At 43.3% G+C, this 105,000-nt stretch overlaps 1 long non-coding RNA gene across 1 annotated transcript; it reads right to left on the reverse strand.

Annotated features, from left to right (window-relative positions):
- Positions 1 to 42,710: 42,710 nt before the first annotated feature.
- Positions 42,711 to 95,902, reverse strand: LOC137633253 (uncharacterized). The gene is made up of 3 exons (XR_011042164.1): positions 95,727 to 95,902; positions 69,097 to 69,157; positions 42,711 to 43,528 (listed from the first exon to the last, which is right to left on the reverse strand). It is a non-coding gene; the product is annotated as an uncharacterized lncRNA (long non-coding RNA).
- Positions 95,903 to 105,000: the final 9,098 nt, after the last annotated feature.

Genomic DNA, 105,000 nt, shown 5'->3' on the forward strand with positions numbered 1-105,000 from the left:
TCAAGAGGTATCAGTTTGTTGAGTGTAGTTGGAAAAGTGTATGGTAGAGTATTGATTAATAGGATTAAGGATAAAACAGAGAATGCAATCTTGGAAGTACAGGGTGGTTTTAGAAGAGGTATGGGTTGTATGAATCAGATTTTTACAGTTAGGCAGATATGCGAGAAATATTTAGCAAAAGGTAAGGAGGTGTATGTTGCGTTTATGGATCTGGAGAAAGCATATGATAGAGTTGATAGGGAAGCAATGTGGAATGTGATGAGGTTATATGGAGTTGGTGGAAGGTTGTTGCAAGCAGTGAAAAGTTTATACAAAGGTAGTAAAGCATGTGTTAGAATAGGAAATGAAGTGAGTGATTGGTTTCCGGTGAGAGTGGGGCTGAGACAGGGATGTGTGATGTCGCCGTGGTTGTTTAACTTGTATGTTGATGGAGTGGTGAGAGAGGTGAATGCTCGAGTGCTTGGACGAGGATTAAAACTGGTAGGCGAGAATGACCATGAATGGGAGGTAAATCAGTTGTTGTTTGCGGATGATACTGTACTGGTAGCAGACACAGAAGAGAAGCTTGACCGACTAGTGACAGAATTTGGAAGGGTGTGTGAGAGAAGGAAGTTGAGAGTTAATGTGGGTAAGAGTAAGGTTATGAGATGTACGAGAAGGGAAGGTGGTGCAAGGTTGAATGTCATGTTGAATGGAGAGTTACTTGAGGAGGTGGATCAGTTTAAGTACTTGGGGTCTATTGTTGCAGCAAATGGTAGAGTGGAAGCAGATGTACGTCAGAGAGTGAATGAAGGTTGCAAAGTGTTGGGGGCAGTTAAGGGAGTAGTAAAAAATAGAGGGTTGGGCATGAATGTAAAGAGAGTTCTATATGAGAAAGTGATTGTACCAACTGTGATGTATGGATCGGAGTCGTGGGGAATGAAAGTGATGGAGAGACAGAAATTGAATGTGTTTGAGATGAAGTGTCTAAGGAGTATGGCTGGTGTATCTCGAGTAGATAGGGTTAGGAACGAAGTGGTGAGGGAGAGAACGGGTGTAAGAAATGAGTTAGCGGCTAGAGTGGATATGAATGTGTTGAGGTGGTTTGGCCATGTTGAGAGAATGGAAAATGGTTGTCTGCTAAAGAAGGTGATGAATGCAAGAGTTGATGGGAGAAGTACAAGAGGAAGGCCAAGGTTTGGGTGGATGGATGGTGTGAAGAAAGCTCTGGGTGATAGGAGGATAGATGTGAGAGAGGCAAGAGAGCGTGCTAGAAATAGGAATGAATGGCGAGCGATTGTGACGCAGTTCCAGTAGGCCCTGTTGCTTCCTCCGGTGCCTTAGATGACCGCGGAGGTAGCAGCAGTAGGGGAGTCAGCATTATGAAGCTTCATCTGTGGTGGAAATGTGGGAGGTTGGGCTGTGGCACCCTAGCAGTACCAGCTGAACTCGGTTGAGTCCCTGATTAGGCTGAAGGAACATAGAGAGTAGAGGTCCCCTTTTTGTTTTGTTTCATTGTTGGTGTCGGCTACCCCCCAAAATTGGGGGAAGTGCCTTGGTATATGGATGGAAGAATAAGAAATTTAATAGACCTTAAGTTTTTGTCCAACAAATATATATGAGAATCAGCAGCTGAACACTAGAAATGAGAAAAATACTCTGACCATCCTTTACATTCAGATCTCCCTGGACAATTCTATCCTGTTCGTAATACTAGGCAGGCAGTTCATTCTAATAGCCAAGCCTTCTCCATCACGAGGCTCAATACTACGCAGTACTCTAGAAGTTTTATTCCAGCTATTACCAAGTTGTGGAATGATCTTCCTAATCGGGTAGTTGAATCAGTAGAACTTCAAAAGTTCAAAGTTGGAGCAAATGTTTTTTTGTTGACCAGGCGGACATGAGTCTTTTTATAGTTTATTTATGACATATTTGGATGTTGTTAATAGTTTATTTGTGACATGTCTGTTTTGACGTTGTTACTTATTTTAGAATGATTTATTGTTAATTTGTTCTCTTCATTTATTTATTTCCTTATTTCCTTTCCTCACTGGGCTATTTTTCCCTGTTGGAGCCCCTGGGCTTATAGCATCTTGCTTTTCCAACTAGGGTTGTAGCTTCGATAATAATAATAATAATAATAATAATAATAATAATAACAAGGTTGAAATAAAGAACTGATGATATACTAATCACCGGAAATCATAAAGATTCGATCAAAATTGTTTGTGTATAATTGGAGAGGAAAAAGAAAATGGGTTTCTCAAAAGTAAATTTGCAATCATGAATGCTATTATTGTTATTGTTATTGTTATTGCTGTTGTTGTTGTTGTTGTTACTACTTGCTAAGCTATAACCCTAGTTGGAAAATCAGGACGCTATTAACCCAAAAGACTCCAACAAGGAAAATAGCCCTGTGAGGAGCGGAAATAAGGAAATAAACAAACTGCAAGAAAAGTACTAACCAATTAAAATAAAATATTTTAAGAACAGTACGAACATTAAAATAAATCTTTCATATATAAACTATAAAACTTTAAAACAAGAGGAAGCGAAATAAGAGAGAATAGTATGCCAAAGTGTACCAACAGGCAAGAGAACTAATCCAAAACAGTGGAAACCATGGTGCATTGCCTATGGCACTACCCGAGGATAGAGAACAATAGTTTGTGTTTTGCAGTGTCCTTCTCCTAGAAGAGCTGCTTACCATAGCTAAAGAGTCTCTTCTATCCTTACCAAGAGGAAAGTAGCCACTGCCCAATTACTGTGTGTAGTTAGCCACTTGAGCGAAGATTAATTGTTTGGTATAGGCAAAAGAGAAAATAAGCCGTAACCAGAGAGAAGGATCGAATGTAGTACTGTCTGGCCAGTCAAAAGACCCCATAACTCGCTAGCGGAATTACCTCAACGGGTGGTTGGCACCCTGGCCAACCTACTACCTATGGAGATGTATACGATTAATAAACTATCTTGAAGAGTTACTGTCCTCCACATACTTACAATTGTACTTTGAATTATGTTAGGGTTCAACTTCATGCCCCATAATTTGCAGCAAGCACTAGTTTTAGCTAGATTTCTATTAGGGGATTCTGTAGCCATAGGTTACATTCAGGAAAGAATTCATGCAACACACTTATTTTCTAGGCCAAACCACATATGCATATACAGTGTAAAAAGTAATGGGTTAGTAACACTACCCTAAGGAACACCACATATCAATTCCTATAATATTGGTTACCCATCAACTACTACTCTTTGCAATCCATACTTGAAATTTCAATAATGATTCTAAGACACTCCTCCTTCCATCTGCTCAAGTTTGAAAACAAGTGCCTCATGATTAACACTATCAAAGGCACAACTAAAAATCAAGGGCAATCATACAAACTTCCAGACCACTAGAGATTCCTATACAGTTTTGGAAATTCTAAGAAAGGAATCCCATGTTCAAAGGATTTTGTGAAAGTCAAAATGCAAACATACTTACTGTATTTAAGAAATAATAATATTCACGGATGGAAGACCAGAACCGGCATCGTGTCCTTACTGTGATTTCAAGATTGATTGATTGATTTGAAGTTTTCGGGCATCCTGACATTCAAAGTCATCGATGCCAATATCATTTATCACAAATAAAGAATAAAAGAATATTCAATTGAAACAATAAAAGTAAAAATGCCATTATAAAACTTGAATAGCTTTCAGATGACCTGCTTCTGAAATAAATCTAAGTACAGTACTCCAAAAGATAGAGTCCGTTTATCAGTATTATAGGTAAGGAAGGTTTGAAAATTGTTTCCTGAGTAAAAAAAAGTGGGGCTAATCCCACCCCCCCCCCCCCCCAAAAAAAAAAAATTATATACAGTACTCAAGACAAAATGGTAATTTTGACCTTTTACAAGGTCAGGTATATTTTCCTATATAAAACCTATACAGTATATCGAATTTTATTTCTATATCTATCTATCTATCTATCTATATATGAAATTTAAATATGTGTCAAATATTTTATCATATGTCAAATGAATGCTCTTTTATGCACATCTCAGAGTTTATAACTGAAATTTGATTGTTAGAGGCACTTATAAGTTATCGCCATTTATTTAGGAAAAATGTTATTTTCATTAGTAAAATAAATTTTTGAATATACTTACCCGATAATCATGTAGCTGTCAACTCTGTTGCCCGACAGAAATCTACGGTCGGGATATGCCAGCGATCGCTATACAGGTGGGGGTGTACACAACAGCGCCATCTGTGGTCAGGTACTCCAGTACTTCTTGTCAACACCACCTCAATTTTTTCCTCGGTCCACTGGTTCTCTATGGGGAGGAAGGGTGGGTCAATTAAATCATGATTATCGGGTAAGTATATTCAAAAATTTATTTTACTAATGAAAATAACATTTTTCAATATTAATCTTACCCGATAATCATGTAGCTGATTCACACCCAGGGTGGTGGGTGGAGACCAGCATACATGTTAACAAAGAAGCTAAGTATCCCGTATTTTATTTTATTAGTTATTCAAAAATAACATAAAATAAATAAGTACCTGGTAAGGAAGACGACTTGAACCATTACTCTGCCTTTATTAAGTACGTCTTCCTTACTGAGCGTAGCGGTCCTCTTAGGATGCTGAACGACTCTTAGGTGCTGAAGTATAAAGGGCTGCAACCCATACTACAGGACCTCATCACAACCTTTAACCTCGGCGCTTCTCAAGAAAGAATTGACCACCCGCCAAATCAACAAGGATGTGGAAGGCTTCTTAGCCGACCGTACAACCCATAAAAAGTATTCAAGAGAAAGGTTAAAAAGGTTATGGGATTATGGGAATGTAGTGGCTGAGCCCCCGCCTACTACTGCATTCGTTGCTACGAATGGTCCCAGGGTGTAGCAGTTCTCGTAAAGAGACTGGACATCTTTGAGATAGAATGATGCGAACACTGACTTGCTTCTCCAATAGGTTGCATCCATAACACTCTGCAGAGAACGGTTCTGTTTGAAGGCCACTGAAGTAGCCACAGCTCTCACTTCATGTGTCCTTACCTTCAGCAAAGCAAGGTCTTCTTCCTTCAGATGAGAATGTGCTTCCCTAATCAGGAGCCTGAATTAGTAAGAAACTGAGTTCTTAGACCTTGGAAGAGAAGGCTTCTTGATAGCACACCATAAGGCTTCTGATTGTCCTCGTAAAGGTTATGACCTTTTTAGATAGTACCTAAGAGCTCTAACTGGGCAAAGTACTCTCTCCAGTTCGTTCCCCACCAAGTTGGACAGGCTTGGGATCTCGAACGACTTAGGCCAAGGACGTGAAGGAAGCTCGTTTTAGCAAAAAAACCGAGCTGCAAGGAACATGTAGCCGTTTCAGATGTGAAAACTATGTTCCTGCTGAAGGCGTGGATCTCACTTACTCTTTTAGCTGTTGTACAGCACACGAGGAAAAGAGTTTTTAATGTGAGGTCCTTAAAAGAGGCTGATTGGAGAGGTTCAAATCTTGATGACATAAGGAACCTTAGGACCACGTCTAGATTCCAGCCTGGAGTGGACAACCGACGTTCCTTTGAGGTCTCAAAAGACCTAAGGAGGTCCTGTAGATCTTTGTTGGTGGAAAGATCCAAGCCTCTGTGGCGGAAAACCGCTGCCAACATACTTCTGTAACCCTTGATCGTAGGAGCTGAAAGGGATCTTACGTTCCTTAGATGTAACAGGAAGTCAGCAATCTGGGTTACAGTGGTACTGGTTGAGGAAAACTGCATTGGCCTTGTACCAGCTTCGGAAGACTTCCCCTTTAGACTGATAGACTCTGAGAGTGGATGTCCTCCTTGCTCTGGCAATCGCTCTGGCTGCCTCCTTCGAAAAGCCCCTAGCTCTTGAGAGTCTTTCGAAAGTCTGAAGGCAGTCAGACGAAGAGCGTGGAGGTTTGGGTATACCTTCTTTACGTGAGGTAGACGTAGAAGGTCCACTCCTAGAGGAAGAGTCCTGGGAATGTCGACCAGCCATTGCAGTACCTCTATGAACCATTCTCTCGCGGGCCAGAGCGGAGCCAACCAACATCAGCCGTGTCCCTTTGCGAGAGGCGAACTTCTGAAGTACCCTGTTGACAATCTTGAACGGCGGGAATGCATACAGGTCGAGATGGGACCAATCCAGCAGAGAAGCATCCACGTGAACTGCTGCTGGGTCTGGAATCGGAGAACAATACAACGGGAGCCTCTAGGTTATCGTGGTAGCGAACAGATCTATGGTTGGCTGACCCCACAGGGCCCAAAGTCTGCTGCAAACATTCTTGTGAAGGGTCCACTCTGTGGGGATGACCTGACCCTTCCGGCTGAGGCGATCTGCCATGACATTCATATCGCCCTGAATGAACCTCGTTACCAGCGTGAGCTTTCGATCTTTTGACCAGATGAGGAGGTCCCTTGCGATCTAGAACAACTTCCACGAATGAGTCCCTCCCTGCTTGGAGATGTAAGCCAAGGCTGTGGTGTTGTCAGAGTCCACCTCCACCACCTTGTTAAGCTGGAGGGACTTGAAGTTTATCAAGGCCAGATGAACCGCCAACAGCTCCTTGCAATTGATGTGAAGTGTCCTTTGCTCCTGATTCCATGTTCCCGAGCATTCCTGTCCGTCCAAAGTCGCACCCCAGCCCGTGTCTGATGCGTCCGAGAAGAGACGGCGGTCGGGTTTCTGAACAGCCAAAGGTAGACTTCCTTGAGAAGAAAACTGTTCTTTCACCACGTGAGAGTAGACCTCCTCTCTTCGGGAACAGGAACTGAGACCGTCTCTAGCGTCATGTCCTTTATCCAGTGAGCAGCTAGATGATACTGAAGGGGGCGGAGGTGGCGTCTCCCTAACTCGATGAACAGGGCCAGCGATGAAAGTGTCCCTGTTAGACTCATCCACTACCTGACTGAGCATCGGTTCCTTCTCAGCATGCTCTGGATGCATTCTAGGGCTTGGTAGATCCTTGGGGCCGACGGAAAAGCCCGAAAAGCTCGACTCTGAAGCTCCATACCCAGGTAGACAATGGTCTGGGATGGGACGAGCTGGGACTCCTCAAAATTGACCAGGAGGCCCAGTTCCTTGGTCAGATCCATAGTCCATCTGAGAATCTCCAGACAGCGACGACTTGTGGGAGCTCTTAAAAGCCAGTCGTCTGACGGAGCCGGACACAAGATCATGGTACTGCTGCACAGTCTGTGAACTGTCAACCATGGGGAAGCGAGGAAGTACAGCGACAACCCGAAACTGTCTAGACTGTCTGGGTCGTACAGACAACTCCTTATCGGGTTGCTGAGGTTGCCGCACTGCGTCACAACAAGTCACTTCTGCTGGTTGTTGAACGTCTTCCCAGTGACACACTGACTCCGTAAACAAAAAATCCTCTAACAAGGACTAAGCTTGGACTGCATGTCTTGCAACAAAGCTCAAGGTCTATGGGAGCAGGTGTGGTAACAGACGGGGTTAGCGACTGAAGCGGAACCATTACCCTCCCTGGAAGCATGTTATGCTTAAATAAAAGTCCATAGGAGGCTAAGCAGCTAAAGGCTCCTCTCCAAATGACAGAGTCCTCAAGGGAATATCAGAAGGAGGGAGAATAGCACTTTCTCATCTACAGGAACCATATCCGAGAAAAGCTAAGTTCTCTCAGTGAGGGTTTCACTGGTGCAAAAGCAGCAGACCAGAAGGCAACGTTATGAAACTGCTTGACAGTCTTGTGAGTTGGCAACAACCAAAGATGTGTGACTGAGGAGCATGCGGTAAGGTATGCAGAGCATGCTGTATGTAGAGCATGCTGTAAGGTAAGCAGAGCATGTTGCATGGCGTGCGGCTCTGCATGGGATGAGGCTCATGCTGCATGGGATGAGGCTCATGCTGCATGGTATGAGGTTCATGCTGCATGGGATGAGGCTCATGCTGCAAGGGATGAGGCTCATGCCGCATGTGTTGAGGAGGATGCCGCATAGTATGAGGCTCCTGCCTCATGGGTTGAGGAGGTTGCCGCATAGCATGAGGCTCCTGCCTCATGGTTTGAGGAGGATGCCGCATAGCATGAGGCTCCTGCCTCATGGGTTGAGGAGGATGCCGCATAGCATGAGGCTCCTGCCTCATGGGTTGAGGAGGATGCCGCATAGCATGAGGCTCCTGCCTCATGGGTAGAGGAGGTTGCCGCATAGCATGAGGCTCCTGCCTCATGGGTTGAGGAGGATGCCGCATAGCATGAGGCTCCTCATAGCATGAGGTCCCTGCCTCATGGGTTGAGGAGGATGCCGCATAGCATGAGGCTCCTCATAGCATGAGGCTCCTGCCTCATGGTTTGAGGAGGATGCCGCATAGCATGAGGCTCCTGCCTCATGGTTTGAGGAGGATGCCGCATAGCATGAGGTTCCTGCCTCATGGGTAGAGGAGGTTGCCGCATAGCATGAGGCTCCTGCCTCATGGGTTGAGGAGGATGCCGCATAGCATGAGGCTCCTCATAGCATGAGGCTCCTGCCTCATGGGTTGAGGAGGATGCCGCATAGCATGAGGCTCCTGCCTCATGGTTTGAGGAGGATGCCGCATAGCATGAGGCTCCTGCCTCAAGGGTAGAGGAGGTTGCCGCATAGCATGAGGCTCCTGCCTCAAGGGTTGAGGAGGTTGCCTCAAGAACATGCGTCTGGCAGGGTGGACTGCGCATCGGAGGTGGAGCTCTCGCAGGTGGAGGGTGGGAGCAGGCAGCCGCCGTATATGCTGAGCGCACAACCTCGGCGGGTTGTAGGTTAACAGGCTACATTGTCAACCTTCCAGCATGATACTCCTGTATGAAGGAGCAAGCTGAGACTGTATAGTCTGCAGCATGGACCACTAGGGTCTATGAAAGACAACAACAAACGGAGCTACTGTCCGTTGAGACTGAGGGTCTAAAACAGCTGGTGCGGCAACAGACGGAGTTACTGCCTGTTGCGGTACCACCTTGCCTCTCTGGGAGGTGTGCAGTTGTACTGCAGCAAGTCCGAACTGACCCAGTGCTAATGGCTACACCTAGGAGTTGGACTTGCGCGGAAGGGACCGACTTGCACTTAAAAGCTGCAAGATTTGGTCCATGGTTTCTGCGAGAAACCTCTTCCGCAGACGAGGAATAAATGGGCTCTCTCGTCTTTGTGTGGGTGGGGTGATCACGTCGGCTACGTGAGTTGGTTACACCCGAAACCACGGAGGGAAACGTCTGTTCGTCGATCAAGGCCTGGTGAACCCATAAGTCCTTCGACGTTACTTCTCCCCTGGGCTTGGGAGCTTGTAAGAGGTCCCAGACTAGGCGAACAACTGGCACGAACAGACGAACCCTCGAACGCAACACTGTAACACTTTGCGCTTATCACTTTATCACTTTTGATTTTCTGTTTGCACTTATTTCACTGAACTCGAAACTTTAAGTGGTTTGTACCTGAAACACGCAATTCTAACCTTCATTAAAAGTTAGTAATTGCGAAAACAGTATTACAATGTAACAGAAAAACATAATGAAAGATAAATAATTCAGTGGCTGGAAAAGAGACTAAACACTAGATCAAATAAACTACGTTTAAAATCTCTCACCGCATAAAGCCTGGGAACAAGAATAAAACTCTAGAAACGTTTACCTTCTTCCCCTAAAGAGACTAGGGAGAAGAGCAAAAACGATAACAACGTTACCCGCTTGAACGAAACGTTTATCCTCCTCTCTCTCCCTCCGTCTCTATCTCTCTCTCTCTCTCTCTTGACTTAGAACCTGAGAGATGAGCCCAATTATATATATCGTTAAAACATATTATTGTTAAAGGAAAAAAAAAAAACTGAAAGATTTCCCAAATAAAAAGTTCCTTTAATAGAATTAAAACCATTTAAGCTAAGAAAGAATGAACAAAACGCTAGAATCGGTTTACTCTTACTGCAACGTGAAACCGTGAATACTCTCTCTCTATCGTAACGATAGAGTGCAAGTTGAACGTTCTGAACGTCAACAACAGCAGAGACAAAACAAAACGTTAGTTCAACTTTGAAAACAGTACGAGACTATCAAAGAAATTCTTTCAAAAACATTAAAATAGCATAAAATGTTAACAGGTAAAAACGAAATGATGGGCTCAATGTTAATTAACTTCGGTTCCAAGAAAAGACCGCCTACTATTAGGAAAGGTCGCATATAAACAAATATAAAAATTACTTTTAATAAGTTTATAATAAAAGGAAGTTAATCGAAGAGGCCTATAAAGCAAAATTAAGAAAGAGAGTCTATACTCTCTTCGACACCAACACTTCCGTCTAAGGGAAGGGTCGGCCATTTAAAAGTGAAAGAGAGTTCATACTCTCTTCGTCACCAAAATTAAATCAAATTAATTCCAAAAACTTGCTAAGCTAATGATAAAGCTTCCTGAATAGCGAAGGCTAAACTCTAGAGCAAATACATCACCAAATCGTGAACAATAACTCCAGAATCAACAGCGTATCCATGTAGGTCTAGCCGGCGGCACGACAGAGGAAAAATTGAGGTGGTGTTGACAAGAAGTACTGGAGTACCTGACCACAGATGGCGCTGTTGTGTACACTCCCACCTGTATAGCGATCGCTGGCGTATCCCGACCGTAGATTTCTGTCGGGCAACAGAGTTGACAGCTACATGATTATCGGGTAAGATTAATATTGAAAAATCAAAACTTTTGTATTTTTTCAGAAACCTAATCCAGTTTGGTACTAATGAATCATTAATAAAAATCCGATGGCACCTTTAATTATGAATCAAAATATTCCTGAAAATATGCAAATTATTAGTAAAATACCATATTTATACTTCCTTCATCGGTATGAAAGCAACAGTCAACCTTAATTGCTGTAATGCAAATAATATCAAGTTAAGCTCTGACGATTACTACAGAACTTCTAGGGTGTATTTATAGGAACCTTAAAATGCTCCTGATATATTAGTTAACCTGTTTTTCTTCTTTTTAAATCATAATAGCAACCCTTCGCCGGAAGTCGTTTTTCGACTCCCTCTGGCAGTGTTAGCAGTATGGTCTGTTCAGCTGAGGGTTTTATTATACTGCCAGGGGTCCTTCCCTCAGCAACCATATTGCCCAATGCTTCTGTCAGTTCTTTAGATGTACATTTATCAATGCCAAAATTATAAAAATAGTTTCTAGTAAACATACTCGCCATGATCGCTTTTGATGTTATCTGACTCGAAATCAAAAATACATTCATTAGTCATCACAACCATCTTCGCCCACATCTACATCTGTAAGTTGTATGGTCTCAGAAAGCACAGTTGGAATCTGGCTGTGAGTAAACCATATGGGTTGGAATATTCCATTTTCTTCCTTCCAGACTTGCCCTGTAGAGCAGACGCCTCTATATGGAACCCTCATGTGGACAAGTTTCCAGAGATATGCCACGTAATTGCTACGAGAAAATTTAACCATCAAGACATTTTTGGAGGATGGAAGCATGCCTGCTTGCATCAATTCCTGTCTTGATTTGCAGGTTTGTATTTTTGCAGGGAAATTTTGAGCCTCGCTTCATTCACAGAAGTTGTTGTTCCGCGACCATAAAGTGAGCAAACAATTTACAACTATAAAGCATTTCACCAAGTTTTCATGATAAGAAGAGGATTCTTTTCAGCTCTCTTAAGGGGATTTAATCTCCCCTTCCCTAGGAAAGACGCAGTGTAATCGCACCCTGTCAGAATATGATAACCTGGTAATGCTTTTCACAGTACTTTGTGGGGGCTACGACTTTTAGTCTAAGATCCCCAGCCCAGAGACAAGCTCCGGGCAATCTGGCACGAACAGTACTGGGCCGAGATGCTTCGCTTAGTCTGTAATATGGAGTTATGAACATCACTCCTTGGATTGTCACTTGAATGTTCAAGGTCCATCCCTTTTGAGCTTGAAACAGATTACATGAGAGGATATTCGTTGATCGAACAACATTGTCCATGTGATGCTTTTCATATCATGATAAGATAATACACCAGCATTGTTTCTGCCTCAACATGTGAGCAACTGTATTCTGATATTACGGTACTTTTAATATGCCCTGTCTCCGTACACAGATTGTCTTGTGCAAATATAAGTTTTTTTTTATGACAGCTTCATACTTTGCAAGTTTTCATTCCTTCATGAAGAACTTGATAAGTGCATTTTTAAAATTTGATGATCTTAAGGCAAATCTAAAGTCCTTAGGATGTAGTTGACCTGCACTAGTGATATAAAATGATCCATCATTTCCATCTCTTGTCAGTTGTGTGGCATTCTTAATGCTTTTTACATAACTATCAGAAACAAACTGTATTTCAACTGCCTGTATATTGCAAATGATCTTCAAAACTAGCTTTTCAACTCTCCCAAAATTGTGAGGTAAACTTGTTGGTGATTGTATTATAAATATTGCATCATAAATGACTATGTTAGCCTCTGAATGGCTGTGAATGTATCCACAATCCTTCAGGGTGCTTGGGAAGCTTGTATTAAGGTGTCTTCTTCACTGTTCCTGAAATGCCTGCTAAAGAAAGATGAACTTAGATTAGAGGGGAAGCAAACATCTTTTCAAGCCCAATACTTCTAGTGCAGGCAAGGTAAAACAACCTAACCATGAGATCTCTTGTTTTCTTTAGCTCAATTATCTTCTTTTCAACATTTATTTTGGCATTAATACCAGAAGAGGCAAAGTTATTTACTTTTCTCTTCTGCAGTGGCCTCTCAGATCCATTAGGATCTTGTAAACATTCAATGGAAAATTAATCTTTCTATCCTTTTTCCAAAATAAAAACATTTATAACAACATTCTTTACTTCATCTTATGTTTTTCTGCGATCAACTAAACAATAAAGATTATTATCATTGAGTAAAAGCTCAGAAAAATTATTCATATTAGCGTCAATCATTTATAAAATGTTCTCCAGGTCTTTGTGGAACTTAGACATCTTAGATTTTCATGTTTCATGATTGATTGATTGATTTAAGGTTTTCAGGCATCCTGACATCTAAGGTCATTGACGCCGTCATGTTTCATGACTTGAATTTGTTTTTCATTACTGCTGCTTTGTCAAATACAGTAGTTCTAACTAAGGTACTCCCGGCAAATATAATAACTGCCCCTTGGCTTTGATGAAAAGATGTCATTACAGTTTGCTGCAAAGCTAAAGCTGCATTTACCATACTTTCTAGTGGTTGATTAAGTGGTTGATGAGCAACGGAATTAGATGACAAACTCACTTATAAAGCACCTTCTTCAAGTCGTTGCTTAAACCTGGATGGCTTATATCAAAGTCCAAACGTTTGAAAAAACAGAAGCGCATGTAGCGAGCATAGTGATGTCGGCTTGCAGAAAATAAAATGTTAATCATTATCCCAAGTATTACAATGAAATCTTCAACATCATTTGTTCATACAGCTCTTCTTAACTAGAGGTAGAGCTACCAAAAACCCATTTACCTCTCAAAGAAGACTTTTAAGTTCATTTGTGGATAAGTTACTAAAGTATCCTGGGAATGTCCCTGGCAGGAGATGGATGAGAGCAAGGCTCTTCATCCTGATCAACACTGGCACTGGTTGCAGGTGTGTGACCACTTGTACCTCATACCGTAACGCCTTCCCAGGAATCAGGTTTAAGTATAATGCTGCTGCTCCTACAAACCATCTAGCAGAACCAGTCGGACTGATCAGTCTATCTATGCTCAGCGACTTCTTCCTTGACAGGTGTTTAGAAGATCTGGCTGTTGTCTTTGCAATTCTGCAACAGGGGAAGGGGAATCAGTAGATATAACTATCCACTTGGTACCACACACTGCTTTTCTCTTCCTCTCCCAAGAGTTAACCTGAGAGCTGTAAGAACTGTTGTTTCTTTCTGCTATGGGACAACTTTCGGCCCTCTCTCCTAGCTAAAGACTGAGCACAGGTAAGGTGTGAAAACACCCACACCAAGTAATACCTACATACCTCCCTAGCGTTGTGTGCATCTATGTTTCATCCCACTATGGAACAACCCTGGATACTCACTCAAGATGAGAGGTTCCTGGTACAGCACTATGCTTTCTCTCCCGCAAGGAGAAAAACTGCCAGAGTAACATGTACATAATTCTAATTGATTGGACTTCCTGAAATTTGAGATGATATCATCTACTCGTTTTCAGAAGTTGCAGCGAAGATGAGAAGGGAAAACATGAAGTTTGTCTTCTCAGGAGTTGAGCAAGCCGATGACGACAGTCTAGTAGGGAAGAAACCATAACTCCACTGCAAGGTGATATGTCTTTAGTGCCTTTTAGGATCAGCAGACGCTTGAAGAACAACGGATGATGGCCCTCGCCTTAGTCTCGGCCTCAGAGGAAATTCTTTTCCAACGAAGCACCAGCGATATCCAAGGAAAACCAATTTTCTTAGGCTCACATTATTGTTGTAGTACAGTTACACACACTAGAGATAGAACATCAACAGATATATCACCCAACAAGAACAAGTATGTTGGATAATAGCAGGTAGCACAGAAAAATAACAAAATAACTGATCGGAAAATACAATACTGTATGCCCATTCCCCAAATATCCCTTAAACACAACAGTATGAGCATTTATTCAATTGAAAAAAATATGCAAAATATTAAAACAGCCAGATCAGGATGCCGATAATTACATCCATGATCTCCAGCAGCCGAAGTCAAAGTGAAGGTTTCCCTACCTGATGGGTGTACAGGGCACCACCTACCCACCACCCACCAGCTTCTACTACAACTACCCCATTGATAGTTTAAAATGGCATTAAAACTTGGCTTATGTCATATTCCTATTAAAGGTTGATTGATTGATTGATTCGAAGTTTCCAGGCATCCTAACATCTAAGGTCATTGACGCCGTATTAAAGGTTGAAGGTTTGTAATGTGTGTAGGAACAAATCAAAATTACAGTGTGTGATGTGTAAATATTTTGGAACATTGTAGAATTGTACAACATATACAGTTACACTGTACAATTTTGCAACATTGTTGAAAAAAATTGATACTAATTTGTATTTTTCCTAGCTATACAAATCCGAGTTAATTATATGGGTTACACTCTATTGCTGTTTTGCTAGGACCAAAATTTAGGAAACCCTGTGGGTCTGGCAACATTGTATGATTGCACCATTATCTCCACTTGCTCTGGGTAGGCGTGTAGGATACAGCGGCTCAATCCTCACTTCATTCTTAGTCGAGACTTGTGGGGTGGATGAGGCAGGAAATATAAATACGCTAAATGATTCAGGTTTGTAGGGCTCGGGAAAAAATTTTGTTTGTTCCTCATTATTCATAAGAATTTTCCTCAGGTGGGAGGAAGCGTCTATGTGACAAGATTAGCATGTCTGTCTGACACTTCACCCACTATAACAATGACCATCTTGACTGGCTTGTATAAGATAAGAGGCAAGGTCATGAAGTCAGCCTCAAAAAGGGTGGTAAATGCTGGAGCCACAACCAAAAAATTTTGAGATTTGTGTCAGAACAATTTCTTAATTTGAAATATATCGCATACATGTAATGCCACAAAGGTATTCCTAACTTTATAAGTGGTCACCAGTGTAGGTACTCCCAAGGAATGGAGGCTCCGAAGAGAGGAAGGAAGGCACTTTCATTCTACTTTCTTACCACACTTATTCTGAAAATAACTGATGACATGCCATCATATTAATAGTTTTTGTCAGGACATAGGTTTTAAATTATCTGTTGGACATCTACCACTGGACCTGAGGTAAATCTGTCCAAAGACCTGTAGGTACAATCTTTTCAGTAATGGGCTATGAAGGTGGTCTCTGTCTTCCTGACCCTGGCACTAGGCACCAGTGCCACTGAGTGGTTCTAGCAAAACGCTAAGGTTGTGGATATATCACAGACATCAGGAACCTTGGTAGGGGCCCCAGTCAACGCTTCTCCTAAAGAGTTGTATAGCCTCATAAAAATCTCTTGTGACTAGAAAGAGAGGATGTTCTTGCTTAGTCCCTTCTTGTTTAGACATGTGCTTACAAACAAATTGGGGACGAGAGGGTGAAAGGAAGAATTCCTCTTTAGGTAAAGATGGACTGCCCTTAAAGGACAAAGTAACATTCTGTCTGGATCATTAGCAATCTCCTAGATTGCTGAAATAGTAAAGGAGTTAAATCATTTATTAATCATTGATGGGTTTTTGGTTATAGTTATGAATTTTGGCTCAAAAAAAAAAGACAGATATTTACATCCCTTGGAGTGTGACAGTATGTGAGACAGACCACGTAATTTGCTCACTCTCTTTGATGGTGCTACAGATAAGACGAACATTGTCTTCAATGTAAGGTCCCAATCTGATACTCTGTGAAGAGGTTTATAAGGTGCTAGTTTTAGGGACCTTAGAACATTTAGTACACTCCAGCATGAGGGTTTGAGTTCCTAGGATGGACAATAATGTTTAAAGCTTATGATTAAGGCCAAGAATTCCCATAAGAAGGACCTAGCTTAACGCTAAGCAGTAGCCTTTTACCACTGTAACTGAGAGAAGTTTCTCCTTCCATATATACACTAAAAGGTCAGCAATCAGTAATACACTGGGCTTGAGTTTGAAGAACATAGTGGTTCAAGCATAAAAGGTCTATGACAGGTCTCCAACCTCTCGACAATTTCTTCACTAGGAGGAGGTTGCTGAAGGAACTCAGGAACTTGTAAAATACTTCCTCTATTACTTCCTCCTCCAGCATCAGTGAAATTTCTTCCTCCAATAGCAGATCTTTTTTCGGATCTTATCTAATACAATGATGGGATCACCAGAGTCCGAGTTAATGAAGAGCAACAGGTCATGAACGAGATGCCATACCCTCAGCAAAGAACTTTTACCAGCCCCTTGTCCAGAAACGTTGCAGTCATCCCCCGACAGGTGATAAGTCAGGGGAGCAGCTGTCCCTAACAGGTACCTTGACGTCCTCGACTCCTGCAACGATGGGAGGAGCTTTTTTGAGGGGGAATAGCCTAGGCATTTGTTGAGAAGGAGCTGAGAACAGAGATGCTGCAACTCTTCTAAGGAATGATGTTTGGCAGGTCCACAAATTTCTCCACGCCATCGCTACTTCACCTGGTGTGGAAAGTGTTGAATAGTCAGTAATATTAGAGTTCCTTAAGGTAAAGTAATCTCTATAAGTCATATATCTTGGGAATTTGCACTTACTGCATCTCTCATCTTTAATATGCAGTTTCCCAAATAAAGGCTGTCTGGTGGAGGACAAAATCTAATTTTTTCAGCCCCAATCTGATAAGATTTTTGTACTGCATCATCATATCAGGAAGCAAGAGATTTTCTGAAACTGCGAAGCATAAGACTACTCCTGACCAATGGTCTGTCTAGCCAGGAGCAAGACCTGAATAGCAGGCATCCCTGCTACCTTCAAGTTCTGCAACTCTGTGGCAGAAAGGGAGCCAGGAATTTTTTTTCTTTTTTTTTTACTGCACGTGTTGTGCTTGAAACCTGTGTACCAAGGAAAAGTTTTTCATTTTTTGTGAAAATTAAAACCAGATTAGATTCAATTTTTAAATAAATGGATCAAACTTGAACTAACAATTTGGGTTATAGTAAGTAAAAAAATTATTTTGCTCCTTCAGGATTCTATCACTTATGAATAAACTTTCTTATAACAGTTTGTTTCCTTTTACACAACATTAAAACACAGGCTAACCATTTTCTTGAACAGCCCCCCAACAAAATTTAGCTACAAGAGCCAATGTTCAAGTTCCACTGGGAGTGTCTGGTGTTAAATTTGTAATTTCCTGGTGAATTGCAGATAGACTAGGATGTGCCCAGTATGTACAAGAAATTTCCTGTCTAAATAAAGACTGAGTTAGTTTCGTCGGGAGTTCTCTATGCCTGAGATTTGCTTATCAATCAGCTCCAAAGTGTCTTTCAGCTGGTTCGATAACGGGACATCGAACTTACTGCAAGCATTTTGTGGTTCCAGGGAGAATCTGTCTATCATGCAACACCTTCTTGCTACTTGAGCATTATGGGGTTTGCCTAAACAGTTGATGCAATGTATGAGGCTCATAATTTTTCATAAAATGGCTCCACCCCTGGTTCCAATGAAGATAACTCTATGGGGGCAACACCTGTCGCTTCCGTTAACACTAGTACTTTGGTCTCGGGAATCCCCAATAACAATTGGTTCTGGAATTAGGGATACGGTTATAGGACTAGGCCCTGATAGTCCGGGTTCTTGTTTTGGAGACACTAGAATTTTTAATCTTTACATGAATGTCTTCCCTCTTTCGCTTCGATCCTGATACACGTGAGGAATCTAAAGGGGAAGAATGGCTATAAATTCTGTCATGAGCCAGTTGTTCATGATAATAAGATGGAGATGGGAGGAAAGGCTTCAACTCCCAGTCTGAGATCAAATACTATTCACATGTAACCTAGAAAATAGAAAAATATTTCTCATTACAGTATTAGGATTAAACCTATATGTGAATCTATTATTTCCTCTATATGAAAAATAGTGAACTGATCTAGTCAGTAAGTTTGTCTCATACAGAATCGGGCGTGTTGTTGGTATTCATGGAGTAGCACATATTATGGTCGCGTTTTGTTGGCACACCGCATTAACTGTGGGACGTGTATAGGCGGAGCGCATGCCGCTTGCTGGTTCCTCTTTTGAGCCATAATAGGCTTACACTTTTCTGTACCTGTTTGGAGAAAAGGATGCATGGGTCATTTGTACATCTGCGGACGCAAGGCAAGATTCCCACTTGCATTAGGCCTATGCGACTAATCTTTCTGGTTTTTTTATACTTAGACTCCTCATGAGAAGTCTGGAAATCCTGATGTTTTTTTTCAAGGGTAAACATCAATAATTTCCTTTCTATAGGAAAATTACCATTTGGGTCCTTAGGTATTACTGATAACCCCGACTCACTATGGGGTCTCACTGGGGGCAATATAACTTCTCAAACATTAAAGGAGGAGGAGATTCGTGCAAGGATCGTGTTGGCATGTTATTAGATGGTAATTTATTTTAATGGGAGAAATCTGCATTATGGATGAAAAATCTTCTTGTTCTCCTATATCTAAAATAAAAAGCTGTTCCCCCGAGCATAGCACACTCATTGGTGGGGTTGGAGATCTGTTAGGATTTACAAATTCTGGAGAAATCATTGGTTCCTGTGATAAGTCTTGCTCTGGTTGATTAATTGCCACAGGCCAGAGGCCAGAGGGTCATAATCACCAAGTGTTCTCCATCTCACTAAAAATAATTGGAAATAACTAGTCTACGAATTCCTGCTTTATCGAATGGCCACCATTCTTGTTTATCAGTCTCTCTGGAAATTCCAAAAACAAAGGAGTTGGACAGGAAAATCAGGGTTCATCAGAGAAAGTTTCTGCTTCTTGCCCTCTTTGGAGGAAGTAGCAGAGGGGGTAACAATCCCTTTTAGCTTTCTTACTGGGAATGGCGAATTTCTCCTATTGGGAATATTATCATCCCTAAAAATCTCACAAGGTGAAGAAAAGGAACACCTCTTACCTAACCAAGTAGGACATATAGGATGGGGATCTACCTCCACCCGACTCACGAAGGAACCTCAAGGACGTCCTACAAGGCAGGGCAGGTTCTCAAATTCTTGAGAGGCACTCATAGAAGAACTGAAAAGGAAAAGCAAAAAAGCACAGCGTGAACACCGGTCAAGCAGATGTCCATTCAGCACAGCGACCAACAGTGAAATGGAGATTTAGCAGCAGGCTCCTCACACCTACCCAGCGCAAGTGGGAACATGGGCCAACCATATGTGTTACCAGAGCCACAGGATTTTCTTAATTTTGCCATAGCAAAAAACTAATAGAGTGTAACCCACAAATTACTCAGGTTTGTATACGTAAGAACAAATTTACATTTAAACACTGCACAGTGCTACTGCATATTATTTCATCTACCCTCAACCAATCTTCAAGGTATCGATAGGGTTTAGATGAAGATCCCAATATAAATCTAACGGATTGCTAAAATTAGTTTATCGTCGCTAATAACATTACAGTACGTTACATTCTTTAATCGAGCACTAAATGAGCTTTGACCGCAGACAAGCAATGCGTACTATAGTCCATTTCTTTTAGCGAGTCGTATTTGCATCGACTCGCAGCGGTGCCCTTTTAGCTCGGAAAAGTTTCCTGATCGCTGATTGGCTGGACAAGATAATTCTAACCAATCAGCGACCAGGAAACTTTTCCGAGCTACCGTTGCGAGTCGGTGCAAATATGACTTGCTAAAAGAAATGGACTATAGAATTAAATTTGGTAATAGACAACCTAAAAAGATATGAGACAGTAAAACAAAGCAGTAGCCATTGACTGATTGATTGATTTGAAATTTTCTGGCATCCTGACATCTAAGGTCATTGACGCCGATCTCATTTATTATAAATGAAGAATAAAAGAATATTCAATTAAAACCTGAAAAGCAAAGATGTCATTATAAAGGTTAAGTGGCTTTCATAGCCATTGAATGGCAGACATGTTGGATGGAGATGCCATTGAACATACAGGTAAACATTGGAAAAAAATGAAAAATGATATTTTAATTATAAAATAAAATTTTGAATATACTTACCCGGTGAATATATAATAGCTGCAACTCTGCGGCTCGACAGACACATACATAAAAAACTCGCGAGCGATCGCTATGCAGGTTGCGGGTGTGCCCACCAGCGCCAACTGTCGGCCAGATACCACTCTCGGATGTAAACAATACCTTCAATTTCTTCTCATCCCACTGCGTCTCTATTGGGGAGGAAGGGAGGGTCATTTAATTTATATATTCACCGGGTAAGTATATTCAAAAATTTATTTTATAATTAAAATATAATTTTTAAATATTTAACTTAGCCGGTGAATATATAATAGCTGATTCACACCCAAGGAGGTGGGTAGAGACCAGAGTTAATTATGTTTACAGCGTATAAGCTAAGAGTTTTTTCATTTTGGCAGTTATCAATATAACAAAACCAAAATAAATAGGTACCTGGTGAGGAAGTTGACTTAGACGATTACTCTGCCTTGTAAGTCTGTCTTCCTCACGGAGCCCAGCGATCCTCTTAGGATGCTGACAGACTCCCAGGAGCTGAAGTATCAAGGGCTGCAACCCATACAACAGGACCTCATCAAACCCCTAATCTGGGCGCTCTCAAGAAATGACTTAGACCACCCGCCAAATCAACCAGGATGCGAAAGGCTTCTTAGCCTTCCGAACAACCCATAAAACAATATTAAAAACATTTCAAGAGACAGATTAAAAGGATATTGGAATTAGGGAAGTGTAGTGGTAGAACCCTTACCCACTATTGCACTCGCTGCAACGAATGGACCCAGTGTGTAGCAGTCCTCGTAAAGAGTCTGGACATCTTTTAAGTAAAATGACGCGAACACTGACTTGTTTCTCCAAGAAGTCGCGTCCATAATACTTTGCAGAGATTTATTTTGCTTGAAGGCCACGGAGGTTGCTATATCTCTAACTTCGTGCGTCTTAACCTTAAGCAAACATCGGTCTTTCTCATTCAAGTGAGAATGAGCTTCTCGTATTAAAAAAATCTGATAAAATATGACAAAGAATTCTTTGACATAGGCAATGAAGGTTTCTTAACTGAGCACCATAATGCCTCAGATTTCCCTCGTAATGACTTAGTACAAGCTAAATCGAACTTAAGAGCTCTAACTGGACACAGCACTCTTTCCAGTTCGTTGCCTACGATCTCTGATAAGCAAGGAATATCAAAAGATTTAGGCCAAGGACGAGAAGGCAGTTCATTTTTGGCCAGGAAACCAAGTTGAAGTGAACAAGTGGCTTTTTTCTGTAGAAAAGCCGATGTTCTTACTGAAGGCATGAAGTTCACTGACCCTTTTAGCCGAAGCCAAGCACACTAGGAAAAGTGTATTGAGGGTGAGATCCTTCAGGGAGGCTGAATGTAATGGCTCAAACCTGTCTGACATGAGGAACCTTAGGACCACGTCTAAGTTCCATCCAGGAGTTGCCAAACGACGTTCCTTAGAGGTCTCGAAAGACTTAAGGAGATCTTGGAGATCTTTATTGTTGGAAAGATCTAAGCCTCTATGTCGAAAGACCGAAGCCAACATGCTCCTGTAGCCCTTAATCGTGGGAGCTGAAAGGGAGCGAACCTTTCTCAGATGTAAAAGAAAATCTGCGATTTGGGCTACAGAGGTACTGGACGAGGACACAGATGCTGACTTGCACCAGTCTCGAAAGACTTCCCACTTCGACTGGTATACTCTAATGGTAGAAGCTCTCCTAGCTCTTGCAATCGCACTGACTGCCTCCTTCGAAAAACCTCTAGCTCTTGAGAGTCTTTCGATAGTGTGAAGGAAGTCAGACGAAGAGCGGGGAGGCTTTGATGGACATTCTTTACGTGGGGCTGACGTAACAGATCTACCCTTAGAGGAAGACTTCTTGGAAAGTCTACCAGCCATTGAAGTACCTCGGTGAACCACTCTCTCGCGGGCCAGAGGGTAGCAACCAACGTCAACCTTGTCCCTCCGTGAGAGGCGAACTTCTGCAGTACCTTGTTGACTATCTTGAATGGTGGGAATGCATATAAGTCCATAAAAGACCAATCCAGTAGAAACGCGTCTATGTAGATTGCTTCTGTATCTAGGACTGGAGAGCAAAAGATTGGTAACCTTTTGGTCAACGAGGAGGCAAAGAGGTCTATGGTTGGTTGACCCCAAGAAGCCCAAAGACTCTTGCCCACGTCCTTGTGGAGGGTCCATTCCGTGGGTATCACCTGACCCCTCCGACTGAGACAGTCTGCCAAGACGTTCAAGTCCCCCTGGATGAATCTCGTCAACAGGGAGATGCCTCGAATTCTAGACCATAAGAGAAGGTCCCTTGCGATCTCGAGCAGCGTGAAGGAGTGTGTGCCTCCTTGCTTGGAGATGTACGCCAAAGTTGTGGTGTTGTCTGAGTTGACCTCTACCACTTAGTTTCGAAGACGCTTCCTAATATCATCAAGGCCAAGTGGACTGCTAATAGCTCCTTGCCGTTGATGTGCATGCTCTTCTGACTTGAGGTCCACAGACCAGCGCATTCCCGACCGTCCAGGGTCGCACCCAACCCAAACCCGACGCGTCTGAGGACAACACGTGGTTTGGGTTCTTGACTGCTAGGGATAGTCCCTCTCTCAGACTGATATTGCTGTCCCACCATTTCAGGCATGCCTTTATTGGTTCGGAGACTGGGAATGATACCGTCTCTAATGTCTTGTCCTAGTTCCAGTGAGAGGCTAGATGGAACCGGAGAGGCAGAAGAGGTAGTCTCCCTAGAGAGACAAACTGCTCCAGGGATGAGAGAGTCCCTACGAGACTGTTCCAACTCCTGACTGAATAAACGTTTTCTTTTCAGCATTAGTTGGACTTCGAGCAGGGCTTGATTGCGAATCTCCATCCCCAAAAATAGAATAATCTGGGATGGGATCAGTTGGGACTTTAAGGTTGACCACAAGTCCCAACTTCCTGTCCAGACTCAACGTCCAATGTAGATCCTGCAGACAGTGAAGGCTGGACGATGCTCTGAGAAGCCAGTTGTCAAGTACAGGGAGGCTCGGATCCCCAATAGCTCGAAACTGGTACCCCACATTCCTGTAAACAAACCTCAGAAACGGTTGGGAATCCGGGTGTATAGGAATGTGGAAGTATGCCTCCTGAAGGTCGAGAGAGACCATCCAGTCGCCTTCCATAAATGCTGTCAAGACAGCCTGGAAGACTTCATCGTGAAGTTTGTCTTGACAATGAACACATTGAGCGCACTTGCCTCTTACGTACTCCTGCAGTGAACATGGCTGCCAAATCATGGAGCCATCCCTGAGGGACTTGTTCCTGCAGAGAACGTGGCTGTCAGATCATTGGAGCCATCCCTGAAAGCCTTGTTTATGCATGATATAATTGTACAGCAAAACTTCAAAGGCTCGAAAACAGCTGTGAAGTTGACCTGTAAAATCTTGGAGCGTCTCATGGCCAGGCGCCAGGGAGAGTCTATGAGGTTTGAGAAGTCTATCTGGGCAGAGGCAGGAACTCCCAAGCCGAGAACTTCTCTCGTGTCATATCAGACTCTCGCTCTATAAGCCAGTTTAAAAGAAGGGAAAGCAAAGGCTGTATCCCCCAAACTCCTCCTGGTGATAAACCAGTCGCCTAGCAAACGTAAAGCTCTCTAGGAGAGCGAGAGAGCACTAGCTTATAAAACAACGGCTTCGAAGTAGCTAGGCCTAGTGTAAGCTCTGACGTTTAGGCGAACGAGGGGCAGCAGTTACAAAACGATCCGGACAAAGATCCTTAAAAATCAGCATGATTTATTTAAAGTCCATAGAGGGCTAAGCAGCTTTAGGCTCCTCTCCGTCTGACAGAGTCCTCAAGGGAATATCAGTAGGAGGGGGAACAGCAACTTCCTCATCTGAAGGAACCTTGTCCGATAATAGCTGAGTCTCAAGCAAGGGAGAGACCTACCGTGGTGGCAATGCTTTACAAGCAGAGTCCACACGCACTGGTGCATTAGTAGCGGACCAGGACGCAACGTCATGTAACTGCTTGACAGCCTGTGAACTGTCAACAACAACAGGTGCGAGAGACCAGGACGCAACGTCATGTAACTGCTTGACAGTCTGTGAACTGTCAACAACAACAGGTGCGTGAGGACGCACAGCGTCCACTCGAGACTGCTTTGACCGCCTAGACTGAGCAGTCAAAACAACTCTAGAATGCGGAGGTTGACGCTCAGCGTCAAAACAAGTCAACTCAGATTGTTAGCGAACGTCCTGAACGTCAACAGGAGCATCAGCAAGTGGCCTAACGTCCAAATGTGGCTGAAAATCCACACGAGACCGCATCGAGTGTGGTTCTAAACAACCTGACTGACGTGACTTAGCTACGCCAACGTCAACAGGACGCACAAAGGAACGTTAGGGTGGCTGAAAGCCAGGATCTCGATGAGATAAACGGCTAGGCTCAACGGACTTATCGGCAGAATAGTCTTCCATAAGGGAGGCAAGCTTATTCTGCATGTCTTGCCGTACAACCCATTTAGGATCAACGGAAATGGTTGCCGTAAGAGACGAGGGTAACGTCTGTGACCGCAAAACCTTGCCAACAAAAAGACTCTCGGAGTCTGTGTTACGCTTTTGTTAGGCGGCGAGCAGTCTTCCGATGACTGCATAGGGTCAGAGCTGTCCTAATGGCTACAACCAGGACGCTGGACCTGTCCTGAAAGGACTGACTTTCGCTTAAGGGCCTCGAAACCTTGTTTCAGGTTTCTTATGCGAAAAGCCTTCGGATGACGAGGAGAAAAACGTCTCTCTCGCCTTATGGTAGGGGTGATCTTGGTAAGATACACCCGATACCACAGAGGGAACGTCTGTTCGCTGATCAAGGCCTCTCGAACCCATAAGTCGTACGACATTACTTCTCCCCTGGGCTTGGGAGCTTGCAAGAGGTCCCGGACTAGGCGAACGACAGGCACGAACAGACGAACCCTCGGTCGCAACACTGATAACACTTTGCGCAATATCACTTTATCACTACGATTTTCTGTTTTGCACTTATTTCACTGAAATCGAAACTTTTACTGATTTCTACCTGAAGCACGCAATTCTACCCTCATCAAAAGGTAGTAATTGCGAAATCAATCGTATAATGCAAGCACATTAATACCAGCAAAAAACAGTAAACATATTTTAAGATAAAAAATTCAGTGGCTGGGGAAGAGACTAAACACTAGTTCATTCAAAACTACGTTTTCAATCTCTCACCGTACATTGCCTGGGGACGAGAATAAAAAACTAAAAACGTTTTATCCTTTCTCCCCATACAGAGACTAGGGACGAGAGTAACTCGAGAACAACGTTACCCGCTTGAACGGAACGTTTTCTCTCCTCTCTCTCCCTCCGTCTCTATCTTTCTCTCTCTCTCTCTCTTGATTTCGCACCTAAGAGAAGAGCCCACTTACGTTTCGTCAAAAAAACATGTTATTTGACCAAAGGAAAAAACTGAAAGGTTTTTCAATTAAAAAGTTCCTTTAAAATAGAATTTAAAACATTTAAGCTTTGAAAGAAGAATGAACAAAACGTCAGAATCGATTTACTCTTTCTGCAAAATGAAACCGTGATACTCTCTCTCTCTATCGTAACGATAGAGCGCAAACTGCGTAGCATAAATAAACTAAACGTTAGTTCATCTTTGAAACAGTACGAAGACTATTCAAAGAAAATCTTTCATAAAATATCTATTAAAAAAAATTCATTTAAAAAGTTTTAAATCATTAGCTCTTTAAAAGCTATTTACGATTGAAAGGGCTCAACGTTGTTTAACTTCGGTTTCCAAGTTAGGACCGCCTACTCTCAGGAATGGTCGCATATAAACAAATCATTAAAATTTATTTTTATGTTTATTATAAATGGAAAGTTAATCGAAGAGGCCTAATAAAGGCGGTGAGATATAAAATATATAGAGGAAAATCTATAATTAATTTATAACGTGATAAGATAATTGCTAAAAGCCTAAACACACTTCCGTCTAAGGGAAGGGTCGGCCATTTAAGTCAAAGAAAGTCCATACTCTCTTTGTCATCAAAAATTAAATCTATCCAAAAATGAGTTCAAGGATTTATTTGAAGAAAAACACCTGTACTGCGAAAGCTCAAACCAAATTAAAGTACTTCACCAAATATGATGGGAAAAACTCCAGGTTCAACAGCGAGTAAAAGTACGTCTTGTCGACACGTCGACAGAGAAGAAATTGAAGGTTTTGTTTACATCCGAGAGTGGTATCTGGCCGACAGTTGGCGCTGGTGGGCACACCCGCAACCTGCATAGCGATCGCTCGCGAGTTTTTTATGTATGTGTCTGTCGAGCAACAGAGTTGCAGCTATTATATATTCACCGGCTAAGTTAAATATTTAAAAATGGGAACCTAAAAGAGCTCATTAAGTTTTCAACAGAAGATAACACAAATGACAAATCCTCATTAGGGACGTGTCCAAGACACAAATGACAAGTCCTCATTAGGGACGTGTCCAAGACACAAATGACAAGTCCTCATTAGGGACGTGTCCAAGACACAAATGACAAGTCCTCATTAGGGACGTGTCCAAGACACAAATGACAAGTCCTCATTAGGGACGTGTCCAAGACACAAATGACAAGTCCTCATTAGGGACGTGTCCAAGACACAAATGACAAGTCCTCATTAGGGACGTGTCCAAGACACAAATGACAAGTCCTCATTAGGGACGTGTCCAAGACACAAATGACAAGTCCTCATTAGGGACGTGTCCAAGACACAAATGACAAGTCCTCATTAGGGACGTGTCCAAGACACAAATGACAAGTCCTCATTAGGGACGTGTCCAAGACACAAATGACAAGTCCTCATTAGGGACGTGTCCAAGACACAAATGACAAGTCCTCATTAGGGACGTGTCCAAGACACAAATGACAAGTCCTCATTAGGGACGTGTCCAAGACACAAATGACAAGTCCTCATTAGGGACGTGTCCAAGACACAAATGACAAATCCTCATTAGGGACGTGTCCAAGACACAAATGACAAGTCCTCATTAGGGACGTGTCCAAGACACAAATGACAAATCCTCATTAGGGAAGTGTCCAAGACACAAATGACAAGTCCTCATTAGGGACGTGTCCAAGACACAAATGACAAATCCTCATTAGGGAAGTGTCCAAATGAAAAGTCCATGAATATGGTGGACTTTCTGTACTAGACTCAATAATAAATATTTACACCACACTTTACTCAAAAGGCAATTTCAAAATAATTCAAAAAAATATCAATTTCACAATTCTCCTGGAAAGAAAATGATTAATCAAACCTACAACACAATTCTAAAGTAACTGCGAAGTTTAACCCCAAATTTTGATGGCTTGAATAAAATGGAAATCCAAATTTTCATAGCTTCCATAAAATTCAAATTCAAAATTTGATACAGTTCCATAAAAGTCAATACGCAAACTTCAACGCTTAAGCTTCAAGTAAACAACGACGACCAATTATAATGTTTTGATATTTAACTTTACTAAATTTAATTTAATACAAATTTAAATTAGGGATCAAAATCTTATGTTGTACAACGGGTCACCCGAATTATCTATCTTGGGACTCGATATTGGCGATCAAGAATCGGTGCTGATATAATCATTCTAAATTTAATCACTGATCAACAATTTACTAACATTAAATAGGTTTTGTTAAAATTTACTGAAATTAAATTGGTTAGCTTAAAATTTACTGAAATTAAATCGGTTTTGTTAAAATTTACTGAAATTAAGTCGGTTTTGTTAAAATTTCCTGAAATTAATTTGGTTTTGTTAAAATTTACTGAAATTAAATCGGTTGTGTTAAAATTTACCAAAATTAACTCGGTTTTGTTAAAATTTACTGAAATTAAATCGGTTTGGTTAAAATTTACTGAAATTAAATCGGTTTTGTTAAAATTTACTGAAATTAAATCGGTTTGGTTAAAATTTACTGAAATTAACTCGGTTTTGTTAAAATTTACTGAAATTAAATCGGTTTGGTTAAAATTTACTGAAATTAAATCCGTTTTTAAAAAATTTACTGAAATTAAATCGGTTTTCTTAAAATTTACTGAAATTGAATGGTTTTATAATTTACTGAAATTATATCGGTTTTGTTAAAATTTACTGAAATTAAATCGGTTTTCTTAAAATTTACTGAAATTAAATTGGTTAGCTTAAATTTTACTGAAATTAAATCGTTTTTCTTAAAATTTACTGAAGTTAAATGTTTCCTTAAAATTTAATGAAATTAAATTGGTTTTGTTAAAATTTACTGAAATTAAATCGGTTTTGTTAAAATTTACTAAAATTAAATCGGTTTTGTTAAAATTTACTGAAATTAAATCGGTTTTGTTAAAATTTACTGAAATTAAATTGGTTTTGTTAAAATTTACTGAAATTAAACCGTTTTAAAATTTACTGGAATTAAACTTTTAAAATTTACTGAAATTAAATCATTTTAAAATTTACTGAAATATGTTATTTTTATTAGTAAAATAAATTTTTGAATATACTTACCCGATAATCATGTAGCTGTCAACTCCGTTGCCCGACAGAATTCTATGGAGGGATACGCCAGCTATCACAATACTAGAAGGGGGTGTACTTACCAGCGCCACCTGTGGCCAGGTACTATAGTACTTCTTGTTGACACCTCCTCAATTTTTCCTCAGTCCACTGGTTCTCTATGGGGAGGAAGGGAGGGTCGATTAAATCATGATTATCGGGTAAGTATATTCAAAAATTTATTTTACTAATAAAAATAACATTTTTCAATATTAAACTTACCCGATAATCATGTAGCTGATTCACACCCAGGGGGGTGGGTGAAAACCAGTGTACAAGATTAAAGGATAGCTAAGTATCCCATATTTCATATAACAGTTATCTCAAATAACAATGAAATAATAAGTACCTGGTAAGGAAGTCGAATTGAACCGTTACTCTGCCTCTTTTTTAAGTTCGTCTTCCTTACTGAGCGCAGCGTTCCTCTTGGAGGCTGAATCAACTCAAAGGTGCTAAAGTATATAGGGCTGCAACCCCTACTAAAGGACCTCTACATAACCTCTAACCCAGGCGCTTCTCAAGAATGAATTGACCACCCGCCAAATCAAAAGGATGCGGAAGGCTTCTTAGCCTACCGTAACAACCATAAAAACAACAATAAAAGCATTCAAGAGAAAGGTTAAAAAAGGTTATGGGATTAAGGGAATGTAGTGGCTGAGCCCTCACCTACTACTGCACTCGCTGCTACGAATGGTCCCAGGGTGTAGCAGTTCTCGTAAAGAGACTGGACATCTTTAAGATAAAATGATGCAAACACTGACTTGCTCCTCCAATAGGTTGCATCCATTATGCTCTGCAGAGAACGGTTTTTATTAAAGGCCATCGAAGTAGCTACGGCTCTTACTTCGTGGGTCCTTACCTTCAGCAATGCAAGGTCTTCCTCCTTTAAGTGAGAATGGGCTTCTCTAATCAGAAGCCTTATATAATACGAAACCCCGTTCTTGGACATGGGCCTCGAAGGTTTCTTGATGGCACACCATAAGGCTTCTGACTGTCCTCGAATAGGTTTAGACCTATTAAGATAATACTTGAGAGCTCTGACAGGGCAAAGAACTCTCTCTAGTTCGTTACCTACCATGTTGGAGAGGCTAGGTATTTCAAACGATCTAGGCCAAGGACGTGAAGGAAGTTCGTTCTTTGCTAGGAATCCGAGCTGAAAAGAACATGTTGCAGATTCGGTCGTGAAACCAATGTTCTTGCTGAAGGCATGAACCTCACTGACTCTCTTAGCTGTTGCAAGGCAGACGAGAAAAAGAGTCTTGAGGGTAAGGTCCTTGAAGGAAGCTGACTGGAGAGGTTCGAACCTAGGTGACATAAGGAACCTTAAGACTACGTCTAGGTTCCAGCCTGGAGTGGATAGACGACGCTCTTTAGACGTCTCAAAAGACTTAAGGATGTCTTGAAGGTCCTTGTTGGAAGAAAGGTCCAAACCTCTGTGGCGGAGAACTGAAGCCAACATACTCCTATACCCTTTAATCGTAGGGGCTGAAAGGGATCTCTCATTCCTATGGTGTAAAAGGAAGTCAGCTATTTGGGTCACAGAGGTATTGGTAGAGGATACTGAATTGGCTCTACACCAGCTCCGGAAGACTTCCCACTTAGATTGGTAGACTCTACGAGTGGAAACCCTTCTTGCTCTGGCAATCGCACTGGCTGCCTCCTTCGAAAAGCCTCTAGCTCTAGCGAATCTTTCGACAGTCTGAAGGCAGTCAGCCGAAGAGCGTGGAGATTTGGGTGCAACCTGTCTACGTGAGGTTGACGTAGAAGGTCCACTCTTAGAGGTAGAGTCCTGGGGATGTCGACTAGCCATTGAAGTACCTCTGTGAACCATTCTCTTGCAGGCCAAAGGGGAGCAACCAGCGTCAGCCGTGTCCCTTCGTGCGAGATGAATTTCTGCAGAACTTTGTTTATTATCTTGAACGGTGGGAATGCGTAAAGGTCGAGATGGGACCAGTTCAGTAGAAAAGCATCCACATGAACTGCTGCAGGGTCTGGAACTGGGGAACAGTACAGCGGAAGTCTCTTGGTTATGGAGGTGGCAAACAGATCTATGGTAGGTTGACCCCACAAGGTCCAAAGTCTGTTGCACACACTCTTGTGGAGGGTCCATTCCGTGGGAATGACCTGATTCCTTCTGCTTAGGCGATCTGCTGAGACGTTCATATTGCCCTGAATGAACCTCGTGACTAAAGTGAGGTTTTGACTTCTTGACCAAATGAGGAGGTCCCTTGCGATCTCGTATAGGCTCCTCGAATGGGTCCCTCCTTGCTTGGAGATGTAAGCCAAGGCTGTGGTGTTGTCTGAGTTCACCTCCACCACTTTGCCTAGCAGGAGGGACTTGAAGTTCAGCAGGGCTAAATGAACTGCTAGTAGCTCCTTGCAGTTGATGTGGAGCGTTCCCTGTTCTTCGTTCCACGTTCCCGAGCATTCCCGTCCGTTCAAGGTTGCACCCCACCCCGAGTCCGATGCATCTGAGAAGAGATGAAGATTGGGGGTCTGAATAGCCAACGATAGGCCCTCCCTGAGAAGGAGATTGTGCTTCCACCACAAGAGAGTGGTCTTCATCTCTTTGGTGACTGGGATAGAGACTGCTTCGAGAGTCAAACCCTTGTCCCAATGAGCTGCAAGATGGAATTGAAGAGGGCGGAGGTGGAGTCTCCCTAGCTCGACGAACAGGGCCAGTGATGAAAGGGTCCCTGTGAGACTCATCCACTGTCTCACCGAGCAACTGCTCCTCTTCAGCATGCTCATGATGCACTCTAGGGCTTGGCTTATCCTGGGGGCCGATGGAAAAGCCCGAAAATCCTGACTCCGAATCTCCATTCCCAGGTACACAATGGATTGGGAGGGAATGAGCTGAGACTTTTCTGTGTTGACTAACAGACCCAGTTCTCTGATTAAGTCCAAAGTCCAGTTGAGACTCTCCAGACAGCGACGACTCGTGGAGGCTCTCAACAGCCAGTCGTCTAAGTAGAGGGAGGCTCTGATGTCCGATAAGTGGAGGAATTTTGCTATATTCCTCATCAGATGCGTGAACACCATAGGAGCTGTGCTTAGGCCAAAACACAGGGCTTGGAATTGGTAGACAACCTTTCCAAAAACGAATCTCAGGAAAGGTTGGGAGTCTGGATGAATAGGAACGTGAAAGTAGGCATCTTTCAAGTCCAACGAGACCATCCAGTCCTCCTGCCTGACCGCTGCTAGGACCGACTTCGTCGTCTCCATCGTGAACGTCTGCTTGGTGACATACGCATTGAGCGCGCTGACGTCCAGCACCGGTCTCCAACCTCCTGTCTTCTTGGCCACTAGAAAGAGACGGTTGTAGAAGCCCGGGGATTGATGGTCCCGGACTATAACCACTGCCTTCTTCTGCACAAGAAGCGACACCTCCTGGTGCAACGCTAGCCTCTTGTCCTCTTCTTTGTAGTTGGGAGAGAGGTTGATGGGAGATGTGGTCAGAGGGGGTTTGAGGCAGAATGGAATCCTGTAACCCTCCCTCAGCCAACTGACAGACTGGGCGTCTGCACCTCTCTTTTCCCAGGCTTGCCAGAAGCTCTTGAGTCTGGCGCCTACTGCTGTCTGGAGATGCGGAGAGTCAGTTTTTTCCCTTAGAGGCCTTGGAGCCTTTCCTAGACTTGCTTCTGGAAGAGTCTGGACGGGAGCTTCCTCGGCTGGGGGCTCTACCACGAAAGGGCGGTATGAACCTCGTAGCAGGAGTATCAGCCACTGGGGTGCGATAAGTCCTGGGGACAGAGGTAGCAACCTTAGACTTACGAGCCGATGAGGCTACAAGATCATGTGTGTCCTTTTGTATCAGGGCAGCAGACAAGTCCTTAACCAGCTCTTCGGGGAAGAGGAACTTCGAGAGCGGAGCGAAAAGGAGTTGTGACCTTTGACAAGGTGTAATGCTGGAGGAAAGGAAGGTACAAAGCTGTTCCCTTTTCTTAAGAACCCCTGATACAAACATCGACGCAAGCTCGCCAGATCCATCTCTAATGGCCTTATCCATGCAGGACATTAATAGCATGGCAGAATCCTTGTCCGCAGGGGAGGTCTTCTTGCTGAGGGCCCCCAGGCACCAGTCTAGAAAGTTGAACATCTCAAATGCTCTAAAAACTCCCTTCAGGAAGTGATCAAGGTCTGAGAAGGTCCAGCAAACCTTAGAGCGCCTCATTGCAGTTCTACGAGGCGAGTCTACCAGACTTGAGAAGTCAGCCTGGGCAGAGGCAGGTACTCCCAAGCCTGGTTCCCCTCCTGTGGCATACCAAACGCTCGCTTTAGAAGTGAGCTTAGTCGGAGGAAACATGAAAGAAGTCTTGCCAAGGTGTTGCTTAGTCTGCAGCCACTCCCCTAAGATCCTTAACGCTCTCTTAGAGGACCTTGCTAGGACTAGCTTAGTATAGGTCGACTTAGCTGGCTGCATGCCCAGCGAAAACTCAGACGGTGGAGAGCGGGGAATAGCAGAGACAAAGTGGTCTGGGTATACCTCCCTAAGCAGAGCCAAGACCTTACGAAAGTCAATAGACTGTGGAGAAGGCTTGGATTCATCCACGTCTGATGAGGGATCCAGGTGTGCCGCCTCATCATCAGACGCCTCATCACCAGAGTGTAGCGAAGAGATCGGACAGGTATGCTGAACAGCAGAGTCAGTACGAGCTGGAACATCAATATTAGTGGTTTCCTCTTCAAGACTCTGTTGAGGGAACACCTGAGGCTCAGACTGCAAAGGCTGAACAAAAGCAGAAGCAGAAGGAAGGCGCATGGGTGGAGGAGGCTGACTCCTGGCATGAGTGGCTGAACTCAAGGGTTGAGCTTGCTGAGAGGTTGGCGGAAGCGGAGTAGTAAGTTCCTGTTCCTGTGGTGTGAGCGGAGAGCGATGAGATAGAGGCTGCGCAGAACAAAGTAAATGTCTCGCCAGTTGAGGCTCCTGAGGCGCAAGGCTAAGGTGTTGTGGTGCTTGCCTAGAGGAGGGTTGAGCTCGCTGCAGCGAGAGCTGAGGAGACTGACTCATGGTTGGGAGAGGTTGTTGTACCTCGACTGAGTGTTGCATCACTGGTGGAGCAGCAAGTGGAAGCGGAGGAAGAGGGGTATAAGCCTCCTGATCCCATTGCTGAGGTTGCCTTGAAGGAGGAGGCTGAACACCACAGGGAACAGTAAACTCAGAACGTGGCTCAACATCGTACGCCTGGCAGGTGGTACTGCGGTCAGGCGGAGCGAGCGCAGGCGGAGCGAGCGCAGGCGGAGCAAGTGCAGGCGGAGGCGGAGGCGCAACCTTCTCAGCTCGACACTCACGCATCAAGACCGAAAGTTGTGACTGCATGGACTGCAGAAGAGACAACTTGGGGTCGGCAGACACTACGGTCTGCTGAGGCAAAGCCTGAACAGCAGAGATCTGTTGCGGCAGAACCTTACTCCTCTTGGGCGGAGTGCAGTCGACTGATGACTGTGGCGAGTCAGAGCTGAGCCAATGACTGCAGCCCGGTAGAGCGCTCGCGTACTGGACTCTGCGTTTGAGTGGTCTAGAGACCTGAGTCCAGCGTTTCTTCCCTGATAATTGATCAGCGGACGAGTAAAAGACGGGCTCAATCGTCTGCAGGTGGGAGTGACGGTCTCTGGAAGACACGCCCGCAACCACCGAGGATACTTCTGTGCGCCGATCAAGGCCTGCCGAACCCTTTTGCCCTTCGACATTGCTTCTCCCCTGGGCATGGGAGCTTGCAAGAGGTCCCGGACTGGGAGGACGACTGGCGCGCACAGAAGTATCCTCACGCACCACACTGACACTGACACTAGCACTTGGCACTGCACTGACACTAGCACTCGTCACAGCACTGGCACTAATACCACCCACTGCACTCTTGACCTTAAGCTCCTTGACTTCGGCCATAAGAGACTTATGATCGCTAACCACTGACTCTACTTTATCGCCTAAGGCCTGAATAGCACGCAACACAACAGACATATCAGGCTGAGGGCAAATAGTAGGTTCGGGGGTAGCCACTACAGGGGTAGGAAAAGGTAGGGGATCATGAGGTGAGGAAAAAAGTGAAGAGTGAGAAGAACTCCTCCTAACTCTGCCTCTCTCTAACTTAGTTGAATATTTCAAAAGACGGACAAAATCAAGTTCCGAAAGTCCGGCGCATTCCTCACATCGATTTTCTAACTGACAGGGCCTATCCCTACAGTCAGAACAAGCGGTGTGAGGATCTACCGAGGCCTTCGGAATACGCCTATTGCAAGACCTACATCGCCTATGGGTGGGGGCTTGCGAAATGTCAGACATCTTGAATCCAAAGAGTTAGCCAAGTGGGGTTCCAAAATCAAGCAAAAGATCGTTAACCGTTAATCAGGACTATATAAAAGCTATCTAAGCTAATATAAGAAGGTTTTCCAGTAAAGCGACAGCCGAAATCTGAGAGAATACTTCACCAAAAGCCGTGAAAATACTCGAAGATCATAAGCGTATCCCAGAACGTCTTGCCGGAAGCACGACAGAGGAAAAATTGAGGAGGTGTCAACAAGAAGTACTATAGTACCTGGCCACAGGTGGCGCTGGTAAGTACACCCCCTTCTAGTATTGTGATAGCTGGCGTATCCCTCCATAGAATTCTGTCGGGCAACGGAGTTGACAGCTACATGATTATCGGGTAAGTTTAATATTGAAAATATATCGGTTTTGATAAAATTTACTGAAATTAAATCGGTTTTCTTAAAATTTACTGAAATTAAATCGGTTTTCTTAAAATTTACTGAAATATGTTATTTTTATTAGTAAAATAAATTTTTGAATATACTTACCCGATAATCATGTAGCTGTCAACTCCGTTGCCCGACAGAATTCTATGGAGGGATACGCCAGCTATCACAATACTAGAAGGGGGTGTACTTACCAGCGCCACCTGTGGCCAGGTACTCAAGTACTTCTTGTTGACACCTCCTCAATTATTCCTCGGTCCACTGGTTCTCTCTGGGGAGGAAGGGAGGGTCGATTAAATCATGATTATCGGGTAAGTATATTCAAAAATTTATTTTACTAATAAAAATAACATTTTTCAATATTAAACTTACCCGATAATCATGTAGCTGATTCACACCCAGGGGGGTGGGTGAAAACCAGTGTACAAGATTAAAGGATAGCTAAGTATCCCATATTTCATATAACAGTTATCTCAAATAACAATGAAATAATAAGTACCTGGTAAGGAAGTCGAATTGAACCGTTACTCTGCCTCTTTTTTAAGTTCGTCTTCCTTACTGAGCGCAGCGTTCCTCTTGGAGGCTGAATCAACCCAAAGGTGCCAAAGTATATGGGGTTGCAACCCCTACTAAAGGACCTCTACAAAACCTCTAACCCAGGCGCTTCTCAAGAATGAATAGACCACCCGCCAAATCAAAAGGATGCGGAAGGCTTCTTAGCCTACCGTAACAACCATAAAAACAACAATAAAAGCATTCAAGAGAAAGGTTAAAAAAGGTTATGGGATTAAGGGAATGTAGTGGCTGAGCCCTCACCTACTACTGCACTCGCTGCTACGAATGGTCCCAGGGTGTAGCAGTTCTCGTAAAGAGACTGGACATCCTTCAGATAAAATGATGCAAACACTGACTTGCTCCTCCAATAGGTTGCATCCATTATGCTCTGCAGAGAACGGTTTTTATTAAAGGCCATCGAAGTAGCTACGGCTCTTACTTCGTGGGTCCTTACCTTCAGCAATGCAAGGTCTTCCTCCTTTAAGTGAGAGTGGGCTTCTCTAATCAGAAGCCTTATATAATATGAAACCCCATTCTTGGACATGGGCCTCGAAGGTTTCTTGATGGCACACCATAAGGCTTCTGACTGTCCTCGAAGAGGTTTAGACCTCTTAAGATAAAATTTGAGAGCTCTGACAGGGCAAAGAACTCTCTCTAGTTCGTTACCTACCATGTTGGAGAGGCTAGGTATTTCAAACGATCTAGGCCAAGGACGTGAAGGAAGTTCGTTCTTTGCTAGGAATCCAAGCTGAAAAGAACATGTTGCAGATTCGGTCGTGAAACCAATGTTCTTGCTGAAGGCATGAACCTCACTGACTCTCTTAGCTGTTGCAAGGCAGACGAGAAAGAGAGTCTTGAGGGTAAGGTCCTTGAAGGAAGCTGACTGGAGAGGTTCGAACCTAGGAGACATAAGGAACCTTAAGACTACGTCTAGGTTCCAGCCTGGAGTGGATAGACGACGCTCTTTAGACGTCTCAAAAGACTTAAGAATGTCTTGAAGGTCCTTGTTGGAAGAAAGGTCCAAACCTCTGTGGCGGAGAACTGAAGCCAACATACTCCTATATCCTTTAATCGTAGGGGCTGAAAGGGATCTCTCATTCCTAAGATGTAGAAGGAAGTCAGCTATTTGGGTCACAGAGGTATTGGTAGAGGATATTGAATTGGCTCTACACCAGCTTCGGAAGACCTCCCACTTAGACTGGTAGACTCTACGAGTGGAAACCCTTCTCGCTCTGGCAATCGCACTGGCTGCCTCCTTCGAAAAGCCTCTAGCTCTAGCGAATCTTTCGACAGTCTGAAGGCAGTCAGCCGAAGAGCGTGGAGGTTTGGGTGCAACCTGTCTACGTGAGGTTGACGTAGAAGGTCCACTCTTAGAGGTAGAGTCCTGGGGATGTCGACTAGCCATTGAAGTACCTCTGTGAACCATTCTCTTGCAGGCCAAAGGGGAGCAACCAGCGTCAGCCGTGTCCCTTCGTGCGAGAGGAATTTCTGCAGAACTTTGTTTATTATCTTGAACGGTGGGAATGCGTACAGGTCAAGATGGGACCAGTTCAGTAGAAAAGCATCCACATGAACTGCTGCAGGGTCTGGAACAGGGGAACAGTACAGAGGAAGTCTCTTGGTTATGGAGGTGGCAAACAGATCTATGGTAGGTTGACCCCACAAGGTCCAAAGTCTGTTGCACACACTCTTGTGGAGGGTCCATTCCGTGGGAATGACCTGATTCCTTCTGCTTAGGCGATCTGCTGAGACGTTCATATCGCCCTGAATGAACCTCGTGACCAGAGTGAGGTTTAGACCTCTTGACCAAATGAGGAGGTCCCTTGCGATCTCGTATAGGCTCCTCGAATGGGTCCCTCCTTGCTTGGAGATGTAAGCCAAGGCTGTGGTATTGTCTGAGTTCACCTCCACCACTTTGCCTAGCAGGAGGGACTTGAAGTTCAACAGGGCTAAATGAACTGCTAGTAGCTCCTTGCAGTTGATGTGGAGTAATCCCTGTTCTTCGTTCCACGTTCCCGAGCATTCCCGTCCGTTCAAGGTCGCACCCCAGCCCGAGTCCGATGCATCTGAGAAGAGATGAAGATTGGGGGTCTGAATAGCCAACGATAGACCCTCCCTGAGAAGGAGGTTGAGCTTCCACCACAGGAGAGTGGTCTTCATCTCTTGGGTGATTGGGATAGAGACTGCTTCGAGAGTCGAACCCTTGTCCCAATGAGCTGCAAGATGGAATTGAAGAGGGCGGAGGTGGAGTCTCCCTAGCTCGACGAACAGGGCCAGTGATGAAAGGGTCCCTGTGAGACTCATCCACTGTCTCACCGAGCAACTGCTCCTCTTCAGCATGCTCATGATGCACTCTAGGGCTTGGCTTATCCTGGGGGCCGAAGGAAAAGCCCGAAAATCCTGACTCCGAATCTCCATTCCCAGGTACACAATGGATTGGGAGGGAATGAGTTGAGACTTTTCTATGTTGACTAATAGACCCAGTTCTCTGATTAAGTCTAAAGTCCAATTGAGATTCTCCAGACAGCGACGACTCGTGGAGGCTCTCAACAGCCAGTCGTCCAAGTAGAGGGAGGCTCTGATGTCCGATAAGTGTAGGAATTTTGCTATATTCCTCATCAGATGAGTAAAGACCATAGGAGCTGTGCTTAGGCCAAAACACAGGGCTTGGAATTGGTAGACAACCTTTCCGAAAACGAATCTCAGGAAAGGTTAGGAGTCTGGATGAATAGGAACGTGAAAGTAGGCATCTTTCAAGTCCAACGAGACCATCCAGTCCTCCTGCCTGACCGCTGCTAAGACCGACTTCGTCGTCTCCATCGTGAACGTCTGCTTGGTGACATACGCGTTGAGCGCGCTGACGTCCAGCACCGGTCTCCAACCTCCTGTCTTCTTGGCCACAAGAAAGAGACGGTTGTAGAAGCCCGGGGATTGATGGTCCCGGACTATAACCACTGCCTTCTTCTGCACAAGTAGCGACACCTCCTGGTGCAATGCTAGCCTCTTGTCCTCTTCTTTGTAGTTGGGAGAGAGGTTGATGGGTGATGTGGTCAGAGGGTGGTTTGAGGCAGAATGGAATCCTGTAACCGTTCCTCAGCCAACTGACAGACTGGGCGTCTGCACCTCTCTTCTCCCAGGCTCGCCAGAAGATCTTGAGCCTGGCTCCTACTGCTGTCTGGAGATGCGGAGAGTCAGTGTTTACCTTTAGATGTCCTGGAGCCTTTCCTGGACTTGCTCCTGAAAGAGTCTGGACGGGAGCTTCCTCGGCTGGGGGCTCTACCACGAAAGGGCGGTATGAACCTCGTCGCAGGGGTATCAGCCACTGGTGAGCGATAAGTCTTGGGGGACTGAGGTAGAAACCTTAGACTTACGAGCCGATGAGGCTACAAGATCGTGTGTGTCCTTTTGTATCAGGGCAGCAGACAAGTCCTTAACCAGCTCTTCAGGGAAGAGGAACTTCGAGAGCGGAGCAAAAAGGAGTTGTGACCTTTGGCAAGGTGTAATGCTGGAGGAAAGGAAGGTACACAGCTGTTCCCTTTTCTTCAAAACCCCTGATACAAACATCGACGCAAGCTCACCAGATCCATCCCTAATGGCCTTATCCATGCAGGACATTAATAGCATGGCAGAATCCTTGTCCGCAGGAGAGGTCTTCTTGCTGAGGGCCCCCAGGCACCAGTCAAGAAAGTTGAACATCTCAAATGCTCTAAACAGTCCTTTCAGTAAGTGATCAAGGTCTGAGAAGGTCCAGCAAACCTTAGAGCGCCTCATTGCAGTTCTCCGAGGCGAGTCCACCAGACTTGAGAAGTCAGCCTGGGCAGAGGCAGGTACTCCCAAGCCTGGTGCTTCTCCTGTGGCATACCAAACGCTCGCTTTCGAAGTGAGCTTGGTCGGCGGGAACATGAAAGAAGTCTTGCCTAGGTGTTGCTTAGACTGCAGCCACTCCCCTAAGATCCTTAATGCTCTCTTAGAGGACCTTGCTAGGACTAGCTTAGTATAGGAGGACTTAGCTTGTTGTATGCCCAGCGAAAACTCAGATGGCGGAGAGCGGGGAATAGCCGAGACAAAGTGGTCTGGGTAAACCTCCCTAAGCAGAACCAAGACCTTACGAAAGTCAATAGACTGTGGAGAAGGCTTGGATTCATCCAAGTCTGATGAGGGATCCAGGTGTGCCTCCTCATCATCAGACGCCTCATCACCAGAGTGTAGCGAAGGTATCGGACAAGAATGCTGAACAGCAGAGTCAGAACGAGTAGGAACAATAGTAGTGGTTTCCTCTTCAAGTAACTGTTGAGGGAGAACCTGAGGCTCAGACTGCAAAGGCTGAATAGCAGACGAAGCAGAAGGAAGGCGCATGGGTGGAGGAGGCTGACTCCTAGCATGAGCGGTTGAACCCAAGGATTGCGCTTGCTGAGCGGTTGGTGGAAGCGGAGTAGCAAGTTCCTGTTCCTGTGGTGTGAGCGGAGCGTGATAAGGTAGAGGCTGCGCAGAACAAGGTAAATGTCTCGCAAGCTGAGGCTCCTGGGGCGCAAGGCCAAGGTGTAGTGGAGCTTGCCTTGTGGATGGTTGAGCTCGCTGCAGCGAGAGCTGAGGAGACTGACTCATGGACGGGAGAGGTTGTTGTACCTCAGCCAAGAGTTGCACCACTGGTGGAGCAGCAAAGGGAGGCGGAGGAAGAGAGGTATAATCCTCCTGATCCCATAGCAAAGGTTGCCTTAAAGAAGGCGGAGGCTGAACACCACTGGGAACAGCAAACTCAGACTGTGGCTCAACATCGTACGCCTGGCAGGTGGAACTGCGATCAGGCGGAGCAAGCGCAGGCGGAGCGAGCGCAGGCGGAGCGAGCGCAGGCGGAGCGAGCGCAGGCGGAGGGAGTGTAGGCGGAGGCGGAGGAGCAACACTCTCAGCCCGACACTCACGCATCAAGTCCGAAAGCTGTGCTTGCATGGACTGCAGTAGAGTCCACTTAGGGTCGACAGTCGAGCTCTGTTGTGGCAGAACCTTACTCCTCTTGGGCGGAGTGCAGTCGACAGATGACTGTGGCGAGTCAGAGCTGAGCCAATGACTGCAACCTGGCTGAGCACTCGCGGACTGGACTCTGCGTTTAAGTGGTCTCGAGACCTGAGACCAACGTTTCTTCCCTGACAGATGATCAGCGGACGAGAAAAAGACGGGCTCAATCGTCTGCGGGTGGGAGTGACGGTCTTTGGAAGACACGCCCGCAACCACCGAGGAAACTTCTGTGCGCCTAACAAGGCCTGCCGAACCCTTATGCCCTTCGACATTGCTTCTCCCCTGGGCATGGGAGCTTGCAAGAGGTCCCGGACTGGGAGGACGACTGGCTCGCACAGAAGAATCCTCACGCACCACACTGGCACTGACACTAGCACTTGGCACTGCACTGACACTAGCACTCGTCACAGCACTGGCACTAACTCCACCCACTGCACTCTTGACCTTAAGTTCCTTAACTTCGGCCATCAGAGACTTATGGTCACTTACCACTGACTCTACTTTATCGCCTAAGGCCTGAATAGCACGCAAAACAACAGACATATCAGGCGGAGGGCAAACAGTAGGTTCGGGGGTAGCCACTACAGGGGTAGGAAAAGGTAGGGGGTCATGAGGTGAGGAAAACATAGAAGAGTGAGAAGAACTCCTCCTAACTCTACCTCTCTCTAACTTAGATGAATATTTTAAAAGACGGACAAATTCCAGTTCTGAAAGTCCGGCGCATTCCTCACATCGATTTTCTAACTGACAGGGCCTGTCCCTACAGTCAGAACAAGCGGTGTGATGATCTACCGAGGCCTTCGGAATACGCCTATTGCAAGACCTACATCGTCTATGGGAGGGGGCTTGCGAAATGTCAGACATCTTGAATCCAAAGAGTTAGCCAAAGGGGTTTCCAAAATCAAGCAAAAGATCGTTAACCGTTAATCAGGACTATATAAAAGCTATCTAGCTAATATAAGAAGGTTTCCAGTAATGCGACAGCCGAAATCTGAGAGAATACTTCACCAATTAGCCGTGAACAAACTCGAAGATCATAAGCGTATCCCAGAACGTCTTGCCGGAAGCACGACAGAGGAATAATTGAGGAGGTGTCAACAAGAAGTACTTGAGTACCTGGCCACAGGTGGCGCTGGTAAGTACACCCCCCTTCTAGTATTGTGATAGCTGGCGTATCCCTCCATAGAATTCTGTCGGGCAACGGAGTTGACAGCTACATGATTATCGGGTAAGTTTAATATTGAAAATAAATCGGTTTTCTTAAAATTTACTGAAATTAAAATAGGTTTTCTTAAAATTTACTGAAATTAAATTGGTTTTCTTAAAATTTACTGAAATTAAATCGGTTTTCTAAAAATTTACTGAAATCAAACTGGATCTGTTCTAGAGGGCGCTTAAGAAATCAGTTACTGTACATAAAATCTGAAGGTTATCATTAAATGCCGGAACTATGGAACAATTTCCTTACCTTTGGGCCCCATAGAGATGTCATTGAAGAAGAAAAACTATCCACAATAACCAAATTGCAAAATGAAAAAATTCATAACGTTATAAACGTTACAGTATAAAAAAGCAATGTTAATTAATGTGAATTGTAATTATTCATCAAGACTTAACAGAAAAATTTCTGATTGTTTTTAAAAGATTGTCTTAATGCAAGTAATTTACTAAAGGAAATTTTGAGATATTATAAGCCAAAAGGACGATTCAACATTAAATTGATACAAGATGTTGATGAATTTACTTTATACTATAAATCAAATGAAGCCATTTAAATACTAATGTAAGTAATCACTAAGGAAATTTTGAACAATCATTTACCGAGGACGATTAAACATTAAATTGATATAAGATGGTAACAAATTCGCTCTAAACTATAAATTATATCAAGCAATTTCATTTCGTTAAGTATTATAAAGCTATCATTAAATCAAAAAATGTATAGGACTTGAACACTTTAAAACTACTGTACGTCATTGTGGATAGCCTGTATACCAAGTACTGCTGGAGTATGACCTACTGACAGTACATATATATATATAAATTTACACAATACACCCTAATTGTAAAATAAATAAATATTGGTATCTAAAGGACCCCAGCAGCACATAGTATATCCCTTACCTTTGGAGATACATCTGAAATGAAAGAAATAAAACATTAATACAAACAGATATTGATAAAGATGAAGTTTACTATCTGTATTTCTACCAAAAAAAAAAAAATTGAAAGAAATAAAACATTAATACAAACAAAAAATGATAAATTTGAAGTCTAGTATCTGTATTTCTAAAAAAAAAAAAAAAAAAAAAAAAAAAAAAAAAAAAAAAAAAAAATTCATGTTCTTAACCCAGTTTCCATAATTGATAACAGGGTATTAATAAACCTGATGTATTTTCTCTCAAAACTAAATGCAGCATAACATGGTATACAACGAGTATAGGCTTCATCAAAACTGCAATTCCACATCTAATATATGAATTGTAAAGGCTTTCGATACCCTGAAGTGGATACCCTGAAGTAATACACTCATACACTTGTCTGAGTGAATGAAAAGGAATATTTGGCTCTTTTCCTTTCTTTATTCACCCTATCTTGGGGAAATCAGCATCCCGGATCCTCTGCACAAGCTGACCCCAAACATCTGCAGGTAATCCATTGCTCCCTTGTGCAAGAGGGTCATTGCGTGCACACCTTTATTTTACCTTTTACATTTTCAGCTTAACATTTTTCATAAAATACAATGTACTGTACAGTATATGACATTTACTTAAATATAAAATTAAGAGCTCAAGTACTGTACCTAATATTGCCAAAGTCAACCTTATATTGCCTATCATTTAGTCTACCTAATATTACCTATTGTTTTGTCTACCTAATACAATATACAGTATCATGACATTCACTCAAATATAAAATCAAGAACTCAAGTACTGTACCTAATATTGTCTATAGTTTAGTCTACCTAATATTGTCTATCATTTAGTCTACCTAATATTACCTATTGTTTTGTCTACCTAATACAATATACAGTATCATGACATTCACTCAAATATAAAATTAAGAGCTCAAGTACTGTACCTAATATTGCCTATCATTTAGTCTACCTAATATTGCCTATAATTTAGTCTACCTAATACTGCCTACTGTTTTGTCTACCTAATATTGCCAATCATTTAGTCCTTACAACAGATTAGCATATAGGGTACACTCAGGCACACTATTCAATCTTATTTCTCTTTCTATTATTTTTATAGTTTATATAGGAAATATATTCATTTCAATGTTGTTACTCTTCTTAAAATATATAATTTTCCCTGTTTCCTTTCCTCACTGGGCTATTTTCCTTGTTGGGGCCCCTGGGCTTATAGCACCATGCCTTTCCAACTAGGGTTGTATCTTAACAAGTAGTAGTAGTAATAATAATAATAATAATAAAATAATAATAAAATAATAAATAATAATTAATAATAAATAACAAAAACAATAACAATAACAATAATAATAATAATAATAATAATAGGTTAACAAACTGCTTGCCTCAGACAACAGATTGTATCTTAACCTGCCATACTTCTCAGGTATAAAGGTCTTACGCAAATGTATTGTCAGATGACTTCTTATCAATAGTGCATTCAATACCATTTTCCCCCATTACTTTCTTGCCCTCACAAAATGCGATGAAGATTCCAGCAACTTTACATGCAAAAGTCTTTGTCTTTCTAAATGCTTTGAAGATTTCTAAACCTGTTCAGTGCGCCTGAAATCTTACAAGTGAAGAGACATAGATGACCATAGCCTGTGCAATATAGCCATGAGTAAGATAAGCATAGTAGCAGATGGAGAAAATATTTATCCATGCAGGAATAATTAACATATCTGGAGATGTAGTATTTTAGCCTCGATAAAATAAAAAATCAATACAGACCAATCTAAATTGCTATGAAATTCCAATTGATAGCAGTGACTAGAAATCATTAAATTAAAGACAAAAACAAGCAATAAAGCTTCAAAGTTGTAATTAAAAAAATACAATACTGTTATTGATATGTAGTTGTTGTAACTGGGGTTATTAGTTTCTTATTGATAATTATAAGAATTAATAAGCAATAAGAAACATAGTGACATTTATCAACAAAATTAAAGTAAAATATACACCACTCCTTTTGCTTTATATCAACACTTCTTCAATCTTTGTCTTCCAGAGGCCCATCTTAATCAAATTTACCTTAGCCTAAATTCACCTCTCATAAGAAAATATGTACTTTGAGCTTACCCATGAAAGTCTAAAAAGATATGCAAGAACTTTGTTTATCTTTTTTATAATAAATGCAGAATTCAGACCGTAAAGTTTGCATTTCCCAGGTTCAATTATTCACTGGGGGAGGTCAAATATATCATCCAAGTAATATGTTAGTTGTTCTTCAGGGTTCTTAGGGCCTCAATGTTTTTGCACTTCCCATCTGTCATGATCAGTGCACTTCCTGATGCTCATTTTCTTTGCCTACCATGCAGGCCGTAACACACTATCATTATTATTACTATTCAAGCTATAACCTTAGTTGGAGAAGCAGGATGCTTCAAGCTCAATGGCTCCAATGGGGAAAAATAGCCAAGTCTGGAAAGGAAATACAGGACCACCTGCTGAATGGTATAAAGAAATGAGTCGTCAAGCAACTGTCTTACTAGAATGCCTAAGACCTTTGAAAGACCTGTTCAATCCTAGAGACAAAATGCTTCTCAACCCCACTGGGTTTCCCAATTCTAACAAAATCCCATTCTTCTTGTTGCCGAGACTATTCCTCTTAGTCCTGAAGCTATGAAAGCTCTCGGTAACCTAGAGGAGATTTGAAAAGTCATTGCGTTGTACTGTACATTCAGTAAATGAAACTATTTCATTGGTTATAGACCGATGCAGCCATTAAGGCTACCTGTACTTTGAATCAAGCAGGTTGTTCAGTGGCTTTTTATCTCTCGCACCCTCATGTCCACTGAACAAGGCCCTCATCTGTTGAACGAGAGCCCTGTGCAATTGTGGAGCATGTACAGAAGGCATCTCATTATTTGGCTGGAGACCCCACTTTACACTGGTAACAAATCAAAAGGCTAGTTCTAGCCTGGTTCGTTCATTCAGATTGCCCGGCATATACAGCCAAGCGGGAGCTCTTGACTAGAGGCCATAGCCCCCATACTAGTAGCTCCATTTTATATACTAAAAAAATTAGTAAAATTATAAAATTCAATAATAGAGGATTGAGTTAGGATTCTCCAATTGACATTGCATACTGTCCTTGCAGAGACAACACTTTTAAGTGTATATTATGGAGCTACTGTTTCCTATGAAAAACTCTTTGACCTTATTTCATTGGGAGTGTAAGAAATACATGCTCTGAATGTCCTCCCTGCCTGACTGAAGAATGTTCTATAAACCAACATTAATTCTTATTATGAACCAAGCCTTAACACTGGTTGAAAAATCAGAATGCTACAAAATGGAAAGCTTCAAAAAAGAATGTAGCCCTATGAGGAAAAGAAAAAAAAAAGGCAAATATGTTATTTTCCTTAGTAAAATAAATTTTTGAATATACTTACCCGGTGATCATGTAGCTGCAACTCTGTTGCCCGACAGAAAAAACCTGAGGTCGGGATACGCCAGCGATCGCTATACAGGTGGGGGTGTACAACAACAGCGCCATCTGTCGAGTAGGTACTCAGGTACTTCTTGTCAAAAAGAACCAATTTTCTCCTCGGTCCACTGGGTCTCTATGGGGAGGAAGGGAGGGTCCTTAAATTCATGATCACCGGGTAAGTATATTCAAAAATTTATTTTACTAAGGAAAATAACATTTTTCAATATTAATCTTACCCGGTGATCATGTAGCTGATTCACACCCAGGGGGGTGGGTGGAGACCAGCATACATGTTAACATTAGAAGCTAAGTATCCCGTATTTCATTTTAGCAGTTATTCAAAAATAACAGACATAAAATTAATAAGTACCTGGTAAGGAAGTCGACTTGAACCATTACTCTGCCTTTTTAAGTACGTCTTCCTTACTGAGCCTCGCGATCCTCTTAGGATTCTGAGCGACTCCTAGGTGCTGAAGTATGAAGGGCTGCAACCCATACTAAAGGACCTCATCACAACCTCTAATCTAGGCGCTTCTCAAGAAAGAATTTGACCACCCGCCAAATCAACCAGGATGCGAAAGGCTTCTTAGCCTTCCGTACAACCCAAAAACAACAATAAAAAGCATTTCAAGAGAAAGATTAAAAAAAGGTTATGGGATTATGGGAATGTAGTGGTTGAGCCCTCACCTACTACTGCACTCGCTGCTACGAATGGTCCCAGGGTGTAGCAGTTCTCGTAAAGAGACTGGACATCTTTAAGGTAAAATGATGCGAACACTGACTTGCTTCTCCAATAGGTTGCATCCATTACACTCTGCAGAGAACGGTTCTGTTTGAAGGCCACTGAAGTAGCGACAGCTCTAACTTCATGTGTCCTTACCTTCAGCAAAGCATGGTCTTCCTCATTCAGATGAGAATGGGCTTCTCTAATCAAAAGCCTGATGTAATAAGAAACTGCGTTCTTCGACATCGGTAAAGAAGGTTTCTTAAGAGAACACCATAAAGCTTCTGATTGTCCTCGTAATGGCTTTGTACGTCTTAAATAGTACTTAAGAGCTCTTACTGGGCATAGTACTCTCTCTTGTTCGTTTCCAACCAAACTGGACAGGCTTGGAATCTCGAACGATTTGGGCCAAGGACGAGAAGGGAGCTCGTTTTTAGCTAAAAAACCAAGCTGTAAGGAACATGTAGCCGTTTCAGATGTGAAACCTATGTTCCTGCTGAAGGCGTGTATCTCACTGACTCTTTTAGCTGTTGCTAAGCAAACGAGGAAAAGGGTCTTCAAAGTGAGATCTTTAAAAGAGGCTGATTGAAGCGGTTCGAACCTTGCTGACATCAGGAACCTTAAAACCACGTCTAAGTTCCAACCTGGTGTGGCTAACCGACGCTCCTTTGAGGTCTCAAAAGACTTAAGGAGGTCCTGTAGATCTTTGTTGGTGGAAAGATCTAAGCCTCTGTGGCGGAAGACTGCTGCCAACATGCTTCTGTAACCTTTGATCGTAGGAGCTGATAGGGATCTTACATTCCTTAGGTGTAAAAGGAAGTCAGCTATCTGCGTTACAGAGGTACTGGTTGAGGAAACTGAATTCGCCTTGCACCAGCTTCGGAAGACTTCCCATTTTGACTGGTAGACCTTGAGAGTGGATGTCCTCCTTGCTCTGGCAATCGCTCTGGCTGCCTCCTTCGAAAAGCCTCTAGCTCTTGAGAGTCTTTCGATAGTCTGAAGGCAGTCAGACGAAGAGCGTGGAGGCTTGGGTGTACCTTCTTTACGTGCGGCTGACGCAGAAGGTCCACTCTTAGAGGAAGAGTCCTGGGAACGTCTACTAGCCATTGCAGTACCTCGGTGAACCATTCTCTCGCGGGCCAGAGGGGAGCAACCAACGTCAACCGTGTCCCTTCGTGAGAGGCGAACTTCTGCAGTACCTTGTTGACAATCTTGAACGGGGGGAACGCATACAGGTCTAGATGGGACCAATCCAGAAGAAAGGCATCTACGTGAACTGCTGCTGGGTCCGGAATCGGTGAGCAATAATTTGGGAGCCTCTTGGTCATCGAGGTAGCGAACAGATCTATGGTGGGCTGACCCCACAGGGCCCATAGTCTGCTGCAAACATTCTTGTGAAGGGTCCACTCTGTAGGGATGACCTGACCCTTCCGGCTGAGGCGGTCCGCCATGACATTCATGTCGCCTTGAATGAACCTCGTTACAAGCGATATCTTTCGATCTCTTGACCAGGTGAGGAGGTCCCTTGCGATCTCGAACAACTTCCTCGAATGAGTCCCTCCTTGCTTGGAGATGTACGCCAAGGCTGTAGTGTTGTCGGAGTTCACCTCCACAACCTTGCCTAGAAGGAGGGACTTGAAGCTTCTCAAGGCCAGATGAACTGCCAGTAGCTCCTTGCAGTTGATGTGTAGTGCTCTTTGATCCGGATTCCACGTGCCCGAGCATTCCCGACCGTCCAGTGTCGCACCCCAGCCCGTGTCCGATGCGTCCGAGAAGAGAAGGTGGTCGGGGGTCTGAACAGCCAGTGGTAGACCTTCCTTGAGAAGAATGCTGTTCTTCCACCAAGTCAGTGCAGACTTCATCTCTTCGGATATAGGAACTGAGACCGCTTCTAGCGTCATGTCCTTTCTCCAGTGAGCAGCTAGGTGATACTGAAGGGGTCGGAGGTGGAGTCTCCCTAACGCGATGAACTGGTCCAGCGATGAAAGCGTCCCTATTAGACTCATCCACTGTCTGACTGAACATCGGTTCCTTTTCAGCATGCTCTGGATGCATTCTTGGGCTTGACAGATTCTGGGGGCCGACGGAAAAGCCCGAAAAGCTCGACTCTGAATCTCCATACCTAGATAGACTATAGTTTGGGATGGGACGAGTTGGGACTTTTCTATATTGACCAGGAGACCCAATTCCTTGGTCAGATCCATAGTCCATTTGAGATTCTCCAGACAGCGACGACTTGACGCAGCTCTTAAAAGCCAGTCGTCCAAATAGAGGGAGGCTCTGATGTCTGCCAAATGCAGGAATTTGGCAATATTCTTCATCAGTTTGGTAAACACTAGAGGTGCCGTGCTTAGGCCAAAGCACAGGGCTTGGAACTGGTAAACGACCTTCCCAAAGACGAACCTTAGGAAAGGTTGGGAGTCTGGATGGACGGGGACGTGAAAGTACGCGTCCTTTAGGTCTAACGAGACCATCCAGTCTTCCTTCCTGACCGATGCTAGCACCGACTTCGTCGTCTCCATGGTGAACGTCTGCTTGGTGACAAAGACATTTAGAGCACTGACGTCCAGCACCGGTCTCCACCCTCCTGTCTTCTTCGCTACTAAGAAGAGACGGTTGTAGAAGCCCGGGGATTGATGGTCCCGGACTATGACTACCGCTCCCTTTTGTAGCAAGAGAGACACCTCTTGATGTAAAGCTAGCCTCTTGTCCTCCTCTCTGTACCTGGGAGAGAGGTCGATGGGAGTAGTTGCTAGAGGGGGCTTGCGCAAGAATGGAATCCTGTACCCCTCTCTGAGCAACTTCACAGACTGTGCGTCTGCACCCCTGTTCTCCCAGGCCTGCCAGTAGTTCTTGAGCCTGGCTCCCACTGCTGTCTGGAGAGGTTGGCAGTCAGACTCTGCCTTTTGAGGACTTGGAACCCTTCTTCTTTTTGCCACGTTGACTATCGGCACGGGTACCTCCTCTGCTGGAGGTTCTGCCACGAAAGGGCGGAATGAACCTAGACGCTGGTGTGTCCATCCTAGGTCTAGGCACGGAAGGTAAAGCTGTGACTTTACGTGCGGATGACGCCACCAGGTCATGGGTATCCTTCTGGATCAACGAGGCGGCAATCCCCTTGATCAGCTCTTCAGGGAAGAGACACTTGGAAAGCGGAGCAAACATCAACTCTGACTTCTGACATGGTGTGATCCCCGCCGACAAGAAGGAGCAAAGGTGATCTCGCTTCTTAAGAACTCCAGACACGAACGAAGCCGCAAGCTCGCCAGACCCATCCCGAATGGCTTTGTCCATGCATGACATGATGAGCATGGCAGAGTCCTTATCCGAAGGGGAGGTCTTTCTGCTTAACGCTCCCAAACACCAGTCCAGGAAGTTGAAGATCTCAAACGCACGAAAAACTCCCTTCAAAAGATGGTCCATGTCCGAAAAGGTCCAGCAAATCTTGGAGCGTCTCATAGCCAGTCTGCGGGGAGAGTCTACCAGACTTGAGAAGTCGCCCTGGGCAGAGGCAGGAACTCCCAAGCCGAGATCTTCTCCCGTGGCATACCAGACGCTAGATTTGGAAGCAAGCTTGGTCGGTGGAAAGATGAAGGATGTCTTCCCAAGTTGCTTCTTGGACTGCAACCACTCTCCCAGTACCCTTAAAGCTCTCTTGGATGAGCGCGCGAGTACGAGCTTCGTAAAGGCAGGAGCTGCTGACTGCATGCCTAAAGCGAACTCAGAGGGAGGTGAGCGCGGGGTTGCAGACACAAACTGGTCCGGATACAACTCCTTAAACAGGGCAAGGACTTTCCTAAAGTCTAAGGAGGGCTGATCGTCCAAATGCGCAGCTTCGTCGTCATCAGAGACTCCTTCATCCGAATGCTGAGGAGGAAGCGGCAAAGGAGGAGAAGAAAGCTGAACGGCTGAATCCGGCAGCACGGGTGCATGCGTAGCTGCACTGGATCCAAAATCATGCCGCTGCTGGTCAGTCTGAGAGCTGGCGTGGTGGGGACTGCCGTGGGTTGCGGAGACTGCCGCATTGCGTCAAAACACGGCAGCTTGACAGCACCTTCCCACTGCTGATGCGGTAGCTCACGCATGTCAACGGAGGGTGCCGCACGTCGGCTAACGTCAACATGCATCTGGCAGGGTCGACTGCGCATCGATGGTGGAGCTCTCACAGCCGGAGTGTGGGAGCAGGCAGCCGCAGTGTCTGCTGAGCGCACAACCGTGGCAAGTTGTAGGTTAACAGGTGCAGTGTCAACCTTCTCAGCACGATACTCCTGCATGAAGGAAGCTAGCTGAGTCTGCATAGACTGCAGCATAGACCACTTAGGGTCTACAGCGGTTGGTGCGGCAACAGACGGAGTGATTGCCTGCTGCGGAACCACTCTACCTCTCTTGGGAGGTGTGCAGTCTTCGGAAGACTGCGGCGAGTCCGAACTGACCCAGTGGCTACACCTGGGCCGTTGGACTCGCTCGGAAGGGACCTTGCGCTTGAGAGGTCGTGAGACCTTGGTCCAGCGTTTCTGACGAGAAACTTCTTCCACAGACGAGGAATGAATGGGCTCACTCGTCTGTTTGTGGATGGGACAATCTCTGCAAGATACGTCCGCAACCACTGAGGGTACATCTGTACGCTGATCAAGGCCTGTCGAACCCTTTGGTCCTTCGACATTGCTTCTCCCCTGGGCTTGGGAGCTTGCAAGAGGTCCCGGACTGGGAGGACGACTGGCACGAACAGATGCACCCTCATGCGTAACACTGACACTGACACTTTTCACCGCACTTGCACTCACTACACTTCCCACTGCACTTTTCTCCTTCAACTCTTTGACATCGGCCAAGAGTTGATTGCGGTCATTAGCTAATGACTCCACTCTGTCACCAAGAGCCTGGATGGCACGCATCATGTCCGCCATCGAGGGTTGCTGAGAGCTAGTAGAAGGGTCGGGAGTCACCACTACAGGGGAAGGAATAGGTTGAGGGGCATGGGGAGAGGAAAAATCAAAAGAGCGAGACGAACTCCTCCTGATCCTATCCTTCTCTAGCCTACGTGCATTCTTTAGGAATTCATTAAAATCGAATTCCGAAAGCCCAGCGCATTCCTCACATCGATCTTCCAATTGACAGGATTTACCCCTACAATTGGAACAAACGGTGTGAGGATCTATAGAGGCCTTCGGAAGACGCCTAGAACAGTCCCTAGCGCTACACTGCCTGTACTTGGGGACTTGAGTATGGTCAGACATCTTGAATTAGTCAAAGGGGGGAATCCAAAATCTATCCAAGTCGTCAACAAATAATCCAAATCTAATCAAAAAAGCTTGATAAGGTAATGATAATAACTCCTGTACAGCGAAAGCTAATATCTAGAGAGAATACATCACCAAAAAGCGTGAAATCAACTCCAGAAACAACAGCGTATCAAGTAGGTCTTGCCGGTGGCACGACAGAGAGAAAATTGGTTCTTGTTGACAAGAAGTACCTGAGTACCTACTCGACAGATGGCGCTGTTGTTGTACACCCCCACCTGTATAGCGATCGCTGGCGTATCCCGACCGTAGGTTTTTTCTGTCGGGCAACAGAGTTGCAGCTACATGATCACCGGGTAAGATTAATATTGAAAAAAAATATATATAAGTAATGAATAAAATATAATAATATCAGTAACACTAAATTAGATCTGTCATAAACTATAAAACGAGACAAAGTCAGCCTATTCAACATGAAAAAATTTGTTGCAAATTTGAACTTCTGAAGTTCCACCAATTCAACTGCTGAATTAGATCATTTCACAATCTGGTCATAGCTGAAATAAGACTTTTAGAATGTTGTGTAGTGTTAAGCCTTATAATAAATAAGGCAAAACTGTTAGAATTAACAGCATAACTTCTACTGTGTATAGGATGGTAGAGTCTGAGAAGATCTGAATGTAAAAGATGCTCAGAATTATGAAAAACCTTATGCAAGAACTACTTTATGACAATACCAGAGATTAATAAGATCAGGAATCAGAAATTTAATAGACAACAAGCTTTTGCCCAGCAAATTAAGTTGTGAGTCAGCAGCTGAAGACCCAACAGGAGAACAATACTTGACGAAGGTAAAATGAAAGAATTAAAACATTTCCTCAGGGTATATTGAGAGGACTTTCTCAATAAGGCAATTTTTAGTGCAACTGAAATAGTAACTGACCAAATGTGTTTCTCAAAAGTAAATTTGCAATCAAGAATCACACCTAAAATTCTAAAGTAGTTGTACATAGTAAGGGAAACAATATCAATGTTGAGGAGCCACTGTCCTCAACCTACTTACAATCCTACTTTTTGTTAGGGGTCAATTCCTGCCCCATAAATTGCAACCATGCACTAATTTTAGCAAGAACTCTAATGGATTCAGCAACCTTAGATCTACATTTAGGAGATGGAATACTGTAGATGCAAAGAGCGTAGCAACATCTGCATATGAAACAAGCTTGTTTTCTAGAGCAAACCACATATAATGCATATTTATTAAGAAAAATAATGGGCCAAGAACACTCATGTTGAGGAAAATCAGATCTCACATTCCTATACTCACCATAGTGCCCATCAACAACCACTCCTTGCAATCTATTTATTAAAAATTCAATAATGATGCTAAGAAAAGACCCAACTGCTTTAGTTTGAAAACAAGAGCCTCGGTGATTAACACTGTCAAATGTAGCACTAAAATCAAGGCCAATTATATAAGTTTCCAGATCATAATCAAAGGATTTCTGTAGCCTACAGCATTGGAAATTGTAAAGACATCACATGCTCCAAGGACATTGCAAAAACCAAACTGCATACTGTATTAGGAAACAGATTATTACATACAGCATATCTATTTTGACACTGTGCAAAAGGTGCTAAAAAACTTAGATAATATGCGAGGTATGAAAAATGATATTTTAATTATAAAATAAATTTTTGAATATACTTACCCGGTGAATATATAATAGCTGCAACTCTGCGGCTCGACAGACACATACATAAAAAACTCGCGAGCGATCGCTATGCAGGTTGCGGGTGTGCCCACCAGCGCCAACTGTCGGCCAGATACCACTCTCGGATGTAAACAAAACCTTCAATTTCTTCTCATCCCACTGCGTCTCTATTGGGGAGGAAGGGAGGGTCGTTTAATTTATATATTCACCGGGTAAGTATATTCAAAAATTTATTTTACAATTAAAATATCATTTTTAAAATATTTAACTTAGCCGGTGAATATATAATAGCTGATTCACACCCAAGGAGCTGGGTAGAGACCAGAGTTAAATATGTTTACATCGTATAAGCTAAGAGTTTTTTCATTTTGACAGTTATCAATATAACAAAACCAAAATAAATAGGTACCTGGTAAGGAAGTCGACTTAGACGATTACTCTGCCTTGTAAGTCTGTCTTCCTTACGGAGCCCAGCGATCCTCTTAGGATGCTGAAAGACTCCCAGGAGCTGAAGTATCAAGGGCTGCAACCCATACAACAGGACCTCATCAAACCCCTAATCTGGGCGCTCTCAAGAAATGACTTTGACCACCCGCCAAATCAACCAGGATGCGAAAGGCTTCTTAGCCTTCCGAACAACGCATAAAAACAACATTAAAAACATTTCAAGAGACAGATTAAAAGGATATGGAATTAGGGAATTGTAGTGGTTGAGCCCTCACCCACTACTGCACTCGCTGCTACGAATGGTCCCAGTGTGTAGCAGTTCTCGTAAAGAGTCTGGACATCTTTCAAGTAAAATGACGCGAACACTGACTTGCTTCTCCAATAGGTTGCGTCCATGATACTTTGCAGAGATCTATTTTGCTTAAAGGCCACGGAAGTTGCTACAGCTCTAACCTCGTGCGTCTTAACCTTAAGCAAAGATCGGTCTTCCTCACTCAAGTGTGAATGAGCTTCTCGTATTAACAATCTGATAAAATATGACAAAGCATTCTTTGACATAGGCAAGGATGGTTTCTTAACCGAACACCATAACGCTTCAGATTGGCCTCGTAAAGGTTTAGTACGAGTTAAGTAGAACTTAAGAGCTCTAACAGGGCATAATACTCTTTCTAGTTCATTGCCTACGATCTCCGATAAGCTAGGAATATCGAAAGATTTAGGCCAAGGACGAGAAGGTAGCTCATTCTTGGCTAGGAAACCAAGCTGCAGAGAACAAGTAGCTTTTTCTGACAAAAACCCGATGTTCTTGCTGAAGGCATGAAGCTCACTGACTCTTTTAGCCGAGGCCAAGCATACCAGGAAAAGAGTCTTAAGAGTGAGATCTTTCAGGGAGGCTGAATGTAAAGGCTCAAACCTGTCTGACATGAGGAATCTTAGGACCACGTCTAAATTCCACCCAGGTGTAGCCAAACGACGTTCCTTAGAGGTCTCAAAAGACTTAAGGAGGTCTTGCAGATCTTTATTGTTGGAAAGATCTAAGCCTCTATGCCGGAAGACCGAGGCCAACATGCTTCTGTAGCCCTTGATCGTAGGAGCTGAAAGGGAGCGAACTTTTCTCAGGTATAAGAGAAAATCAGCTATTTGGGCTACAGAGGTACTGGACGAGGATACGGAAACTGACTTGCACCAGTCTCGGAAGACTTCCCACTTCGATTGGTAAACTCTAATGGTAGACGCTCTCCTCGCTCTAGCAATCGCACTTGCTGCCTCCTTCGAAAAGCCTCTAGCTCTCGAGAGTCTTTCGATAGTCTGAAGGCAGTCAGACGAAGAGCGTGGAGGCTTTGGTGTACCTTCTTTACGTGTGGCTGACGTAAAAGGTCTACTCTTAGAGGAAGACTTCTGGGAACGTCTACCAGCCATCGAAGTACCTCGGTGAACCATTCTCTCGCGGGCCAGAAGGGAGCAACTAACGTCAACCTTGTCCCTTCGTGAGAGGCGAATTTCTGCAGTACCTTGTTGACAATCTTGAATGGTGGGAATGCGTAAAGATCTAGGTGTGACCAATCTAGGAGGAAGGCATCTATATGTATTGCTGCTGGGTCTGGGACTGGAGAGCAATAGATTGGAAGCCTCTTGGTCAGCGAGGTTGCAAAGAGATCTATGGTGGGTTGACCCCAAGCCGCCCAAAGTCTCTTGCACACATCCTTGTGGAGGGTCCATTCGGTTGGAATTACTTGACCTTTCCGACTGAGACAATCCGCTAGGACGTTCAAGTCCCCCTGGATGAACCTCGTTACTAGGGAGATGCCTCGATCTTTTGACCAGATGAGCAGGTCCCTTGCGATCTCGTACAGAGTCAATGAGTGGGTACCTCCCTGTTTGGAAATGTACGCCAAGGCCGTGGTGTTGTCCGAGTTGACCTCCACCACCTTGCCTCGAAGGAGATTCTCGAAGCTTATCAAGGCCAGATGAACCGCCAAAAGCTCCTTGCTGTTGATATGCATGCTCCTCTCACTCGAGTTCCACAGACCTGAGCATTCCCGACCGTCCAGCGTCGCGCCCCAACCCAAGTCCGATGCGTCCGAGAAAAGAACGTGGTTGGGTTTCTGAACTGCCAGGGGAAGACCCTCTCGTAGGCTGATATTGTCTTTCCACCAAGTCAGACAAGTCTTTATCTTTTCGGAAATCGGGATCGAGACCGCCTCTAGCGTCTTGTCCTTTTTCCAGTGAAAAGCCAGATGGAATTGTAGAGGTCGGAGGTGTAGCCTTCCTAGTGAGACAAATTGCTCCAGGGATGACAGCGTTCCTACCAGACTCATCCAAAGCCTGACTGAGCAGCGTTCTTTCTTCAACATCTTCTGGATGACGAGCAGGGCTTGATCTATTCTGGGGGCCGACGGAAAAGCCCGAAAAACTTGACTGTGAATCTCCATCCCTAAATACAGAATAGTTTGGGATGGGACCAGCTGTGACTTTTCCAAGTTGACTAGGAGTCCCAATTCCTTGGTCAGATCTAGAGTCCAATTGAGATCCTTCAGACAGCGATGACTGGAAGAGGCTCTGAGAAGCCAGTCGTCCAAATAAAGGGAGGCTCGGATGTCCGATAAATGGAGGAATTTTGCCACATTCCTCATAAGCCTCGTAAACACGAGAGGAGCTGTGCTTAGGCCAAAGCACAGGGCCCGAAACTGGTACACCACATCGTCGAAGACGAATCTCAGAAAAGGTTGGGAGTCTGAGTGAATGGGGATGTGGAAGTAAGCGTCCCTTAGGTCTAGAGAGACCATCCAGTCTCCCTTTCTGACCGCTGCTAGGACTGACTTTGTGGTCTCCATGGTAAACTTCGTCTTTGTGACAAAGACATTCAGAGCACTGACGTCTAGCACCGGTCTCCAACCTCCTGTCTTCTTTGATACTAGGAAGAGACGGTTGTAAAACCCCGGTGATTGAAGGTCCGAGACTTTGACCACCGCTCCCTTCTCTAGCAAAAGAGACACTTCCAGTTTCAGGGCTTGTCTCTTTTCTTCCTCTCGGTACCTGGGAGAGAGATCGATGGGGGACGTCGCTAGAGGAGGTCTGCGTACAAAAGGGATTTTGTACCCTTCTCTGAGCAACCTCACAGATTGTTGATCTGCGCCTCTCTTCTCCCAGGCTTGCCAGAAGTTCTTGAGTCTGGCACCTACTGCTGTCTGAAGTTGCGGGCAGTCAGACTCTGCCCTTAGAGGACTTGGATCCTTTCCTCTTTCCTCTCTTCCCTTCGGCACGAGCACCTCCCCTGCTGGAGGCTCTGCCACGAAAGGGCGGGATAAACCTGGACGCTGGAGTGTCTATCCTAGGTCTAGCAGACAAGGCAGGCCAAGGGGGAGCTTTGCGAGCCGAGGACGCAACTAAATCGTGGGTGTCCTTCTGCACTAAAGACAAGGCAATTTCCTTAACCAAGACTTCAGGAAACAAGCACTTAGACAAGGGCGCAAAGAGTAGCTCAGATCTTTGGCATGGCGTCACTCCTGCTGATAGAAAAGAGCACAGAGACTCTCGTTTCTTAAGGACTCCGGACGTGAATGAAGCGGCAAGCTCGTTGGACCCATCACGGACGGCCTTGTCCATGCAGGACATAATGAGTAAGGAAACATCCCTATCGGCAGATGAGATTTTCCTACTCAGGGCTCCCAAACACCAGTCCAGGAAGTTAAAGACTTCAAACGCCCTAAATATGCCTTTAAGAAGGTGGTCCAGGTCCGAGGGTGACCAACTAATCTTCGAGCGTCTCATGGCAAGGCGGCGGGGAGAGTCTACAAGACTTGAGAAGTCGCCCTGGGCAGAGGCAGGAACTCCCAAGCCGAGAACTTCTCCCGTGGCATACCAGACGCTCGATCTAGACGAGAGTTTAGATGGGGGGAAGGCAAATGCCGTCTTCCCTAAACTCCTCTTGGTCTCTAACCAATCGCCTAACAGCCGTAAAGCTCTCTTGGATGAGCGAGAGAGAACGAGTTTCGTAAAGGCAGGCATGGTAGCAGGAACGCCTAAGACAAACTCGGACGGCGGCGAACGAGGAGCCACAGAAATAAAGTGATCAGGGAACAACTCTTTAAAAACAACCATGACTTTTCTAAAGTCCAAGGATGGTTGAACTGCTTTAGGCTCATCTAATTCTGAAGGCTGATCCTCAGGCTGTGGTTCAGCAACGTCCTCATCTGACAGTTCCTCATCCGATAACTGATGAGAAAACGGCAAAGGTGTAGGCAACGTTTGACTCGCAGAGTCCGGTCGCACTGGTGCATACGTGACGGAGCAGGACGCAGCGTCCTGGAACTGCTGAACAGTCTGGGAACTGTCAACAACAACAGGTGCGCGAGGACGCACAGCGTCCACCCGAGACTGTTTAGACCGTCTGGGTTGTGCAGTCAACACCATACCGGGTTGCGGAGGTTGACGCACCGCGTCAAAACAAGTCAACTCTGATGGTTGGTGAACGTCCTGAACGTCACCAATCGCATCAGTGCGTTGCCTAACGTCAACGTGCGGCTGGAAATCCACACTGGGTCGCATCGGTGGAGGTACAACCCCAACTGGTTGACGCGAGAAAGCTACATCCACGTCAACAGGACGCACAACAGAACGCTTGGATGGCTGATGGCCAGTAGGTTCAACGGAAACCTTCTCAGCGTTGTAGTCCTCCATCAAGGACGCAAGCTTAGACTGCATGTCTTGCAGTAACACCCATTTAGGGTCTACGGAATCAGGTGCGGTAACAGATGGGGTTAGCGAATGAGACGGCACAACTTTGCCTCTCTTAGGCGGCGAGCAGTCATCAGATGACGGCAACGGGTCCGAACTGTCCCAGTGGCTACATCCGGGACGTTGGACTTGTCCTGAAGGGACCGACTTACGTTTTAAAGGTCTAGAGACCTTGGTCCAAGGTTTCTTACGTGAAACACCTTCGGACGACGAGGTAAAAATGGGCTCTCTCGTCTTATGGTAGGGGCGATCTTGACGAGATACGCCTGATACCAAAGAGGGAACGTCTGTTCGCTGATCAAGGCCTCTCGAACCCATAAGTCGTACGACATTGCTTCTCCCCTGGGCTTGGGAGCTTGCAAGAGGTCCCGGACTAGGTGAACGACAGGCACGAACAGACGAACCCTCGGTCGCAACACTGTTCACAACACTTTGCGTAACACTAGGCACTTTGACACTTTCCGCCGTGGCACTTTGACACTTTCCGCCGTGGCACTTTGGCACTTGAGTTCCTTCACGTCCGCCATGAGTTGATTCCGGTCACTTGCTAAAGCCTCAACTCTCTCCCCCAAGGCATGAATAGCACGCATCATGTCTTGCATAGACGGTTCCTGAGTGCTAGGAGGGGGGTTAGGAACAACCACTACAGGGGAAGGATTAGGTTCAGGGGCATGTGGAGAGGAAAAATCTACAGACCTAGTAGAACTTCTCCTTACCCTATCTCTCTCTAGTCTGCGTGTATATTTATCAAATTCGATCCAATCGAATTCCGAAAGGCCCACGCATTCCTCACACCGATCTCCCAATTGACAGGTTTTACCCCGACAATTGGAACAAACAGTGTGAGGGTCGAGAGAAGCCTTTGGAAGACGCCTATTACAGTCCCTAGCATTACACTTTCGAAACTTGGGAACTTGAGAAGGGTCAGCCATTTTGAATTAGTCAAGGGAAAATTCCAAAAAACGATCTAAGTCATCAACAATTAATCCGATTCAAAAAAGAGTTCAAGGATTTATTTGAAGAAAAACACCTGTACTGCGAAAGCTCAAACCAAATTAAAGTACTTCACCAAATATGATGGGAAAAACTCCAGGTTCTACAGCGAGTAAAAGTACGTCTTGTCGACACGTCGACAGAGAAGAAATTGAAGGTTTTGTTTACATCCGAGAGTGGTATCTGGCCGACAGTTGGCGCTGGTGGCCACACCCGCAACCTGCATAGCGATCGCTCGCGAGTTTTTTATGTATGTGTCTGTCGAGCCGCAGAGTTGCAGCTATTATATATTCACCGGCTAAGTTAAATATTTAAAATTGGGTAGTAATCAGCAGGGCTAGAGCTACAGTACTGTACCACAAACACATTTACCTAATGGAGTAACATTTCCAACTCTAAAACCAGTACAAAAAGAACCTCTTCTTGCTAACTTACAAAAAATAAGTGTCTAGTTAGGAGCTAAAAAATCAGCTGTCTTTATAAAAACATAAAGGAAAAATAGCATCAAGCATCAAGGCTTTTAATTTAGCAGGACCTAAATTCTAAAATAGTTAGTTTAGCCTCATGAAAACAGGAATGAGAATGATAAGAGTTTCTCTTTACTCTGATTACTAATAAATGCAGCCAAAAGGGTTGCCTTTCCTTTTGGACAGTGAATGACAGAGCCATCTGGTTTAAGTAAAGGAAGAATTGTTAAGTTTACACAAAAATGTTATTTTTATTAATAAAATAAATTTTTGAATATACTTACCCGGTGATCATATAAGCTGCAACTCTGTTGCTCGACAGAAAAACCTACGGTCAAAATACGCCAGCGATCGCTATGCAGGGGGGGGTGTACATCAACAGCGCCATCTGTCGAGCAGGTACTTAGTACTCCAAGTAAACAAAGAACCAATTTTCTCCTCGGTCCACTGGGTCTCTATTGGGGAGGAAGGGAGGGTCCTTTAATATATGATCACCGGGTAAGTATATTCAAAAATTTATTTTATTAATAAAAATAACATTTTTCAATATTAAACTTAGCCGGTGATCATATAAGCTGATTCACACCCAGGGGGGTGGGTAGAGACCAGCATTATATGTTTACATTATTATGAGCTAAGTATTTTGTATTTCATTTTAGCAGTTATTCAAAATAACAAACATAAAATAAATAAGTACCTAGTAAGGAAGTCGACTTGAACAATTACTCTGCCTTTTTAAGTACGTCTTCCTTACGGAGCCTCGCGATCCTCTTAGGATGCTGAGCGACCCCTAGGATCTGAAGTATCAAGGGTTGCAACCCATACAACAGGACCTCATCAAAACCTCTAATCTAGGCGCTTCTCAAGAAATGACTTTGACCACCCGCCAAATCAAGTAGGATGCGAAAGGCTTCTTAGCCTTCCGGACAACCCAAAAACAATAATAAAACATTTCAAGAGAAAGATTAAAAAGGTTATGGAATTAGGGAATTGTAGTGGTTGAGCCCTCACCCACTACTGCACTCGTTGCTACGAATGGTCCCAGAGTGTAGCAGTTCTCGTAAAGAGACTGGACATTCTTAAGATAAAAAAACGCGAACACTGATTTGCTTTTCCAATAGGTTGCGTCGATTATACTTTGCAGAGATCTATTTTGTTTAAAGGCCACGGAAGTTGCGACAGCTCTAACTTCGTGTGTCCTTACCTTCAGCAAAGCTTGGTCTTCCTCATTCAGATGGGAATGAGCTTCTCGTATTAACAGTCTGATAAAATAGGATAAAGCATTCTTTGACATAGGCAAAGATGGATTCTTAACTGAACACCATAAAGCTTCAGACGGGCCTCGTAAAGGTTTTTAAATAGAACTTAAGAGCTCTTACAGGACATAAGACTCTTTCTAGTTCATTTCCAACCATACGATAAGTTTGGAATATCGAACGATATTGGTCAAGGCCGAGAAGGCAGCTCGTGTTTGGCTAGAAAACCAAGTTGTAGAACATGTAGCCGTTTCGGATGAGAATCCGATGTTCTTGCTGAAGGCATGAATCTCACTGACTCTTTTAGCTGTGGCTAAGCATATCAGGAAAAGAGTCTTTAAGGTGAGATCTTTCAGGGAGGCTGATTGTAGCGGTTCGAACCTGTCTGACATAAGGAATCTTAGTACCACGTCTAAATTCCAACCAGGTGTAACCAAACGACGCTCCTTCGTGGTCTCAAAAGACTTAAGGAGGTCCTGTAGATCTTTATTGTTGGAAAGATCTAAGCCTCTGTGACGGAAGACTGATGCCAACATGCTTCTGTAACCCTTGATAGTGGGAGCTGAAAGAGATCGTTCTTTCCTCAGATATAAGAGAAAGTCAGCTATTTGAGTTACAGAGGTACTGGTCGAGGATACGGATACTGACTTGCACCAGTTTCGGAAGATTTCCCACTTCGATTGGTAGACTCTAAGGGTGGATGTTCTCCTTGCTCTAGCAATCGCTCTGGCTGCCTCCTTCGAAAAGCCTCTAGCTCTCGAGAGTCTTTCGATAGTCTGAAGGCAGTCAGACGAAGAGCGTGGAGGCCTTGGTGTACCTTCTTTACGCGTGGCTGACGTAGAAGGTCCACCCTTAGGGGAAGTGTTCTGGGAACGTCTACTAGCCATCGAAGTACCTCGGTGAACCATTCTCTCGCGGGCCAGAGGGAAGCAACTAGCGTCAACCTTGTCCCTTCGTGAGAGGCGAACTTCTGCAGTACCTTGTTGACAATCTTGAACGGAGGGAATGCATATAGATCTAGATGTGACCAATCTAGTAGAAAGGCATCTATATGAACTGCTGCTGGGTCCGGGATTGGTGAGCAAAATATTGGGAGCCTCTTGGTCATCGAGGTTGCGAAGAGATCTATGGTTGGCTGGCCCCAGGTGGCCCAAAGTCTCTTGCATACATCCTTGTGGAGGGTCCATTCTGTTGGAATTATTTGTCCCTTCCGAATGAGACAATCTGCCATGACATTCAAGTTGCCTTGGATGAACCTCGTTACTAGTGATATGTCTAGACCTTTTGACCAGGTGAGGAGGTCCCTTGCGATCTCATACAATGTCAGAGAGTAGGTCCCTCCTTGCTTGGAGATGTACGCCAAAGCCGTGGTGTTGTCCGAGTTCACCTCCACCACTTTGCCTTGAAGGAGAGACCTGAAGCTTTTCCAGGTCAGACGTACTGCCAGTAGCTCCTTGCAGTTGAAATGCATTGTCCTTTGACTCGAGTTCCATAATCCCGAGCATTCCCTACCGTCTAATGTCGCACCCCAGCCTACGTCCGATGCGTCCGAGAAGAGAACGTGGTTGGGAGTCTGAACAGTCAGGGGAAGACCCTCTCTAAGGTTGATATAGTCCTTTCACCAAGTCAGACAAGACTTTATCTTTCCGGAAACCGGGATCGAGACCGCTTCTAGCGTCTTGTCCTTTTCCAGTGAAAAGCTAGATGGTATAGAAGAGGACGGAGGTGTAGTCTTCCTAGTGACACAAATGATCCACGGATGACAGTGTCCCTACCAGACTCATCCACAGCCTGACTGGGCAGCGTTCCTTCTTCAGCATCTTCTGGATGGATAGCAGGGCTGGGGGCTGATCGTCTTGTTCAGCAACGTCCTCATCAGAGGGTTCCTCATCCGAAACTGATGGGGAAACGGCAACGGAGTGGGCAACGTCCGACTCGCTGAATCCGGTCGCACTGGTGGATGCGTGACGGAGCCGGACGCAATATCATGGCACTGCTGCACAGTCTGTGAACTGTCAACAACCATGGGTGCGTGAGGAAGTACAGCGTCAACCCGAAACTGTCTAGACTGTCTGGGTTATGCAGTCAACACTCTACCGGGTTGCTGAGGTTGACGCACTGCGTCACAACAAGTCACCTCTGCTGGTTGTTGAACGTCCTGAACGTCAACAACCACCTCCGAGCGTCGCTTAACGTCAACGTGCGACTGGCAACCCACACTGGGTCGCATCGGTGGAGGAACCACCTCAACTGGCAGACGCGAGTAGGTTACCTTAGCGTCAACAGGGCGCACAACCGACCGGTTGGAAGGTTGTTGGCCAGAAGGAGGAACCACCTCAACTGGCAGACGCGAGTAGGTTACCTCAGCGTCAACAGGGCGCACAACCAACCGGTTGGAAGGTTGTTGGCCAGAAGGTTCTTCTACGCATTTAAGTCCTCTATCAAGGACGCAAGCTTGGACTGCATGTCTTGCAGCAAAGCCCATTTAGGGTCTACGGGAGCAGGTGTGGCAACAGACGGGGTTAGCGACTGAGGCGGAACCAATTACCATCCCTGAAAGCCTTGTTATGTGTGACATAATAGTACAGCAAAACTTCAAAGGCTCGACAAAAGTTGAGAAGTTGACCTGTAAACAACTTGGAGCGTCTCCTGGCTAGGCGCCAGGGCGAGTCTACCAGAATTGAGAAGTCTATCTGGGCAGAGGCATGAACTCCCAAGCCGAGAACTTCTCTCGTGTCCTATCAGACTCTCGCTCTATAAGCCAGTTTAAAAGAAGGGAAATCAAAGGCTGTATCCCTAAAACTCCTCCTGGTGCAAAAACCAGTCGCCTAGCCAACGTAACGCTCTCTAGGAGAGCGAGAGAGCACTAGCTTAAAAACAACGGCTTCGAAGTAGCTAGGCCTAGTGTAAGTTCTGACGTTTAGGTGAACGAGGAGCAGCAGTTACAAGATCCGGACGAAGATCCTTAAAAAATCATCATGATTTAATTAAAGTCCATAGGAGGCTAAGCAGCTTAAGGCTCCTCTCCAAATGACAGAGTCCTCAAGGGAATATCAGTAGGAGGGAGAACAGCACTTTCTCATCTACAGGAACCTTGTCCGATAAAAGCTAGGTTATCTCAGTGAGTCTCTCACTGGTGCATTAGTAGCAGACCGGAAGGCAACGTCATGTAACTGCTTGACAGTCTGTGAACTGTCAACAACTGAACTGTCAACCACAACAGGTGTGTGAGGACATACAGCACTGGTGCATTAGTAGCAGACCAGAAGGCAACGTCATGTAACTGCTTGACAGTCTGTGAACTGTCAACAACTGAACTGTCAACCACAACAGGTGCGTGAGGACATACAGTGTTCACTCGAGACTGCTTTGACTGTCTATACTGAGCAGTCAAAACAACTCTAGAATGCGGAGGTTGACGCACCGCGTCAAAACAAAACAACTTAGACTGTTGTTGTACCTCTCGAACGTCAACGGAAGGTTCCGTGCGTTACTGAACGTCAACATGCGGCTGGCAGGGTACACTGGAACGCATGGGTGGCGGGACTCTCTCAGCTGGAGTGCGGCAGAAGGTCGCCTCAGCGTCCACAGGACGCACAACCGTGTTGGTTGTAGGCTAGAAGTTGGTGCAGTGTCAACCTTCTCCGCATGAAAGTCCCGCATCAATGACGTTAACTGAGACTGCATGGTCTGCAGCAAAGACCACTTAGGGTCTACAGGAGCAGGTGCGGCAACAGACGGTGTGACTGCCTGATGCGGTACCGCTTTGCCTCTCTTAGGAGGTGAGCAGTCGTCGGAAGACTGCAGCGAGTCCGAACTGACCCAGTGGCTACAACTGGGCCGTTGGACTTGCGCGGAAGGGACCGACTTGCGCTTAATAAGCTGCGAGACCTTGGTCCATGGTTTCTTACGAGAAACCTCTTCCGCAGACGAGAAATAAATGGGCTCTCTCGTCTTTGTGTGGGTGGGGCGATCTTGGGTAGATACGCCCGAAACCACGGAGGGAAACGTCTGTTCGTTGATCAAGGCCTGACGAACCCATAAGTCGTTCGACATTACTTCTCCCCTGGGCTTGGGAGCTTGCAAGAGGTCCCGGACTAGGTGAACGACAAGCACGAACAGACGAACCCTCGGACGCAACACTGTAACACTTTGCGCATATCACTTTATCACTTCGATTTTCTGTTTTGCACTTATTTCACTGAAATCGAAACTTTTACTGATTTCTACCTGAAACACGCAATTCTACCCTTCATTAAAAGGTAGTAATTGCGAAAACAGTCGTATAATGCAGCTCATTAATACTAGCAAAAAACAGAAAACATATATAAAGATAAAGAATTCAGTGGCTGGGAAAGAGACTAAACACTAGTTCAAATAAACTACGTTTACAATCTCTCACCGCACATAGCCTGGGGACAAGAATAAAACCCTAGAAACGTTTTACCTTCTTCCCCGTACAGCGACTAGGGAGGAGAGTAACACGAGAACAACGTTACCCGCTTGAACGGAACGTTTTTTTTCTCCTCTCTCTCCCTCCGTCTCTATCTCTCTCTCTCTTTCTCTCTTGATTTCGCACCTAAGAGAAGAGCCCAATTATATATCGTCAAAAAAAACATGTTATTTGACTAAAGGAAAAAACTGAAAGGTTTTCCAAATAAAAAGTTCCTTTAATTTAGAATTTAAAACATTTAAGCTAAGAAAGAATGAACGAAACGTCAGAATCGATTTACTCTTACTGCAAAGTGAAACCGTGATACACTCTCTCTCTATCGTAACGATAGAGCGCATGTTGAACGTCCTGAACGTCAACAACTGCGTAGTCTAAAAAACTAAACGTTAGTTCATCTTTGAAAACAGTACGAAGACTATCAAAGAAATTCTTTCATAAAACATTAAATTTAAAAAGTTTTAAATTCTTTAAAGGCTAAATACGATATAACGGGCTCAACGTTGATTAACTTCGGTTCCAAGTTAGGACCGCCTACTATCAGGAAAGGTCGCATATAAACAAAACATAAAAATTTATTTTTATATGTTTATAATAAATGGAAAGTTAATCGAAGAGATATAAAATATATAGATCTATAACGTGTTAAGCAAAATTACTAAAAACCTAAACACACTTCCGTCTAAGGGAAGGGTCGGCCATTTAAAAGTGAAAGAGAGTCCATACTCTCTTCGTCACCATAATTAAATCTATCCAAAACGAGTTCAAGTTTTGAGATGAAGATAAAACCCCTGCATAGCGAAAGCTCAAAACTAGAATAGTGTACTTCACCAAATAGTTGTGAAAACAAATCCAGTTAGTAACAGCGTATTAGTAGGTCTTGCCGGTAGCCCGACAGAGAGAAAATTGATTCTTTGTTTACTTGGAGTACTAAGTACCTGCTCGACAGATGGCGCTGTTGATGTACACCCCCACCTGCATAGCGATCGCTGGCGTATTTTGACCGTAGGTTTTTCTGTCGAGCAACAGAGTTGCAGCTTATATGATCACCGGCTAAGTTTAATATTGAAAACTGTGTTTTGCACATGTTGTGAATTTCATATACAGTATACACATGGACTCAGTGATTATGATTGAAAACATTAAGGCTTTCAAGAGGAAACTGAAGACTTTCTTATTTCATGAGTCTTTTGACAGTGACGATTCAACAGTAAATGAACAATACGCGACATGAAACATTGAATACTCTGAACAAATAAGGTAAAACAACAGTGGAAGTCCTGTAGAGAGTGGGGTTCCCCTGCTGTATGGGACCGGAAAAGCAGCCATCAAAGTAATGCAAGTAAAGTAAATATGTTGTTGACATGTTTTCTTTTTATTTTTTCAGACTATGATATTTTGTTGGTTGAACAGTCTTTAAAAGGTATTTAAAATCTTATACTGAACATAAAACAAGGGATAGTTTTAAAGATAATGAATACGTGAAAGGCAATCCCTTAATACACCAACTGGCCTTAGCCAATTTAAGTCTGCCCAATAAGCTGTTTGAAAAAACATGAGGAAGATTTGCTTTACATGAAAGCGAGCCTAAAAATACACTCAAACACAAGAGCTCTAACCCCCTGAATAGGTCCAGTACCTCCCCATTTTGAGAGAATGTATGGGTGGTATGCTTGCTGTTATAAAACGTGTGAGGAAAGGAGAATGTGTATGGAATTTGCCATACTAAATAGTGCGTAGACAAAGAAAGGAACATTCCTAAAAAACAGGACCTATCCAACTGACTGGAAAGTCTTTAAAGGATACAGTAATTCTGTATTACCTGTTAAAAGCACAGAAAACATATTTTTATTTAATTATAAACCAGGTGACAAGTAAGTTTATGATCTTATGTATAAACAGTCTTTAAGTAAATATCCTAAATATAAAAAATTTATAGAGTATAGCCCTGTATACAGATCTCTGTGATATGATTATGACATTTCTAAATGCATTTAATGAAAATAGGAAATAGATTTTATAACTAAGTCTTAATTAACCAACTCACCATATCTCCAAGATGAACTCTTGTTGGCTGGCAGTGAGGTCTTAAAAACCCATAGTCAAACCTGGAAAAAGAAAAAATTGAATAGGTAAAAAAATTCAGAAAAAGAATAAATCAAAACATATTCACAGCAATAAAGTGTAAATGGTATAAAAATTATTCTCTTGATTTCCAGTTTCATATAATAGCAACCATAATTCAAGTAAATAATGATACAGTAGTGGTTTTTTTTTTTTTTTTTTTGCCTCCCATTTGTCTATTCTCATAAGTCTGTCTTTTTCAGGAATTTTAAGCAGACTGAGTGTTGTTGGTGACTTCCCTTCAATTTCCCTGTTGTTTTTGTAACACCAGACCCAATTGGAGGAGACCAGGTGGTGTATGCCCTGGTATTTGAGACACTGATAACAAGAGATATGAACCTTTGTCAAAATTCAAGAGTGAAACCAGCAATAAGGAAAAGGAAGAGTTAAGTTCATTGGCTTAAGAATTAGTAACATTAATTCACTTTACTAATTATTTAAATTGAGATTCTATTTCATATTATGACTGTAAAATGATATTTTAATCATAAAATAAATTTTTGAATATACTTACCCGGTGAATATATAATAGCTGCAACTCTGCGGCTCGACAGAAAACACACTCAAAAAACTCGCGAGCGATCGCTATGAAGGTTGCGGGTGTGCCCACCAGCGCCAACTGTCGGCCAGATACCACTCTTGCATGTAAACAAAACCTTCAATTCTTCTCGTCCCGCTGCGTCTCTATTGGGGAGGAAGGGAGGGTCATTTAATTTATATATTCACCGGGTAAGTATATTCAAAAATTTATTTTATAATTAAAATATCATTTTTAAATATTTAACTTAGCCGGTGAATATATAATAGCTGATTCACACCCAAGGCGGTGGGTAGAGACCAGAGTTAATTAAGTTTACAGCGTATAAGCTAAGAGTTTTTTCATTTTGACAGTTATCAATATAACAAAACCAAAATATATAGGTACCTGGTAAGGAAGTTGACTTAGACGATTACTCTGCCTTGTAAGTCTGTCTTCCTCACGGAGCCCAGCGATCCTCTTAGGATGCTGAAAGACTCCCAGGAGCTGAAGTATCAAGGGCTGCAACCCATACAACAGGACCTCATCAAACCCCTAATCTGGGCGCTCTCAAGAAATGACTTTGACCACCCGCCAAATCAACCAGGATGCGAAAGGCTTCTTAGCCTTCCGAACAACCCATAAAACAATATAAAAAACATTTCAAGAGACAGATTAAAAGGATATTGGAATTAGGGAAGTGTAGTGGTAGAACCCTCACCCACTACTGCACTCGCTGCAACGAATGGACCCAGTGTGTAGCAGTCCTCGTAAAGAGTCTGGACATCTTTTAAGTAAAATGACGCGAACACTGACTTGCTTCTCCAAAAAGTCGCGTCCATAATACTTTGCAGAGATTTATTTTGTTTGAAGGCCACGGAGGTTGCTATATCTCTAACTTCGTGCGTCTTAACCTTAAGCAAAACATCGGTCTTTCTCATTCAAGTGAGAATGAGCTTCTCGTATTAAAAAAATCTGATAAAATATGACAAAGCATTCTTTGACATAGGCAATGAAGGTTTCTTAACTGAGCACCATAATGCCTCAGATTTCCCTCGTAATGACTTAGTACAAGCTAAATCGAACTTAAGAGCTCTAACAGGACATAATACTCTTTCCAGTTCGTTGCCTACGATCTCTGATAAGCAAGGAATATCAAAAGATTTAGGCCAAGGACGAGAAGGCAGTTCATTTTTGGCCAGGAAACCAAGTTGAAGTGAACAAGTGGCTTTTTTCTGTAGAAAAGCCGATGTTCTTACTGAAGGCATGAAGTTCACTGACCCTTTTAGCCGAAGCCAAGCACACTAGGAAAAGTGTCTTGAGGGTGAGATCCTTCAGGGAGGCTGAATGTAATGGCTCAAACCTGTCTGACATGAGGAACCTTAGGACCACGTCTAAGTTCCATCCAGGAGTTGCCAAACGACGTTCCTTAGAGGTCTCGAAAGACTTAAGGAGATCTTGGAGATCTTTATTGTTGGAAAGATCTAAGCCTCTATGTCGAAAGACCGAAGCCAACATGCTCCTGTAGCCCTTAATCGTGGGAGCTGAAAGGGAGTGAACCTTTCTCAGATGTAAAAGAAAATCTGCGATTTGGGCTACAGAGGTACTGGACGAGGACACAGATGCTGACTTGCACCAGTCTCGAAAGACTTCCCACTTCGACTGGTATACTCTAATGGTAGAAGCTCTCCTAGCTCTTGCAATCGCACTGGCTGCCTCCTTCGAAAAGCCTCTAGCTCTTGAGAGTCTTTCGATAGTCTGAAGGAAGTCGGACGAAGAGCGGGGAGGCTTTGATGGACATTCTTTACGTGGGGCTGACGTAACAGATCTACCGTTAGAGGAAGACTTCTTGGAAAGTCTACCAGCCATTGAAGTACCTCGGTGCACCACTCTCTCGCGGGCCAGAGGGTAGCAACCAACGTCAACCTTGTCCCTTCGTGAGAGGCGAACTTCTGCAGTACCTTGTTGACTATCTTGAATGGTGGGAATGCATATAAGTCCAGAAAAGACCAATCCAGTAGAAACGCGTCTATGTAGATTGCTTCTGTATCTAGGACTGGAGAGCAATAGATTGGTAACCTTTTGGTCAACGAGGAGGCAAAGAGGTCTATGGTGGGTTGACCCCAAGTAGCCCAAAGACTCTTGCCCACGTCCTTGTGGAGGGTCCATTCCGTGGGTATCACCTGACCCCTCCGACTGAGACAGTCTGCCAAGACGTTCAAGTCTCCCTAGACGAATCTCGTCAACAGGGAGATGCCTCGAATTCTTGACCATAAGAGAAGGTCCCTTGCGATCTCGAGCAGCGTGAAGGAGTGTGTGCCTCCTTGCTTGGAGATGTACGCCAAAGTTGTGGTGTTGTCTGAGTTGCCTCTACCACTAAGTTTCGAAGAAGCTTTCTAATATCATCAAGGCCAAGTGGACTGCTAATAGCTCCTTGCCGTTGATGTGCAAGCTCTTCTGACTTGAGGTCCACAGACCCGAGCATTCCCGACCGTCCAGGGTCGCCCCCCAACCCAAATCCGACGCGTCTGAGGACAACACGTGGTTTGGGTTCTTGACTGCTAGGGATAGTCCCTCTCTCAGACTGATATTGCTGTCCCACCATTTCAGGCATGCCTTTACTGGTTCGGAGACTGGGAATGATACCGTCTCTAATGTCTTGTCCTAGTTCCAGTGAGAGGCTAGATGGAACCGGAGAAGCAGAAGGGGTAGTCTCCCTAGTGAGACAAACTGCTCCAGGGATGAGAGAGTCCCTACGAGACTGTTCCAACTCCTGACTGAATAAACGTTTTCTTTTCAGCATTAGTTGGACTTCGAGCAGGGCTTGACTGCGAATCTCCATCCCCAAATATAGAATAATCTGGGATGGGATCAGTTGGGACTTTTAGGTTGACCAAAAGTCCCAACTCCCTGGCCAGACTCAACGTCCAATGTAGATCCTGCAGACAGCGAAGACTGGACGATGCTCTGAGAAGCCAGTCGTCCAAGTACAGGGAGGCTCGGATCCCCGATAGATGGAGGGATTTTGCCACATTCCTCATGAGCCTCGTAAACACGAGAGGCGCAGGACTAAGGCCAAAGCACAGGGCTCGAAACTGGTACCCCACATTCCTGTAAACAAACCTCAGAAACGGTTGGGAATCCGGGTGTATAGGAATGTGGAAGTATGCCTCCTGAAGGTCGAGAGAGACCATCCAGTCGCCTTCCATAAATGCTGTCAAGACAGCCTGTTAGACTTCATCGTGAAGTTTGTCTTGACAATGAACACATTGAGCGCTGGGGAGAGCCTATGAGGTTTGAGAAGTCTATCTGGGCAGAGGCAGGAACTCCCAAGCCGAGAACTTCTCTCGCGTCATATCAGACTCTCGCTCTATAAGCCAGCTTAAAAGTAGGGAAAGCAAAGGCTGTCTCCCCCAAACTCCTCCTGGTGATAAACCAGTCGCCTAGCAAACGTAAAGCTCTCTTAGAAGAGCGAGAGAGCACTAGCTTATAAAACAACGGCTTTGAAGTAGCTAGGCCTAGTGTAAGCTCTGACGTTTAGGCGAACGAGGAGCAGCAGATACAAAAAGATCCGGACAAAGATCCTTAAAATCAGCATGATTTATTTAAAGTCCATAGGGGGCTAAGCAGCTTTAGGCTCCTCTCCGTCTAACAGAGTCCTCAAGGGAATATCAGTAGGAGGGGGAACAGCAACTTCCTCATCTGAAGGAACCTTGTCCGACAATAGCCGAGTCTCAAGCAAGGGAGAGACCTACCGTGGTGGCAATGCTTAACAAGCAGAGTCCACACACACTGGTGCATTATTAGCGGACCAGGACGCAACGTCATGTAACTGCTTGACAGTCTGTGAACTGTCAACAACAACAGGTGCGTGAGGACGCACAGCGTCCACTCGAGACTGCTTTGACCGCCTAGTCTGAGCACACACACTGGTGCATTAGTAGCGGACCAGGACGCAACGTCATGTAACTGCTTGACAGTCTGTGAACTGTCAACAACAACAGGTGCGTGAGGACGCACAGCGTCCACTCGAGACTGCTTTGACCGCCTAGTCTGAGCAGTCAAAACAACTCTAGAATGCAGAGGTTGACGCTCAGCGTCAAAACAAGTCAACTCCGATTGTTGGCGAACGTCCTGAACGTCAACAGGAGCATCAGCAAGTGGTCTAACGTCCAAATGTGGCTGAAAATCCACACGAGACCGCATCGAGTGTGGTTCTAAACAACCTGACTGACGTGACTTGGCTACGCCAACGTCAACAGGACGCACAAAGGAACGTTAGGGTGGCTGAAGGCCAGGATCTCGATGAGATAAACGGCTAGGCTCAACGGACTTATCGGCAGAATAGTCTTCCATAAGGGAGGCAAGCTTATTCTGCATGTCTTGCCGTACAACCCATTCAGGATCAACGGGAATGGTTGCGGTAAGAGACGAGGGTAACGTCTGTGACTGCAAAACCTTGCCTACAAAAAGACTCGGAGTCTGTGTTACGCTTTTGTTTAGGCGGCGAGCAGTCTTCCGATGACTGCATAGGGTCAGAGCTGTCCTAATGGTTAAAACCAGGACGCTGGACCTGTCCTGAAAGGACTGACTTTCGCTTAAAGGGCCTCGAAACCTTGTTCCACGGTTTCTTATGTGAAAAGCCTTCGGATGACGAGGAGAAAATCGTCTCTCTCGCCTTATGGTAGGGGTAATCTTGGTAAGATACACCTGATACCATAGAGGGAACGTCTGTTCGCTGATCAAGGCCTCTCGAACCCATAAGTCGTACGACATTACTTCTCCCCTGGGCTTGGGAGCTTGCAAGAGGTCCCGGACTAGGCGAACGACAGGCACGAACAGACGAACCCTCGGTCGCAACACTGATAACACTTTGCGCAATATCACTTTATCACTATGATTTTCTGTTTTGCACTTAATTCACTGAAATCGAATATTTTAACAATTCACATTAGGTATGAATAAAACTGATTTCTACCTGAAGCACGCAATTCTACCCTCTATCAAAAGGTTATAATTGCGAAATCAGTCGTATAATGTAAGAACATTAATACTGTACCAGCAAAAAACAGTAAACATATTTTAAGATAAAAAAAAAAAAAAAAATCAGTGGCTGGGGAAGAGACTAAACACTAGTTCATTCAAAACTACGTTTTCAATCTCTCACCGTAAGTGCCTTGGGACGAGAATAAAAACTAAAAACGTTTTATCCTTTCTCCCCATACAGAGAATAGGGACGAGAGTAACTCGAGAACAACGTTACTCGCTTGGGACGAGATAAAGATCGGAACGTTCTCTCTCCTCTCTCTCTCTCCGTCTCTATCTCTCTCTCTCTTGATTTCGCACCGAAGAGAAGAGCCCACTTACCTTTCGTCAATAAACAGGTTATTTGACCAAAGGAAAAAACTGAAAGGTTTTTCAATTAAAAGTTCCTTTAAAATAGTCTTTAAAACATTTAAGCTTTGAAAGAAAAAAGAACAAAACGTCAGAATCGATTTACTCTTTCTGCAAAGTGAAACCCTGATACTCTCTCTCTCTATCGTAACGATAGAGCGCAAACTGCGTAGCATAAATAAACTAAACGTTAGTTCATCTTTGAAACAGTACGAAGACTATTCAAAGAAAAAAATATTTACTAAAAATATTTCATTTAATAAGTTTTAAATCATTAGCTCTGTAAAAATTATTTACGATTGCAAAGGGCTCAACGTTGTCTAACTTCGGTTTCCAAGTTAGGACCGCCTACTCTCAGGAAAGGTCGCATATAAACAAATCATTAAAATTTATTTTGATGTTTATTATAAATGGAAAGCTAATCGAAGAGGCCTAATAAAGGCGGTTGAGATATAAAATATATAGAGGAAAATCTATAATTAATTTATAACGTGATAAGATAATTGCTAAAAGCCTAAAACACACTTCCGTCTAAGGGAAGGGTCGGCCATTTAAAAGTCAAAGAAAGTCCATACTCTCTTTGTCATCAAAAATTAAATCTATCCAAAAACGAGTTCAAGATTTAAGATGAAGATAAAACACCTGCACTGCGAAAGCTCAAACCAAAATGAAGTACTTCACCAAATATGTTGAGAAAACTCCAGGTTCTACAGCGAGTATTGATACGTCTTGTCGTCAACGTCGACAGAGAAGAATTGAAGGTTTTGTTTACATGCAAGAGTGGTATCTGGCCGACAGTTGGCGCTGGTGGGCACACCCGCAACCTTCATAGCGATCGCTCGCGAGTTTTTTGACTGTGTTTTCTGTCGAGCCGCAGAGTTGCAGCTATTATATATTCACCGGCTAAGTTAAATATTTAAAAAAGGCCATACACACACATACACTACCTCTTATCCTAGTCTAATGTTACGACTGTTGTCTTGGAAGAGATTCTTCTTATACTGTAGTTTCAAAATACAGTACTGTATAATATATAAAAATTCAACCCTTCTACTTCAAAATTCCACAGCAAAATATTCAAACATTACTAAACAATCTCATCTTAGAAAACTTCAAGAATTTCAACTTTTTTGGTAATAAGAAAACACTTCTTGCCTCACAAAGCAACGTGTACACTATACAAACTTTTAAGCAGCTACCACAGGTCTCACTAAAAACGTCTCGAAAGACCTGTGGGTATGCAGTAGATTTTCAAGTTGGAGGAGTTCGGCTTTATGTAATGTAATGAGATAAGCAAACATACATGAAGCAGATGTACTGCTCACAATATCCCAGCTTATGCTGTGTGCGCGCATGTGTGTGATGCCTGCTAAACTGTATTACAGTATGTATACTTACTCTTAGGATTGATAACCATACATGCCATTAAAAAGTGGTGTAAATTGTTTAGGCCTAAGGCAAAATTAAGAGAAAATCAAGGATGAAACTGATGAATTAATCCTCTTCACAATAAAATTGTAAAAGTAAAATGTTTGAAAACGGTACAGGCGAGATAAAGTACAGTACTTGCAGGTGGTTTAATGTATAGGATGGATATTAGCTATATAGCCTTGGAATGGGACACCCAGAGTAAAAACCTAATTACTGTACAGTAAAATACGAGGTAAAAGTTAGAGGAGCTTTGACAGTAAGATGGAAGAAAGAACGAAGGTAACGAAGGTGTGAAGAATTACCTTCACGCTTTACTTTTATTATCTCCACCAGCAAAGTTGGGAGGAGGTTATGTTTTTGCCCCATTTACTCAATTGTCTGTGAACAACTTCCTGGTCACAATTTTACTAGGAGTGGTGAAACTTTCATGTATTAATTGTTATGTTGAGACGTGGAAGGGATTCAATTTTGAAAGTCCCAGGTAAAATATCAAGGTCAAGCAAAAGGTCGACCGTATTAACCATAACCTTAAACCTAAGTTCGCACATGGTTGCCACACAGACTTCAAATACGCCTACAGTCTAAGTTGATGGGTGTGAATTAGACTGTGAGAGTAAGGATGCAACTGGCAAAGCAAACTGCCTTGTCGGCAGCAATAGTTCACTTGATCGCAAGTGGTTGTGTGTCATCGTAACTTCTTTATCTCAGGCAAAGCGTTCGAAAACAAGCCTGAGCATTGAGAACATGTTCAGTGTCACTCATGGAGAAACTTGAGGGAATAATATATGTCCAATGGGGAGCAACATTGCCCAAAGAAATGGATCGTCGACTAGCTGTAGCATTGTTAACATGTTCGTGAGCGAGTGTGCGCCAACGAAAAGTATATGCAGCTAGCGAATCGATCAGACCGCTGTCATTATTAAGTGTTTGCCGGCCCGTTTTGTGGGCGGTATATGCGGCCCCATAAGTGAATACCTGCTTGCTATAGTTTGTGAACATAAGCAGCAGCTGATTTTCCCCTAAGGACTAGAGGCTTGTGAAAATAACCTTGCTAGGTTATTTCTCCCTAGACCATTGTGCTCCGAGGGCAGAATGGGGTGAGGAGAGATTGCAACGGGTCAGAGGCTGACATCATGCATGTGCTCCAAAGTGCTCTCCCTTCCATATGGAAGAGAAGTTCAAGATAGTAACCCTGAAGGATTACATTTCAAGAGACGGTGTCTTTCGAACAATGGTGGGATGTGGCGTCCGCAAGCAGTCGGAAAGAATTCATATATGCGGTAATAACCCTGAAGGATTATGTCTAATGAGATTCGTTATGCCCTGAAGGCACAATGGTGGCATGTGATGGCCACAAGGGGTCGACAGGCATCCCATTCATGGCAATAACCCGAGGGTTTTGTCTTGGGTGAACACGCATGCGCAATTTTAAGGGGCTCATATCATCCCCTTCATATGGGGGATAGTAGCGAACACCTGTAGTTGTATAGACCTAACCAGGGAGGGGAGCTTACCTACGCAACTCGCTATGCAGTCGCAGGTAGGCTCACCTCCCTTGAAGCATAGTCTCGCATGTAAGGATTTGTTGGCCCAGTACACAAGAACACAAACACCAGCCGGGTTCTAAATGAGGTTGGCAAGTCTGGACTAGTAAACTACTTGTAGCTGTTTGTTGAAGCTCAACAGCCAGCGTCGGAAAATCCGGCAAGTATCAGCAAACGCTGGCAAGAAGAGTGCCTCTCACCTGTAAGTATGGGTACGAGTAATGAGAGTAAGTGCTACCGAAGTAGCACGTACTTGAGGCAACCTTAAGCTGAAGCTCTGCGCACTGGCAAGTAAGGTCTCGCAAACTTGCAATGAGTACTATGCCGAGCAACCTGGGTTATTCGCAGATTTACGTCAGGCAGAAGAGTTCGCTCACCTACCTCGCTGATGCTCAATGGATGGTGCACATCCCTGCGCATGACTCTCTGCGAGACTAAGGTCTTTGCAAAGTACTGTGCTCATGCTTGTCCTGTCCCCAACAGAGGGTTGGCAAGTAGGGTACGAAAAGGGCTGCGTTGAACTTGAAGAATAGCAGTTTCTCCTGAGTAAGAGGTTGAAACCATGAGGTACAGGTCCTGAAGGGTCTAGTCTCACAAAGCTACATAAGCTTTTTTGTGCCCAACAGGCACAATGTCAGCAATAACCACGAAGAATTATACCCTATGACACTCGTTGATTGGTGAAGCGGTAAACGCAAGCAGTCGTGCATTACCATCTGTGCCAAAGACCCCAAAGGGAAAATGCTTACGAGACTCTCTTTGTACCTTGAGGATACGACGGAAAGGAGCTGGAACTGCAAGCAGTTGCCTAACTCCTTCGTAGCCAAGCTCTGAAAAGCTAGAGCGGGGCATAGACGAATCAGATTCCTGCCGGCAGAATCCCCAGGGGGGGGGAGGGAGTACTCATATAAAGATTGTCTCTCCCGGGGACGGGAAAGGTGACTAACACCTGTGGCCGCTTTTTCAGCACTCCCCACAAGCAGGATGATAGCTGAACAGTGGCCGGTGGAGGGTAACTCTCCCTCAGAAGGGAAAGTTTCCCAACACCTGGAGGAGGACCTCCAGTCAGTGCACTCTGCTTCTCCTCAACGAGGTGAGCTCAAGTTGAAGATCACCATGCAGAGCTGCATGTGAAACGTAGCCATAGCTAGTTTCTGGGTTCACCCAAGGGGGGACACCCACCTGACTGGGAACGCGAGGGGAACCAGTCAGCCCTGCTCTCGTTCCTACACCGGAACTGCAGGAATAAAAGTGAGCAGAAGCAGAGAGTGGTGCCGATAACAGTAGCACCCTCAGAAACCATCCCTTAGTGGGGTAGACCCAAAGCCCCTAAGGAAGGTAGGAATTGACGCAAGGGGCAATGGAAGTAACTCGCCAGGTGGTGGCCGCTGTAGCTTCGCTAAGGGAAGCAACGGACTCCGCACCTATAGGAAGACCTGGGTCACATTTTGAAAAGAAGGAAGATTTTTAAGCTCTTTAGGCCCGCTGCTTTTAATCATAAGCCGGTTAAAAGGTTTTGATGGGAGAACAGGACAATGTCTTTTCTCTACAGTACCAGCCCGAAAAAAAATCTGGAGCTCAGTTACCTATGCAGGTGTGAGTGAAGTTAATCTACACCTGCTCCTCCCTCCGGTAACTAGCGAAGGGTAGTAACACCTCGCAAAAAGCTGAACAGCTTGTTTCAGATATCGGCGAAATATATCCAACTGTAAAGAGCATAAAGGTTTGTATATCGTACCGGAACAACAAACATTTTACGCATTAAAAATTCTATTTGACAAGTAATAACAAAGTTTCCATCTCTCCCAACCAACTACAGTACTGTACATACACCCCAAAATAGATATTGACATTTATTAAAAAACCAATAAATATCAAAACAAAATATCTATCTACATTTTCTAAACCAATACCTGTAGACTACAAGACATGAATTCAATGAAAATTACGACATGTGAAATATTACGCTGCAGTTATTTAAAGGGAAGTCAGTCATTTTAAGACCACCCTCCCAAAAACACATCATTTCATAAGTTCAAATAAACACAATGGTATTACTGTACAATAGTTCACTTGCTTTAAAATGCAATAACAAATTGATTCACGTACAGCACTAAAAAACCATAGCAACAACGACATTCTTGATACAGCGAACAAATTCAAGAAAATATTGGCATATATAATTTATAGGGGAAACCATTTGACCTTGACCACAACCAGCTGGAATTTTCAGTGTTCTTGTTAGCAACTAGTAAAAATAAGTCTTAAAAACATGATAAACAACAACTAACAATCTTATTATTTACTAAGGACAGCTTTTCATTTGCAGAAAACCAGAAATCTTGTGTACTAAAGCTTTGATAAGACGACACGATAAATACACAACAGCGAAAGTTCGGCTGTTTGAAGAGGTTCAACTCAGAATAGACAATCGGATTGTTTGAAGTGAATGATGGATCCAATACTTTATAAATTCTAAAATAATCAATTAACAAATGAAGGTCTGTGATTGGCCAAGAGAGTGAGATGACTTCACAAACTGGTCACTTGGTGCCAAGAAGAAGTAACGTAAATTTTATTACATGAAAACAGTGCATTTACGGGAAAAGTTTCACTGACGAAACTCTGTTAGGAATCAGATTGTGCATATTTTACCATTGTATATGTTTTCCCCAGTATATTTTCCACACCCCATTACCCCGGCTCCCATTGGGTAGCCCCATTATCGGTGGATATATCAAGGTATATCTTATTAATTATTTATTAGCCCCAAAAACAAAAGTAATTTTCAAAGAAAAATGTTATTTTCATTAGTAAAATAAATTTTTGAATATACTTACCCGATGATCATATAGCTGTCAGCTCTGCTGCCAGACAGAAAAAACCTACGGGCGGAATACGCCAGCGATCGCTATACAGGTGGGGGTGTACATCAACAGCGCCATCTGTCGAGCAGGTACTCAAGTACTCGATGTCAACACAGAACCAATTTTCTCCTCGGTCCACTGGGTCTCTATTGGGGAGGAAGGGTGGGTCCTTTAATTTATGATCATCGGGTAAGTATATTCAAAAATTTATTTTACTAATGAAAATAACATTTTTCAATATTAAACTTACCCGATGATCATATAGCTGATTCACACCCAGGGGGGTGGGTAGAGACCAGCATATATGTTAACATTAAGAGCTAAGTATTCCGTATTTCATTTTAGCAGTTACAGTGAACCCTCGTTTATCGCGGTAGATAGGTTCCAGACGCGGGCGCGATAGGTGAAAATCCGCGAAGTAGTGACAGCATATTTACCTATTTATTTAACATGTATATTCGGACTTTTAAAACCTTCCCTTGTACGTAGTACTGTTAACAAACCACCCTTTAATGTACAGAACACTTAATGCATGTACTACAGCACCCTAAACTAAAACAGGCACAAATATTAAAGGCGATTTTATATCATGTGTTTCCTAAACACCTAAAAAGCACGATAAAAAATGGCAACCAATGTTTTGTTTACGTTCATCTCTGATCATAATGAAGAAACAAACTCATTTAGTGTACACATATATGTACGTATAGGTTAGTTTTTGCATCGATTATATTGATTATACAGTACTGTATGTTGATTTTTTTATTACCAATGTTTTAGTTTACGTATTTTTCTTAGGACTTCCAAATGAAATCTTTTTCTTTATGACGCCGCCTGAAACGACGGCGTGTACGCTCAGTAAACAACCACGCTCAGAACAAACAAGGCATTTAACGCGCATGATGATAGTGATAAATAATGATACAGTACATACAGTATTTACAGTAAAAGCATTTACAAAATATGTTACCTTACAAATATAAATTATACAGTACTTGTACGTAGCAAAGCAGGAAAACAATTTGAGAGAGAGAGAGAGAGAGAGAGAGAGAGAGAGAGAGAGAGAGAGAGAGAGAGAGAGAGAGAGAGAGAGAGAGAGAGAGAGAGAGATTGTTTTACGTACGTAAATGTAAATTTTAAACAAAAAAAATATGATAGGTTACAACATGTAGACTTTTAAAACCTTCCCTTTAACTTAATGCATACAGTACGTACATTACTAAACTATAAAACAGGTTAAAGTAAAAAATAAAGATTGTTACTGTACTCACCACGAAAGACGTTCAAGAAAAACTTGAATGACGATGGCGATGAATTTGCTGCACAGTAGAAATGATGATGATGAAGCTGATGATGTGTTCTACTGTGCAGTCAATGATAGTATTTTACGTCTCTTCAGACGGAGGTGTCTTTTCCTGGGACACCTCTTCAACTTCTTCAATTTCTTCCGAAGGCGTACTAGCAGGAGGAACTGGCTCTTTTTTGCGAGGCTGAAAAAACATTGTGATCGGAAGTTGTTGCCGCTGCTTCTTTTTTCGATCCAAGAGCATCCTGTAGGGAGTCGTGATGTCATCAACCTTGTTGCAGAATTGCATCGAGCGAACCATATCCTCGTCCCACTCTTGTAACATTTCTTTCGCCTCCTTCATATGGTTGCAGAACTTGGCAAGCCGTTCTAATGTTAAGCCCGTTTCTTCGACATTTTCTTGGGTCTCTTCCTGGGTACCCTCACTCTCTTCCTCACTTGCCGATTTCGTCAGGTCTTCGAGGTCTGCGTCAGTTAGGGGCTGGGAATGGCAGTCCAACAACTCGTCGACGTCTTCAGTCGTCATGTCGCCAAACCCGTCACCCCCAATTATGGCAGCCAACTGCACAGATTTCCGTATTGCAGAGTGTTGGATTTCCGACGGAGTAAATCCCTTGTCGTCGTAAACAATATCGGGCCACAGCTTCTTCCAGCTCGCATTTACGGTTGCAGGTTTCATCTCTTGAAGTGCCTTTTGAATATTCTGCAGGCACGTGGCTATGGTGTACTGCCGCCAGTACGCCTTCAAGTTGAAGTCTTCATCCTCGTCATCTTGGGCAGCATCCACACACGCAACGAGGTCCGCCAAGGTATTCTTCGTGTAGAGGGCCTTGAACGCCCTGATAACCCCCTGGTCCATTGGTTGAATTAATGACGTGGTGTTGGGTGGCAGGAACTCAACCTGAACGCCCTCACGCGACAGGTCAGTTGCGTGTCCACCAGCGTTATCCATAAGGAGAAGGATCTTGAATGGCAAGCCCTTCTCTAAGAGATATTCATGGACTTGCGGGATGAAACACTGGTGGAACCAGTTGGAGGTCAGCATCTTCGTAATCCATGCTTTTTGATTATGCATCCAGTACACGGGAAGGAGATTCTTATTTTTATTTTTCAAAGCGCGAGGATTTTTCGACTTATAAATAAGCCCCGGCTTTAACAAAAATCCAGCAGCATTGCCACACATCACGAGGGTAACGCGATCCTTGAATGCCTTAAAGCCAGAGGCTTTGGCTTCCTCTTTGAACAGGAAAGTTCGCGACGGCATTCTCTTCCAAAACAAGCCGGTTTCATCCATATTAAAGACTTGTTCCGGCTTGTATCCACCTTCAGCGATAATGTTCTTGAAAGTCTGGTTCACGTAAGTTTCAGCAGCGGCAGTGTCAGCGGAAGCAGACTCCCCATGCAGGGAAACGCTTTTCAGGGCGAAGCGTTTCTGAAACTTCGCGAACCATCCTTTGCTTGCGGAAAAACGTTTCTGAGGCTGGGAATCAGTGGATGTCCCTGGTTGAGGATCATCTGCATCATCATCATCTTCAGCATGGTTGCCGTCGTCCTCTTTAGGTTCCTTTGCAGCAAAATTCTCATATAAGCTCAAAGCCTTTGTTTGGATGGTGTTCGTATCCAACGCTATGTTCTTCTTCCGGCAGTCGGCAATCCACACAGCTAAAGCACCTTCCATGCGTACGATCGTTTTATTACGCGTTGTAACGACTCGCTTCGCTGATCTGCTAAAGGTGATTGCAGCAGTCTTTCTAATGTTCGCCTCGTCCTTCTTGATGTAGCGAACGGTGGATTCGTTGATGCCAAAATGGCGGCCGGCGGCCGCGTAACTTCTACCATCTTTTAACATGTCGAGAAGCGTAACCTTCTCAGCTATCGTCATCATCCTTCGGTGGCGTTTAGGCTCACTACCAGCCTTACTAGAAGCAGAACGCTTGGGAGGCATTGTAACAGAAAGTTCAACAAAAAGTTCAACTTAAAACAGTCGCACACAGCACAGATTAAACTTCACAAAGTTAAGAACGTCTACTCAGCAATACGCGGAAAGAGAAAGTGAACGATGCAGCCCCGCGAGAACTTTGATGCTGCGGGTAGAAGATGCGGGCAAAACACCAATCACAGGCTAGATAACAAAACTTGAGTTTTGATTCGTCATCTATCAACGCTTGAACCAATCACAACCCGTCTTAGTACTATGGCGCGTTGGTTACTCATAGAAGATGCCCCCGCGCATACTGAACGTACGTAGATTAAGTACAATACCGTAATAATAATAAATAATGATAATAATACTGTACAGTAATAATAATAATAATAATGATTAATAATAATAACAATAATAATTTTATTAACAACAACAACAATAATAATAATAATAACAATAATAATAAAAATTTACGTACGCTATTTTACGCCTCTCTCTCTCTCTCTCTCTCTCTCTCGTACGCTTACAGTATTCGAAATGTGATTTTTGCAACAAAGAATATTATTGGATGCAGTACTGTACTACGTACGTATACATACAAAAGATTCATGGAAAAGAAGCACATCCATTACAGTACACACCATTCTAATATGGTATGACTGCATCTGATTTGCGTTTCATGTTCGATTTAATTTTACTACGTACTGAATTATCGTATGATCACATTCTCTTTTCGTGTTTTATTTCTTTCTGTGCTGAATTATATATCATATGTAATGCAATGAACAATCAGTAAGAGCAGATATTACTAATTACAGTATTAATGGAATTACAGGTAACAAAATATCGTATTTGGTTATCTTCAGATTTCGCGGTATTTTCGAATTTTCCGGAAAATCCGCGATATGTATATATATATATGGGTTATGGGAAAACCCCGCGAAGTGGTGAATCCGCGATTGTCGAACCGCGAAGTAGCGAGGGTTCACTGTATTCAAAATAACAAACATAAAATTAATAAGTACCTGGTAAGGAAGTCGACTTGAACAATTACTCTGCCTTTTTAAGTACGTCTTCCTTACTGAGCCTCGCGATCCTCACAGGATGCTGAGCGACTCCTAGGAGCTGAAGTATGAAGGGCTGCAACCCATACTAAAGGACCTCATCAAAACCTCTAATCTAGGCGCTTCTCAAGAAAGAATTTGACCACCCGCCAAATCAACCAGGATGCGAAAGGCTTCTTAGCCTTCCGGACAACCCAAAAAACAACAATAAAAAGCATTTCAAGAGAAATATTAAAAAAGGTTATGGGATTATGGGAATGTAGTGGCTGAGCCCTCACCCACTACTGCACTCGCTGCTACGAATGGTCCCAGGGTGTAGCAGTTCTCGTAAAGAGACTGGACATCTTTAAGGTAAAATGATGCGAACACTGACTTGCTTCTCCAATAGGTTGCATCCATTACACTCTGCAGAGATCTGTTTTGTTTGAAGGCCACTGAAGTTGCGACAGCTCTAACTTCATGTGTCCTTAGCTTCAGCAAAGCATGGTCCTCCTCATTCAGATGGGAATGAGCTTCTCGAATTAAAAGTCTGATATAATAAGAAACTGCATTCTTCGACATTGGTAAAGAAGGTTTCTTAATGGCGCACCATAAAGCTTCTGATTGACCACGTAATGGCTTAGTCCGTTTCAAATAGTACTTAAGAGCTCTTACCGGGCATAGTACTCTTTCTTGTTCATTTCCAACCAAATTGGCAAGGCTTGGAATATCGAACGATTTGGGCCAAGGACGAGAAGGAAGTTCGTTTTTGGCTAAGAAACCAAGCTGTAAGGAACATGTAGCCGTTTCAGATGTAAATCCAATGTTCCTGCTGAAGGCGTGTATCTCACTGACTCTTTTAGCTGTTGCTAAGCAGACGAGGAAAAGAGTTTTCAACGTGAGATCTTTTAAAGAGGCTGATTGAAGTGGTTCGAACCTTGCTGACATAAGGAACCTTAGTACCACGTCTAAGTTCCAACCTGGTGTGGCCAACCGACGCTCCTTCGAGGTCTCAAAAGACTTAAGGAGGTCCTGTAGATCTTTGTTGTTGGAAAGATCTAAGCCTCTGTGACGGAAGACTGCTGCCAACATGCTTCTGTAACCCTTGATCATGGGAGCTGAAAGGGATCTTTCCTTCCTTAGGTATAAAAGGAAGTCAGCTATCTGAGTTACAGAGGTACTGGTTGAGGATACTGATTTGGACTTGCACCAGCTTCGGAAGACTTCCCACTTCGACTGGTAGACTTTGAGAGTGGATGTCCTCCTAGCTCTAGCAATCGCTCTGGCTGCCTCCTTCGAAAAGCCTCTAGCTCTTGAGAGTCTTTCGATAGTCTGAAGGCAGTCAGACGAAGAGCGTGGAGGCTTGGGTGTACCTTCTTTACATGCGGCTGACGCAGAAGGTCCACTCTTAGAGGAAGTGTTCTGGGAACGTCTACTAGCCATTGCAGTACCTCGGTGAACCATTCTCTCGCGGGCCAGAGGGGAGCAACCAACGTCAACCTTGTCCCTTCGTGAGAGGCGAACTTCTGCAGTACTCTGTTGACAATCTTGAACGGGGGGAACGCATAAAGGTCTAGATGGGACCAATCCAGAAGAAAGGCATCTATGTGAACTGCTGCTGGGTCCGGAATCGGTGAACAATAAATTGGGAGCCTCTTGGTCATCGAGGCTGCGAACAGATCTATGGTGGGTTGGCCCCACAATGCCCATAGTCTGTTGCATACATTCTTGTGAAGGGTCCACTCTGTTGGGATGATTTGACCCTTCCGGCTGAGGCGGTCTGCCATGACATTCATGTCGCCTTGAATGAACCTCGTTACAAGGGATATGTTTCGATCTCTTGACCAGGTGAGGAGGTCCCTTGCGATCTCGTACAACATCCTCGAATGAGTCCCTCCTTGCTTGGAGATGTACGCCAGGGCTGTGGTGTTGTCGGAGTTCACTTCCACCACCTTGCCTAGAAGGAGGGACTTGAAGCTTCTCAAGGCCAGATGAACTGCCAGTAGCTCCTTGCAGTTGATGTGTAACTCGCTTTGAACCGCATTCCACGTGCCCGAGCATTCCCGACCGTCCAACGTCGCACCCCAGCCCGTGTCCGATGCGTCCGAGAAGAGAAGGTGGTCGGGGGTCTGAACAGCCAGTGGCAGACCCTCCCTGAGGAGAATGTTGTTCTTCCACCAAGTCAGTGACGACTTCATCTTCTCGGAAATAGGAACCGAGACCGCTTCTAGCGTCTTGTCCTTTCTCCAGTGAGCAGCTAAGTGAAATTGAAGGGGGCGGAGGTGGAGTCTCCCTAACGCGATGAACTGGTCCAGTGATGAAAGCGTCCCTATCAGACTCATCCACTGTCTGACTGAACATCGGTCCTTCTTCAGCATGGACTGGATGCATTCTTGGGCTTGACTGATTCTGGGGGCCGACGGAAAAGCCCGAAAAGCTTGACTCTGAATCTCCATTCCTAGGTATACTATAGTTTGGGATGGGACGAGTTGGGACTTTTCTATATTGACCAGGAGACCCAATTCCTTGGTCAGATCTAGAGTCCACTGTAGATTCTCCAGACAGCGACGACTTGACGCAGCTCTTAAAAGCCAGTCGTCCAAATAGAGGGAGGCTCTGATGTTCGCTAAATGCAGGAATTTGGCAATATTCCTCATCAGTTTGGTAAAAACTAGAGGTGCCGTGCTTAGGCCAAAGCACAGGGCTTGGAACTGGTAGACAACCTTCCCGAAAACAAACCTTAGAAAAGGTTGGGAATCTGGGTGGATGGGGACGTGAAAGTAAGCGTCCTTTAGGTCTAACGAGACCATCCAGTCTTCCTTCCTGACCGATGCTAGAACCGACTTTGTCGTCTCCATGGTGAACGTCTGCTTTGTGACAAAGACATTCAGAGAACTGACGTCTAGCACCGGTCTCAACCCTCCTGTCTTCTTCGGCACTAAGAAGAGGCGGTTGTAGAAGCCCGGGGATTGATGGTCCCGGACTATGACTACCGCTCCCTTTTGTAGTAAGAGAGACACCTCTTGCTGTAAAGCTAGTCTCTTGTCCTCCTCTCTGTACCTGGGAGAGAGGTCGATGGGAGTTGTTGCTAGAGGGGGCTTGCGTAAGAATGGAATCTTGTACCCCTCCCTGAGTAACTTCACAGACTGTGCGTCTGCTCCCCTGTTCTCCCAGGCCTGCCAGTAGTTCTTGAGCCTGGCTCCCACTGCTGTCTGAAGAAGGTGGCAGTCAGACTCTGCCTCTAGAGGACTTGGAACCCTTCTTCTTACTCCCACGTTGACTTCCGGCACGAGTACCTCCTCTGCTGGAGGCTCTGCCACGAAAGGGCGGAATGAACCTTGACGCTGGAGTGTCCATCCTGGGTCTAGGTACGGAGGGCAAAGGGGTGGTTTTGCGTGCAGAAGACGCCACCAAGTCATGTGTGTCTTTCTGGATCAAGGAGGCAGCAATCTCCTTAATCAACTCTTCAGGGAAGAGACACTTCGAGAGTGGAGCAAACATAAGCTCCGACTTTTGACATGGGGTGACTCCAGCTGACAAGAAGGAGCAAAGGTGATCTCGCTTCTTGAGAACCCCAGACACGAAAGAAGCCGCAAGCTCACTAGAACCATCCCGTATGGCTTTGTCCATGCAGGACATGATGAGCATGGAAGTTTCCTTATCAGAAGGGGAGGTCTTCCTGCTCAACGCTCCCAAACACCAGTCCAAGAAGTTAAAGACCTCGAATGCGCGGAAAACTCCCTTCATAAGATGGTCCATATCCGAAGGAGTCCAGCAAATCTTGGAGCGTCTCATAGCCAGCCTGCGGGGAGAGTCTACCAGACTTGAGAAGTCGCCCTGGGCAGAGGCAGGAACTCCCAAGCCGAGAACTTCTCCCGTGGCATACCAGACGCTAGATCTGGAAGCAAGCTTGACCGGGGGAAACATGAAGGATGTCTTCCCAAGTTGCTTCTTGGACTGCAACCATTCTCCCAGTACCCTTAAAGCTCTCTTGGACGAGCGAGCGAGTACGAGCTTCGTAAAGGCAGGTGCTGCTGACTGCATGCCTAAAGCGAACTCAGAGGGAGGCGAGCGTGGTGCTGCAGACACAAACTGGTCCGGATATAAATCCTTGAACAGCGCAAGCACTTTCCTAAAGTCTAAGGAGGGAGGCGTAGTCTTGGGTTCTTCGATGTCCAAGTGTTGGTCGTCAAGATGTGCAGCTTCGTCATCATCAGAGATACCATCGTCTGAATGTTGAGGAGGAAGAGGCAACGGAGTGTGCTGGACGGCTGAGTCCGGCAGCACGGGTGCATGCGTGGCTGCACTGGACCCAACATCATGCCACTGTTGGTCAGTCTGAGAACTGGCAACAACCAAAGCTGAGTGGGTGCGCAAAGAGTCTACTCCCGACTGTGGAAGGATAGCGGAGACCACCGTGGGTAGCGGAGGCTGACGCACCGCGTCAAAACACGGCAGCCTAACTCCACCCTCCTGTTGTTGTGGTAGCTCACGCACGGCAACGGAGGGTTCCGTGCGTCTGTGAACGTCAGCATGCGTCTGGCAGGGTCGACTGCGCATGGGTGGAGGAGCTCTCACAGCCGGAGTGTGGGAGCAGGCAGCCTCAGCGTCTGCTGGGCGCACAACCGTGGCAGGTTGTAGGTTAACGGGTGCAGCGTCAACCTTCTCCGCACGAAACTCTTGCATAACCGCAGCTAACTGAGTATGCATAGACTGCAGTAAAGACCACTTAGGGTCTACAAAAGCGGCAACAGACGGAGTTACTGTCCGTTGTGACTGAGGGTCTAAAACAGCGGGTGCGGCAACAGACGGAGTTATTGCCTGTTGCGGTACCACTTTGCCTCTCTTAGGAGGTGTGCAGCCGTCGGAGGACTGCAGCGAGTCCGAACTGACCCAGTGGCTACACCTGGGCCGTTGGACTAGCTCGGAAGGGACCTTACATTTAAGAGGCCGTGAGACCTTGGTCCATCGTTTCTGTCGAGAAACCTCTTCCGCAGACGAGGAATGAATGGGCTCACTCGTCTTCTTGTGGGTGGGACGATCTAGGTAAGATACGTCCGAAACCACGGAGGGTACGTCTGTACGCTGATTAAAGCCTGTCGAACCCTTTGGTCGTACGACATTGCTTCTCCCCTGGGCTTGGGAGCTTGCAAGAGGTCCCGGACTGGGAGGACGACAGGCACTAACAGACGCACCCTCATGCGTAACACTGACACTTTTCACTGCACTGACACTCACTTCACTTCCCACTGCACTTTTACCTTTCAACTCTCTGACGTCAGCCATGAGTTGATTGCGGTCATTCGCCAATGACTCGACTCTCTCACCAAGAGCCTGAATGGCACGCATCATATCTGCCATTGAAGGTTGATGAGAGCTAGCAGGGGGGTCGGGTGCAACCACTACAGGGGAAGGAATAGGTTGAGGGGCATGGGGAGAGGAAAAATCAAAAGAGCGAGACGAACTCCTCCTGATCCTATCCTTCTCTAGCCTACGTGCATATTTCAGGAATTCTTGAAACCCGAATTCCGAAAGCCCAGCGCATTCCTCACATCGATCTTCCAATTGACAGGCTTTACCCCTACAATTGGAACAAACGGTGTGCGGATCGATAGAGGCCTTCGGAAGACGCCTTGAACAGTCCCTAGCGCTACATTTCCTGTACTTGGTGACTTGAGAAGGGTCAGACATCTTGAATTAGTCAAAGGGGGAAATTCAAAATCTATCCAAGTCGTCAACAAATAGTCCAAAATCCAAAAAAGAATGCAAGGAAGTATTGAAGATAACTTCTGCACAGCGATAGCTAATAACCAGAAATGAATACTTCACCAAATAACGTGAAAATCAATCCAGAAAACAAGAGCGTATTCAGTAGGTCTTGCCGGTGGCACGACAGAGAGAAAATTGGTTCTGTGTTGACATCGAGTACTTGAGTACCTGCTCGACAGATGGCGCTGTTGATGTACACCCCCACCTGTATAGCGATCGCTGGCGTATTCCGCCCGTAGGTTTTTTCTGTCGGGCAGCAGAGCTGACAGCTATATGATCATCGGGTAAGTTTAATATTGAAAATTGGAGTTTTCCAATAGGAAAAACATTTTTTATTAAAGAATTTTGTTCTGGACAGAACTATAATAAAACCAAATAAAGATACCTAAGGTCGTATTCAAGAGTAGTTATACAGTTTACATGTAGGCCTACCAAATCTACAGCCATCACATAAAAAAAGGATATAACCTAAATGGTTTTATTATAGTTACGGGTGGGTAAAGCTTTCCTAATAACAAACAGCTTTTTCCTACAGAAAAACACCCGTTTTCTTTGAAAATGACACTTATTTTCACCGCAAATAAATACTTATTGAAACACACACACACATTATATATATATATATATATATATATATATATATATATATATATATATATATATATATATATATATATATACATATGTATCTATTTCCGGTGATACTGGGGGACCCCAAGTGGGAACCTGGGGTTTTGGGTGGGGAAACAAATACTGGGAAAATGGCATATAATGGTAAAACAAACCTTTTCTTCTCTATACATTATTTTCTTGGACAGATAATAAATCCATGGAAAACTGCACAAATTATCTATATCCTATACCGGTACCACAGATATATTTTTCATTTTTTTTTTTTTTTTTGACATTCTACAAAGTGATTGTATTCGTTCCCTTTCGTTCGTATGTACATGCGTGTTAGCCAGTTTTAGAACTTCTGCGCATAAACCATGCACCATCCTTTATTTTGACCAATAAGATTACTAGTTTTCTTATAATCCATTCTCATTTTTACCTGCGATATTCAAGTATTTGACACTTCTAATACCGTATGTATGTATTCGTTGCTGCAATACCCACGTGTACATATTTCTTTATACTCACGACATTCAAATAGGTGTATACTACAAGACCTGACGCTTCTGATACCATTCGTATGTAATCGTTCATGTGATATCCACGTGTATATTTCTCATTCTCTCAAGTTAAAAGTCGTTTCTTCCGTTATTACAACATTTTAATGTATCTCCATAAAAATATTCATTCTTTCTTTTACTTTAACTAACCAATCGTTCGTCATTTCTGTTTTTTGCCTGTTATTGCCGTATTACATTCAGTTTCCACATAGCAAATACTTGCTCTGAATGAGTTTAACCTTCAAGTTTACTTTACAGATGCCGTACTGTTACATTGATGTTTCTGTTAACCAGTCACGTAGCCGTACTTAGGGAAACTTATATAGGGGGGTTATATTTCCCCCTTCCTTTGTTATCACTAAGTACTTCACTTCAGTCCTTTCCAAACCCTTTTATGTGTGTCAGCATGAATAACTAACAAGTTTCTAAGAGCGAATAATTTCATACCATGAAAATACAATAGCCGAAGTGTCGTACTTGGTTATCTTACAGGGAAGAGAAGCCCCATAGACGGTCCAATTATAAAGTCAGTCACTGATTTGTTTTAAATGAATTTTTGGGTCTGTAATTTTTAGATTTACAAAAATCTGTTGAATAATTACCAATAAATAAGAAGCAATTGGGGGTGGGGGCAGCTCAGAATGTACCGCTTGCCAGTACATAAGAGCTTGATGTTTTTCGTTTGCTTGCAGACGGCAAAGCAAGAACCATTAGTTATTCTAAAATAGATATATATATATATATATATATATATATATATATATATATATATATATATATATATATATATATACACCAGGAGTAATTATCTAAGAAATAATAATCAATCATTAATGTTAGAGTGCGTAGGTCAACATTACCTCTTGCCATTACATACGGAACTTGACGTTTTCACTTTTACACGAGCGAAGCGCGCACGGCGAAGAAAGAACCATTAGATTTAGGGTTAAACATTTTGAACAGAAAATATGTTTTCCTGTAGCAAATACCGTGTTATCACCAAAATTGACTATTTCAATTATACCAGTTTTAGTGACTGTGTAGTGGGGAACGAGGTAGTCGAACTGGTTTTTCTGTTAGTATGCAGTTGAAATGAAGATCAAATTCGGTTAAATGACGTTATTTACTATAGGAAAACACATATTTTCTGTTCAAAATGTTTCCCCGTCAGTAAATACAATTTTACCGCCTAAATGTCATGCACAAGACTATTTATTTTTTATTATATATGAACTAAGAAAGTTTACGGGTGTGCACCGGCATAGAACGACCATATACAGACGCAAATGGAAAGACATATCTGAGGCCTTTGTCCAGCAGTGGACTAGTAACAGTTAATGACAGTGATGATGATAATATGAACCCAATGCTGCTGACCTCACACTGTTTCATTCTGAATTTCAATATGTTCTTTTTCATTGTGAAGCTTGAGGTTGCTTTCATACTATTACCCAACTTAAACCATGTCAAAATATTTCGACCACTTTAAGGAAAAATGAACACTGCGGTTAGAGACGAGCCATCCAAACTGAGCGAGACTAATGCTAGCTGTTAATGACAGATGCCATTCCCCAAGGTATACCCAGGGTGCATCCTCACCTTTTTCACTAATCTCACTGGATTAAGACAAGATTAAATCTGCTCTCTCTCTCTCTCTCTCTCTCTCTCTCTCTCTCTCTCTCTCTCTCTCTCTCTCTCTCTCTCTCTCTCTCTGTTATTCTTGTCGAGCATACAGTATATATTTCATTAAGTACACTGTTAAATAAGCGTAATTTTAATCGGACATTATCCGTAAAAATATACTGTTCATAGCCGTAATTCAGTAAAATATTGGAGAGTGTAATTTTTACTTTACAGATCCTGTACTGTTACATTGATGTTTCTGTTAACCAATCACGTAGCCGTACTTAGGGAAACTTATATAGGGGGGTTATATTTAACCCTTCCTTTGTTATCACTTCAAGTACTTCACTTCGGTCCTTTCCAAACCCTTTTTATGTGTGTCAGCATGAATAACTAACAAGTTTCTATGAGCGAATAATTTCATACCACAAAAATACAATGGCCGAAGTGTCGTACTTGGTTATCTTACAGGGAAGAGAAGCCCCATAGACGGTCCAATTATAAAGTCAGTCACTGATTTGTTTTAAATGAATTTTTGGGTCTGTGATTTTTAGATTTACAAAAATCTGTTGAATAATTACCAAGAAATAAGAAGCAATTGGGGGTGGGGGCAGCTCAGAATGTACCGCTTGCCAGTACATAAGAGCTTGATGTTTTTCGTTCGCTTGCATACGGCAAAGCAAGAGCCATTAGTTATTCAAAATAAATATATATATATATATATATATATATATATATATATATATATATATATATATATATATATATATATATATATATCCCGGGAGTAATTATCTAAGAAATAATAATCAATCATTAATGCTAGAGTGCGCAGCTCAACATTACCTCTTGCCATTACATTCGGAACTTGACGTTTTCACTTTTTCACGAGCGAAGCGCGCGCACGGCGAAGAAAGAACCATTAGATTTAGGGTTAAACATTTTGAACAAAAAATATGTTTTCCCGTAGCAAATAATGTGATTTCATCAAAACTGCCTATTTCAATTATACCAATTTTAGTGACTGTGTGGTGGGGAACGAGGTAGTCGAACTGGTTTTTCTGTTTGTTTGCAGTTGAAATGAAGGTCAAATTCGGTTAAAGGACGTTATTTACTATAGGAAAAGACATATTTTCTGTTCAAAATGTTTCCCCGTCTGTAAATACAATTGTACAGCCTAAATGTCATGCACAAGACTATTTATTTTATTATATATGAACTAAGAAAGTTTACGGGTGTGGACTGGCATAGAACGACCATATACAGACACAAATGGAAAGACATATCTGAGGCCTTTGCCCAGCAGTGGACTAGTAACAGCTAATGATAGTGATAATAATGATGATAATATGAACGGCATACTGCTGACCTCACACTTTCAATCTGAATTTCAATACATTCTTTATCATTGTGAAGCTTGAGGTTGCTTTCATACCATTACCCAACTTAAACCAAGTTGTAAATATGCAAAACTAAATGGAAAATATGCTTGGCAGTTTTTTACTTGCATAAACTGTTGTGGGTCTTAACCAGTAGGCCCAGACAGAGTTTCATTGCTAAATCTTGAGAAAATCACAGCATTTTTAATGAATAACCAAATTATGAATTTCCAATCTCCATAAACACCTAACAAAGTGCATTCAATGAAGGCTTGGCTACACACGACACCGAATTTCACGGCTTACACACCTAAGGTACAGATCACATGATAACAGCCTTTAGGTATACACACCTACACAATAGAGTAAGTCTACAGATCAAGTCCACGAATGTTTAAGGGGCTTATGTGCCAATGACGTGCAAAGTAAGCCCTTTTTTAGTATTAAGCAGTCCCACCAGTAACATAACAATTAACAGCTGAAAATTAAAAGTGGTAGCCTACGCCATGACGAATATTTAAGCAACCCTCTTAAATAGTCATTAGGTAATTCATCCAACAAAACCCAATAAAAATCCTCACCTTGAAGTAGCAAGTAGAATCAAATGACGCGGATTTTGAATAACGAATAATAGGAACAGAATAATCACTAAACACGAAACAAGGATAACTTTCGATAACAACTACACACAAGGAGGGAAGACAACACAGGATTGCCTACAGACGCTTAGTTACGATTTCCTTGTGTCATTTGTTTACATTTGGCTTGATGCGAAGTCAAAGAAAACTCTTTCTTTTATCGGAGAGTCTAAGTTATTTAGTATTCTGAAAATCATTATTATTATTATTATTATTATTATTATTATTATTATTATTATTATTATTATTATTATCATTATTATTATTATTATTATTATTATTATTATCATTATTATTATTAGGTAAGCTACAACCTTAGTTGAAAAAGCAGGATATGTTATTACCACGATTGACTACTGTATCTCTATCTTCCACAATCTACCCAAAGTGCAACTTAAGAATTTACAAAACACAATAAACAGATGAGCAAGACTGATACAACGTGTCCCATTCTGAGAAAAGAACACTCCTGCATTAATTGATTTACATTGGATGCATATTAAAGCTAGAATTGAGTTTAAGATATATACATTAAGTTACCAAAAAATCGAGCGTCCATAATATCTAAGAGAATTGCTACATATTGTGCAGCCAATAAATCATGTTGACACACGAATAGGTACAGATGGTTTCAAATTATTGGAACCTATATTTATGTCTTGCAGGTTCTAGAGATTAAAAACATGTAACCCAAAGGCTGTACACTAAGCTTCTACTAGTCATCCTAAAGATTGAAGATACACATATAAGCAGAATAATTCCTTACTCTAAACATATATATGCATTATAACAAAACCTTTTTTTTTCAAGAAATTTCTTTTAAACGATAATTTCTTATAATTATTTACCTAAATTCATGAAATTCAATATCTTTGAATATTTTATGAGTTACTAAATTTATACAGTTTAAGATCTTTTGATATTTTTTGAAGTAAGTAGTAGAAAAGTTAATTTAGAAATGATACTATATATGAGATTACTCAAGTGCCATATGTGGATGAGATCATGGTGAGGGGTAGATAGAGATGGCTTGGACATGCTCTTCACCCTCCCCAAGAGAGATTAGTTCACCAAACGTTCAGTTGGGCTCTACAAGGCACTAGGAGAGTTGGAAGACCTAGACCTACATGGCTGAGGAATATAAAACGTGAAGTAGGGATGATGAATGGAGAAGTATTGATTTAAAAAGCTCAAGATAGAGACGACTGGCGAAATCTAACCGAGGCCCTTTGCATCAATGGGCGTGGGGAGGAGATGGTGATGATGAAGATGATTTCATGAAAAAAAAAAATATTAAATCTATTTCCTATTTATTCATCTTTAGCTGGTGTCCGTTAAAAAGGGTTTTACAGAACATAACATCCATTTATTATATACAAACCTAAAATAAGAAACCTTAAATTCCAGTCTATTTTAAGCATTAAATCCACAAAGAAACTTTTTTTTTTTCACAAACTCTATATATGTTCTTTAAACATTTGTTTTGTTGTTCATTACTTCTCTTGTAGTTTATTAATTTCCTTATTTCCTTTCTTCAATGGACGATATCACCCTGTTGTAGCCATTGGGCTTATAGGCATCCTACTTTTCCAACTATGGTTGTAGCTTAGCTAATAATAATAATAATAATAATAATAATAATAATAATAATAATAATAATAATAATAATAATAATAATAATACTAGGTGTCTCTTTCTACATAAAATGCTTCCCATTCTTCTCTCCAATTAAGATGGCTCACAATTCCTTTGTACTCCCTGATTCCACATTACAGATGATTTATGTACGATATCTAATAGTTCATCTTAAACATCCCAAGAATTAAATTTTCCTTTTCTACTTCTTCTTCTTCTTCTTCTACTTCTTCTTCTTCTTCATCTTCTTCTTCTTCTTCAGGTTCCTCGTTGCTCTCTCAACATTACTGTGATTGTGGCCAAGGTCTATAATTGTGGCCACACTACAAGAAGAAGAAGCGTAGTAGGTGCTGGTTCCTCGTTGCTCTCTCAACATTACTGTGATTGTGGCCAAGGTCTATAATTGTGGCCACACTACAAGAAGAAGAAGCGTAGTAGGTGCTGGTTCCTCGTTGCTCTCTCAACATTACTGTGATTGTGGCCAAGGTCTATAATTGTGGCCACACTACAAGAAGAAGAAGCGTAGTAGGTGCTGGTTCCTCGTTGCTCTCTCAACATTACTGTGATTGTGGCCAAGGTCTATAATTGTGGCCACACTACAAGAAGAAGAAGCGTAGTAGGTGCTGGTTCCTCGTTGCTCTCTCAACATTACTGTGATTGTGGCCAAGGTCTATAATTGTGGCCACACTACAAGAAGAAGAAGCGTAGTAGGTGCTGGTTCCTCGTTGCTCTCTCAACATTACTGTGATTGTGGCCAAGGTCTATAATTGTGGCCACACTACAAGAAGAAGAAGCGTAGTAGGTGCTGGTTCCTCGTTGCTCTCTCAACATTACTGTGATTGTGGCCAAGGTCTATAATTGTGGCCACACTACAAGAAGAAGAAGCGTAGTAGGTGCTGGTTCCTCGTTGCTCTCTCAACATTACTGTGATTGTGGCCAAGGTCTATAATTGTGGCCACACTACAAGAAGAAGAAGCGTAGTAGGTGCTGGTTCCTCGTTGCTCTCTCAACATTACTGTGATTGTGGCCAAGGTCTATAATTGTGGCCACACTACAAGAAGAAGAAGCGTAGTAGGTGCTGGTTCCTCGTTGCTCTCTCAACATTACTGTGATTGTGGCCAAGGTCTATAATTGTGGCCACACTACAAGAAGAAGAAGCGTAGTAGGTGCTGGTTCCTCGTTGCTCTCTCCACAACAATGTGATTGTGGGCACACTACTAGAAGAAGCGTAACAGATGGAAAGCGTTGTCGTTTTTAGAAAATTCATTATTATTAGTTACCTCCTACACAGACACGCTTACATACTTTTTATTCTAACTTCAAGGGCCTGTCCAATATACCTGGCAACACCTTGGTGTTTCTAAATTCCATACATCTATGCCATTGTTTCTAAATTTTCCTAATTCCTTATAGCAAAACATATGCTCCGTAGTATCCTCTGCCTCCCTACACAAAGTCTATCCTTATGGGTCCAGTTTCTATAATTTTCTTTTATTTCTATCATATTCAACCTTCTTTTCATTACTATTATTACGTCCTTAGTGTTAAATTCTCCCATGTAGTCTCTTCTTTATTGCGTGGCCCATATAAAGGGGAATAAGCCGAGAGTTAATCATAGCGAGGCGCATTTTGTAGTCAAAGATAATTAGGCTTTTCGGGAGGAGGATAGAGAGGAGAGGGGAGAGAGAGGGAGAGGAGAGATGGAACACCCCCCCCCCCCCTTACCATTAATCAAGGCAGAACAAATTCGCAGTCTGGAATTATTACAATTTGGGTCAACTCCCTTAACCTTTAATTAGGATCTATGGGAGCACTGTATGCATTTACAGATTGCTGGAATGGAATGCCTGGATTCCAGTTGAAATGGAATGTCTGGATTCCAGTGAAGTATATCATGGAAATTGCTTTGACAATTCCATCTGGTGGAGATAATTTGAACATTTCATCGTCATCTCCCACGCCTATTGAAGAAAAGGGCCTCGGTTAGATTTCGCCAGCCGTCTCTATCCTGAGCTTTTAAACCAATGCTTCTCCATTCATCACCTCCCACTTCACGCTTCATAGTCCTCAACCATGTAGGCCTAGGTCTTCCAACTCTTCTAGTGCCTTGTGGAGTCCAGTTGAAAGTTTGGTGAACATTTGGAGGTTAATATTAATCTGTTCGTGAAAGATTGAGATATTTGATTTAATGTTGTTACTGTTCTTGAAATATTTTATTCTAATTGTTTATTACTTCCCTTGTAGTTTATTTATTTCCTTTTTTCCTTTCCTCACTGAGCTATTTTCCCCGTTTGAGCCCTTTGGTTTATAGCATCCTACTTTACTGAATAGGTTTGTGGCTTAGTTAATAATAATAATAATAATAATAATAATACTCATAATGATAATGATAATAATAATAATAATTATTATTATTATTATTATTATTATTATAATTATTATTATTATTATTATAAAACTACTACTACTACTACTACGAATAATAATAATAATAATAATAATAATAATAATAACAACAACAATAATAATAATAATAATAATAATAATAATAATAATAATAATAATAATAATAATAATAATATTAATAATAATAATAATAATAATAGTTAAGTATTTACCCCACAAGATATTCATTATCAGAGGTGGAATAAAAAATTCACCCGTCACCTAATTCAATTTCCTTTACAATAATTGAACTTTCACTCAAAAAATTCATTACCCAAAAGAAATCATTCAAAATTCAACCCTTAAATAAGCTCCCTATCGAATAAAATAATTATGAATTAAGCCCATCCAGATTTTAATGCACATTCTGATATACATGTTTAGCGTTCGTGTTTTTAATTAGGCCCAGTTGATATATGGGGCACGAGATGCCTTAATACCATAGACTAGCCATATCATGCCCAGTGCCCGAGACTTTTACGGCTAGTGACCTCCCGTATAGCTTGAGACCTCCGTGTGGATTAAGTTACGTTAAAAGTTTGCTGTTCATAATCTTTATAGCTCTCTGGAAAATCAGTTTCACACATATTTAGGAGTCAGTCTGTTAATCATTCTCTCTCTCTCTCTCTCTCTCTCTCTCTCTCTCTCTCTCTCTCTCTCTCTCTCTCTCTCTACGCTAATAGTTTGCTGTTCATAATCTATTTCTCTCAAGAAAATCAGTTTCACATATATATTTGGGAGACAATCTGTTAATCATTCTCTCTCTCTCTCTCTCTCTCTCTCTCTCTCTCTCTCTCTCTCTCTCTCTCTCTCTCTCTCTCTCTACGCCATTAGTTTGCTGTTCATAATCTATATTGCTATCAAGAAAATCAGTTTCACACACACACACACACACACACACACACACATATATATATATATATATATATATATATATATATATATATATATATATATATATATATATATATATATATATATATATTTGGGAATCAGTCTCTCTCTCTCTACGTGAATAGTTTGTTGTTCCTGATGTTTATTGGTCTCAGGAAAATAGTTTCACACATATACTTAGGAGTCAGTCTGTTAATAGGCCTAATTCTCTCTCTCTCTCTCTCTCTCTCTCTCTCTCTCTCTCTCTCTTAATAGTTTGCTGTTTATAACCTTTATTGCTCTCAGGAAAATCAGATTCACACATACCTGGAAATCAATCTGTTGATAATTCTCTCTCTCTCTCTCTCTCTCTCTCTCTCTCTCTCTCTCTCTCTCTCTCTCTCTCTCTCTCTCTCTCTCTCTCTCTCCAATTTAGATGTTTCCTAAGGTAGTTTGAAAGTGATGGACAATTGCCTATCTTTATCTATATTTATATTCATGTGAATTTATTTTATTCATATGTGCTCATATACAGGTGACTTATTTCAAGATTTATCATTCATCTCTCTCTCTCTCTCTCTCTCTCTCTCTCTCTCTCTCTCTCTCTCTCTCTCTCTCTCTCTCTCTCTCTCTCTATTAATATATATATATATATATATATATATATATATATATATATATATATATATATATATATATATATATATATATATATATATAAATATATATATACTGATGTGTGTAGATAGATCAATTGATGTAGTCATCAACAGCCATTAGACCTAGCTTGATAGTGAGCCATTAGAACTAGCTTGATAGTGAAGGGGCTTTCTTATAGTTTAGCTTACTTCTAGATAGCACTATTTCGCCCCTTTCTGATGGGAAAAGCGAGTGTAAAATACGAGAAATGAAAGAGGGTTGATAATCGCATTGATTTGACATATTTTTAACCTAGTGGCTAAATCGGGCCATCTATCTTCGGCAATCAACTGATTGGTGAAGCAGGGATGCCGTAACGCAAATATTTTACGTTGCTGTTTGTTTATTTAGTGCTTTGTGATATTAAAATGATGTCATAAAATTACCAATATAAATAAAATTAATATAAGAGAGGAAAAAACCGCCAATACACATTCTGAAAACAATATTTTGCGGAAATAATTAACGTTTCTGTTCAGACTTCAGATAGGTTGGCTGCCATTGTTAGTTTGTTTACATTTCCCGCGTACGTCACTGCCGCCCGTGTTTAAGCTTAACTCGAATCGTGTGTGTTTTTTTTTTTATTTATTGAATATTTTAATAATTGTTGATACTCGAGACAATGTCCATCAGTGATAGATGGTGCGCAGATGATCCACAATCAACTACATCGATTGATAGTATCCTAAATAGTGGGATTTTCTCTGTTAAAACAACGCATTATGAAGAAAACTGATATCTTTCACACCATCTCATCACTTCGCGGCTGGACGTAAGTGTTACGAATTCTTTTGCATGCTGTGTTATATCATTATTATTACCTTTGGTGTCTTAGCATGTTAGTTTTAACATTATTGATTAATTTGGGTAAATGTACTTCGTGGAGACAGGCGAAAACACTTCTTTATATCTTGTCAAATCGATTTTATTCATGCAGAATTTTTTATATTGGTCAAAATACGATAATTGAAGCTAGTTTTACGATTTAAGAAATAGTATTTAGTGTTACCTTGCCAGCAGTGAATTCAGTTGGGATGCAAACACAGGTTTGAAATTTATTCTTAGTTTAAACTAAGAAAATGTCAGTCTAAGGTGGGACGCAGTGGGGGGGGGGAGGGGGGGGGGGGGGGGCGTAGCCTCCTGGTAGGTAAGTAGGTAAGGCTGCGGCTCCTGGGTTAGGTTAGGTGCGGAACCTTAGCCTATAGGTGGGTGTACTTGTGTTTGTTTCCCTTCTTAGTGTGTGATTTATTAGTCATAACTTTTGAAATTTTTACATCCTGTCTGTCCCAACTAACTAAAAAACCCTCTGGTTAATTTTAATATTATCAATACTATTTTCTTGTTTGTGTTCTTGTATGTAATAAGGGTTAAATGTCCTGTACGTTTTGTCAAATTTAGCATTGTTGTTCATCAATTATGTGCCATGTAATCATACAATCAATCATTTGCCATGTAATCATACAATCAATCATTTGCCATGTAATCATACAATCAATCATTTGCCATGAGATTAATAATACCATTCAATCATGGGTAAATTTTAATATTAAAACAATATCTTTTACAGCTTTAAATACAGGTTTGTGGTGTAATTATAGGTGTTTTAAACAATATCTCTTACAGCTTTAAATTCAGGTTTGTGGTCTAATTATAGGTGTTTTAAACAATATCTCTTACAGCTTTAAATTCAGGTTTGTGGTCTAATTATAGGTGTTTTAAACAATATCTCTTACAGCTTTAATTCAGGTTTGTGGTGTAATTATAGGTGTTTTGAACAATATCTTTTCAATATTAATCTTACCCGATGATCATGTAGCTGTCAACTCCGTTGCCCGACAGAAATCTACGGTCGGGATACGCCAGCGATCGCTTATACAGGTGGGGGGTGTACTCACCAGCGCCATCTGTGGTCAGGTACTCCAGTACTTCTTGTCAACAAGACCTCAATTTTTCCTCTGTCGTGCCACCGGCAAGACCTACATGGATACGCTGTTGATTTTGGAGTCTTTTGTTCACGATTTGGTGAAGTATTTGCTCTGAAATTTAGCCTTCGCTGTACAGGAAGCTTTAGCCTTAGCTTAGCAAGCTTTTGGTATTAATTTGATTCATTGGTTAACGATCTTTGCTTTACTTTGGAATTCCCCCTTTGACTACTTCTAGAATTCAAGATGTCTGACACTTCCCAAGTTCCTAAATATAGGCGATGTAGTGTTAGTGCTTGTAATAGGCGTCTTCCGAAGGCCTCTGTTGATCCTCACCACCGTATGTTCCAATTGTAGGGGAAAATCCTGTCTTGGACTGCAACCAATCCCCCATAACCCTCAAAGCTCTCCTTGAAGATCTGGCAAGAACAAGCTTGGTGAAGGCAGGCGCAGTAGGCTGCATGCCCAGAGCAAACTCGGAGGGAGGAGAACGAGGGGTTGCAGACACAAAGTGTTCAGGGTACAACTCTCTGAACAAAGCAAGGACTTTGCGGAAGTCTAAGGAGGGTGGCGAATACTTGTGTCCTTCAACATCAGAATGAGGATCATCAAGATGAGCAGCTTCATCCTCAGAAGCCTCCTCACCCGACAGTTGAGTTGTAAGAGGCAAAGGCAGAGCAGCAAGCTGAACGGCTGAATCCTGCAGAACGGGTGCATGCGTACCTGCGGATCCATCATCATGCCTCTGCTGGACAGACTGTGAGCTGGCAACAACAAAAGCAGAGGGCCGGTGTGAGTGAGGGTCTGCGGTAGGCTGAGGAGCATGCGGTGTGGTATGCAGAGCATGCTGTGAGGCATGCGGCTCATGCTGCATGGCATGCGGCTCATGCTGCATGGGATGCGGCTCATGCTGCATGGTATGCGGCTCATGCTGCATGGTGGGATGAGGCTCATGCTGCATGGTATGAGGCTCATGCTGCATGGGATGAGGCTCATGCTGCATGGTATGAGGCTCATGCTGCATGGAATGCGGCTCATGCTGTAAGGTCTGCAGAGCATGCTGCATGGGCTGAGGACTGAGCCACTGTGGAGGAGCTCTCACAGGAGGAGGGATGTTAACCTTCTCTGCCTGATAATCCTGCATAAAAGCCGCAAGCTGAGACTGCATAGTCTGCAGCATGGACCACTTAGGGTCTACTGTGGTTGGAGCAGAGGCCTGTTGAGGAACCACTCTACCTCTCTTGGGAGGTGTGCAGTCATCCGATGACTGCGGCGAGTCCGAACTGACCCAGTGGCTACACCTGGGCCGTTGGACTAGCTCTGAAGGGACTTTACGCTTAAGCGGTCGTGAGACCTTAGTCCACCGTTTCCTCCTGGAAACCTCTTCCACAGACGAGGAATGTAAGGGCTCATTCGTCTGGGAGTGGAAGGGACGATCCTTAGCAGATACGTCCGCAACCACTGAGGATACATCTGTGCGCCGATCAAGGCCCCGCCGAACCCTTTGGTCCTTCGACATTGCTTCTCCCCTGGGCTTGGGAGCTTGCAAGAGGTCCCGGACTGGGAGGACGACTGGCACGCACAGATGTATCCTCATGCGCAACACTGACACTGACACTATGCACAGCACTAGCACTAACACT

This window comes from Palaemon carinicauda, chromosome 42 (assembly GCF_036898095.1).
Source record: "Palaemon carinicauda isolate YSFRI2023 chromosome 42, ASM3689809v2, whole genome shotgun sequence".
Lineage (NCBI taxonomy): Eukaryota > Metazoa > Arthropoda > Malacostraca > Decapoda > Palaemonidae > Palaemon > Palaemon carinicauda.